The sequence below is a fragment of the Tripterygium wilfordii genome, chromosome 13 (assembly GCF_013401445.1).
Source record: "Tripterygium wilfordii isolate XIE 37 chromosome 13, ASM1340144v1, whole genome shotgun sequence".
Taxonomy (NCBI): Eukaryota; Viridiplantae; Streptophyta; class Magnoliopsida; order Celastrales; family Celastraceae; genus Tripterygium; species Tripterygium wilfordii.
In genome coordinates this window covers 13504696-13611122 of record NC_052244.1, presented here as the reverse complement: position 1 = coordinate 13611122, position 106427 = coordinate 13504696, and the positions used below count along the sequence as shown (strand labels likewise).

The following is a 106427-nucleotide window of genomic DNA, read 5'->3' as shown; positions in this document are numbered from 1 at the left end:
AGGAATGCTCAGTTCTATGCATTCACAAGTTTTTCTCGTTTCGTGCAATTTTGAACTTAACTTGGTCTATTGGCTTCTTTACCTAACGAAACGTTGTCCAAAAGCTAAACTAGCAAGTTAAGACTTTGAAGAACACTAAATAGAGTATAACGGTCCAATTTGATGCCTTAGGAATGCTCAGTTCTATGCGTTGACAAGTTTTTCTCGTTTCGTACAATTTTGAACTTAACTTGGTCTATTGGCTTCTTTACCTAACGAAACGTTGTCCAAAAGCTAAACTAGCAAGTTAAGACTTTGAAGAACACTAAATAGAGTATAACGGTCCAATTTGATGCCTTAGGAATGCTCAGTTCTATGCGTTGACAAGTTTTTCTCGTTTCGTGCAATTTTGAACTTAACTTGGTCTATTAGCTTCTTTACCTAACGAAACGTTGTCCAAAAGCTAAACTAGCAAGTTAAGACTTTGAAGAACACTAAATAAAGTATAACGGTCCAATTTGATGCCTTAGGAATGCTCAGTTCTATGCGTTGACAAGTTTTTCTCGTTTCGTGCAATTTTGAACTTAACTTGGTCTATTGGCTTCTTTACCTAACGAAACGTTGTGCAAAAGCTAAACTAGCAAGTTAAGACTTCTAAGAACACTAAATAGAGTATAACGGTCCAATTTGATGCCTTAGTAATGCTCAATTCTATGCATAGACAAGTTTTTCACGTTTCGTACAATTTTGAACTTAACTTGGTCTATTGGCTTCTTTACCTAACGAATGATGTAATTATGAAAGTATAACAATCTCTATATTTCAATATTGAAAAGTATAATAATTAACTCTTTTACCCGAAAAATGATAATTCTTTTCCTTTTATTGCACTTATTTTTCACGTGGTTATGATATACATACATAAAATTGGTATACATGAGTATACATGATGACATGGCATGCCATGTAAGCAAGTGACTAGGCAATTTCAAATTTCAAAAATCAAAAATTAAACCCTACAAATCATTTTTATCTCTCCTCAGTTTAACATTTCTCTCCCCTCTATCTCTCCCTCTTCCTCTCCTCTCTCTCATGCGATTCTCTCTTCTTCTCTCACGGCCAAAACCGGACCTCCGTCGTCCGGCCACCGATATGACCACCACTGCCACCAAAAAGAAGCGTCCGGCCCCCAGGAGCAACACCCAACCACCACTTGCCTTCAACGGTTGTTGATTTTGTCGAAAATCCACCATGAAGCCATGGGTATCCACCAGACAAAAATCACAGATCAAGCTGATTCCGATGTCGATTTGGCAACCCAACACCACCAATGAACTCCCCTACGTGAGGAGCACCTAGCCCAGCCCTTCGTCGACCGAAACGACCACCGGAATCGGAGACCCACGTCGAAGGTACGCTCCAGTGCGTTATTACATTATACATTTGGCAGTATATTTAGCTTTTTCTGTTGATTGAACATCTTATGAATTACTTGTGAAGCTTGATAGTGGGTTATTACACTGTCATAATGAAAAGTGTAATTATTTTGTTTCATGGTTTGTTTCTTGCTTAGCTTACCAGATACTGTATTTTGCAAATAGTGTATTTAACATTTAGTGTATTTAGAACATAGTGTATTTAGCATATAGTGTATTTTGCTGGGTTGCTCCTCGTCATGGTGTCCTGGATTGGTGATTTCTTGGTTCCATAAAATATTTGATTGCACTTCCATTTTAGTAATGCATTTGTTTTATACAAAACCAAAATATTACATACACTGTAAGTTCCCATAATGTAGTTGCATTGAATATGTTAGTTTCCTTGCTTGATGGGTTCGATTGGTTCACTGTCAGTGTGCATAATGTTTTTAACATATGTTTAATGTTGTCTTGTTTAGGTATACTCTGTTCATAAAATTTTTGCATGTATGAACAATGCTAGAACTACACTTCCATATTGCCTAATGTATTTGTTGTGAGTAATTTTAGGTATGGACAAAACTAGTAAAATTTTTAGGTCTGAACATTGATAGAACTATACACTACCAATTAAATAATGTATTTGGCTTGAATGGTTCTGTTTACATACTTGATGGCTTTCAGCTGTTATAATACATTGGCTTGTGTTTTGTGATATTTTATTCACGCTTAATGGAAGTGTATTTAGGTATATAGTGTGGTTCGATAGTGTGTGTTCTTCATATTGGTCAAATATTTGATTACACTACTACGCTGTGTAACGCATTTGATTTAATTATATCCGAGTTATTTTACCTTTCATTTGTTGTTTATAAAATATATATAAATACACTGACACGTTCTTTTGTAATAAAAAAACAGGATCGATTGCGGCTTAATATGCATGTACGTAATTGATTGCATATTCAACAACGTGAGCAAAAAGAAGAAGCTGACCAAAACAGACATCTATCAACTGAGGGCAAAATACATCCATAACTTTTTTAATGATGATGGATATTCATGGGATGTGCACCACTACAAAAAAGTGAAAATGAAGAGCAAAACATTTATCTAGTTATGTCAATTGAATCATGTTAATTTTATCGATGTTCGGATGCTTGAAAGGCAAGTGGGCCTTATAACTTTGATGAACACCTCACATGAATGTACATAACAATTAGTAAGTAAATATATTGTTACTACATAATGCATTAACAATTGTGAAAGGAATACATTTTTAAAAAATAATGTAATAAGCTACTGCCATGAAGAAAAACATACTGGAGTGTCATAAATCATTGACATAACAAGAAAACCCCATTTATTTAACAAGAAAAATGACTATGCTATCACTACCGTGCACTAAATACACTGGCAATTCATTAACAAATGGTTAATAACTACTCTACCGAAAGACAATGTAATAAAGCACTGGCATGGACAACTATGTTAAATACCCTGTTAATTAGTAATGCGTTAACGTATGAGATACAAATACACTATAAAAACATAATGTAATAAGATTGACAGCCATAAAAATTTTACAGTAATAAATATTTAAAACACAATAAACCACATCTTGAATACTCAACACCCTAGATGATTGATCACGATGATTGACATAATTCTTCAAACGTGATACAAATTTATCTAACCTCCCGCATGTAAATATTAGATATCTGTAATCACCATTCGCATCCTTCGTTAATGATCTCCTCTTGATTGAAAACTCATTTACTTGACCATAGTCCTTGTAAAATTTAAACATCTCATCAACTGATTCAAACAACATTCCTATTACTGGCACATTCGATCCAATAGTCTCGGCACCATTCTTAACACAATCATTAATACTATCAACTTGATTGATATTGATTTTACTATCAATATCATCAAGTGAAACCATATCTTCACTACAAAAAGAATATTTAAACATATATTTGTTAGATAAAACCATAAATTTAGTAATTTATAATGTAATAAGGCATATAAAATGAACACCAAAAATTAATTGACACTGACATTATTACACTATCATAGTAGAGTGTCATAAATCATTGGACTCAAAATTAAGACCAATGTATTTAATAAGGAAAATGTCTATGTAATGAACAATTGGGATAAATACACTTGATATTCGTAATGCATTAATAACTGGTTAACAAATACACTTATAAAAACCTAATGTAATAAGCAACATGCATGACAATAATGAGAATCCCCAATGATAAAGTCTCACCATCAAAGTAATACCAATCTATTTAACAAGAAAAATTTGTATATAATGAACTTCTGTAAATACACTGGTTATTCGTAATGTATTAAAACCAAGCTTCACAAGTAATACATAAGATGTTCAATCAACAGAAAAAGCTAAATACATTGTCAAATGTATAGTGTAATAACGCACTGTAGCATACCTTCGACGTGGGTCTCCGTTTTTCGGAGGCCATTTCGATCGACGAAGGGCTGAGCTAGGTGCTCCTCACGTAGGGGAGTCCATTGGTGATGTCAGGTTACCAAATCGACATTGGAATCAGTTGGATCTGTGATTTTTGTCCGATGGATACCCATGGCTTCAAGGTGGATTTTCGACAAAATTAACAATCGTTGATGGCAAGTGGTGGTTGGGTGTTGCTCCTGGGGGTTAGCCGTTTCTTTTGGTGGCACTGACGGTCATATCGATGGTCGGACGATGGAGGTCCAGTTTTGGCCGTGAGAGAAAAAGAGATAATCGCGTGAGAGAGAGGAGAGGGAGAGGGAGAGGGAGAGATAGAGGAGAGAGAAATGTAAGCGGGAAAACAATGACTGAGTCTTTAAGGTTTTGTGTAAAATATCAATGTGGCATGCCTAGTTGACATGCCACATAGATTATGTATGTATACCAAATATTATGTATACATGTCATTGTCCTTTTTCACGTGTTATCCGAGTTCAGCTTTCGATAATACACCACGTGTAACCAGGAATCGCTGAATTGGGATTGATCGCGGAACCCTATTCCGAATCGCAGCCGATCAAGCTCTCAATGGTTATGGAAGAACTATTTGACTATGAATTCGTTGATGCGGTCGACGACTTCCCCTCCCCCGATTGCGTTGGCGCCGATCAATTAGAGGAATCAACCTCGGACTCTTCTCTCTCCCTGCCTGAACCTGAGAAGGATGTGTCCTCGCTGGAGATTCCGTCTTCCACTCCATCCCTCCGCCGCCGATCAATTTCTCGCCGAATCTCCGGAGAAGAATTTGGGGATTCGAATTTCCCAGATTCCTCCTCCGTCTACTCTAGTGTTACTCAAGTCCTTGACTCGAAAGCGAGAAGGTATAAGTCGCATCGTCAACTGAAGGAAAATGAGAAGAATTTGGAGAAATCTAAACCGACGCATACTCCTCCCGAGCTGGAGGAGTCCGTGGACATACTCGGAGATTGGTATGATGTGAAGGAAGAGAAGGAGGTATCAACGGTGACGACGAAGTCTGATGACCGATTTGGTGACTCTGTAGATTCGGTGGAGCAACCCCGTGAGTCGTCCTCGTCAAGCTTTCTTGTTATTGTTGCTGGCTTGGTAATAAAGGCAATAGCTTTCCAAATTAATTTATTGATCAACTTCTTTACATTCCCTTTTTGGGCATTATATTGCCTCTTCATGTTTATGCTTGATCCTTTTGGAGCTTTGAGGCGGGGGAGAGATTATGTGACGGGAAAATTGAAGAATTTGTTGACCCACATTTGGGGGATTGTGACTAGAGTGACGAGTGAGTGGTTAATGGAGCACAAATCAATGTGGACGCTTTTTTTGAGATTCTTGTGGGGATTGTTATGGTCTATATATGTTGGTCTTGCCTTGTTCAGTTTATTGATGTTTTCAGTGGCAATTAGTGGGTTTCTGGTGAGAAATTTAGTGGAGGAGCCAGTAGAGATTAAGGAGAATTTGAATTTTGATTACACTAAGAATAGTCCAGTGGCTTTGGTACCAATATGGTCTTGCAATGCTGTTGGTTGTGGTGTGAATTGTAAAGAGAATGTTAATGTTGGGCAGAGCAAGGGTACGCGGCTTATCCCAGTCAATCATAAGTTGCAGGTTATTATTTCCTTAACTATGCCAGAGTCAGACTACAACAGAAATCTTGGAGTTTTCCAGGTAGATTCTCTGAATGAGATTTAACTATTTCTATTTGCTACATTTCATTCATATACTGTGTCTCTGTTTGTATCTCTGAAAGTATTATTAATTCATTATAGATCCCGTTCTTCGGTTTCCTGATGTTCTACGTATGTATTTGTTCTAATATGCATGATTTGCCATAGGAAAATTGTTATTTATGTGAGATTTTGTATTGCCTTCTGTTATAAATTTTTTTATTGTATTTATATCCTGAAAGGTTGCAATGTCTTGCTTTCTAAACTTTTCTTTGAAAAAAATGAAGCGGCCTAAAGAACTTGTTAATATCTAAATTCTAATATCCATGCACAAAGAATGCCTTTTCTGATCTGGTTCATTTTTCTTCTGAAGGTTAGAGTGGACTTCCTTTCTGCTAATGGTGAAACCTTTGCTAGTTCAAGCCATCCTTGCATGTTAAAGTTCAAAAGTGAGCCCATACGCCTTTTGTTGACATTTTTTAACATTGTTCCACTAGTTGCTGGCCGCATATCAGAATCCCAAACTATGAATTTAAAGATAAGAGGTTATACCGAAGGAGATGTACCCACTGCCTGCTTAAAAGTGATACTTGAACAGCGAGCTGAGTTCAAGCCTGGGGCTGGTATTCCTGAAATTTATGATGCATCCTTGGTGCTAGAGTCTGAACTCCCTCTATTGAAAAGGATTGTATGGATGTGGAGGAAGACTATATTTATATGGAGTTGCATAATGTTGTTTATGATGGAGTTGCTCTTTACACTAGTTTGTTGTAGACCTCTAATTGTCCCGAGACCAAGGCGAACGGGTGGGTCTCCTGGCAATGGTAATGTTAGACAAAGTAGTCTTCAACAGCAAGGTAGTTGAAGCTATCTTCTGCATTTTTGAAGATTGCTTCAGAAATGAAGATTCAACCCCCATCACCTGTAGTCCATGCTGTCCTATGTGTTCAATATTCGGTATTCCTCAACTTCTCACCATTCTTTTTTCAAAAAAGTTGTTTTGGTCACCACGTACATGTAAACTACACTGGCCAGACAAACTATCTGTTGAAAAGAGTGTGTATTCAAATGTTCATTATATAATTTATATTTCAGTTCCCGTGTTCTTCATCTGGCATGCCTATAAGATTGACCCATGGTTTGGGCAAAATCCAGGTGGAAGAGTTAAAGCAGCAATGGCTTCGTTTTCAGTTTTGCGAGGATTTCTTTTCAATCTAGCTTAAAACAAGGATTTTGGTTATGCATCTCCAACCTCCGCCAAATAGACTATGATTTCTTTAGTTTCAAAGATTTTGTGAGCTCTCTGTGTAAACAAGGGAGGTAGCTTTCTACGGCTTCATCAACTCTGTTAGTATGCGGTTTGGTAAGTGCTGTTTTTATTACATGAATGAATCTGCCCTAATAGAAGTCTCATTTTGGAGCAGCTAGATGTCTGTTAGAATTTCAGGCAACATATATGTTACCATTTTTTTTATGAGCATATATGCTGCTGGCGAAGAAATTGTCTGTCAAAACGGAGCCTTTGTTAGAGTAAGCAGTCATTTTGGTCAATTGTTAACTTTTCAAAGTCTACTCGTTGAACTTTGAAGATCACATGGTTTCATTATCCCAGCACACATTTGGCAATGCTGGCTTCATAACCAGTCACCTGGGCAATGGCCATTGCCTTGACCTCATTCCCTTCAACCATTACGCTTATCAGCTTATGGGCCACCGAACATCAAGCCATGGGCCCAACGAATATGGGCTGTCTTCGCATTTTGTGTTATGGGCTTTAGATAACGGAACTTGAGTAAAAGCCATATGTTCAAAGCTATCAACAACTCGCGCTGTACACGCCCGACCAACGGTCGCCTGCCTTTGACAATCTTACCGTTAGATCGAAGCAAAGTTTAAAAATACTCATAGCCGTTGAGCGCTCTTCACACCAAACCACTCTCAATTTTCTTTTCATTCAATAACCCTCGAAAATGGTATCCAAGCTTATCAGAAAAAGCCTCAAAAAGGCCGGCAGAGATCGGCGGATCCCTCACCGCCACCGCCGGAGGTCTCCTGCCAAGACCGCTTCCCCCCGCACCCTCATCTTCGCCATCAACAAATCAATCCATTCAGGTGAGCGCCGCCTCGCCAAGTTCTTCTGCAAATTGGCCCGCATCGCCACCCCAATCTGCCGCAAAGGCTACAAAATCTTGCCCAGACAAGAATCTGAACCCGAAGACAGCATCTGTAAAGTTCTGTTCTGTAACGACTATGTCCTTCCACCGTCGATTTCGCCCAACAAGAGGACGGTGTTTCTTGATCTTGATGAGACGTTAGTCCATTCGAACCGGGACCCACCACCGAATCAATTCGATTTCGTGGTTAGGCCCAAGATTGATGGGAATTTGATGAATTTCTATGTGTTGAAGCGTCCAGGGCTCGACGAATTTCTGGAATTCTTGAATGGGAAATTTGAAGTTGTGGTGTTCACGGCCGGACTGAAGGAGTATGCGTCGCTGGTGCTTGACCGGATCGACAAGAAGGGAGTGATATCGCATCGGCTTTACCGGGATTCGTGCAAAGAAGTTGATGGTAGGTTTGTGAAAGATTTATCGGCGACGGGTAGGGAGTTAAACAGGGTTGTAATTGTTGATGATAATCCGAATGCTTGTGCTTTTCAGCCAGAGAATGCAATCCAGATTCGACCTTTTATCGATGATCAAAGGGACGAGGAGTTGATGAGGTTGGTTAAGTTCTTTGAAGGATGTGATTGCTTTGATGATATGAGACATGCCGTCAAGGCTTTTGGTGGTGAACATGAATCACATGATCTTAAATTACTTTATTGACAGTTTTTCTGTGGGTTTTTTTCCTTTGAATGACATTGTATTGAACAATTCTTTCTTCAATTTTAAAGAATCCGGGACTCCACAATTCTCGGAGTCTACAATTCTCATATAACTCTCTAATGGTGTGGAAGGTGTGCCACACCACACCACACCACATTTTTCTATTTTTTTCACCGGCTTATTCTTCACCATTTGACGAGAATTGTAGACGTTGAAGAATTCCAGCGTTCCCTCATCCAATTTTAAATCAGAAGGAAATAAAGTATGCAGTGTATAATACAATTATGCCATGATATTTTCTTTTGACGTCTTATGGAAACAGGGGCTTTGGTCCCTAACAAATCTTCACCCTGGTTTGATGTAGAGCTATGCATGCACTTATGGAGTATCTAGTTGATGTAGGACTAGTGACAAGTTAATTACAAGCAAACCGATTAGGAGGATCGAAAAATCATATTGTCAGAATTATGCAAAACGAGAGATTCATTTCGATGTAGTTGTTGATAGTATTGGAGGGTTTTTTGGTGTCTACATCAAAAACTCGACAGATGATCGACTGTGCAAAACATATACCGAGAGGAAAGTAAGTATTGCTCCACAAATTATTTGATTACATTACAGCCCTCCCTATTTAATTGTTATGTAATATGAAGTTAAAAATGTTTCTAAAATCATTTTACTAAATCTTCAACAAATTTTCTCCGAGATCAGCAATCGCAGACTCTCCCTTCCTGATGAGTACTTTTCGAACTGCCGGTCTGTTAATGGCGCTATTGATTGAAATGATGATAGGGGGAAGTAGCTTGGATCCGGCACTTTCGCTTCTGGAGAAATCGTTGCAGCGACATCTTCGTTGAAAGATTACTAATCTCATTGCATCTACTGCTAATTAGGTCAGTTTTCACTCTTTCCCCAATTTCTCTTGTTACCACCGATATTATTGCTCTGCCCTGAAATTCAATCAACAAAGAATTTTAAAACACTAATTATTTATACATATGGAAATATGAAATGCCCTAATTCAAGATTTTTCTCGAAAAAAGAAAGGAAAAGATTAAAATTACCTGAAGCTCTGAAACATCAGAAACGCGAATTTTTCCATTGATAGACGAAATTGTGAGCTGTTGTTGTTCGTGTCCAGTGCTTTTACTGGGCTCTTCCAATGATTGGTACTCGTTTGTTTGATCGGGATCGGGATTGGGATCGACCGTAACAGGGAAGAGGCGGAGTTCAAGATTGCAATTCCTTTTCATGTTCTTGTTGTTGTTGGTGGTGAAGCCTTGAAGGGCTTATTTGAACTATTGTTCTTGCGATTGGGGACGAATTATAAAAACGTTGAAGTTTTGGGGTTCATATAAATAGTTTTCGCGTAAGAAATTGTGGGCGGTGGTTGGCCACAGCAAAACAATTATTGATAAAATATGGATTTAAACACGCAAACCACACAAAACCTACATTTTATTGAATTTATTTTTGCACATTGAGCATGTTTTTTTATCCTATATCCACACGTGTTTTTGTGGGATTTGGCATTTTACTCTTTCTTTTCTCATTTTTTTTCTTCATACTGTGAGAAAGAGGTATGGAATTTCTGGGGATTTGTCGGAATATTCATTGATTGTATTTGGCACACTATCATTGTTGCCTTTAATCGACTAAAACCCTTAATTTTTTATACAAAAAACACGAGGACTAATAATTTTTTAATTTGATTAGTACTTATACTTACACATATTAAACTTGTGTGTATATGCATGTAATACTATGTATTGTATTTTATATAAAATACATGTTATTATATAAGCAACTGTGAAACTATCTTATGTGGGATTGACAATAACCCAACCGAGTAGTATGTGTAACAATAATGACATTTGTCGATATGCCACTGCCTGTTTACTAAGATCATCATAGATTATTAATGCGTGCATTCCATTATCGCGGAAATATTCCCCCATGGCACACCCAGAATATGGGGCCAGAAATTGCAGAGGAGCAGGATCCGAAGCGGTGGCTGCTACAAGAATGGAATATTCCAAAGCATTCGCTTCTGAAAGAATTTGAACTAATTGTGCCACAGTTGAGCGTTTCTGTCCAATCGCTACATAGACACAATACAATGTCTCACTCTCAGAGGTGGCCCTTGAGTTCATTTGCTTTTGGTTTAATATAGTATCGATAGCAATAGCTGTTAAGGCTTCTGTTTCGGTCGACTCTATGGTTGAAAGAGTAGGTGGTGCTGCGTCTTTATGGTTCGGCTTTTGATGCCTCCATTCAAGATTCACACTCCTTGGCGGACTGAAACTTAGTTGGAAAACTAAAAATTCTAGCACCTCTCATACATAAGTGCTACGCGTTTTCTGGACCTAAGAATCAATGATGATGGCATGAAGAACAAATTTGTGTGGGCCTGTAGCCCAGAGCGGACAATATTCTTGATGTGTTTGGGCTTGGATTTCCAACATTAACTATCGAGTTTGGTTAGAGCTCTTTCGTGTAACTGAAATCTTCAGAATTAGTTTCATTTAGTTCAACCAAAAATATGAATACAGTGAAAACCTCCAGAACAGACTTTTCAGAACTGAAGTTTGAGCAAATTTTCACTAACCAAACTTCCATTGCTACCTACTTTTGACTGTCCCTGTTTCCTTTTGGTTCATGATTTTTTTACAACTCATAAAGATTGCATTTGCTTCTTGATTGTTTGACGCTAGTTGATTAATCGTTTTGTCCTATTATTTGTATCAATAATGGCTAAGGTATGAAGAAAACATTTTCATTTTGTTGAATTGCTTCTTGACGGGATCCCCATGCCTCATCACCAGCTTAACAAGCTGTTGATCATTATTTCGAATGTATTTCCCTGCCTGATGACTAAATGTTTGTCAAAGGCTGGAGGAGAATTGACCGACTTCACAATTTTTCTGAGAACAAATGATGCTGTCATGGCGTTTGGTGTCATCAGTTCATTAACGTTCCAAAAGGCTAACCAATAGAAAAGTAAGAAGTAAGAGAACCCAGAACTATCAGTACTGACTGGAAATAATCTATTCTCAGTTCAGGAGGTCATCTGCGTTGTGACTGAAGTTGAAGCCTGAAAGTAAGGTTCTTGCTGCATGGAAATTGGGATTTTCAATTTGGTCTAAGCCCTTGGAGACTGGAGAAAATGATAGAGGGAATGCAGCGAATGCGCCAATTTCAAGGAGGAAGCTTGACGGTGGTAATGTCATGTGGTGCTTGACGGGTATGTTTTAATTCATATCAATATGCATGATCAATTGTTTGTCTTGGATTTTTAGAGTGCTCTAAGGCCTAAGGGCAGCTTCTTTGGGAGGGCAGTGCTTGATTGGGTAGAGAAAAGGGTCTATGTATCTTTTGTTTGTGCTGGAGATTGTGATTGGGGGCGGCTAGGAAACTTCGAGCTTTTTTTTAGCTATTGTTCATTTAGCTGTGTTTAGGGATTGTTTTGAAAATTGGGAAATGCACCATAGGTTGAGACCAGCTCAAGGATAGTAGAGGCTTGTTTATTGCTTGGTGATTATCTGTGAGCTAATAGGATTTCTTTTGTCGGGTAGGAGGTTCTCCCAGTACAATCCTAAATCCTTGAGCAGATTGTTTGAGTCGAATGGCTGCTCTTGTTTCCCAATGGTGATTCTTCCGCCAGTTGTTTTTATGCTGGTTGAGTTTTCTGAGAGTGCTTAGGTATGGAGTTATGGCTCATTTTACATTCGTAGCTCTGGTACTCGGTAAATTTTGATACACTTTCTTTATCTGGTCTTTCTGCAATCACATTGTCATTAGCCGCCAGTTGTTTTTGTGCTGGTTTGGTTTTCTGAGAGCGATTAGGTAAGGAATTATGGCTCCTTTTACATTAGTAGATCTGGGACTTGGTAAATTTAGATACAGTTTGTTTATCTGGTTTTTCTGCAATCACATTGTCATTAGCCTTGTTGTTTTTCTTGAGTAATCAGATATTTCCTACCAAGTCATCCCTGGTTACTAAGGTTTTTCTTTTTCCTTGTATAAATATGCCAGATCATAGAGAGAGAAATACAAAATACTATGAGAGAAATGATAGTTGTTGCATCTAAAGCAACTTTGTTTATTAATGAGTAATCAAAAACAATGTTAATAAGGGGATGTACAATCCCCATACCCAAAAATAACCTGTTGTAGAAGATCGAGCTAAACTCTTCTAGGACAATTTCTCTTTAATCCCATCCCACATTGCAAATTTTACTGGAAAATCCAGCCTCATACATTTCTAGTGATTAAAGGTATATGGAAATGTAGCTTGCATCCGGGACTTTCGCTTCTGAAGAAAGCGTTGCAGGGACATCTTGGTTGAGGAATTACCTCTTAGACTGGTTAGTTGAGATGGAACAGTTGATGAAACAGTCTCCCATCTACTTGGGAATTTCATTCCTTCAACAGTTGATGAAGCAGTCTCCCATCTATTTGGGAATTTCATTCCTTCATCTATTTCTCTTGACGGCGTTGTCGCCAGAGAAAGTATGGCTCTACCCTGGAGTTAATTAAATCCACAAATTAGTTAGTCAAAGAACTTTTTGTGCAAAAGATATCTTGTTATGCTAAATGTCTTAACTGAAGAGTTTTTGTAAATACAGAAATACCTGAAGCTCTGAATCATCAGAAACCGTAAGCTGTGGTTGTTGTTCATGTCCAGAGCCTCTGCTAGAGTCTTCCGAGGATTGCTGGTGCAGTTGACCAGAAACGAAATTGGAATCTGTTAAAGGGAAAAGCTGGAGTTCAAGATTGCAGTTTGGACTCATCTTGATAGGCTTAACTGTCTCTTTTCTTGCTTTGCAATGAGAGAACAGGTGTTCATATGCAAATCAAATACGGTATTTGTATATGAGATAATAATAAAAACGTTTCAAGCTTTTCATATAAATAGCTTGGCATTTGCATGGGTTGGTGGCAGCCACAACAATGCAACTTGAGACAAAACTCCCAGAAAACTGTAGATTTAAACATGTAAAACACCGAACAAGAAAACAAATGGCAGGCCATGTTGTTGCCATTGGATTATTTTTTTCTGTATGGATTTATATTGGATCTTGCACATTTGAGCATGTTTTTTTTTTGCCTAGCCGAAAATCCGGCAAGCTTACCATGTTGTCTACCATTTTTTTCTGTCATATTGGATCTTCCATGTTTTAATAGTTGCGGCATGACTCGACAGCTACTTGACTTGTTTTTTTAATTCTTATTCTCATATGTTGTTCATGCCATAAGTAAGAGGAAGGGGAATTCTAGGGAGAAAACGTTGGCCTAATCGAGTTTTTTGGAAGATAATAGAGCTGGAGATGGCTGTAATCTGCACTTCTGTTATTACTTGCAGTTACAGCTGGTGGTGCTGCTGTTAACTAGTTAAAAATTGCAAGAGAGGTCTATATTCTGATTTACAAAGTTCCTTACTATGGCCTGCCTAATTTAAATAAATCCAACTCATGGCAGCTCTCTTGGTTTTGGACACAGCTATTATTCAATAGAACAACTCAGGAAGAGGAGACAGATAAAATTGAAATATCAAAACGAGCTTAAACAACTTCTTTTTTTGTAAGTGAGCATTGTATTGAAAGGAAGAAATTCTGTACAAAACTACAAGGGCGTACCCTAAGATCAAAGCCCAAAAGGCCCAAACAAACAAGAACCATATTAGTATATTGCATGCCAAAAAGAAACAGCAAACCCCATGAGAAATTTACCAATCCATGGTCCCTAAGGATTGGAGAACCAAAAACCAATCCATAAACTGGACACAGAAAGTGCAAATGTATAAAAGTTCAAAGCACGTTAGAATATGGTTTGTCATGACATATTGCCCTTCACCAGGGGCATTGGTTCACAACATTATAGTCGCATAACACAGGCAAAACACAGCAGCAGCTGCCCAGAGACTCAAAAATCACACTTTGGCCTCCAAAGGGACCGCATTCAACAGATATCAGTGCTTCAACAAGCCAAAAAACCGAAGGGGGAGGGGGAGTCATTACAGCCTTATGGACAAAAAACGTCCAGAAAAATGGTTCAACACCAAGCCATAGTACTTCTGAATCCTGATGAAAGAAAACAAATCCGACATCCAAGGTAAATAAAACATTCAGAAACTTGCTGGATGTAATTTCACATCCTGCCGGAATCACCAATTTACAACTTCGAGAGTAGCACACCGCATACATTATCAGTCATTCAGCCATGTCTTTTATTTTTCCTAAACAGTAAAGAAATTGCTTGGCGATGTCTTCGTCAAAATGATGTAAGAATCAGCCGAAGAAGAAAAAGTTCAAACCATAAAAGAGTTCAAAAGTGCCACCAATCCACTCTGTTAAAAGGTATTACTGTATAAAACAACGAAACCATCGATTAGTACTCAAAGAAGTATATGTAAATTGGCACAGATGAATGGTATTGTAAAATTCAATATAAAATGATTCTTCAACCAGGAGATATGAGAAAATGAGGGCATAAAAATTACGGCCGTCAGGCCTCCAGATTGCATATAATATTATAAGAGGCCTCTAATGTCTAAAACAATGAAGCATAAAAATTGAAGAAACAGCTGATAATACCTGGACGTCTACACAGTTTCCATCATCAATCCATTACTGTCAGCCAAATAGAAAACTTTGGAGTCATTAACAGCAATGAAACTGCCATCACTATCCAACAAGCAAGTGCCAGTGTTCTGGCAAAATACCTGTGCATATGTTTTTCATGGAAATAAACCACCCTTGCTCATGCCATCTCAAACCGTAAAAAGGTCAATCAATCAATCAATAAAAGAAGAGTCTTCTAAACCTGTTGTGATTCTAAAAATGAACAAATCCAGTCATTTGACAACAATTATTCATAGGTGGTAAAGGCGAAAGATTCGCCTACATTAATCAATGGGAAATTTCAATAACATTCTCTTTACATGAAAAAGTTTGTGCTTTAGCAATTAAGTTCTATCTGGACTAGCACTTACAGGACAAAAATGGAAGAAATTGAAGAGAGAAAATGACACTATGAATAAATTCACCATTACCCATCCGTTGCAGTTGTCGCTCCATGCTATACAATACTACAAAGCAAACATTACCCAAAAATTTCCTAAAGATCTTTCGCAGCCAACTCCAGGGATTGCTCAACAAAAACATTGCAAAATCGTACACTTAGTTATCCCCATCACCACTTTTCCTCTTCTTTATCTTACTCCTCTGCTCCTCAAACCCAATTTCTCCTTCTTCTTCAACCTCCACACTCTTCCTCTTCTTCCTTTCCTTCTCCTCGACCTCATTAGTCTCAAATTTGACTACAGTTTCTACCTTCTCATTCTGAAACCCGTTCTCCTCAGAATTATCAACATCATCACCCCTTTCTTTCCTTCTCTTCTTGTGCTTCTTCTTCCCACCCTCTGCTTCAATGTTTCCATCAACTGCATTACGCACAGAAGAGGGCTCCTCTTCCCTAGCTTCTTCCAGTTTAACGTCTTCATTGAAAGAGTTCACAAATTCACCCTTCTCCTCATTCTTCTTCTTGTGCCCCTTTCTTTCCTCTCCGGTACGACTTGGTTCTTGGCTTTCAGGCTCCGGCTGACTCGGTTCTTGAATTGGTTCCGGTGCCCGGGTAGCATTCTCTTCTCCTCCGACAGTGGCCTCCGTTTCGTAACCGCTGTGATTTTTTCGATGAGATCTCCAAGACGACGATTTCAGCACCTTAGAAAGCTGAGTGAGCTCGTTGAAAGCGTAAGAGGCCCGTCGAAGGTATGCACCGAGAGCCTGCGACGCGCCGGTCTCGGAAGAAGCGAACTTGGAGAGAATGGAGGCCGCCTTGGAGAGCCGTATAGGCGTTGAAGAAATAACTTTGGCTTTCACGATCTTCATTTTAATGGTAGACCATGAGGAGCAGTTTCTACGATAAAGAGAACTGTTAGTGTGATTGCAGAGGAAGAAGAAAGGTGTGGGTTTCTCTAGGGTTTTGAGGCCTCGCCGATTAAGGACGCCGACGTCTTAGGGCCCGTTTGGTTACCTGTATTGTAATGGTAATTATTATATTCACATACCTGTATTGTAATGGTAATTATTATATTCACATTACATTATAATATTTAATACCCATTAATTTAAAAATATAGTGTAATCTAATTGTTTAATAATGAAGTTCTTGCAAAAATAAAAAATCTCAATACCATTTAAAATTTAGTTTTAAGATTACAAAATCAAATATATTCGATATTCCTTAGACAAATATATCCCAAAAATTATAAATTATTTATAATTGTATTCTTATTATAAATTATTTACAATTATGTTCTTACATATTTGTTATATGTCACGTATATATAAATAAATACATATATATTTTATTTTAGATTTATTTTTTTATATATACACATATTCACATTATATATTTTGTTGATTCTCATCATATATGTGTGTAAGTAGAGACATAAAAGCTTTCAAATTTCGGCCCGAGTCGGGGAAGGGAATAGGGTCAGGTCGAGGTTGAGGATCAGACCTAGGTCAGGCTTTGGGCCAGGGCCAAGCATCGAGCCCATGTCAGGCTTTAGGCCTTGGCCGGGCATCGAGCCTGGGATGAGCTTTGGGATCGGGCCAAGCATGGGCAGAGCTTTGGGCCAGGGATCGGGGTTGAGGTCAGGCTTGGGACGGGCTTTAGGCCCGAGTTGGACTTCAAGCTCCAGGTCGAGCTTGGGTAAGGTCGGGGTTAGGGATATGGCCTGGGTCTGGCTTCTGGTACGGGCCAGGCTTCAAGCCCGAGCAGTGCATCCTGCATGGGACTGGCATGGACCGGGGATTGGGCTCTGGGCATTGGGCTTGAGACGGGCTTCGGGAGCAGATTAGGCTTCAGGCTTCCAGCCCAAGTCGAGCTTCTAGCATATGGGCTAGGTAGGGCTTAGACCGGGTTTCGGGCATGGCTCGAGGTAGGGACGGGCTTCAAGCCAGGGTCGGGCTTGGGTAAGTCTTCGAGCCCAAATCTAGTATGGTTTCGGGCCCTGGTCAGGCATGGTTGTGATTACGGCCGAGCTTGGGCAGGGCTTCGGGCCCAGTCCGCACCTTCATTTTCTGTTTCTTTTTTTCTATTTTAATTTTTGTTTTCATAAGGATTACTTTTAAATGGATTACAATTTACGATTACTATCACTATGACAATACATTCAACCAAACGTGGGTTAAGTTATAATAAAACCCTAACAAGATTTGTTTGAAAATTGCAGTGCAGAGTCTTATGGTCAAAGCGTTCTTCAATTCAGGTGACTAAGAGTTTGATTTAGGTAGAAGCTTCTTATGTGTTTCCCTTTTTTGTATTGGAGCTTGAAACCGTTGTCAAATGTTTGATTTGTTTCGCAACTGATAACAGAAACCAACTTTTTGTTTCCACGCTATCGGAATTTGCATATGTTGTATTTGGGACTTCCCGCTTTGTTGGGGTTTTGGAGTTGTTAGGGTTTGTGGGTGCTCATCATCGTGTTGTGCTTTTGATTCTCGAACTTGATTGTATTTGGAGATTGAGGAACTGCGATATCTGTATTTCTGGAGAATAAAGGGTTTGAAAGTTTGAAAATTTGGGTGGAGAATTATTAGGGCTTTTGGGATACATTAGGAATTTTGACCAAAAGATTGAAGGTGATTGACGGATTGCTGCTTGTTTTTTTTTTTTAAATTTATTCTTTGGCATCTGTGATTTGAATTTGGGGTTAGAATGGAAGAGTCTCAGGGCTGTACAAACTCGCTTCCTCCTTTCCTTGCAAAGACGTATGAGATGGTAGATGATCCGGCTACAAATTCAGTTGTCTCATGGAGTCAAAATAATAAAAGCTTTATTGTGTGGAACCCTCCAGAGTTTGGCAGGGATTTACTGCCGAGATACTTCAAGCACAATAACTTCTCCAGCTTCATTAGGCAGCTCAATACTTATGTAAGCCAATTGCTTTATCCGTATCTTTCTCTACTTCGTTTCATTTTGGGTTTCTTGTGTATGTTATAATTCCTTATCTATTGTTTTGTACTTATATTAAACTGATTCCGTGTTTCAATAGGGTTTTAGAAAAATTGATCCAGATCAATGGGAATTTGCAAATGATGATTTCATAAGAGGTCAGCCATATCTCATGATGAACATCCATAGACGAAAACCGGTTCATAGCCATTCCTTGCAGAATATCCATGGTCAAGGATCTTTGTCCTCTCCATTAACTGATTCTGAAAGGAAGGGTTTTAAGGATGACATTGTTAGGCTCAAACAGGACAAAGAAATGCTCATTTCTGAGTTGCAGACAAATGAACAAGGGCAGAAAGAATGTGAGCGGCAAGTTCAGATTTTGACAGAGCGCTTGAGGCAAATGGAGCAACGGCAGAAAATTTTGGTTCCTTTCCTTGCCCAAGCATTGGAGAAACCAGGTCTTTCCTTAGATGTTGTTCCGCAATCCGAAAATCATGACAGAAAGAGAAGATTAACCAGAATTGGTTACTTTTATGATGAAGGCAGCGAGGAGGAGAATCATACGGGGAGTTCCCAGGTAGTACCTAGAGAAAATGCAGATGCTACTACTATTGTGGCATCAAATGTAGAGCGATTAGAGTATATGGAGTCATCCTTGATATTTTGGGAGAATACTGTACTAGATGTATCCCATACCCACATTCACTTGAATCCTGACCACCTTGATTTGGATGAATCTACAAGTTGTGCTGATAGCCCTGCTTCGTCTTGTGTCCCTCTTAATGTTGAATGTCGGACTAAATCACCTGGGATTGACATGAATTCTGAGCCAGTTGTCCCGGCTGGTCCAGAGCCTGTTTCTTTGAAAGAACAAGCTGGTGGGACTTCAGCTCCTGTGACTACAGGGGTGAATGATGTCTTCTGGGAGCAATTTCTGACGGAGAATCCTGGCTCGTCTGATATTCAGGAAGCTCAAGCAAATAAAAAGGATGATGATGGGAGAAAGAACGAAAGCAAGCCTAGTGATCCTGGCAGATTTTGGTGGAATGTAAGGAGTATAAATAATCTTACTGAGCAGATGGGACATCTTGCTGCTGCAGAGAAAACTTGAAATTGGTTTATTGTTGTTCATGGATGTTGATGACTCCGTATATTGGTTATAATACGTCTAGGTATGATTGATTTTATTTTGAAATAATAGATTTTTAACATTTTGGCCATTCATTGTTTGGTTTGCAGGATTAGTTGAAAAGTATTGGTGCTATTATGATATACAGTTTATGAGATGTCCTTTGGTACTAAGTACTAACATTCTACTGTGCACACTAATGTTTTTTTGGCATTCATGTGATTCTCTCACAAGCAGTCAGACTGATTCTTCCCCATTATAGGGATCCTCATGAGAAAGCCCCTGCTTATCTCCTTACCATGGGCCATTTAATGAGTATATCGCTGCACTATCTACCCTCTACCCGTTATCCTTTTAATTGTTTTTACGAAGTTTCTTCTTCATGATGATACATGTGGATGTCTGTTTTTGAATCCTAATTGAAAATCCTTAAATACCACCGTGAATAGTTTGCTACAAATGCCTTTTTATCACTGCTTTTTGCTGAATAAAGTGAATCACTATTACTAACAATGGAAGTTGATGAAAGTTCATTGGCATTGTATGGTAACATGCAGTTAAAAAGTTGTATTTATGAGTTCGTTCCCCACTTCCCTGATATTTGTCTCTGTAACTTAGGAACAGTACTATGTGGGTTAAGTTGCTTAGCCCTGTTAAGTTTTAGTAATTTTTATTTCAAATGGGGATGGCTATGTTAAGTAATTTTCACAAGATAGGGAGAATGGTAATCTAGAATATTTCTTGAGCAAATAATATGCATTGCTATTATTTGGTCGATGATGATTAGTTGATGATGATTTATTGTGGTTTCTGGTGATCTAGCACAGCTTCTGTCCAAAGTTCAACTTACCTCAGATATGGAATGTTGATGTAGAATTTCCATGGCAGATGGTGAAAAGTGATCTTTTATTTGGTGAATATAGGCAATGGTAGGTGTTTTATCTTCCAGGAGGCTGCGGCATTAAGCATATCTAGGTTTCATGAAATGTAGATGCTGTTACAAAAAATGAATTGGAAGCTGGGTGCACAATCTAATAGAAATACGATAAGAATCAACATTTTCATCCTATCATGTTGATGAGTACAAGGTTTTCCTGTCACAATTGTTTCTGCAATTCACTATTGAATCAACAGATATAGGCAACTTGACAGCCAGACAAGGTGACTGAAAATTGGAGGAGAAGGTTGTTTGGTCATGTTTAGTTTTGGCGCCATTAAATTGACAGATTTTGATTTATATCATGTTGAATGTGGTTGAGACTTGAAAGATACTTCGAAGAGTGAGTCCAGTCCTTTGCTAATAAACGTTATTGTGAATACGCTCTGGTGAGATTTCCTAGTTCAAAACAACTCTAGGTCAATGAAGTTTAGTTATGGGGTTTTCGGAATTGAGACTTGCAGTGATAGTGAGGTTGCAAAGGACATGATGTACACAGTCTTACTTCCACCAAGCGTAGAGACTGTTTTTGGGAATTGAATCCTTGATGTGCGCTTGCACTAGTGACTAGGTCGTGAAGGGCATGATGTAATCACTCTTTACTAGCTCATGTAGTAAAGCTTGTTTACAAGAATTGAATCCATGGCCTCTAAGTTGCTGTAAAGCAACTTTACCATGAGGCCCGCCAAGGATTCGCCCTTTGTTGTTGTCATTTTAAGAATTGTTCTAGCACCTACCCTACAAAATCATGTGATACAAAGGGAATAAGGGTATTGAGAGTACCTGAATCAGCTGTAATATGCGCCAATGCACTTGTAACTAGTCATATATTGGTTTGAGTACATTCCATGTACTGTTGTCTCCAATCTGATGATGAGCCTGAGGCCATCTTTTCATCCATCACTAGAAGCTTATAGACATGCGGTATATCGCCCCTGGTCTTTTATTTTAACATTCATTTAGAAGCTTATAAGCAAGGTCTTGGTCTTCTGCCATGCTAAGAACTTGGCTGTCTCCTTATCTTGCTTTAGCCTGAAAGTGGCAAATTATCTATGCTGATTGATATGTAAACAGTACAGGAGGCTTTAGCCTGGCAGTTAACAAATTATTTATGCTGGTTGATGTGGAAACATAGAAGCATACTGTTAAAGTGAAAGCGTAATTATTTACAAGGTGATTAGAAGCAGTGACTAATCATAGTTACACATGTTCACTGAGTAATTCATGGTCAGAAAAAGCCTGCTTCAGGTCGAACTACACCTGCCGGAATACCTTGATTACGAGGTCATGGTATTCTTCGGAATATTCGATTCTCTATGATCATCTCCATCATAGATTCTCTGAAATCTTTCTGGACATTTCACCACAGCAAAGCTCTCTAAGCTTGTGCATCCCTCTGCATCTCTTCCTTCCATTTTTTTCCATCTTTACTTTGGCTTTCTTCCACAAAGTATTTAGAATGGGTGAAAAAGGAATTTCCGGCTGAAATATTGCAGGCGTACATTCTGCCTATTTTCGACCCCACCCACTGTGGAAAGCTTGTGCATGAGAATTGTTTATCTACGTATTGGGCAAATATCAATCGGGTACATAGATGGAAAATGACATCATAGCTGTCTAGAATGTTTTGAGACGATCATTGATGATTTTTTTTTCTTAGCATAGAATGCCCTAAATCTATCAGAACCTGATCCTTTTCTTCTTGGCCTCTATTGTGGAAGTTCATATTTGTCCCTCTGAAGGGTGCAGGACCTCCTAAGCACTCGATGTGTACTGTCTTGACTCTTGAGCCATGGTTGATAATATCAAAATACCCTCCACTAGGATGATGACATGTGGCACAAGATGTTGATGACAATATCAAACCAAGAGTCACCGACCAAGGTAGAACCAAGGTGCCCATTCGAGCATAAATCAGGTCAAGGATCCCACGTGAGTGGTAATCGAGAAGAGAGCATCTCAACAAGACTGAGATGCTCTTCTAGTGTAAGACCGAGCACACCACCTCAGTGGCCCTAGATGACCAAACACCAAAGGGAATCCAAAGTCCCGAAGTACGTAGATCAACTTCAATTAGGAAAGAAATCGAGATGAGATTCACTCCATTGTAAATCCACATAAGAATCAGGGAGGAAGAGATCTACTCCTCCTAAGTTAGATTTCTCTAGATTCATATAAAAAGGGACCTTCAATGTCAGATAAAGTACTTGAAACTTTGCACTTTTACTTGCTACTTGAGCTCTGAGCAAGCCCCATTGATAACCCTCTAACTTGAGCGTCAGAGAGGTCCCCATGCCCCTCACAAAGTAATGGAGAGGTCCTCGAGAACACCCTCGGCCCCTCATAGCTTACAATTTCTACTGTGCAGATCACTCGAACAAACATGGGTGACTTGGGTCCTACCACCCGATATATCACCATGACGACGACGACCAAGCTAGTATCAGTGGCTAAACCAGAGGGTCCACCATCGAACCGATGCCACAAATCTCTAATAATTTTCCCCTTGTAAATGGCCTTACTTGTGAATCCACTTTGGTAGAAGGCGTGCCCCCACACCACACATGGACCGTCCATTATCAAAGCTCTCAATTACAAGAAGATTTTATAACAATCCATAGATTAGTTTTCTCTACGCTTTTTGAGTCCCTGAAGAAACAACATCAGCCACTCTGACGTGCTTAGCTAGTGGGAATCTAAAAAGTATGGCAAACCAACCTGACGAAGATGTCATCAAACCTAAAATTCTTAGTGCTGTACCTGTACACCATCATTTGGATGAAGAAAAGTTGTGAATCTCTCGTCACACCACAGCAGCCACAAGAATGTTTTTGTCATTTCTTGGAACCAATCCATGTTTTAACTTACCAGATGCCTTATTCTATGTTGATCACATATACTTTTTTGACCATCTGCAGATTTCACCTTCTTCAAATGTGTGAGAAAAATATATGGAATCTGCCTGCTGACCTCCATGTGGATCATTCTTTATTGATGTCACATGCACATAAAGGTATTACAGAGCCTCAACTCACTCAATTTTAGCCACTCCTGTATGTTCTAAAAAAGCCTCTTTTTTCTTTTTTTTTTGAACTCCTGAAGAAGAGAGAGTGAAAGCCACAAACAAGCTTAAAACTCACGATTCCAAGTTTCCAATCAAATGCCATGATTGCTAGAAAAAATCACCAAATGTGATTCGCCACCAAAGAAGTGGGGTAAAAACCTAAGACTAAGACTAAAGCTACGTTTTTAAAGCTAGAACACAGAAACTAGAGTCCACCAAAAAGACAAACAATCTAAAACAACAAACATGTGCATCAGTAACTGTCTGTATCTCTTAGTATTGTTAAGCAACTAAATTATTGGCTATTACAAAATATAAAAGTAAAACAAAAACCATAAATATTTCTTTCCAAGACGATATCTCTATAATTTCCTTCTTTATCACCTGAGATTCTTCACAAAAGAATGTATGAAATATCACCAACAAAAATGAATGGGGATGCACGTAAATGGAGAAGACAACCAAAACCAAGACACCGGATGTCATAATCATCATCATCATCCCTACAAAACAGGCACTGAAATGGACATATGTACCGAAACATCACCGACGAAACTTGGCTCCCTGTTTGCAGCTGAATTTCCAGCAAATGAATATCCGACGCCAAGTCCACCAAAATGCAAGGTTGCATTCTCAAACCTTTGAAACAATCTAGCAAGTGACGCTGCTTTCCTTCTTGCTCTCTTTGTACCAGTAAACAGAAGCATTTGGAGCACACCAGCTAATGGTGGTGCCTTGAGAACTTTTTCATTAGCAGCAGCCCCACCACTCCGGCACAACTCAAGCAGAGCTGAAACAGCATTCTCTTTGCCCCTTGGTGTCCCACACCGCATCATTCCTAATAACCCTGCCACAGCCATTTCCTCCCTCCCAACTGCTTCGGCCCCAATTGGTTGCCTGACAATCAAGGCCAATGCACCTGCAGCCTCCTCGGCCACCCCTTCATGCGACAATGCCCCAACAAGTGCTGTTACAGCCCCAGCTTCAATCATTCGCGTGCAATTCTCCGTGTGAGTGGACAAATTAAATAAAGCTGTGACCGCATCCTTCTTCCCTCTTGGGGTCCCCATTCTCAAAAGCCCTGCCAAGGCTTCAACTGCCCCGTCCTCATGAGCTATTCGCTTCTTATAGTCATGAACAGCAGAGAGACTGAATAATGTTGCTGCGGCATTCTCTCTGGCCTCCGTTGTGTGCCCAAACCACAGAACTTTCACAATCGACGCTAGACACCCCTCCTCATCAATGATTCGACTCTTGTTCTTCTCATAAATGGATAGATTGAGCATAGCGGTTACGGAATTCTCTTGTGCAACAGGGTTTTGACACGACAGCAACTTAAGAAGATGAGGGATTGCCCCAGCTTCAGCAATGAAGGCGCGGTTATCTTTTCCTGTTTTGGCTAACAAACGTATCTCCTGAGCAGCAACTGTCTTCGCACCAAGAGACCCATCTGCGAGCTGTTGGATGAGAAGCTTTGCTGTGGCTCTGTTAGCCTCTAGCGCAGCTCTGGTTGGCAACGCTGCAGGAAAAGATTCTGCAGAAGATTCCGCACAATCTGGCGGGTCATAGGGGATTCCATGAGCAGTGCACCACTGCAAAATCAAATTCCTTAATGCCCTATTAGGGATGAGGCGGGTGTGGACAATCAATTGTCCTGTCTTAGGACAAGTACAATGCCCTTCTTCCATCCACCTAGATATGGAACTTCGATCATAAGTCTGCCCGGTAGAAATGATAACTGGGTCTCGCATTAAATCCAATGATATGGGGCAACAAAAGTCCTTCGGAATCGTGACAAATGTCTCCGCAATTTCTTGACTAATTAGTCCTTTTCTTGGTTTCTTCCGATTAACAAATTGTAATTGCACTTCATCTTCCTCAAAACCATATACCAAAAACCTGCAATACCGGGTGATCGCAACAAACCCATGAAGCACAGCGGCTGTTGGTTCAACATCTCCCTCATTAGTCACAATCTGTTGCTCCAAAAAGTCAATTTCAGCTCTACAACTATGGACATCTTTAATCCCCAAGCTCTCAACAAAGAACAATTGCAACTCCACTGGATTGGGTATCTTTCCCTTCTCAAACTCGTCAAGAAACGAAAAGAATAGAACCCGCAAGGCCTCATCATCCTTATCAATATATAAATTCAATTTGCTGGCTTGTTTTCGCAACAATTCAATCTGTTCCCCCACATCCTCACTCAATTCAACATCTTTGGTTGGAAATACATTTAAAAGGGTCGAAATCTCTTGATTCAAATCATGAAAATGGCCTGAAATTGAATGGTTTTGAAGCAAAAGCCATAACTTACTCGATTGCGCGCAATAATCAAGGAGTATCTTGGACCGATAGAGAAGCAAATACATCTCCTTAAAACACAACAGCGCGGTCGAAGGAAGACTGGACCCAGAAACAGAGTCCCTCAAGTACTCCAACAAGACCAGAAAGACCTCAATTTTGCGAATCAGAGAGCGACAATTCTTGCGCTAAAAGAAGAACGACTTGGCGGAGAAGCGGGAGACGAGCTCGGTGGATATGGATGCGAGGGTCTGTACAAGTGCCACATCGGCAAGGTCTACCGGAGCCAAGAACGCTTGTAGGTAAGGAGATTTCCGCCGCCGTAGAGAGGAAACTATAGTCGCTGCCGCCATTGAAATTGCCGCAAAACTCAAGTCAATCCCTAACACAGGCTTCGACAGTCCCAAGACTTCTGAATTATGTATCTGGGTATCTAGAATCAGATCTAAATTACCTCTTGAAGAAGCCACACAAATCTTGCAAAAAAAATAGGATCTCTGAAGCCTCAAAATCTAACAAAGACAAAAACAGAGAAATTCCGAGACGAAGAGAACAATAACTACTTTCTTGTTGTTGGGTTCTTTGGAAATGGTGTTTGAATCCTCCAAGGTATAAAGAGAAGATTTGGTATTTTTTAAAGAGAAACCAGGATCGGCGAACCGCGTTTAGGAAGGAAAATGAGACTGAATTTCCAAGACTTTTTTTTCTTTTTTCCTTTTGTTTTGGTGAGTTGTTTCTACTCTCTCTGTCTCTCTCTCTCTCTAGGAAATTAAATTCAATTCAATTCAATGACCGTTCTGGTGAAAAAGACTCGCAAGAGTTCTGACGGGTAACGAATTAACGATACAGATTCTGTCCATTCGTTTCCTCTGCTCCCCTACAATCTCTATAATGACCTAAATTGGAACCCTGAAGTCACATAAATTTTTTATAAATTCAATAAAGTTCAACGAGTGACCATAAAAATTATTCATTGTATAAATGAACCCAGACCCTTTCAAGCTTTTATAATTTGATTTTACAGAGATTTATTTACCACTAGATTATTATCTAAGTGATTCTCTATCATCTATATAATAAATATTGTATTTACTAGATTTTGAACTTTTTTATATGATGAATAAGCTTTACCTTCATGGCTAATATGTAAATGGGCCATAGAAGACTAGTCTCACCTCCATTCATACTTCATAGACATTTGAAACAATAATTGGTCAATAGGTTCGACAATCACAGTAAATAACCAATGACACTCCAATCCTCAAGTCAAATTCTTATTTCAAATTGTATATTTTAAGTAATCAAAGATTCATCCCCTACTCTCTTTTATTTTTCTTTCTGGTTTATATAGTTTGCTTTTGAAAATCCATGAGGTCTTCCTTATTTTAGGAATTGATTGACCCTTTATCGTTAATAACTAATTTCGTGCCACAAAATCAGGAGGATCGGCCTGGTTAACGGATCTCACGTGATAATCACAGAATCCTCATAACTGTCACATCTCTTGATCCACAACTCACATAACATTTGTGTGACTATTACAGGTTCTCTGGTTAACTTCTAGCGAAAAGATTTGATTCCTCTACATTTTATGATTAATAAACATGTGATTTTCACCCATGTAAACCCCGAATAGTTTGATTTTCCTGATCTTTCCTAATACCTAATAACTCACATGTAGTAGAATTATTGATTACCTCATATAAGCTCACTCATTATTCCGATGACAAAATGTAATCTGGGACCTAATTTTTTACATATAATTGGAATGTTTTTTGACATATTGTAGTATATGCTTGCTTTAAGGGCATATATGTATGATTACTTTTACTACTACTTTTTACCATGAAAAGATGAAATTAAGAGGGGGAAGGAATGGGAAGCATGAAGTGGGCCCACGCGACTTTTTGATACAAATGGAGTTATTTAATTGTAGAGCCTTCTGTTCAAAAATTTCCACTTTTGACTAAAATCTCCAAAACTCAAGTTGACCAGCACATGGATTATTGAAAAAATGGCTTTCCGGCTTTGCCCTAGAAAGTCTATTCACTTGCCTAATCCATCCATCAATATATATATAGTATATTTAAAACACTTTTGACTCAAGCCACGTCATCCAATTAAAAAGTCAACACGTTGCAGGCACAGTCGGTCCCTCCGGCTCATTAAGATAACGCCACGCAGACGCAGACGCAGACGCAGACAAAATGCCAAATCCAGAACAAGAATGTCGTGTCGTACGTACACAAAATACATACATTTGACAACTCATCTAGGTCATTGGTTTCTTCGCTGACCTGGCAAACGTGTATGCAACCCAACTGTATTGGCACGTAATGTTACGTATACAAATAACATGATAGTGTGTGTCATTGCTGATTGTCCCCAACAACTGGAGTGCATAAGATAAAAGTATACAGTTTCTACTTTAATATTCTGACAGAGGGAGTTTTGTTTCAAAATTAGTAAATTATTATAAGAATTCCTTCAATATTTTCACCTCATCTGCAGGCTAAAAATGGCGACAAAATCAAACCATCTGCATTATTGCGACCGTTGTCTGGACCATTTGTCACATTTCGAGGTATAAACATTTGGAAAAATTCATTTGCCGTTGATTAGATGGCAATCATAAAAAAATTTCAAGGTAAATAATTGATTGATTAATTAATTATCTGCAAAGACTATGAGAGATGTCATTCTCTGTGCATTACAATCTACGCTTTCACATTTTCGTTTAATACACGGGAACAATTAATCAATTATGTTGACAAGGCTCCACAGTGAATGGAATCGGAGACAAACGAGATGTATGAAAACTTTATCTCCACATAACATGTGAAGAATCTGTTTTCAGCCTTTCAAGAATTGAATTTCTAAGTTGCACCCCTACTACTCTACCATTGGCCCGCTACACGTTTGCCACTTGTTCGCCACATGTTCGCCGGTAGCAATTTATTAATCATATAGAATAAGAAAAAAAGAAGCATTGTGTACTTAACAAGAAGCCGCAGTGGGAATGCTTGATATCACTATAGTCCACCATTTTCTGCATTCAAGCAGACCCTAAACTTCTTTCCTACGTTTCTCACTGCAGCTAAAATGAATATCAAGGACTACAACCCTAAACTTCTTTCCTACGTTTCTCATCAGAAATACATTTATTCAGGATGAAAGAAATTTGACAGATAGAACAGACCCTCTAAACGGCAAGAAAAATTGTTAATTACACAAGTATTATGGTAAACGAAGTCATACCGAGGAACCACCCAGGGCTTGTTTACCGTGGAGACCGGGACGAGAGACATTTTCCACAGGAGACAAGCTTCAGCAATGAATGTGGCTTTCTTGTCCTAGTTTTCAAACGAGAACGCTGCGAATACCAATATATACAAGCAATAATGTCTTCAGACTGGATCCATGAAGCAGAAAGGAATGTTTACTAATAATCAAAACATAATATATACTACTACAGTAGTACCAGTTTAGCAGTTAAGGTATAGGGTTGTCCAGGGATGGAGGAGGGGGTGTGGAAGCATACATGCGGTCTATATTGAAGTGTCTGGATTAGACATGGTGCAGCAAACAAGTTCGGGGTTTATTTGGGCAACAACCATTGTTTGTAATCTACTTAGTCTTTCTAGTTGAGTAACATAGAAGCAGGATGCAAACTAGTTTACCTATCATCATTATTACGGCAATGACTCGTACCTTAAATACACAAAACGGTTATCTTCACATTCAAGTGTATGTATACGTCATAGGAGATGCCTAACCAGACAACTTCGACACACAGAGCAAACAATGTAAATAAAGTTACCACCGAGTCTTGCATAATTCCACAGCACGAAAAGTGGACCAGAGAAAGGCTATCAAATGATAGTCTGAATTAGCAATTACCTTCCTACGAGTAACTCTCGACGCCTTCCAGCACAACAAGCTTTTAGATCTTGGTTCCAGCCTCCTACAAATTCACAGCATGTGAGAGAAAGATCGAGTGTACCAACAGACTAAAGAGTTGCAACGAGTGGTCCTTTGAATTGAATTTTCCAATCTCAGTCAGTTTTAAGTCCAATTTAGATAAGCATTTTTTTTTCTTTAAAAATTCAGCCTATTCAACTCCAACCAAAGTTGCAATGAAAAAGCATATCAAGTCAGACACATACAGATTCTCTTGTTCAAGCTTTTCTGCAATGGAAAATGGCTTGCGTGTTGACCAACTACTTCTCTGTGATCCTTCGGACTGCTGAATCATGTGAGCGAGAGAGACCTTGCTTCTCACAATGCTCTGGCTCTGACTCCGTTCCCCAAGTTTCCTTCTACCTGAGGTAATCGATAATGATACCTTGTTTGAAGGCCCTGCCTCTCCCATCTGTGTACCATTACCATCAGCAACTTTAAACTCCCTAGGAGAAGTGGGAACTTCGACTATTTCATGAGATTCCGAATGCACTAGTTGAGATTGGTTGCCAACTCCATCAACTTCCCCATTCCTAGGGATCCTTTTGGTAATATCATAATGTCTTGCTGTAGGAATCTGAGTTGTGCCATTCTTAGAGGATGATAATGTCGGCAGCAGATAAGCTGCACTTGTGTCTTTCCTTGAATCATACCGGATTTCAATTGTCACTGGACCTCCAAGAACAGACTCAAATGCATGTAAAATGTGATCTCGAAAGTCCTCTGCTTTTGACTTTGTCAAATACGAGCTGAACATCAACTGCACAGTTGGAGCTACAACAACAAACATAAATCTGATAAGAAAATTAAGCTGTACAAGCATTGAATATATGGAGACAATATATAAAAATGAAATCCATCTGACACGGCCTCATAATGAAAGCTAGAAGTAATGCAAATATAAAAGAAGCTAATGGTCTAGTAGACAGCTAACTTGTACAAGGTGCAAGGTTCGATTCCCCCTCCCTAAAAAATTTGGGACATAACCTTGTAATTTATAAAAAGAAAAAAAAAATATCATAAAATAAGATGGATGAAGTTTGAGGAGACTCAACCCATAAGCAGAAACTAGGGCCTGATACTAAGAAAAATCTTTCAAAAGTCATGTTCTTGTCAATTAGCCGTAGAGAATCTAAATGAAAATAATGTACCTGCACCAAAACTGACAGAAAGCAGCTTTCCATGTTGGTTCAGGAACTGTCTTTCGCTACTAATTTGGATCATCCCAAGCACCTCCAACCAAATTTCTTCAATTGTCTTGAAATTTTTACTTGGAATATGTCCATCACTCACTTTAAACATATCAGAAGTGAGTGCAGATGTCCGCCGAGGAACTATTTCTGCCCCAGCATGTTGTTTCCGATCTATGGTAAAACCTTTCATCATGTCATTATCAACATAATCACCAGAACCTCCAGCTTTATAATTTTCCAATCTAACATTTGCTGACAAGCCACGTTCATTGTTGGGCATCTCAGAATGCTCGCCACGTCTTCTGGACATACCTCTTCCACCAGCATTATTCAGAGCCAAGGGACTCTGATTAAGACTAGCATCCGCACAAGAACTAGGAAACATATACTGCTGATCAGGAGCAAGTTGAAGCAATGCAGCTGTTAGCCATGTTAGTTTGTCATTTGATATCCTCAGCTGCTTCTCAGCCTCGGATAAAGTTTTTAAAGCTTGGCGCAGTTTTTCCATGTCTTCTTTGGACACTGGAACCAATGAAGTTGTATTGTCAGCAACTGAAAATTTAAACATATACATCCAGACATGAAGATGCATATGCATGCATATGTACAATTTGCATATAATAAAATATAGGAATGCATAGATGTTTGCGTTATATGCACACGCGTGCGAACTTGAACTAAAAGGCACAGAATCTCACAGCAGCTAAAAAATTGCATTTATATAATAATAACGGCAGATAGATGATAACAATAACACTGCAACAGTTCAGAGATGATAGGACAATGGGATTACAGCAATTATGCATATTCTTTTGGAAGGGATCCTACCATCATGTCAAAACCCTGAGTTTAATGGACAAAATATTAGTTACTAATAGAAAATATAACAGAAGAACAAATCATTGGACTCACAAGGTTGCCTCCGGAAAAACTTCCTCTTGTGCCTTTCTTTTGTGAAATCATAGCTACCAGCAAGTATATCAGTTATAACTGTAGCAAGCTGTGACATCAAAGCTACAGGCTCCACTCCAGTTTCCATTACCACTCTCAAATTCTTCACAGTATGTACTGTGTCCGCAGAAAATGCTAAATCAAGAAGATCTACCAATTTTTCATCAGAAATAAGTCCAACCTGTGAAAAATGATTCATTTATATTAGAGCGAGTCATGCACAGCCGCAGATAGGCCTAACTGAACCTAAAAGAGGAAAGTCCGATCGGGCAATTCTGAAGCTATGATACTAGCAAAAGAAAATGTTCTAAACTACATAAAAGAAAAAATTGCTTTCACAATTACGCTGACAGTAATTACAAGTGATAACTAACAAGGCACATGGTAGAACTTTTTAACAGCATCTTTTGGGAGCCGTAGGTCTCACAATTTAACATTGAAACAAGTTATAATAACTAACAAGGCATAGTGAATAATAAAAAACTCACCATTTCCTGAATCAGAGGAACAGATATTGCCTGCCCAAGCAAGCTCAGTTGCTCAAGAGTCATCTCAGCATCCCTTAGCGATCCATCTGATCGTGATGCAATGAGTTTAAGTGCTTCTTTATCAGTTTTTATATCTTCTTTTGATGCGATCCACTGCAGACTATCGATAATATCTGCATCCTTCAGCTTTGGAAAAAGGAATTTCTGGCACCTGGATATGATTGTATGAGGCAAAACATCAAGGCTAGAGCAGACAAGCACAAAAACTAGGCTTCTCGGAAATCGATCAATGACCTTCGTTATGGCACTCCAGCATTCAGGGGACAGACTATCACAGTCATCAAAAATGAAAACTCTGTACTTTGATGGCAGATGGGATCTGCTCACATTGTCGAGTAGACGCATAATGCTCTCAAAATCAAAATTGCCGACCGGCCCAACTTCCCTTATATTTCGGCTCTTGCCCATGTCATGAGCAATGCAAGAATTGCAAAAGCCACACGGTTTTGAATGCTCCAGAGAGTGACAATTCAAGGCTCTGGCAAATATACGAGCACAAGAGGTTTTCCCGGTGCCATGTGGTCCATAAAAAACATACAGCAACCCTACCTTCCGTTTAATTACAGCATTAGACAGAGCTTGTGACACCAAATTCTGCCCAACCAGATCTCTGAATGTTCTTGGCATGTATTTTTGTGTCAGATTTTGGTGCCTGCCATGGTGACTTCCCCGAAGTTTTTGTTGGTCACCAGATCTAGCCTCGGAAGCAAGGTCTGAATCAACATCATGCTTTAAAAAATGATCAGAAAAAATTCCCAACTCTCCAGAGTAATCATGTGCCCAACAAACATTGGAAGTACTTCCCTGAGATGCAGATGCCTCAACGAGTAAAGGCAATGCCTCCGCATCTGACTTAGTAGATGAACTTGAATGATCTGATGCCACAGGCATCCCATTAATATCTCTCCCACAAGGAGCCATGCCACCTTTCCTTAATCTGGAATCTGACAGACCGCAAGGCAAACTCCTTCCTGCAATGTCAAGGATTGTTTTACCCTTATGATGAATTCTAGACCAATTCCATGGTATTCCACAGCCATTCCTAGGAGCCCTCGTGACACTTTGGTCACCAAATTCCTCTGCAACCTCCATGTGATGTTTTGGGTGCACCGAACCTTGCGCAAATGAATTAGAAGCAACAGACATTTCGCTCTGTGCACCAACATCTCTCGACGTGGGAGCAGCATGAGCTCTTCTGCCACCTCGAAACTTCCGTCTTTTCCCCCTATTTAATCCAGCTGATTGACCACAGATGCTGGCTTCAGGTTCATCACCAGCTTTCTCTTGTCTAGAATATCTTCCATAATGATGTACATTAGAAGATCCTAAATCATCACTATCAACTGGAATATCATTCAATTGATCTGAAAGGGACTTTAAAGGAACTTCTTGACTATGCTTCCCCTTTTGTCTACTCATTCCACCTTTAGAATGAGAACCCTGAGAAACAACATCATGAACTAAATCATTACCCCCTTGGTCTCTTATAGCATCCTCACCGCCACCCAAGAGATCAGTCCGACTACTCTTTCTACCAGATTCTTCCCTCCTAACTTTTCTTCGATCCCGAATTGCACTCTTGCCACTCTCACTGAAGGCCGCTACCCCATCATTGCCGTCACTGTCCTCATCCGGAGCTACTTTTGATGGTGCAACACTTGCTAAGGGTGGTGAGCTTCGAGACAATCGCCTACCTTCCCTCCGCAGCCCATTCGCATTTGACCTTCTCTTCTCTCGAATTATGGAATCTTTCTCACTTATCTTGGGGAGCAAATCCAAAACAGAAGGTGAATGCCACGAGGGAGGACTAGCAGAAGGATCCCTGAGCAATCGAGACCTCTGAAGGACAATAAGGTCCCTCACGAGGGCCCTATCAACTAATATTGGATTTTGTTTGTGCATATGGTTCTTCAAGTGAATACAGTTAGACAAGTGAATATGGTTGCGCAGATGATCACTGATATCACCATTGGCATCCTTGAGTATCCTATCTCTCACAGCCTTGGTCATTATCAGAATATTAATGCAGAATCTCTTCTTGCTTGTTGCTGGAATGAATGAAATTGTATCGCATTTTCTTCGAGCAGTAACCGCCCCCAGATCTTTCACAATTATGGCTTTTAAAGAGCAGTCAAAATTTCCTCACAACCCCGGTTATTAAGATTTCCAACGTCAAGCAATCAAAAATCCTCCATCAAAAACAGCATAATCAATTTTAAAGGCAAGAACCACAAACTTGCCAAATTTCCCCAAAGTTCTACACTTTATCACTCAAGCAAAGGTGCAAGAAAGACATACTCAACTTAACAAGAAAACATCAATGGCAGAAACCCAAATAAGCAATACTTAAGAGGAATGGGAAAAATCGAATTCAGAGCAAATGCTACTCTCCAATGGTACCCCTTCAGTGCATGAACTAACAAGAACAAATCCATTCAGCTTGAAAGTGCAAATCACATAAAAGAAGCAGGTAAGCAGCCTAAGAAGGATCCATCAAGTTAAGTCCTGAAAGATGATAGTCAGGAGAAACAGTAAAGAAGCTCTGAAAGTGAAAGAACATGGAAGTCACATCAACAAATTAAACGGAGACTAAAAAAGCGAAGTAACAGAACCGTCCATTCACCTGAAAGATCCCCAAAAACCAGCCGTTTCGATTATGAAGGCTTTATCAGATCTCTCAGAGCCCAAACTTTCACTTGCACTTGGCGAAGATTTATGGGTTTCTTTCATAGAATACACAGGGAGAGTAACTCAGCCAGTTATGGCGAGAGAGAAAGCCAAAGAGAAAAGTTTTTAGAAAGTGAAAGAGAGAGGCTGGCTGCGAGTAGTGAGTGAGAGAGTGAGATCTGTTACAGAGTACTCCGGGAACAGAACACATCTGCACTAAAACGGTGTGTCCGTTTGTTTGTTTGTTTGAGCATGCACTGCAGAACTGGCTCAAAATTTTCAAAAAATATTTGTAGTAAATTCTGTTACACCCTGGTATTGTTCGCTTCGGACTCAAAAACTCATACGATTTTATTTTTAAAAGGGTCCTTTTAATTGAGAAAGATTATATATTTTACTTACAAGCTAACTTACACCTAACCCATATGACATATAAATCTTTAACATTAAATACCCGTTTTATAGTTTTACTTTATCCACACCAGTCTCAACATTTTGGGCAATCTTATATTGTTAGATTAACTACAGGTTGTGGGGATCTAAACTACTTTAAATCTTCAAGAAAGTTCACATCTTTAAGTTAAAAAAGAAAAAAGAAGAGACATTAAACCTCCTAATATGGATCCAACAAAATGACAGGGTTTCTTAAAAATAAGGTAACCCATCTTAAGTCTCTCTAATGGTGATGATAACTTCATTAGCTGGTGTTAAAAAGGATAGAAGATGATGGCATCTGTAACAGTGTAAAGAGTTGGCTTGTAATATCAATACAGTCACGGTCACGTGTGCCGGTTTCAGCGGACGAATCATGACTTGCCTCTGTTTCTGATGATGCTTTTTACTATGTTTGCCGAAATTGAGCAATAATCCTCCGCTTTGAGATGCTCTTACCAAACAAAACTGAAGAAATTTCTCATGTGACGACGAGATTAGTTGAACCAAAGTCCAATGTATGACCACAAAAATATTAGAATCGGTGAAAATCACACATAAGACTTTCCGAATACATACGATTTAGCTTCATAGAAATCCATCATTACGCTATCACCCAAATGGTTGGCGTAACCTAATACGCAAATATCATGGACTAATATAAAAGAATATCATCCCAATAATCAAATATCCAGGCTTGTGTGTTTGGGATATAGATTGTAGATAGGAGACAAAATGTAGACAAATATACCTTTGCGACCAATCAAGGCGACACCCACCGGCCTATACATATATCTTGGATGTGGTGGTAGTAGCTTGAATTTTACGACTATTAATCCAACTTTCAATTATTTATATGATGATAACGACATCAAATCTAAAGTACTAAGATCTTCTCATATATGATCACAACATATATAAACGCCCTCTCTAACAAACTCATCAATTTGCCTGGAAAAAGGAGAACGATACATATAGGTTGTCAAAAATTCATGCAAAGTAGTCTAATTCTTGATTATTGACATTTTGCACGGTTATCTCTTGAAGCACAGATTTGTTATCCTTACCCCTCTCCGAAGTACTTAAGCTCAGCAAACGCATAACTTATGTTAGAAGAGCTGGACATTTGCTCATATACCATACTCAATTGGGTTATGTCAATCCAATGTAAAACTACAAATCTAGTCAATTACTCACAAAAAAATTTCAAATAATAATAATAATGTGGGATGGGAGACTCGTGTATCAGAAGTTTACAATCTAGGATAGAGTTCAATGTGACCGTGCTTTGAATGAGTTAACCATTACAAGAAAACAAGGGGGACTTTGACAAGAATGCAGATTTGATAAGATTCACATGGTGGGCGGGGGATTAGATTTGAAAGGGAAAACCACAAGTACAAGAGATAATAAGTTAGGTGGGAAGGGGGTGGGATTGTTGAAGGAGGACTAGAGATGAAGAAAGAAGTAGATGGTACAAGACAAATGACAAAAAGTTCAAAAAAGAAGAAAACAATAATTTCTGATTCTACTTGGGAATTAGCTTAAGATTTTCCTACATAAGCTTCTAATTGAAAGAGTTATAATCACACATCTTTCTTTTCATGCCCATATAATCAATATGTAGGAGAAATTAGACATTCAATAATAACACACAAATACCCAAAGACATTATATAATTAAGATCTCAAAATTGAAAGAATAAGTTGCAATAACAAAAAAGTGTCTACATGCGGGATCCAATGGCTCAGATGAGACCAACTTTAAAATTTACGAGTTTCTATATGGGAGAGTTCTTTTATATATATATATATATATATATAACTGAAGAGTGAAGAGTGTGGTTTCTCTCCTCGTCAAAACAAATATTTTCTTAACCTTGTGCAATTGTAGTTAAAATATTAACAGATATCACATGCAAAATTAGAAAAAATTGGATGAGGACCATGAGGTAGTTAAATGTGCGGCAAAAGAAGCAACTTGAATTGTGAACTAATCAACTAAAAACAGTTGGAAAACATTTATTCAACAAGATAAAGCATGAAGTCTATATGCACTTGCTCTTGCAAATTCAATCCAACTGGCTGTCACTTTTGTTGTTCAATAATTGATCAACTGCCTCGCCTGTGAAGCCCCAAAAAAACAGATATATATAATTCAAAACTATAACCAAAAGATGACGTGTTAGGCTTTGACCAAACTTACCCTATCATCAAGTGGAAAACTTATGCACGAGCGGGCTTGATGACTCGAGTTTATGCTTGTATCAAATTTTTAAAGGACAAGCTCATATGATATCGTTCTCGGTTAAAAAAGACGAAGATTGAAGCTCATAAAAGGAGATGAACCACCAAACAAAGAAATTGCACCATATTCTTTACACTAGATATGGACAAGATCGAGTCAAAAAGTTATCTTTGGTTGGCATGGCCCTAATTACTTTTAAGTAAATCAATTCTGCTGAACACAGATTGCTGTGGCTGACCTTGTTGAGGATTTCTGGCTTGATTATGTAGTTAAAAGAAGGTGGTGGGCATCATTTCTTGCATAGAAAAAAAGCTATTGCTGTGTCTAGTTCCGGAGAGACAGCATTTTGAGTTTATGTTCCAGATTGTGGGACTCTCTTTACTTTCCTAATGGAATCTCTAATCTTGAGAAAAAGCAGTAAAAGTTTATGGTGATTAGTCCCTCACCAGCCCAACCGAACCTTCACGGCAATCTGCACTCCTACATATGCCGCATGGGCTGTAAGTCTCTGTTTAAAGGCTGATGATGGGTTACAACTTACAATGAGAAGGCAAAAGTAAAAAAGTTCCTTTTCCAACCTAACGTGACAGCCAAAAATAGCACAAGCCCGTCACATTTGCCCAGCAGAGGTGTGGATATTAGTCCTCAATAGTATGTGCATCGTGCAACTTAACATAAATTTTAAAACAACAGACTTTTGGCAGCAAGAATTCTCATACCAAGATGAATTTTAACAGGATGCATTAGAGTTTGGAAACAAAAGGAAATGAAGTTGTATTTCTTACTTTAATCCCTATCTCCATCATCGCAAATCAAATTGGTTGGCTCACTTAAGACGTATCTTGGTAGTTCATACTTCGCACCTGCAATAGTAATTTAATAAGCATAACAGGCTGAAAATTGTCTAGGCAGAATTCAATTCATTGCAAAAAGATGCAAACGTAGATAAAGCAGAGAAGGAAGAGGTGAAGAATACGAGCTATTGATTTGCCACCTCTCTCATCATAGCAGAGTGTCAAGTCATCACTCTGAATAATGATACCAGCGCTGTCCACTATTGTGTGTGCAAGATCTAAATCAGCTTCTGCAGCAGCTCGAATTGCATCTCATATCTCTGATAAGGGCAAACATATTCTCAGAATTCTTTATATATCCTTGATATTGTTAACTTCTCAAAATATACATAAGAGAACATATAGTTACAATTTACAACATATCACTAGTATCAGTTTTCTCCATGAACTAAAAAGTAGGATAACATTTGGCAAGATTTCACAATCTAGTGATCAACAAATAAAAAATAAAAGGGAGTAAGCAACTTCAAGCCAATATTAAACTAACAAGTCCTAGTTTCTAACTTGAATATTTTAAAACAAAATGATATGAACACAGGTGCAATTAAGTTTACTCCATACCTTTTTCATCTTCTCCTTTTTTTTGGGAGCTACCAAGTTCATTTAACGACCAGAAAAGAAAATATATGAGAGCAAACCCTCAACAAAAAGTAGTTTGCACTGGTAACCGTGTGCTTAATTTGTGCTTTCATTCTCGTATTCTTACTCATGGGAAATGTGCAACCATTGATGAGTAGACAAGGCAGGAATTCAGTTCAATATGTAAACACTTTTCTTAGTCTCAATCAAGTCCATAAAACAACATATGAAGGGAAAACTTACTCAAAAATACTATTTATAGTGGAGAAGATGTCAGAAAAAAACATACCTGTCCGCCCACCATAGTAAGGAGCAGTATCCCAAAACTCATTACGCATCTTCATGAGTTGTGTCCTTGTAATTGGCTGAGGATGCTTCCAGGATTTTGGCTTCTGGATTTTCTTAGGACTCCCCTGCAAGCATATAACCAAGCAAAGTGAATGCACCAAGAGTCAGCCCATAAAGCATTTGCCATTATAAGCTAGAAGTTATGAGTTTTAGCCCACGTGAAAATCATATAGCTATATAATGAATATAGAGGAGAAAAAAGGTACATTAACATGGCAGATATTGAGGAATCAACTTGAATAGAAAGATATTAAAAGCCCATAGAAACTAAAGGAGAGATGAAAAAGCAAACCCTTCAGGCAATATGTACTGAACCTCAATCATTTTTGGATATGTTTTACACATGTTTTTCAATTCTGTGTGAATTGCTGAATTGTCAATGTTAGATACCTTTTAGCCTTAAGCCAGCAACGTTCGAAGAAGGAAAAAAAAAAAAGAATTTCTTGAAATTTCTCAGTCCCTAAACCACTATCAAATCTTTTCCCGAATTCCCATCTGATTACATGAAAATATCTCTAACCAGCCCCCTTTTAACCATCCAGAAAATCAATCAGCGACACGAATTAGGATATCAACCCTCAAAATTTCAATCTCTTTTACAAATAAAGCAGCAAACTAAAAGAACCCATTTAACTGATCAACCTAAAACCAAACAGAATTATCAGAATGAACTAAAATCTGCAACAATATCATTGACAATCAATGTAGCCGTTGCTGATTCTAACAAGCAATTAAGAGCAAGAGAGCTCTTTAGAAACAGTTTAACTGACTACGAACAGAATGACACAATTTCAAAAGATAAAAGGGGAGTAGTAGTACCATCTCCGTCGGCGAGGGAGGATCCTCCACAACCCATCTCAGCGAATGGTGACAGAGAGATGGATTCAGCTTGATATTAGTCGTATTTATCCAGACCGAACAACAGGGCCTCTTGCAGTTGCAGCTCTTATCAACAGCCATGAGAGTAGCTTGTATCTAATGGTCTCCTGCTCCGGCTAGGATTCTTGGTGAATAGGCAACTTCGAAACCATCTGTCATTTCCACCCTCTGCTCTCCATCAGCTCTAAGGAAAAATTTTTGATAGAGAATAAAATTTAAAAAAATAAATTCAAACGACACCGTTTTAAGTTTGTCGAAACGAACGAAAAACGGAGCGGCACCGAGCCGTTTCGTTGTGCCACGTCATCTTCTTCTCCCTTCCTCCACACTGCTCGGTTAGCAAAAATACGACCAGTACCAAACTCTTTTCTCCATTCAATTCCAATTTTCTCTCTGAAATCTAGGGCGCAAAATTTACGCCAGAAATCTATCTACCATTATCGAATCACTACAACAATGAATATCTTCAGATTCGCCGGCGATATGACTCACTTGATTAGTATATTGGTTCTCCTCCTCAAAATCTACGCCACCAAGTCGTGCTCAGGTAACTCGTCTGCGCATTTTCATCATCGGAAGTTCGGTTTATTGAATAAGCAAAGCATAATCGGAACGTCATTCTCATTTTAACTGTTTATGGAGTTTTGTGGATCATTATAAGTAGCAGTACAAAAATAAGTTAAAACAGCGAAAGGAAACTGTGTAGAGGTTTTAGGGTTTACAGGTCCAAAATTATGCATTATTTTTTTTAATCTTGTTCTTGTGATTCCTTTGGTTTGTTGTCTCGACAACCAATCGGAGATTAGGGTTTTGATTTCTTGTATTTATTTTACTTTATTTCTTTTGCAATTTTTTGTTTAGGCACAAGGGATGGTGTTCTGGTTGGAGAAAATGAAGGGCTAGAAGGGTAAACGAATGTCCTAGGAAGTTATTCTATTCAATGTCTAACATTATGGTTCTCTTGAGACCAAATTATACTGGAATTCAATTTATTCTGTGATGGGACTTGAAGGATACTTAATTTCTAAGATGCATCCCACATATTTCCCTTTAAATTGTTACGCTACACCGTGACAATTGCTCATATTTATCGCACGTTCAAAACTAATTGAATTTCATTTCAAAGCTCCCTCTCACATTTACTTTATGGAATAACTTTGGATGTTGCAAAGCAGAAATTATAAATTTCACTTATTTTGAAGATGAAAATGGATTGTCGTTTGGATTTCTTTTCCTTTACCTTATTTGTGTCTTCCTTTATTTCTCTTTTACAATTTTATTAGTTTGCAGAATCATTCTGTTCCGAAATTCTTGGGTCCCTTGTGTCCAAAACGAAATTTTCTTAAATGTTGTTTTCCGATTGTTAGGGATCTCACTTAAAACTCAGGAGCTGTATGCACTGGTGTTTTTGACTCGGTACCTGGATCTATTCACGAGCTATATCTCCCTATACAACACTTTGATGAAGTTGGTCTTCATTGGCAGCTCTCTGGCCATTGTATGGTGCATGCGGATGCATCCTGCTGTTAAGCGCTCTTATGCTAAAGAGGTTGACACTTTCCGCCATTACTATCTTGTCTTGGCATGCTATGTGTTGGCACTTCTTGTGAATGAGCAGTTCACATTTCGAGAGGTAAGACATTGTTCATCTTTCCATATGATGTTTACTATATTTCATAGTTTGTGATTATGGTAATTTGCAATCACATCTTACAGTAATTGTAGGATTTTTGAGAGAAGGTTGTGCCTGATAAATATTTTTCTGCTTGTTATTTTTAAAGCTTTGGCAGCATCAATATGTGTATGTCTAACTTTTAGAACACTTACAAGAAAAAGTACAACATTTTATGATCTCGTAAGTTGGTAATCTACAAGTTCTCTCTCTCCCTCTGTTTCTCTGTCTCTCTGTGTTTCTCTCTCTATATATGTTTGTGTGTTATGCAATCTTATTCCTCCACTGTCTCCACTCTTGGTATATTATTTTGTGTTCTGTACTTCTGTAGCAATCTATGTTCTTGTGATACATGCCTTCATTTGCTACGTTATTGAATTGGGAAATGTGGTTCCTTCTATCCAACCTTCTTTGATTCTAAATAGAAACTTCAAATATTTTGAAGTTGAAACGTGAAGTACACAAGTTGAGGTGGTAGATCATTGAGTGGTAGCATAAAGGCTCTCACTCTTCCTCTTGGACAACGAACGTAATCCTTGTTGACTCATAAAGACGTATGAGCCCACTAAGTGGGTGAGTCTTTGTGCAATGCTAGAGTTGTTTTAAGCAATTTAGTTATCGCAGGTTCTAATTACATGCCTTTTTGATGTGGAGGTAAGCCTGTACAAATCTGCGCTCTCTAGTCAAAAAAAATGTATGCACTAGATATGACTTTGAAATATGTTGTTGATTACAGCTTAATTGATTATGCGATACCTGTCTTCATCATTTTCTGGGAGGCTGGGAGCCAATTGTGTTTGTCAAACGTCAATATAGGGAGATGTTTAACCTTAAGATTTGTTCGAGATGTATGTCTTGGACTTGTTAATTTAAGAACAAGCTAAGAATGGATGGCGCACTATTGGACTGTATCTGCAAGTCGTTTAGGATGTAACCATCATGACATTTAGTTACAAAGGAAGGTAGAGAGATGAATTTAAGTGCTTTTTTTGTCTTGGTTGGGGCAGGAGTCAATACTGTTATTGCCTTCGCCCACCCAGAATTTGTCTTACGTTAAATTTGTAGCCTGTATGCTAGGCATGGGATGGGATGGCAGGCTTCTGCCGTTCTCTAATGTTTGAAATTATTTATCTACTTCATGTTCACCAATGAGGCCATGAATGTGAATACAATATGATTATCATTAGGAGTATTTTCTTTTGCTGGGATGATTATGAGGGACAGTTGTCCATTTGATATTATTCTCATTCATCTGTGCTAGTCGCCGAAGGACCAAAGAGTTTCTTTATGTCCAACAACACTCTGGTTTTGGGCATTCAAAATAATTTGATTCTTTGGTTTTGAGATTCATACGATATACATTCAATTAACTGCCACTCATCAATGCATTATTTCTGAGTTGCATTAAAAGTGGCTGCTAACTTTGGTAAACATTTATTTCAGGTATGCTGGGCATTTTCAATATACTTGGAGGCAGTGGCGATTCTTCCGCAATTAGTTTTGCTTCAAAGAAGTGGAAATGTGGACAATTTGACAGGGCAATATGTTTTATTTCTTGGGTAAGTTTCCGTCTTTGTATGTTAGTGTTGGATGGTGACTCCTACAAAGTGCTTTTCACTACTTAATATGTTTTTGTGCCTATGTGTTTTTTGGCTTTTTGGGGCGCTTTTGGTTCAGTTTTCACTTGAGATTTCTATCTTGCTCGCATGGAATGTGAAATCTACGCCTTTCAGTGTTAGAGTTGAGAATAATAATCTTGTTGCTTATTATTAACAACAGTAGACACAGACAAAATATTGTCCATTAATTTTTTAAGATCCCTGATAACGAAGAAAGTGTTAGTTACATGTGGAAAACTATGGCAGATTTTCCTTCCGAGGAAGATTTTTCTGACTTTATGTTATTTTGGTAGTATTGACAATGATTTACATGCATATGCACAAATATTGGTCACGTTTTTGTCCAGATTTCCTTTTTTTCTTGTATGATTTTATGGATGCATGTTCCGTGCTCCCCTTTCCTTTTGCCCCCCAAAACAGAGACACCTTTCCTTTTGTTGAGAAATTTGGCATATATGAAGGGAAGATTCACCATCTGATTTTGACCAGATATTCTGAAATGCTTAACTTCATCCAAAGGAGCAAATGGACAAATGAGCTCTTAATTTTCATCTGATGTGAATTGTATTTCTAGTCTAGTAGACATTTGTTTTATTCTTAAACAAGTCATCATCTAAACTACAGCCATTATGATGGTAGAAATCCTCCCTTAATTGTTCTTGTACTAGCATTAACATGGATCTTGAACCGCTTGAGATTGTTTGGACATTTGCTCCTTTCCCTTTTTAATCAGGCACACTAGACAATAACTTCAGGATCTACTTTTTTTAGGTTGAAAGCCTGCCTGCCTGTTACAAGTTCATTCAGGAGTCCATATAGATATATATGTATTGGAAAGTTCATTCATTTACATATAGAACAATTTTGCCAGTTGCATAGTTATGTTCCTCTTTACTGAATTCTTTCTCTGCTGAGATGTCCATGTTCCTATGTTTCTCATTTTGATTTGGTTTCTTTTGAATGTAAACTGGATCGTTATCTGTACTGCATGTTCGATTATTTGGATGTGGAATTGGAATGTGTTATACTCATGTTACTTATGCAAGTCGACTTTGCTGTTTATTCATGCAACTTGCAGGGCCTATCGTGCTTTCTACATCCTTAATTGGATCTATCGCTACTTCATGGAACCGTATTTTACCCGATGGATAGGTGAGTTTTATCATGAAGAAATATGAGAAAACTTTTCTGGTCTTGCTATGAAATATTTTCTGATTTCTCCACGTGATTATCACTCAGGTTGCGTCGCTGGCGTTGTCCAGACAGCGCTATATGCAGATTTTTTCTATTACTACTTTATCAGGTAAACATTGTTAGGCTCATATTATTGAGTTTCCGCTCCATTATATTTCATCATGTAAATGAAAAGAAAATTTGCTGTATTTTTTTCAGCTGGAAAAACAATGCCAAGCTCCAGTTGCCAGCTTGAGCCATGCAGCAACATCTTGAAAATCCTCACGATTATTGAGCTGAGTCCGTTCAAGTGTATACACATCTTTTTTGTAGACTTGTGGCCAGTTGATTTGTTTGTGGTATGTATGTGTTAGGATTGGGATGACATGAAAGTCTCATTTACATCCCTGATATGGGCAAATTAAGCAGCCATGTTCAGGACCCCTGGTGCGGTTATACTTTCGAACTTCTGTCCAACCCTTCCTTGACTCTGGCAGTCTGGCTTGTAAAGATGATATTGGTTGAACAGAAATGCTGATTTGACTGACGTAGGTTGGATATATAGACAGTTAACCAAGCTCTTTATGGCAGCAGTCATTTGTTATTAACTTGCATGGGTGACTACAAGTTGGAAATTTGATTTATTTTTTAACATATTAACATGGCTTTGCAGAACATGCATGGGCCAATTATCAATATGCGCCATTTTAGTTGCTTGACTAATACTTTGAATACAGGGAAACTAGTTCCATCTCTTTGAAGACACCAAGAAGTTGACAGTTTTTACTTTTAAAAAAATTATATATATATATATTTATGTATGTATGTGTGTGTGTGTGTGTGTGTGAAGCAAGTTACAACAAAAATGGCTTTGTAAATGAGTAAAAAAAAATATTAAATTATATGGAATAATGCATATGCTTACCAATCCTACTAGCTGCTTTGGTTCTTTAAAGATGAGATTTGATTTCTTTATACACTTGATTAGGAAATGAGGAGCATACCATATCTAGGAGAAGATGCCATGTCCTCAAATCTTGATCACATTCCATTACAGTCCAACTTTACTTTTTCTTTTTCTTTTTTTCCCATGAAATTAAGCTATTACAGAAATATTATAGCGTGTACATCTCTCCCTCTCTCTGTCTCTCTATGAATATTTTACACATTTTCTTTGTTTCTTTCGGATGATATTTTGTGAAGCTCTCCTGGTCAGAACCTTTTCAGAGTGTAGCTATTTGCATTTTGAATGGTAGTTCATTGTTTTCTTATTGGTAGAAACTGATGCCTGCAGGCTGCAGTGATGGGAATTATTATTATTATTATTTGATTTATTGTCAATGTACTCGATGAATAGAAATAGGGAAGTGATTGTTCGCCAATACTTTACACTGCCAAATACTCCAAACAATTTTAGTGATTTTTTTGGCCCACCTCTAATATACGCTGTCCAATAGACCCTACATCCAATATGCGGTAGCTCATGATAGCCGTTGGATTCCATTCCATGTCTATTATTAAGACATTTGTGCCTGCCAAGGCTGTAGAAGCTAGATATATTATATATAACATTAGTACGCGTTAATAATAAAGAAATCGAATCGAAGAGACTTTAACTCACAACCTTCCGTTTGAGTTAAGAATTACGGCATTTAAATTAACCATTTCATTGTTAATTTCTTTCTGCCTCGCCTTCACTAAACTTGCAGCCTCTCTCAAAATTTGTCACTAAATAATAAAATTAGATTTATGAGATACAAGTCGTGAATTATACTTAGTGTTGTAAGAGGAGAACATAATAATAGGAGGAGTAATGATTTATTATTATTATTTGTTTCCTGTGTATTATATAATTAAAACCATCCTAATAATTTCTATACCTAGCTAATGATCATAATCAAATACTCCTGGTGTAACTAATTAAAATTGACTTTTGTGTTTTCCTAGTTCACGCTTAGTTTGTCGTAAATCATACCACCATGCTTGACTTGTCTTCAATCTTGTTTCTTACAAGAAAGCATAATGCTTGTATGTTATCATTACTTTATTTTTTATTAGATTAATAAACTTTCTCAATGAAAAGTCAATAAGAGATAGAAAAAAGTCACGGATTAAGAAAACCCATACATAAGATTGTAACACCCTGTTGGAGTGTGTGAGGTCACAAGTCTTTGCAATGCAAGTTTGGTGGTGTTGGATGAGCTATCAAATTGCGAAATGATTTAGTCTTTTGTCCTACATCGCCAAGGGACAATGAAAAGATATGAAGTGCAATATATAATAGGTCGAATTTCCTAACAAGTAACAAGCATTTTACTGAGAGGACAAAGTCGTGCCGATCAGTATGGACTGACCTAAAGCGAACAAAGTGTTACATATGGTATTGAAGATGAGGATCCATGACTTAAGGTGTGAGCACCCACGGACATCTGTGGGGGTGTGGGCCGCATGGGGATGCGGGCCTTTAAGGGAGGAGACTTTAACACCCAACTCGAGTGGTCGGGGTCACAATTCTCTACAGTGTAAGTTTGGTGGTATTGGGCGAACTACCGAGTAGCGAAAGTGTTAAGTCTATTGTCCCACATCATCTGGAGGAAAATGTAAAGTAGATTATATAATAGGTCAAACTTTATAACTCATAACAAGCGATTTTAATTTCCTAGGCTCAAACTAGTATGGGCTATTACTGGGCCTAGGAAGACAAAGTCGTGCAGATCAATATGGATTGACCCAAAGCAAACAAAGTGTTACTAGTGTGGAGGGACGAGCTCTTACATAAATATATAGTTATATACACACAAAAATATATAAATATTAATATACCCATGCGCTTGTGCATGGTCCCAAACATCAATTGATCTTATGAGAGTTTTAAACAAGTTCCTGATAAACCATATATTTTACATATTTGTGCTTTTATTATATGGATATGAAGCATGTCCACTTATTTTCACTCATTAAATCACTTTTGAGGCTTGGGGCTCCTAATTAGTGTAATGTAACCTAACTTTTCTGTTGTCTAAGTAGTTAGAGATTGGCAGTGGCAGACCATGAAAGGCAGCTATTATAATAATTATATATATATATATATATATATAGGATAAGATGCCCTTCAATTCATTATCTTAGATTTGTTCATTAACTTGCCCAATTCGTAGGGCATGCATGCTCAAGCCCATCAACCGAAAAGTTAGGTCCCAACACTCAATGGTGGTCGATCATATTAACTATCGACAAAAACATAATCAAATTTCGGATTTGCTTTTAATAAATACAAGAAGATAATAAAATGTTTGTTATATATTATAGATGCAGAAACCGAGCTTTCTTGGTGTTTCAGTCCAGTTGAGTTATTGTACTCTTTGGACCCTTCAGACTTTTACGTTTTTTTTTTTGATAAGCCACGACAAATTCAACAGAAACAAAAAAAGAAACAAGAGGGCGTCTTAGGAGATGGTCAAAAGCAGTATCAATACAAAGCAATACTGGGACATACTGATGTAGAACATCGAATGTGAATACCACATCGGTGGTCTGTGGTTCCAAGTTACAGTATATAAGTTGGGTAAACTTAACATTAGTTAACCGGTTTTCTAGTAGTTAGTTAGGTCCGCTTGTTGTTAGGCTTGGGCCCGGATTTACATCAGAGCAGGTTTTGAAAACACGTGTCAGCCGGGGCCTGTTGGATTTTCGTGCCACGTGCCGGGCCCAAGGGGCTTAGTACTGGGCGTGGCGGCGGCCTGGGAGTAGCAGCGGCGTGTCGTAGAGGGTGAGAATGATGTAGAACATCGAATGTGAATACCACATCGGTGGTCTGTGGTTCCAAGTTACAGTATATAAGTTGGGTAAACCTAACATTAGTTAACCGGTTTTCTAGTGGTTAGTTCGGTCCGTTTGTTGCTGGACTTGGGCCCGGATTTACATCACATACCCAAGGAAAAAAAGAAAAAACAAATAAACCATGTATGAAAGCTGTCCCATAAAATACCTAGAGATAACATAAATTTAACTAGAAATGTGAGTGAAAGATAATAAGCATAAACCATCCACTTATAATATGACTGTCTTACGTATTTATTTCAAAAAATTATCCCAACTCCTCCATTCGAACCCATAACCTCCTTAGTTTTGGAGGGCAAGTACCTATTTTCTTTTAAGAATCTCTAGTCCTCATCTCTAGTATGGTGGGATAGAGAATTTATGGCGCGAAGGAATATCAACCGAATATGTAAATAATAAGTTATGCGTCACAGCTAATCCGCTCTGGGCCAGGCTCAGGCCCACCCGGTTACATCGCTCGACAATACTTTTTATTTCTTCTTGTGTGATATTCTTCATAATCTTCTGGTATTCTGTTTCTGTGTTATCTAACGATCAATATTTTTCACTAATTGCACAATTTCCCCAATATTTAACGATTAAAAACAAAAAGACAAATTATTCGGTCGTTAAATCATGTAGTCAAACCAACTTATTTGGGGGTGGGACCCTTTGTTTAAATGACGCAAATCAATCCCCCAAATTGAGTAGGGTCCCACTATACATTTCAAAAATGATAAAAAGACACTCCAACTGTTGTATACTTGTATTTCAATTATTTCAGTGGCTGAGTCGGACGCACATAATTGAAATGAATTTGTAGGCTTCACATGTCTCACATGAAATCATGTGCGTATAATTCAACAGGTAGGATATTGAAATACCAAATGTTATTATGTTAAAAATAACTAAGATATCAATAGTTGGGATCCATGTCATTACTGTATAAATTTTGATTTTCAACATTTTGGGTTGAGAGTACTACAACTCTTTTAGTTAAAATTGGTTACAATTCATTCCCAAAACCATGTTAAATCATCAGATTTTTTTTTTCTTCACAAATCCTATATTATATATTAATGTTTAAGAGTTACGATTTAATGGTTGGTGTGTGTAAATTTTTTGTTCAAAATTTATTATATTTTAACGTACCAAAATATTTAAAAACACATCTTAAAAACACAATTTTAGTGGGAAATTAATCAATTACAACTAAAAATAATTGTAGTATTATTTCTTTACCATAAACACCCAATCTTTTCCTTTTTTATTCCCGCGCTTTAAATGCCACTTTTTTAATTATTTTATTTTCCGCTTCTATTCTGTCTTCAGCCTCTCTCTTTTGTCTTGTTCGTCAAAGTTGTTTCCTCTGCTTTTTTTCTTTTCTTTTCCATAGCAGAACAGACGCTCACACTCTCCCTCGATAATCTTCCTCGTATTTCCTTTACCCATAAAAGCAAAAAAAAAGAACCCACAAATTTTCATCTCCACAAACCACTTTTTCTCTCTTCAATTCCTTCTACAAATCCCTCTAATGGAGACATTCAAATGCAGATCAGTCCCTAATGGCAAGAGCAAGCTAGCTCGAACGTTCCAAAAAGTAATCAAAATCAGAACTGCAACCAAGGTAGCCTCTAATAACAATGGCGTTGGTCATGGCATTGGGATTTGTATGCTTACATCGCAACATAGATTCGAAGGAGGAGATTCCCCCACATTTTGCAGGTCCAACAGCAGTAGTACGGAAAAACAGGGAGAAGTGAAGGCGAGGCAGAGAGCGGTGATGGAGGCTTTGGTGGCCAAGCTCTTCGCCAGTGTCACTTCCATCAAGGCTGCATATGCAGAGCTTCAAATGGCGCAGAGTCCCTACAACAGCGAAGCGATTCAGGCGGCGGACCAGGCGGTTGTTGATGAATTGAAGGCCATTTCTGAGCTGAAGAGAAGTTTCTTAAAGAAAATACTCGACTTTTCTCCTCAGGTTACTATGATGCTCGCAGAGATTCAAGAACAGCAGAGCTTGATGAAGACTTACGAGATCACGATCAAGAAACTGGAATCCCAAGTTGAGATTAAAGAGTATGACATTTCTTCGCTCAAGAAAAAACTTGATGATTCAATTGGGTATAACAAATCACTGGAGAACAAACTGAATGCTAGTGGGTCTTTGTCAATGATCGATTATATCCAGGTTTCAAGGTTGAATATAACCAATTTTGTACAGGTTTTGCAATACACATTGAGATCTATGAGGAGTTTCGTTAAACTGATGATCCGAGAAATGGAGTTGGCACATTGGGATTTGGATTCAGCAGCCAGAGGAATAGAACCAGACGCAGTGTTTACAAACCCAAGCCATCGTTGTTTTGTGTTCGAATCGTTTGTTTGCAGAACAATGTTCGAAGGTTTCAATCAACCCCATTTCATGCTCACAAGCGAAACCCAGAAACAAGATAAGCCTCCGACTGATTACTACATCAACAGATTCAAAAATCTCAAATCTTTGACACCCAAACAGTTTCTAACCCAAAATCCCAACTCCTCGTTTGCAAAATTTACAAGAATCAAGTACCTCTCAGTAGTACATGCCAAGATGGAGTGCTCTCTGTTCGGGAATCTCAATCAGCGGAAGCTATTGAACTCTGGGAGCGTACCGGATTCTGGTTTCTTCACGGGTTTTGCAGAGATGGCGAAGCGGGTTTGGGTTTTGCACAGTTTGGCGTTCTCATTCGGTGAAGATGTTAATGTTTATCAGGTGAAGAAGAATTGCAGATTCTCAGAGGTGTACATGGATGCTGTTAGTGATGAATCGGTAATGGTATCCCCAAGTCAGAGTTCCATACTGGGCAAGGAGAATCTCAGAGTGGGTTTTACGGTGGTGCCAGGGCTCAAGATCGGGAAAAATGTTATACAGAGTCAAGTCTACTTGCCAACGGCTACTTCTCCTTCTCCGGCGCGTCTTTGATTCCGGTTTGTGATTTTGTACCACACTAGGAATCAAAATTATGACATTATAGATTCAACGTGCCGGAGAAGTCTGTTTAGGCGAGCATACTCTCCTTAAGCTAATAGTCTTACGGATCCTCCTGTGGTTTTTGTTTCAAATATCTCAATTATCAAGATGAACGCATACGATTTCATATGTACAATGTGAATTTACAAGTTCACATGAATTATGTACGTTTATCTCAACATTTAGAAAAACTGCAAGAAAAAACATTGAGATACTTAGCATTTTCGTATCTAATCTCGTTTTACTACTTGCGAGTCCATAAAAGAGAGGAGCTATCATAATGTTGTGGAGTGCTGTGGACTAGTCGATGGGGGTGACTTTTTACTGTGTAAATCTTTGTATTGAAACCTGAGAGGGAAAGGCAGGCATCAATCACGGGCTCTGCTTCTGCGTAATGAAGACAACTTGGCTGTATCATCTATTGACCCCTTCTAACTTTAAGCTTGGCTGTTGGCTCCGCCTAAAATAAAATGTTGGATAGTACATGTTCTGTATGAATGTTTCTAAACCATGTTTCTAAACTATGAAAGATTATAAGCAAATCAGCATCGATTTAACGGAAGTGTGAGTTAAGAATTTAAACAAACTGAAACGCAAAGTAGAGAAGCTTGTTTAGCCTTAAATATAGTAGAGGAACTTGTTTGACACTTTCGAGGAAGATGCAACCGAGCTTCAAAACTTGGTAAGTTCATAAAGCATTGCATAGTCAAGATTAAATGCAAATGGTTCAGAATAACATTAGTACATAGATAGGGGCAGGTTGTTCAAGCTAAACCTTTTCTACGATGCACAAATTTTATTAGGCATTGCATTATAGGGACAGATGAATGCACTCATTTGAAGTAGCATAACATATGAACTCAAACAAGCATCACTACTAACAATGGAAATACTCCAGATGAATAATGCCAAGTAAAAAAAAAAAATTGAGACTGCTCTCACCCCAGATGAGGAAGAAAATTTTAAAATAAAGGCAGGCACTAGTATACTGTTAATTCAACTAGGGATATGTAGATCAACCGATTACCATAAAATCAATTTCCACCTTATCACAGTAGCCTCCCAGCGAGGAAAGCAACTGAAAATGCATGCCACATACGTTATTGTGACACTAATGTTAGCCTTTACACTGATGTGGATGGAGCATTTATTTCAACCTTTCGTCCTGTTCCAAGAAGTTCCTCGAGTGTAAATCCAAAAGGGTCTAACCAACCATCAAATTTTTACTCCATTTTGCCCACCTGAAATTCTGTTCCACTTAGTGAGTAATTCAATGTTTGTCTCAAAAGCAGCGGGACCAAGCCATTGTCATTTTCTCATTCTCAGCCATCAAAATAACCAAACAATAATGGCATCCCCCCTCAGAGCAAATACCAAATAGAGCATAAACAATTGCTACTTGCCAACACCGGCCAGCATGGGATCTTCTTGCCTGGCTTGGAGGAGAGCGCCAAATTCTGATGAGGTGTTTAAGGAGAAGGTTCTTCTGGAGTGGAAGGTGGAGAGTCGGAAGCTTCTGCTAGAGCATCAAGCATGAATACAACTTCACTGGTGTCATCCAAGTAATACCTGGCTTTACTTGGTTTCTGTCCAACAGTGCAGGCAAAAACAGATGTATTTGAAGAAAGGACACCACTAGTCATAGCATTGCCGATGATCTCAAACATGTCTTCATCTGATCTATCATCACCAATGCACAGAACAAAATCAGCCTGCCTTCCACTATCTGCCATTGATCTGAAGATCTTTTCAGCAACCAGACCTTTACTGACACCCTGAAGTGCACAACCAGAATTTGTCAAACATGTGACGACTCAACCATAAGACAAAATCCATCACACAGTAGAAATCAAGAGAAAAGTATAAGAATATTGCACGATATCAGAACAAGTTATTTTCCCCAAAAATCACCTTTTCTTTGTTCTGATATTACGATAATGAGCACAAGAAAACGGAAGTCCCAAAGAAAAACAAAGGACTTAAACTGCTTTAGTCGTATGAATGTGGCACAATATTTTCTTGGATCTCATAGGAAACTAAGCATATGAGACAAAACAGCAATTATTACGTAGCCTAGTGGGAAGCCCCCTGCTACCCATAACCACAAGAGGTCATGGGTTCAAGGCATGCTCATTATAAGTCACAATATATGCTTAGAATTCTACAAACTTATAATAGGCAGGGTCCGCAGGACGGACAAATAATCATGCCAGGCGGCAATCCTTCAATGAGCAAAACCACTCAGAATAAGACATATTTGCAAAGTGATGGGTCCAGAAAAAGTAGCAAGATAGCAACAACAACTAAACCCTTCCCCCACAATATCCATAATAGTAAAAAATCCGCCGAAGCATACATTCCTAATAGGGAGTCAGAATCCTAATAAATATTTCTTCCACTAAAATAAGATTATGCTCTACAAAACAAGTGTGGAAACTCAAAGTGGAGTCAAGTACCTGTGGCTTCACTTCCACAATAAATTGGCCTCTTTTGACTGCCACCGGCTCATTTGCCAGAACACTTTCAAGATGGTCCAGCATCTCCTTGGCCTGGCTCGTTCCGAACCCAGCGTCAGCATCTTGATGGTGCCACACCAAGGCACTCTCCTTGGTCTCAACGTAAGAACCATCTGTAGCTTCTGTATACAATTTCATCACAGGCTCAGCTATTTGCATCCACCCAAAGTCATTACTTTGGTCACAAATCTCCCAGTTCTCATCCGTAGGCCACCTGAGACATCATTCAACCTAAACATAAACACAACCACAATGGTAAACAAGCATCAAAGCTAAATAAGTACAAAACATCATACCTCAGGAGGTAACCATGCTCAGCTGCAATTCCAAGCTTCTTGCATGGAGAAAACCACTTGCCTAAACTATCTTTCCCCCTGCCACTAACAATGAAAACCTTGTTTTTCACATCCCCACAAAGTGTATTTATGATTGATATGACCTCTCGACTAGGAGTTTTGTTGATGGATGTTTGTGGCATTACAGTTCCATCATAGTCCAACAGTATAGCCCGATTTTTGGACCGTAAATATGCAGAGACAATGTGATCAATAGACAATTTTCTGAAATTAGGATCTAGTGCTACAACTCTGAATCCAAAGCTCAAGCCAATTCCCCAACAACGCCTTCGGAAATGGTCTTTGCAAGTCCTCTCCAAATCTTGGAAGAAGCTCCGTGACCAATATGCCACATCATGTGTGCTGACATACCTGTAATGTTTCTCATGGCGCAACTGCTTTTCAGCATCAGCCATTGAAATTGCCTCATTCATTGCCTCAGCAGTTGCTTCAATGTTCCAAGGGTTAACCCTAATAGCACCGCTGAGGGAAGGGGAGCATCCAATGAACTCTGATACGACCAGCATGCTCTTCCTGGGCCCAGTTGATTCCGAACTAGTCTCTGATTCAGATACTCCCTGCCTGCACACAATATACTCATAAGGAGTGAGATTCATCCCATCCCTTACAGCTGCCACTACGACACACTCGGCGATGGCGTAATATGCAGCTCTTTCACTAAGAGATACTGGTCTATCAATGAACACAATCGGTTCATACCCAGGCCGCCCAAAGCTTTCATTGATTCTCTTGCAACTTGCTTGTATTTCGTCCTGTATTTCCTCAAGATCCTTTCCTCTTCCCCTAGCAGGATTTGCAATCTGTACCAAAACGGCCCTTCCCTGCCACTTTGGATGCTGCTTCAACATTTGTTCCATTGCCAACAGCTTCAAATTGACACCTTTAAAGATGTCCATGTCATCAACTCCAAGCAACACAGTCTTTCCTTCAAATTGCCGTTTAATGTCTCCAACCCTCCACTCTGAATCTGCAAGTCTCAAAACAGACTCAATCTGCCCCATGTGAATACCAACTGGCATGATCTTTATCCCAACCGTCCTACCATAATACTCCAACCCAATATAGCCCCTCTTTGACTGATAATCCAAACCCAACATCCTGCTACAGCAAGAGAGAAAATGCCGAGCATAATCGAAAGTGTGAAAGCCAATGAGGTCCGAATTCAGAAGCGCCTTAAGTATCTCTTCCCTCACAGGCAAAGTTCTATATATTTCCGAAGAAGGAAATGGACTGTGAAGAAAAAACCCCATCCTCAACCGAGTAAACCTCCTCCTTAAGAATGTAGGCAGAACCATCAGATGATAATCATGAATCCATACGTAGTCATCCTCAGGATTGATAATCTCAATCACTCTTTGCGAGAAAATCTTATTTGCTGCCACATATGCTTCCCACAATGAGCGGTCAAACCTCCCACCATGAGCTGCAGAGAAAGGAAGCATATAATGGAACAACGGCCATAAATGCTGTTTACAGAATCCATGATAAAACTTGGACAAAATGTCATGTGGCAAGAAAGCTGGAACACACTTGAATCTATCCAACAAAAGTTGCGACACATCATCTTGTTCATTTGCGTCAACATCAACCCTCAAAGAACCCACATACAAAACCTCCATATCTTCGGGCAAGCCATCTTTCAATTGCAACAACAATGAATCCTCATCCCAGCTAAAACTCCATCCTTTATTATCAGGTCTTCGTTTAGCTTTCACAGGCAGTTGATTAGCTACAATGATGATCCGATCCTGAACAACAGAAGAAGGTACGTCCGATGTGACACTATTAGCCTGATCATCATCAAGCTCAGAAATCACCCCTGGTACAGTCATGACACGTGGCAATCGCTTCTTCTCACGGGTTTGGCCCATTACCGGAAAATTACCGGACGCTAGATCTAAAAGATTGGTATACGATTTGGACATCATCTTGACGATCCTCTTTTCCTACAAGAAGATAAATATCTCACAAGATCTCACAAATACAAACCGAACCCAAGGTTTCTTTCTACTTTAAATCACTGTAACTGAGCAGTATCTGCAATCGGTATCAAGTACAAACATCAACAGGAATACAAGTAATCATACACACTAAAAAAATCCAAGCCCGCACACGCTAATACGCATCAAAACTAAGATCCAAAATAAGAAAATAAAACCAGACGCCTAAATCAATGCAGTTTATATCAATCGATGCAGCGGATGGAATGAAACGAAATGAACACTGACCTTGGCTTATAAAGATCAAAATTAAACGCTTCGCAGGTAATATTTGGATCTGAAAACTACTTTCCAAAGACGAATTGTTCCCTTTCAGCGGCAAAGAAATCTAGGGTTTGGTTTTTTGGTATTCCGTTTCGGTCCAGAGGTTCCCAGATTTTGCTTTTATTTTGTTCAAAATCTGGATAAACAAAAAAAGGAATAATAAATAAATAAATAAGAAGAGGATAAGGTCGGCTTATCAGAATTACCAGCTGGCATCAATAGTTATTCTACGCCACGCGCTCCTACTCCCCCTCTGCCGAGGACGACGCTTACGTGTCAGTCTCAGAAGAGCCGCACGTTTTGAACTGCAAATGTCGTTCTCGGCCCCACACGTCATTTCATATCCATTTTAGCAGGAGACCGTCACATGTTTTATCCATACAACGTTTGAACCTTCATATAGTCTACCAAACAATAATTCAACTATTCGTCAAAATTCTATTTCTTTCATTACTTTTGATGTAGATAGGCACCCAAAATGATAAAAGATTCCAACAGTTAGGATCTCATTTATTCAGTTGTTATGGTGAACGCATATGATTCAAGTGAATTTGAGAGTTTCACATGTTAATACAACTCAACGATTGAAATAATTGAGATTCTAACGATTGTCGACACCCTCTATTTTTTAAAAAGGTTTGAGGAATTTTTTTTCAAGTATTTTTCTCGTATATCCTAAAACTTCAATGCTATAACCTTTTACATTTTAAAAAAGCAAATGTAATGAAGAAAAAACCTCAAAAAAACATTTTTGTCCACTCCAACATTATTTATTTATGAGTAAGCGGGTGCGGTCCATTAAGACATTGAATGAGGACCCTTATAGTAGAAATCATTACAGTAGTCATCATGGATGTTAAAGTTTGTCTATCAATTTCAAAATTTATGTGGATTCCGTGCTGATAAACAGACTCAACTTTTACGGCAAAAGCCCTAAACTCCGAGTACATGGAGTAGGTGAAGGCCTGGTTGCAGATTAAGGCTTCACAGGGCGATGACATGGGCGTCATCTGGTGCGTCACAAAGCATAAAGTGACAAAACCTGGTTGGTCCATATTAAGCACATTTTGGGGTGTAGCGATATGCGCATTAATAATATAAAATAGTGGTCTGGGTTTGGTGGGGAAGTAGCTGGCCGGGTAGAGTCAGTTATGTTTTTTCCTTCCAAGTATTACTCCGTAATAGAACGTGACATTGGTGGGGAGGATATAATAATAAAAGCGCAACCAGATTGGTTGGAACTTGGAAGAGGATGGTGGGCGTTGTTTGACTCATATATGTTGGTGGTGTCTTTTTTACCTAATCTCCTCATGTAATGGAAGGTGGTGTACACTGTAGATGTGCGTAGGTATGGAGTTGTCTATCTGGGGACAGATTTTTTGGTCAAATTTGTACCCACCATTATCTATCAACAATAATCTTTGAAAAATGGCATTTTTTAAATCCATAATGGTATCATACAAATCTGTCTCTTGAACATTCAATACGTGTCTAAACTTGCATTGTCAACCCCGCATGTATAGAAATTTTTCACATGATGACGTGATAAATTGGATCAAAACCTAACACGTAGGCACAATGATATTGTTCGAAAAATGGCATTCTCTATTTTATATATATATATATAGATATAGATATAGATATAGATATAGATATTTGGATTATTAATTGGTTCGGCAATTAGAATGAGTGTAGTTGACGTTTTTATTTTTTTTTATGGATCGAGTTATACTTTATCACCACTTGAAAGCATATTCGTCAAGCCTATTCCCTATTCGGCAGCCTTCAACCACCCTTCTCAATAACTTAGACCATTCCTCTCTCTCGATGTCATTTTGGCTTAATTAAATGGTTTTGGTAGTGGAAATTATTTTCTTCTTTTATGCACACACACACAATATATATATATATATATATATATATATATATATATATATATATATAACACTTTAATTAAGCAGGGAAAGTAGGCAACTATATAATAAGACAACTTGGGTGGAGTTCATTTTTATGGGGGAAGGTATGGAACTAATTAAGCCTTTTGTACCATTTGATACAAGTACGGGCCCCAATTTAATTAGCACGTACGTTACAGGAAGGCTTTAACAGAAGCCCAATACCAAGACAGTACAAACTAGTACTACAAACTGTACTGGGCCTCCACTATCAATTCTGATTAGGCCTTTTATGAATTATGATCATCGCACTTGATTGAAAAGTCAGTAGCACGAAGGTACTATGCATTGGATTATGATGCACGCTTCTAAATCATAATCCGGACGAGAGTAGACGCTCGTGCCTGTCGTTCGATTGTCGACCAACAATGGGGCCTACTAGCCCAGAAGCATGTGGCGGGTGAACGCCGTAGGTTGTCTTGAAATATAATTTTCATCAAGTTGTGGGTAGAATCTTTTGTAGAAGATTTAAGTGACGAAGTATATAGGTGGCCTAGCTGTCACGATCCATTGAGATTCAACCCTATATCGTTGTGATACCATGTTAACTTGTTAAATTGGAGCATTTCACATCATTTATACCATATACTAACATATGATTCACATAAGAGTATAACGAAATAATCATGCACTTCTTCCTTTAAATGAAGGTAACTAAGCCAAATATTCCTACTTGTGCTAATATTCGCAAAACACAATGACATGTCCCATTGTCCCAAGCTGGCAAGTTGATCAATAGGGACAATAAACATTTTTCTGGTTGAGTGGTAAAGAAAGTTTTGAACACAAAGTCTAGCTTGTGGGGTTATATTCAATGTTAAGGGCACATCTGGATCTACTCATGTCCACACAACCATGCATGCACGTCGCCGACATGCTTGCGCTTTCTACCTACTGGCCTGCTTCTTTTTTCCCTGAAAGTATCGTCAAAATCCATTCATTAGTCTTGAAACTCTCTCTGTGCCCAAAAAGTCTTACATGACATGGCTTTGAATTGATGGCTTCTTGATTCTTTCATTTTATTGGCGTTTTCTATATTTGGTCATAAATCGTATCAGATTATGGGTTATTTTTTCCCCGTAGTTGAATATCTCCACGTGCATGATCGGCTATAGAATATTTTGCTTAAGCCAACTCTAAAAAACTAAAACGCAAACAATTTGTAAAAATATTATTCGTTTTGGATCTGAAAGCCCGTAGTAACTCAAACGGGAATCAATGGAAGTAAGTGAACCGGACATCGTAATTGAATTGTATTCTCATCCGATCTTGTTCTTAAAAAGACTCTTTACAGGTGAAAAATATGAATCTTAACTTATAAAACGCTATTTTTTCTTGAACTTTTTAATGTCGGAACTTTTATCTTAACATGAACAACTATTGCTTCAATATATGTGAATGCATTTAGTATTTTATGCATCTTGTCAAACCAAAATCGGTTGATTTTACATTGCATGGATCATAGAGTCTCATGGTCCTACTCTGTTCTCTATCCTCAAGTCGGAACTATGAGACATTAATTATGATTGATCATGAAACATCTGTGAAGCTACACACACACACATACTCGTGCGAGTTTTTGGTAATAAAAAGGAGACGTGTGGTCTGGAAGTCAAAACTGTCAGAGATGGTCGAGGAGGCTGCGCATGTGATGGCTTTGACCAAATCGAATTCGTTGGTTTAGGGTGATGCAATATATATGTCTCATTGTCTTGTTTGATCACTGTTTTCTTTTCAAATATTCGTCATGAAAAGCTGCAAAAAAATAAAAAAATAAAAATGAAGGTTCGTTCGGAAGACATGGGGTTTACCTAAGCTTTAATTAGCTTATCATGGATTCTCTCTCTTGATAGAGTGAGTGTAGATCTGGGGGGTCAAAAATCGACAATTGGGTGTGTAAATTTGTCATGGGTGTGCTGGAGAGTGTAAATATTAAAAATGTCACATTAATATGTCATCACTCAGTTGAGATTCTTCTCACATTGTAGACGCATTTTCTGGACATTGAAATCATTGGCGACGCCCATGAAAAACAAATATGTATGGGCCGTGATGCAGAACGGACAATATATTCAATGCGTTTGAGGCCTTTGGGCTAGGAATTTCAACATTGTGAATGTAGATATGGGGTCAAAAATCGACAATTGGTGTGTTTTTGTCATGGATGTTTGCATATATATACATATAGAAATTCTCTTATGAGAACTTAAAATGAGGATCTATCTTTTTATCATTGATTTGGAACATGTCGATTTTTACAATTGGGTGTTTGTATTTTAAGTGAGAATTTATTTGTGTATATAGTTATTAGGAGAAAGTAGAGTCATGAATGTCAAGCGAATGATGAACATATGCAAATTATGTGGTTGTTTGTGTTCAAATATTTCCCCGAGACGGGCGGTTTATGGAGCCCTTATGTTGGCCTAGTGAGGGCAAAGATATGTTTACCTATTTTGGTCTTTAATTTGTTTCTTAAATGTTTTATTCACTTGTCTCTACCTCTCCTAATATCAAGTTTTAACATGTCACTTACTATTGTAATTGCAGACGAAGGTGGCGTCCGACCTTAAAGCAGGGGCGGAACTACTATTGGCTAGCGTGGATTCAGGTCCACCCTCAAATTTTAAAAAAATCATCAAGTATACTATTAAATATCCAAACTTCAAATTAGACCCACTTATTTTTAATAAAAATATATAAGCCATAAAAATCTTAGAACACTAAAACGAGGCAGATGAGCATCTCGCTCTTCTCCCCCCGTCTTTGGCAAGTCCATTGCGATTCTATTTCACTCGTCATCGGCATTGCAATTTCACAAAGCGGCAAGCAAGAGGTGGCGAGCGATGGTGAGTCAAACTGCCAATTGTGAAAAAAAACCCAAATCAACTTTAAGTTATTAATTATCGTTATTCTATATACCTTTTTTATTTTTAATGTTATTTTTCATCCTTGAGAAGTCATAATTAATAAATAATCCAAATCTTTTTTTTCAAAAATACTACCCTCAAACCCCCCCATGAGTTTGCCCCTAAGATAAAATACTTGATCCCCTGCCTTAAAGATCATACAACTTGAATTGTCATTTTTACTTAATCTATTAGTCGTATAGTTGGCTTGTGATAAATGAGTTTCTCTACGCGTTTTTCCCTTTTCTTTGTGGGCGGCAGACCATTAGTATTAGTAGCTTTCTTCCCCATGATAAATACACTTTCTAGTTAAAAATGGTATATGTCTATGCAAACACTCCTTGACTATCGTTAAGTGTTAATTTGAACTCTAGCGTCAATCGAGCTTGAGAAATCTTGTTCGAACTCGGCTTGTTAAAAGAATTAAAGGTTCGATCGAGATGGTTCTTGATCACAATCTTGTTTGTCAAGTCTCTATCGAGCAAGTAAACAAGATCACGTTTGTGAAGCTTGTTTGAGAAGCACACGTTCGTGAACGTTAAACAAGCATGTTGGAGAACTTCAAAAGGTCCTGACTTACAAACATATAAACTAGTTAGTCAACTCAGTTATGCGAGACCCAACAAATGGACATGAGTAGAGCTCTTACTCGACGCCTAACAAGTGGACATGGGTAGCGGTCATGTCCAAATGGACCGAGTTTTTTCCCGATACTATGTTAGAAAATTCAACCCAAGCACATCAAAGTGATAATATTAATACGGATTTGTTCTCCCGGCCCGTCTCCAATGTACTTAAGCCAAAAAACATGTCACTTGTGTGAGAAGAGCTGAACCTTTGCATTTTATACCATTCAATTGGGTTATGTCAATCCGATGTAGAATTATAAGTGACAAAATTAGGAATCCATTACACCCCATTTGTTGTTGTTGACAAGTTGATGGTGTGTTTTCAACGCCTACTCTAAAACAGATCCAATAACACATACAAAGCACATTAACTTATGCTTAGATACATGAAAATAAAAATTTTTTTCCATAAGAATAATCTTAAACATGTATAATTATTTTTTCATACTTGAAGGGATGGATACAATAAAACCAATCCCCAATCCCAAGTAATTTTCCATAGTATCTATACATTGTTTTAGTACAAATATCAATCCAATACCCACCACGAAGAATTATTAAAAAAAAGAATCCCCACAATCAAAATTGTAGATCACAGCATTAGAGCTAATAAAATTGTATGTTAATCAATGGCCGGCACCGGGGCTTGGAACGGATTCGTCAGTGGGATGAATGTCGGCGAGGTGACGCACAAAGAGTTTTTCACTAACGAAGGTGGCGTGACCCTTCTTACTTGGAGAAGAGTTTGGCACTGTTCCCTTAGGCAGGGAAGCAAGAACCAAACTTGTAAACGCAGAAGATACTCTGTTCTTGTTGTTGTTGTTCCCTTTAGTACCCAAAAGCTTCCGGCCTTCAATTGATGAACAGCAGAATGAAGCCAAAACAAGGATGAAGATGATGGCAAATGCGCTTACTCGAGCCATATAGTGTAGATAACAGTGTATGGAAAAACAGAGGACAAAACTGAGGATATGGAGTTTGGGTTTTGCTGTTGGAGGGAGAGATAGAAAACAGAGTTGTACAATGTGGGTGTATGTTTGGTTGTGAGAATTGGGGTGTGTGTGTATATATATATATATACACAAAGGTCGTGGTCTCGTGGGGCCAAACTTGGGGATTAATTGGCCGAGTCAAAGTGAGAGGTTTGAAACTGAAGAGAGAGATTTTGGAGTGATATTAGTTTGTGAAGTTACTTTGAAATTTGATAGTAAAAGGAATGTAGAAAGGCCGCGTGGAAGCTAAGGTAGGTGAGACTCCAATAAGCCGCCGGCCACTCATTCTTGGCAGTTTCATGCACCGTCAATGGTCCACTTCCTCTCCCTAATTAATGCTTCCTCACCTCCATCGGCTTAGCTTCAATTACTGGCTCCTTTTTCCTGTTTTAGAAGACACAAAAGTAATTTTCACTCACCCCATGCATTCCGTTTGTAAGTAATAAAGTTAGGATCTAGTTGTTGGAAATCCAACTCCAAACGTATTAAGAATAGTGTCAGTTTTGAATTACAGGCTCACACGGACTTATTCTTCATGACCGTCGTCGTCATTGATACTTAAACTCAAAAAATGCGTAACTTATATGAGAGGTTATAGAACTTTACTTATATATTAATACTCGGTTGCGTTATGTCAATTCGATATAAGATATAGTCTTGACAAACACATCAAAGATATTATCTGCTCTGGGCAGCAAATCCTCACAAATTTATTCTTATGGGCCGTTGCTATTTGTTCTTATACCCAAAAAATACGTCAAATGTGCAAGAGGTGTTAGGATTTTAGTTATATACTAGTCGATTGAGTTATACCATTCGGGTTTAGGATATAGTATTGACGCTAGTCATAGTGTCAAGATATAAGTAATTTATCTCACTAACATAACTAATTTGTGGCAGTAGTAAAACACATGCAATGGCGGCAGTACGTAATTAACCCAGCTGAGCTTAATCACATTTCAAGCCGGCCTGCACGTGTTAGGCAAAACATCTATAAAGTCAAAACCGTGAGGGAGAAGAATAAGATCTAGTGGGTCCAAAAAACCAAGTTAAAATGGGTAGTTGATACAACGTTTTCCACATAAGAAGGAGTCCATTGAATACAGTGCAACTGGGACCAAAATTGGGGAACCATCTTTCAATTACTACCACTCACCCCTTGACCATGCCCCCAATTTGTAATACTCTCTCCCTTCATTCGTGTCCGGCCGATTTTGACAACACTGTAAAAAAAAAAATTACATCCGTGTTAGATCAGTTATGATAACACGGATCAATTCTGATAACACTGTAAAAAAAAAAAAATTACCACCGAGTTTTGGCAGGTGAGAGTGTGACTTACAGACTTTGCCACTAATTAATTGTATCTAATGTCTTTAAAATATGTAATCAATACACATATATTCCAAAAGTAATAGAGCCAGCCTAGATAAGGAAAGCCAATTTGCTTGTTTTATGTGCTGAACAATAGATATAAATGGGAAAGTCCAAGTCTTGTGGGCATATACATACATACATACAATACAAAGCGCGTAATCTTATTCAGTACTCCTTCTCCTAATGTTGGTTGTTGGCAATGTTGGTTGTTGGCTTGTGAAGTGTCCATAATATGCCTGCCGTCACCGGCCTGTGCGTTCACCACGTATTATTAGTAAATTTAAATCAATATAATATTCAAATTTCTTGTGTTTGTGGGACATAACTACTAAACTTGGTTAGAAACATTCTTCAGAGATGTACTATAATGTTGGTTTATGAATATTTATATAAAGCTCTCATTAATGTCAACGAATAGTTATTATTATTTAGTACTACTATTATTCATGATATTTATTGTCACTGCTGCATTGCTGTTAAGACTTTATTCCACATCGAATTGATATAACTCAATCGAGTGACATATAAGTGAAGTTTCAATCTCTTTCATACAACCAACGTGTTTTCTAAATCTAAGAACCAATGGCGACGATCTAAGAAGAACAAAGTTGTGCGAGGCTTTGGCCCAAAGCGGACAATATTGGTTTGTCGTGTTTGGGCTGAATTTTCTAATATAGTATCGGAGCAAACTCAATTATTTGGACATAACCTCTATCTGTCCATTTGTTGGGTCTAGAATAACTCAACCCACAAGGGCTTAGAAGTGTTAATACTTTATTATCGGATTGACATAACCCAACTGAGTGACATATAGATAAAAGTCCATAATTCCCTCTCACATAACAAATGTATTTTGATATTTTCTGGGTCTAAGAATGACGACGACCCAAGAACAATAAAGTCGTACGGGCTTTTGACCCAAAGCAAACAATATTAATTTGTAGTATTTGGCTGCACATCCTCTTGTTTTGTGGAGACTTATCATGAGAAGCTTTCAATTATTTTGCATAATAAAATACTTAATTAAGTTTGTTAGTACTTCTCGTGTTGACTTATGGTTTTTGGGTGCATGGTTGTGTTATTAATTTGTCAAAACCTCGTAAACACTTCTAACGTCAAAATGCTTTAATAATTAATGTTTAATATTAATAACACTAAGTACGTACCAACTAGCCAAATTATATATGAGCGTGAACTATATCTATATATCTATATGTGTGTGTGTCTTAGTTCTCAGAACCAAAAGTGGTCAACGCCGGATGTTGACTATATCTCTGTTAACTTGTTAACAACCTTAATTAATTAGCAAAGAAAAAGGAATCTTTTATTCTTCTTATAGTTTAATCAGAAAGTCCATTATCATATATTTTTTTTAATCTTTCATGAACCATGATAAACTATTCTATTCATGATTAACCAACGATTGACCTTGGAATTAAAACCATAATATCAAACTATTATTTAATCAATAAGGTGGTTAAGAAGTATAATAATGATGTGTTTCACTAATATTAATTATTATGTTACTTACAAAGTAACATGGTAACTGAGAACTGAGAACGATATCATACCCTCAATGCTCAAATTTTTTTTCTTCTATAATCGAGAACGACAATTTGCCTTTTGGATATTTAATATGAACCTAAATTTATGTCGTTCGGCTTACTTGATGATATAGTAAGTTGGACCAAAACCCAATGAATGACCACAAGAATATTGTTCTCAGAGGGAATTGAACTCAGAACCTTTCGATTTCATACGGTTTAACCCTAGAGATAATCACCACTAGGCTATCACCAAAGTGATTCCGAAAACCCTAAACAAAAAATTATAACTCCTAAATTATAATATGTCGAAAAATAACCATTTTTGGAAAAAAAGGAACCATGATTTAACATGATTTGGGGGTGGGTGGGTGGAATTATAGCAAATTCTAACTAAAAATAATTTAATCTTATTGGTTTGAGTGGCGGCCTAAATGAATAAAGAACATAAAGTTTGAGGGCATAAAGGTGTGCACAAGGCCCTTCAATTATTCCACCGTGTCGAGGCTTTTGGTGTCTGCCTTGAGACAAGACTTGTACACTGCCGTTGCTAAAAGCACTCTCGTTGTCTCTCAATCAAGATGTATAGAGATTTAAGACTATATAGCTATCCTTCTCAAAAAAAAGACTATATAGCTATAGAATATGTAAGCAAACCAATCACATTACTTTTTCTATTCATGCATTTTTGCACACTATTTGAATTAGTTCTGCTTTCAATCTGATTAATGGTGCGATGCTAATTTGTTGGTAATTAGGGATTGAATTCATGAGTAGTTTGCAATTAAAGATACTCCCTTTAGATTTGGAAAGTGGAAACTATTAAAACATGAAATTAATTAATCTGTTACTTAGGTTTTTTTTAACCTTTTTTTATTATATCGTGAGAATCTCTCCAAGACATGATCTTTTGAACCCATTCCGACGGAATAAATTCTCAGACCTGTGCACTTCACCTTCTAAAGTTTCTCTACACGTGATCAAGGTCTCGTTAGCATTTTATGAGGGAGTGTGGTCCCAAAGTGTTGGCGAGAGATTTCGAACTTAGGAGTTAGGATCTGTAGATATCATGGAATGCCAGGAACCAACTCGACCAAATTTTTTAGGTTAAATTATTTTGCCTTTTGTTTTCACATCTCAGCCCACTCTAGAGTCTAAAGTGCCCAAATCAATTCGTATTATTTTCTTGGGCTTTTCTTTTCTTTACAAGCCCACTCTAGAGGAATCCCAGCCCATAACAAGACCCATTATTTTATTGGGCTTGTCTTTTGTTTACCGAAAGACTATTTTGGATCAGTGATGACCAATGAGTGCACGCATGTGTGGTGTATATTTAGTCCTTAATTCAAATATCAACGACGATTCCAGAGACCATTAGTATACTTAAACCTTGCGTCTTCGCATTCGATTCCCGCAACAACAGAACTGAAATCGAAGAAGAGAAAATGGAGACTTGCTGTTGCTCCACCAATCTATCATTGCCTCTCTCTTTCTCCGTCGTCAATCGTCCGGTAAGTGGTCTGAATGTGATACTCTCAATTGTTTTCAGCAAATTTTGTCGATTTTATAAGAAATAATTTTCAATTTAATCGATTTCATGCTAAGGAACCAGAACCAAAGACTATTGATTCAGTTTAGGTTACAAATCTGATTAGTTGCTAACAAATACCCATTTGCAACAATCCCGTACAATTTGATCGAAGATCTTTTCCTTAATTTTGCTATTAACATTGGCTAGAGTACTTGATGTATGGGACATGAAGTTGGTGAAGTTTTATTGTTTTCTTTAGTTGTTGAATTCATGGATACTTTAGTTTGATAGTGGAATCAACTAAATCTGCAGGGGTCATACTCATCCCTTGGTAGAAACTTGTCTAAGAACTCTTTACGTCTTGATGACAGACTTTTGCACCATAAATACCCAGCGTTCCGTTCTTCGACAACTCATAGACGACCTGTCTTGGCAGAAGCTGGAAACCAGGGTTGGGATTTTGGCAGATTTTTGAAAACAATTTACTATTTCAATGGACCTCCATCCCCTGCAAAGGTTGGGTTGGGTTGGGTTTTCTTCTTCTTCTTCTTCAATTTCAATTAAAAAATGGATTTATGCTTAACTAACATCAATTTTTTTCCTGGTGAAGTTTATCGAATTTATAATTGGGAAATTGTCCAACTCGTCACCTAGAGAACCATCAAAATCAATGGAAAATTCTGGCATAGTCCTTGTAGCTGGAGCAACTGGCGGGGTAGGTAGAAGAGTAGTTGACATTTTACGGAAGAGAGGGATTCCGGTCCGGGTATTGGTAATATGCTCTGATCTTTTTTTGTGTCGCATTTATGCAAATTTTGACTCACAAAATGACTAATGTTTTTCTCCTCCATTTAAGATTTTCAATTCACAATCATCCGCTTATTTTCTTGGGATTTGCTTTTTGTTTGGAAATTGAACTCTCATAGGTGAGAAATGAAGAGAAGGCAAGAAAAATGCTGGGCACTGACATCGACTTGGTGAGTGGCTATTGGCAACTAGATGAAATACAAATTTTGAAGGGGGAAACATATGTATTTTTTGTATGCTGGAGTAACTGAAAGCTTTTTTACTATACTGCTTATGAATTATTGAAATGATTTCCTCAGTTACCTTTCCCAAAACTAAATGAAATCCATATGAGATGCTCAAGTTTTGTGCCTGGAATTTCTAGAGTTTTTTTTTTATAGGTGTTGTGTCTATATGAACCAAATATTGAAATGTAATATTTCAGATAGTTGGAGATATTACAAAGGAGAGCACTTTGATCCCCGAGAACTTCAAAGGAGTCAGGAAAGTGATTAATACCGTTTCTGTCATTGTTGGTCCAAAGGAAGGGGACACTCCAGAAAGAGCAAAATACAGCCAAGTATGTTTTTAGTATTTCAAATTGCTTATTTTTTTCTTTTAGTTAGTCACAGATTTAGCAGGATTGGCTTACTATATGAGTTTTGATATTAAAATCTATTATTTGTTATTTCTCTCTGATATCATATTCTTTTATTCTGTGTGTAAAGGAACTAACACGCAAGTATGGTCTTGTACAGGGAATCAAATTCTTTGAACCAGAGGTGAAAAATCAGTTGTCATCCTGTTCTTGGAGTAAATTTTTCTTTCTAGGAAGTTCATTGTGGAACCTTTTGCTTTTAACATACATGATTGATTGCCAACATGTTCTCAACAACTATAAGGCTTTACTCGACTGACGAATGCAGATTAAAGGAGATTCACCTGAGCTGGTCGAGTATGTTGGGATGAAAAATTTGATTAATGCTGTAAAGTCTAGCGTTGGACTTCGAAGTGGGAAACTGCTTTTTGGATCCCAAGGTAGACCAATCTGTCAATTCGATTGCTGATTAATTATTCTCTCCCTTGACTGGAGCCAGCTTTAAATATTGAAATTTATTACAAAATACCAATGTTTTTACCATGAATCTCTTTTTAGTACATCCATTTCATCTGTATTTTTTGTGCATTTTATATCGGCAACCGGCCAGATGTGATTCCAGTGGTTTACATGTGCATGAATGGATGAGTTATAGTTGACTACAAGAATTCTGTCATGATCCTCAAACTAAGATGTATCTTTTGAAATATTTTCAAAAAATTTTTGTGGCTTGGACCAGCTTAAGTGACCAGACTCATGCTGTTGTCCTGAACTTCGATGTTTTCTGAAGCTGTTCAACCTAGTTTATGTCAGCTATGGTGCAAAGCTACTCACCAATAAGCAAAGTCTCATATATTTGATGCACTATCTACTTCAATTTTAGATGTTTTTCTCATGCTGCAACTGTGCAAACACAGGTAATAGTTTTAGAGAACTTCCTTGGGGTGCGTTGGATGATGTTGTAATGGGAGGAGTTAGTGAAAGTACATTTCAAATTGATCCAACTGGAGGTGAAAATGGTGGGCCAACTGGGCTTTTCAAAGGTTATTTTTTCTTGAACCCTTATGGCTATGTATATATCAAAAGTAAACTGGGTATTTCCAGTAAACCATGAAGAGTTAATTTCTGTACTTAAAGATTTTCCCAGTTGTGTCTCTTTCTTTTGTTTCTGATCTTTTTATGGGTCTTTCTTTAGGTGTTGTTTCCACTGCAAATAATGGTGGGTTTACTAGTATCAGAACCAAGGTAAATAAACTCTTCTTGCTTACTCAACTCATCCATCTGGTTACAACTTCTTATTGGAGTGTTGATGAAGATATAGAAAACAAACTTCTGTGGTTATGATATAGCATGAGATGTTTCACATTGACTTTCTCCACTTCATCAAAGAAGATTCACTTAACTTTGCTATCAGAATTTTCCAGTTCCCGAGGATCTTTCTGCATATGATGGTTTGGAATTGCACGTCAAAGGCGATGGCCGTCGTTATAAACTTATTGTTCGCACTAGTAGTAATTGGGATACTGTCGGTTACACAATAAGCTTTGACACTGTTGGAGATCAATGGCAATCAGTATGTAACAAGGCAACCTTGTAATTAATGACCTGCATTAAGAAATTTCCATCTCATTCCTCCATTTCTTTTTCCAGGTACGCTTGCCATTTTCTTCTTTGAGGCCAGTATTTCGAGCTCGAACAGTATCAGATGCTCCGCCCTTTGACCCAAGTAAAATTATGTCATTACAGGCACGTTTCTTCATTTACAGTATTTTCTATTCTTTGGTTTTATGAGTTTTTACTGTTCTGATCCTGAAAGAATGCAATATCCTTCCAGCTAATGTTCAGCAAGTTTGAGTACGATGGAAAACTGAATCCCTCTTTTGCGGAAGGTGCATTTCGACTTCCTGTGTCAAGCATTCAGGCTTATATAAAGGATCCAGTCACTCCCAGGTATAAGACCTAACTTCACTTAAGGGCGCAAGCCAACCAAGCTAAACCAGCCAAAACTTTTAGAACAAACTTGGGCTGTGCATGCAATGGTTCTATCAAATTGACTCTTGGAGTCTCTTGTAGGTTCGTACATGTGAGTTCTGCAGGAGTAACTCGACCTGATAGGCCTGGACTAGATCTCAGTAAACAACCTCCTGCTGTGCGCTTGAACAAGGAATTGGGTTTTATTCTTACATTTAAATTAAAGGTTCATTTCCATCCCATGAATGTCATTTGAAGGACTATTTTGCTATGAAAAAGCCTGCTAGAAAATAGTTATTTTATATGTCAGCTGTCTTTTGTTCTTATGCTGTAAACCTTCCATTCAGGGGGAAGATTTAATTCGAGAAAGTGGAATGCCATATACAATTGTGAGGCCCTGTGCATTAACTGAGGAGCCTGCAGGAGCAGATCTCATTTTTGATCAAGGAGACAACATAACTGTACCAGGATGAGTTGGCATTTTTTTGTTATTTGTCTACCTAGACGTCTTTCAAAGACATATTAACATATCCAACTATGATCTTCTCTTATGTTTAAATCTAACATGGTCCTTAATGTAGTTGCTTTGTGGCAAATTATGCAGGGGAAGATATCTAGGGAAGAGATTGCCCGTATATGTGTTGCTGCATTGGAGATCCCATATGCATGTGACAAGACATTTGAGGTGAGTCACTAAAACTGTAATATTTACAAATTATTGCGATCAACGTTTACGTCTTATGCATAAACTCTCATTGAGTGCTTACTGCTACGGTAGTCAGTAATTAGTCTATACATGTCTTGTGTGGATAGGTTAATAAATAAAGATGTTATTAAGTCCATATGGATTCTTTCGAATCAGTTGCGCTGCTTTGTGTATTTTTTTTATCTTTAGCTTTGTAGGTGCTAGAAGTTTGGATTTACTTTTTTTTTAACTCTCATTCTCATATATGTTTCTTCTGCAGGTTAAAAGTGTCGTTCCATTTAGTGAGCCATATACAGTTGACCCCCAAAACCCACCACCAGAGAAGGATTACAATGTATATTTCAAAACTTTGAAGGATGGTGTGACTGGAAAAGAAATTTTAGAACAAAGCCCTGTTCCAGTATGATGCATGCAATTGCATTTTGGCAGGTACGATTTAAACTATACCTTCATGAAATGGCTACATTCATACTTTTTAATCTTTCTAATGCAGACTGAAAATGATATTATAATGATTATTCTGAAAATTTGATATCATCATCTTCTGCTGATATTGAAAGCCTAAATTTGTATCTGAGCCTTTTTTGCCCCTACTTTTTTCTTTCTAGGTTCCATAACCACTGCTGTCATTTTCTGAATCTTCTTCATTAGCTATATTTTACTCTAATGAATCCAAACGATGATGAGTGGCAGGTCGGCCGAGGATTAACCATCACACTACTAGTCCTCCCTTGCAAGTCATTTTGGCTTCCGATTCCAGATTTTCTAACAAGGATGCGTGACAGGACTGGAACCTCTAGCCATCAGCTAGTTACACACTGCTTATGAAGAGAGGCACAGTTTTTTTGATATATGTTGGCACAGAATAGAAGCATAGAAAGGAATGTATGAAGTGACTAATATAGAACTAGTGTGTTGGAAGACTGAAGACTAGTTTTCAACTAGTCGATCTGGTATTGTACTTGTGAAAATGCCCTTGAATATATATGAATTAATATGTCAATGATTACATTTCTCATTTACTTTGTACATGAGTTCACTAATATTGAAGAACATTACATGAAAAAAATTAGAGGATATGAGACAGCGGCAGACTACAGTGGCTTATTCTTTGGGTATGTTGTGGTTCAGTTATTGATTATGGCAACAGGCTTGGTCGATAGTTTTTATGAAAACTGTGGATTATCATTAGCAATGCATCTTTCTTTCTTCTGTTCTATGGTAGTGAATGAAAGCAGTGTATTACCGAACGCGTAATCGCCTAATGCTCTTCAGTCTTGTGTAGCTAACTAGTTCTATTTATAACAGAATTCTTGGTCTGAGAGAAGATTTGCTTCATAAGAGAGAGAAACAATACATGTTACAAAAGACAAGAAAAAATACAGGGAGAAGGATGGAGAATCTTTGTTTAGACACAGCCTGTCATGGTGCCAGGGCATATCTGCAAAACTCCTATGCTTACTTGTGTCTGTCCATCTCTGATACTTGACTGTCCGTCTGGCCTTTCACTGCTATTAGAAAATGACTGCCATTTCCCACACAGAAGGTGTCTCATAAGGTACATGGTTCTTTTTCTTTGTTCTTTTCCGGTCAAGCTTTCTTTTACAGTTACTTTCCATTAACTTTCAATGATTTTTTGCTGTAGTTGATTTCTTTTGGTAAATTTATTCCATTTAACTCAGCAACTTCGGAAAAACGTGAAGAATAAAATTAAAGAAAATTGAAGAAAAATATTACATGGGTTGAATCTGTAGGACAGTGAAACTGAAAGGTGGGGCTTCATGGCAGTATAGTAACTCCCTGGCATCTCTTATTTAGTCAGAGATAGGGCCCAATTTCTCTGTCAGCTTCTCTCACGTTCTTGTTCTGGTTTGTATATGATATATATGTATAAAGAATGGTTAATCCCTAGTTTCAAGATGAAGATACACTTGGATTTTAAAAAGGCCGTAAGATGCAGAGATGCAACAGCATGGCTTATGGATCTGTGATGCTCTCGTTTGATAGATTTTGAAACCTATTTTTTGGGCCACTATAGGCTGCCTGTTACCCCTTCCTGGTTCTTTGCTTTGTGCATGTAGACTTTATGATTACTGGAAACAAAGGTTTGGTTGAGATGGTAAAGTTGACTGTGATAAACGCTTTGTAAATGCGGAAGGTTGAGGGGTCTTCCATTTGGCCCAGGATTTACCAGCTAGTTGTCTGGTGGGCAGCTAAGTGGGTTCTACATTACCAAAAAAAAAATGATAGGAATATTTACTACTACTATAATTTTCCCTCAACTGTTTTCAGACTTCATAATTGGTCTTAATTGATAACCATATCATGGATTTAATTCCAACAAGACTTAATCATGGCAATTTGGTGCAAACATGGTGGGTGTGAATATCTCATCATGCTGTATTGCTGTTTGATATTCTTATATCATATTGACATTGCTAGCATACAAAAATTTTGTGGTAGCTTTGGATTCCCCAACATATTATCTATATGCATACAGAACAATAAGTTCCAATATTGTTGGAACAGTTCAATGCTGGAGAAAACTCATATTTTGAAAAGTTAGAATCTTTATTTTCATATATAAAATGAGGTATAATTTCTTGGAATTACTAAGTAGTAAGAAGTAAGAACAGTTTTGCAGAGAACAATAGTTCTTCAAGACTTTCAACATATGCCTTTTATAGATCACCAACATGCCTGAAAATATAGAAGTTCGTGTATATGTAGAAAAAGAAAACCCTGAAAATAATATTGATTTAATTCATGATTGCAGAGGAGGCAATGGTGGCTCATACATTGAAGCAAACTCTGTATCTTCTGGCGCGGCGGCGGCGAGCTTCCATTACATCTCTGAGTCTTCCAAGCATGTCTTCTTGGGTTAAAATTATACCAGGTGAGCTCATGAATGCACTCCTTTTGACTGGTGGAGACCACAATCCACTCTGCTCATAATCAAAGTCATACTCAGATGCATCAAAGAATTTCTCAAGTAGTCGTTGCGACACAGACTTGGACACCATCTGTACTCTCCGTGGCGAATTTGACTCAATTTGCTGTGAAGGTGATGATGATGATGAAACTTCAGTGGACATTGTAGAATCAAAATTTTAGGACCAGCACAAAGGGTATATGAGAGATAATGAAGGAAAAGAGTTGGGTGTGTTGTGTTGAGGTTTGAGGAACTAAAATATCTTGTTTTCAGATTTTTTTTTGGTAATTGAGTAACCATCCAGTCTAACATGTCATTCGGACAACTACGTGAGCGTAAATCTGGAGCCATCATAACAGCTTGCACCACATTATTGACAACGTAAAACTAGGGTGAAACCCATGCGGGTAGAGGCTCGGAAGTGGGAAAAGCTCACAAAACATGTTTTTCGAACAACTGAGCAAGGGTAAACCTTGGGCTATTAGAACAATTTGTATCACATTGGCGATACGTAAGACTAGGGTGAAACCCAAGGGAAAAACCCATAAATGCATGATTTCACAAGAAAATATCCCAATTGATTGTTTCGAACTCCCGACCTCGAGCTCCATAGGCTCTAAGTTTAAAAAGATAATCAATTAAATTATTGTTAAGTGGTTTTTTAAATGTATCAATGTATGGTTAATTTGATAAAGACGTGTATGGCTGTATACAATCATAGAGAGAGGGGCCATGGGTGGCATAAACTAAAGGTTGTTTTATCAGTTGCCAAGTTAAGGGGCCTATTCACCACATTTGGAGAGTACCCAATTGGAGTTTGTGAAAAGTTTATTTTATCCAAACGGAGTCTGTGTTTCGTGGACATCGAATCACACATTCTTTTTGTGGACCCTAAGCAATGTACAAGGTTTTGGAGTTTAGTATGGTGGGTGCACTTTGGAACATTGAAGATACAAATTGAGATTAGACAAAGCCTTCTTTTTCATGTGTCTAGGTGATTAGTGACTTCCTAGTAAGTCACTCTGGTTTATTCACTCCGACAGTCTACCACCCTACCATGATTTGGTCAAGGCCTTTTGCAATAGAAGTTATCGCAGTTTTAATTATAGGCGTTTAAATATGTTTATTAAGATGGGATCATGCATTTTTTTTATTAAAATTGTAGTAATTTACTAATTTCTATTGCATGGCCTCGCTTTGCTAACAAGAAACAAGGACATCTGGGCTCACTTTTGGAAGTAGACTACACCTACAGGGATTCTTGAGAGCCCAGCCCGAATTTAGCCTGATTTTCTTGGATCTAAGGCCTCCTAACAGACATAAATGGGCCTGGGTTGCAAGTACGGTAATTACGATCCAACTTGGCCCATCCTGCTTAATTAGCTCCGATAACTAATGATTTTGACTCACTAAACCATCATTTTAGTGCACTTTTTCTTAGCAAGCTAAGCCTAAGCACAGCTAAACCAAATGACAAATATACCCCCAACGTTACTCATTTGGAGACTCTCTTTAAAGGTCATTATGGTCATCGAAAATGCCAACTTTTGTAAAGCGAAGCCGACAGGAGTCTCTTCTTCCATTTTCAAATCGCTCCGAAACGAATCGAATTCAAAATATTTCCTAGAATTAAACGAAGAAATAAAAGGAAAGTGAGATCTTCCCATAAACCTTGAAAGCTCCATTTATCTCCAGCGCTCTCTCTTTCTGTTGTTGTTGTTGGTTGTACGGAAGGAGGAGGTGACAATGGCGGGGTATAGAGCGGAGGATGACTACGATTACCTCTTCAAGGTGGTCCTAATCGGTGATTCCGGTGTTGGCAAGTCCAACCTGCTTTCCAGGTTCACTCGCAACGAGTTCAGCCTCGAGTCCAAGTCCACAATCGGTGTGGAGTTCGCTACTCGCAGTTTGAACGTTGATGGCAAGGTTATCAAGGCTCAGATTTGGGACACTGCTGGTCAAGAAAGGTTAGACCCATTTTTCTATTTAAATAAGTTACTTTCCGTCTTTCTGATCTGGATTGTTCTTTGCCCTTTGAATACTGTTGCTGCTTCCTGAACTTCTCTTAACTATAATGTGATTTTGGTGACTCTTTATGATCTGGGTAACGCTTGCTTGTACATGCGTAGTTTTAAGGCCTTTTTTGAGATCTAGGGGGTTGCTTGGCTTTTTCGTTAGTTTCAGTGCTTTTGAACTTTTAGTAGTTGTTTGTTTGCTAATAGGTAGATGAAATGATATTTTAAGTTTTTTGGGGTCTGTTGGTGTTTGATTCCCCATCAAATTTGCCTTAGGTATTGTACTTTCACCCTATGCGGTTCAGTTGATAAAATTAATTTGGAGAGTTACAAGATTTTCAGAAGATTTGCTTTTCCCTTTTTAGCAAATTGTTTTACCCGAGTGAACTTGTAGATCTTGAAAGTTTGCAGCTTTTCCCCACTTTGTATGATTTCCTTGACAATGGGTTTGAACTGATATTTCAAAGCTTTGCATTTTGGATGGATTGCTGTGTTTTGCTTCCTACTATTGTGGTTGCGTTTGTGTGCAGCTTGCTGTTGGTATAGTTGCCATATTTTTCTTTGCGTAGACTGAATTCTGTTTCAGAGAGTGACATGTCGAGTTGCATATTTCCCTTGAAGCAGCATTAGTAGATATTTCGAAAGTCTAATTCTTTATATAAAAATAGTTGTAGCAATTATATTAAGAACTTTGTGAGATTGGCTTCAACTTTGATGCTCTGTCTTGAGCTTACATGTTCACTGATGTTAAAGGCTGTAACTTGAAATTCTGACTGGAATAAAGGGAATTTAGTCCCATGATCAATAGTCCAATAGACTCATCTGTTGAGTTTGAGGCAATAGAAGGTGCGATTTTTTAGTCTAATTGTTTGTTTCATTTTATTAATTTCAATTATTGTGTATCATGGATTTTTCTGGACAGGAAAAAAGTACTTATAGATTATCCAAGAACCCTAGGATAGAAATTCTTAATTCCTAGATTTCTTAAAACTGAAACAGAACATTCAGCAAGCAAGAACAAAAACTTAAACTGCTAAGTCGAATAAAATTTCCCCTTCATTTCTTAGGTAGGATTGGATAAACTTATCTTCCCCTCTTAGTCTCTCACCGAGCATGTGTAAGGAATATTCCTATAGCAATTTTGCATAAAACTCTCCTTTTATTTCTGAGGCAAACAAGCATTTAAATAGAGGTTTACAGCTAGGATTCGTAACTGACACAGACATACATAATGACTTAAAAAAAGACCTAACTAAAAGGAAAAGCTTCTCTACAAAGGATTCCTTGACTATTTAAAATTACGTAATTTAAAGGAAATACTTTTCTAAGAGGGATTCCTACAAAACTTAATTTAAAGGAAATTCTCTTCTAATAAGGATTCCTGCATCATTTCTCCTCAAAATGACAAATTCCTTGGCATGCAGGCCTTGAAGTTGAAAACAATCAAATATCAATTTTCGTTCTCAAAATAATTTTATTATGTTTTATTATGGGTTGATTGTTAAATAATGGACCTTTTGGCATCAATGGCATGTGGGATTAGGATTATATCTAAGCATGCTTTTGGACGTAAATGTGTAATATATTCGGACGATTGTGTTTGGGTGGCACCTCTTGGTGGTCTTCTAAACATAAATTTTGGCAAACTTAATCATGTTTTTTGTTTCTTTTCCCAAATTCTGATCTGGACTCCTATTCGTAGTTTCCTGATTCTGGCAAGACTGAGCCACTTATTACACAATGACACCCTCTAGCCCTTGAGTTATTGCATTTACACGACCACAATCACCAGCAATCAGCACCATTACTGCCTTTGTATACTCAAACCACTAAATTGTCTTTGTTGGACTGCTTTAAAAAAATTGTCTTTGTTGGATTATTTGGAGGGAATGAGAAGGCTTGTGATGGCAAGGTAATCTTTGATTTGGATGATTTGAGATGGATGGTGACAACCCTTTGTCATTAGGGAGAGGGAGAGGTGTGTAAAGTTAACAATTCTGCACCCATATGTTGAAGGACAGTAGGACACCAAATAGGATTTTTTTGATGAATTTAATCTGGTCATTTGACTCTTGGTTCCATCGATACATGGTTCTTGTGATGATTTCTTTGATGTTTGGACTTTGGAGCTTGGGCAGTTCATAGCAGTTCTGATTTATGTTTACGTGGCATTTAGCAAACCTGATGGCTTCGTAGGGGCTTCCTCATGTCAGATATCTTGTGCTGTTGTGAGTATGTTTGGATATTGTGGTCCTGAGGAAGATCTTCTTGAATGTTATGGTGATGTTTCCCCATTAGGCTTAAATATTGGCCTTTGTATGATAAAGTCCTGTTTTTGTATGTCTCATTTACATCAATCACCTGTTTTCACTTTTTTCCCGCTTCCTTTTCATTTAAATATATCTTTTGAGGTCATAGATACCGTGCCATAACTAGTGCTTATTATCGAGGAGCTGTTGGTGCACTGCTCGTCTATGATGTCACTCGGCACTCCACATTTGAGAATGTTGAGAGATGGTTAAGGGAGCTGAGGGATCACACAGATCCCAACATTGTGGTAATGCTCATTGGTAATAAATCAGATCTTCGTCACCTACTTGCCGTCTCAACTGATGATGGAAAATCTTTTGCTGAGAGAGAGTCTCTCTACTTCATGGAAACTTCTGCTCTGGAAGCAACCAATGTGGACAATGCATTTGCTGAAGTGCTTACTCAGATATACCATATTGTAATCAAGAAGACGATGGAGAGTGGTGAAGATGGAGCTGCTGCAGCTGTTCCATCAAGAGGAGAGAAAATTGACGTCAGTAAAGATGTTTCTGCTATGAAGAAAGGAGGGTGCTGCTCAAGCTAGAATTGTAGTCTAAATTTGATTCTTCATGAGATGTGGCTGGTCTGAATTGCTGCATCCCTTCCTATGTACCCCATTGTTGTGTAAAATCTTCTCATATATGCCTACAGTAGGAGATAGGCCATGATAGATCACTATTTTGCTTTCAGAAATTTTCTGCTAAACTGTTGACTTAGACAGAGCTTGATCAGGAATGCAATGTTACACTATTGCCTTCAATTATGATGTCTGTCTATTAGGTTTTTCTTCCTACTACCTGCTTATATATACATACACGTATGTTTACAGACACCGACATGTATGGTGTGATCGTAAGGTACAGCTGCTGAGTCTGTTCCGATTTTTACTTGATCTAAGCTTGTGTAGCAACTAGCTAGCAACCTGTATTAAAATCTATTTGATGCTTTAAGCTATGATTTTGCGACATGTGAGACTAATTTCTAACTCCAGTGAAGAAGAATGAATTGTTGTTGTGATTGTCTTTTTCATCTGTGTGCGCATGAGCAACCAATATAGCAACTATTAATCGGTGTGACCATAAGAATACTCATCCGCTACAAAATGTTTGGCTTGAGTCATAGCTATTGCCCTTAGGATGAGTTTGTTACCGCGACCCCAACAAAGTGCACAGTTAGAGAAGACGCTTGTCAAACCGACATCGGTTTACAAAGTTCAATATGACCGACGACTTATTAGAAATTATGCAGACCTCACAGCACGCAGAACTTGAAACTGTGACCACTTTTGAGAAGGGTCTAAAGCTTAACGTTGATAGCACAACCTTCAAAGAAGACAGGGCAAACGGTGTGGGAGCTATCCTAAGAGATGATTATGGGGCTGTTTTCTTAGTATTTTCTGTTGCTATTCAGGTGGCTTTGATCCAAGTTTTGCAGAGGCTTATGCAGTGCTTTATGGTTTACAAGTGGCAATGGAGGCGGGATTTGGTGAATTCGTAATGGGGTCAGACTCAAGTATCCAGGTCGAGGCTCTGAATACTAACAAGAACTAAATGGCTCCCTTTGGCTATTTAGTAGATTCTACCAAAGCTTTGTTCTACTCTTCAATGGATAATGTTTGCTTTCAACAAGCACCTAGAGGCTGCAATAAGATATTGCCCATGCATTAATGTTTTATCAATGGGCCTCTCTGTCAAAATTTCATGGGCCGGGAGATCTTCTCTTTTCCAGTCCAATAGTGTACAGCCCGCGTGAGAAAAATATGGAAGGCCTCCACCGAAAATGATAAAGATCCCAGAAGTTGCGATTCCATTTATCCAAGTTGATGAGTTATACGCACATGATCTAAGTAAATTTATGAGCTCCATATGTCCCACAAGATGCACATAAAATCATGTGCGTACAACATAGCAATTGGGATAATTGAGATACCGACTGCTGAACTTGGACGTTGTACATATTTGCATGAGAACATTCTCCCACATCTTCCATGTCCAAAGCAGATGTAAGGTTTGATTCTATATATTGTACAATTTTGAGTATGGTATATAGATGGAATAAACTCATATGAAAAACCATGAATAACACAACAAAAATTAATAAGCATCGTTCCATTGGATATGCCCTCTCTTGTTTCCCATAAATATGAAGCCTCATGAGCATCATCTCTACAAGCGCAACACTTTCATGGGTGCAGCTGCATATTACAGGGCAATTTCTCCTTTGGCAGGCAGCCATTAATTAACACAATTTATGCATTCTTGTATATAGAATAGAATTGTGCCTTCTGCCAAAGGGGATTTGCCCAGTAATTCTTCTGCATGACTGCATTAACACGTAGTTACTACAGTTAAATTCTCCTTATTAATTAACTATAATTTCTACGCATTACCAGTGTAGCACCCGGTTTAAAGGGGCGGGCCACAAGTCTCTACAATGTCAAGTTTGATGGGTGTTGTTCGAGCTACCGAGTGATGAAGGGGCGTTGTGCTCTAAATTCCACGTCGGATAAGAGAAAAGGTGAAGTGTAGAATATAATAGTTCAAATCTCTTAACCGAGTATATGCATTGTCTGGGCATAAGGGTTTAGGAGAACAAAACCTTGTGGACTAGTATGGACTGATGCAAAAATGATAATATTCACTGGATCGGAGAGGGGTGGGCTGTTACAACAACGACTCACCGAGGTATTTAAGTGCACCTTTACTTTGTCAGTTGTCATTTGATTAACTTGGATTAAATTTTTTGCTGAACCTTTTTTTGCCTTTCTTTTTACCAGATAAAATGGGTATACCTAACAAGTATCATGCTATATATACACATTTGTATATCCATGCAGGAAGGTCATGATTCGTTGACCATCTTAATTTCTTGGCACGCCATTATTGCTTCATATATAATTCAAGCGCAGATAGATAAAATTTCAAATCAAAACATGGAGAGTACTCAAGTTCCAATCATTATCGCGGATTGCGGGGTAGCCAGGTGGTTAGACAAACCTCTCAAAGCACTCAAACCATTTGATTCAAATTGTAGACTCTATAGTTTTAAATGAATTGCAGAGTCCCGGATCCTTCATTTTCTATTTTTGTTAGTTTTAGTACTTATTATTGTACATGCATGGATGGTTAGCCAATATAAATTAAAGCTCTCTTGAGTTTCTACTTCCTAATAACTAAATAACACTGATTTGCACTTTTGACATGGACATGGTTATATATGGAGGTGAAAGGAGTTGAGTCGTGCAATGCAAACCTCGAGTCTTCACATATACACGTACACAAATTAAGGTACCTCTTCATAGCGTGATAAACGAATACATTTAACTCGCGAACAACCCCTTAACCGAGGTGGTTAAGACATATACTCAACTTGATGATGGTACCCAAGTTCGAATCCCTCACCCCGCTCACTTACCAAAAAAACAAGAATACATTTAACACAGAAAGACGAACATGCAGCGGAATCGAACATGCTGAAGCATCCACAGCTAATTGATGCGCTGCATGTATTCTCTATCAACTTTTCGAATTGCCTTCAGTCATTTTGACACTATATGTGTGTGTGTGCGCGTGTGTGTATACATATATATATATATATACATGTGGATGTTAAACTTCTTTCTGGGTGTCACCTTCCCTGTAAGAACCTGAAAATAGAAAGACAAAAAGGTGAGGCAAAAAAAGTACATAAATACAAACATATTATAAGTACATCTCTTGATAACCAAAACCTTAGGTTCATGATGTGTTCACCCAATACATGCCCGAAATATAGTATATGTGATTTCTCGCGTAAAGAAAAATATATATTTAAATGAACGGCACTATGATACACCATTATTGCATTTAAATATATATGTCATTCATATGACATGCACCTAGCAAGTATATTGATGATATTCGTATAAAAAATACGGTTAGGGAAGTGGTAAATCAGCAAAGCATCTCTATCGAAGCGAGGCGAGGTGAACATCTCAGCGGGTGGAGCTGAGATCGAGCATCTGAACTCTGAAGAGCGTTCTAGTAAAAGGAATAACTACTTTTATTAATTGATTGTATTAGATTCAATTCTGTGATTAATTGATTAATCATATCTACTTTTGTTCGGTTTGTTGTTACTTCTGTTTTGATTGGATTTGATTTGTTGTTGGATTAATCCCATGAAATATGATGACAGAATTTCATGTACATATCAAGTATCTATCTATATATGATGACATTTCACGTATATATCATTCCATCAAAAAAAAATTGCTTCTTCTAGCTACCTCTCTCAGCTTATTATAAAATGTTTTATTTCCTATATATGCATATATAATTATATAGTATCCATGGATATGGCCCATAAAAATTACAGAATCTACCTGTAAACGCAGCTCCGAGTTTGCGCATAAAGAAAGCAACCACCCTTTCTTTTTTCTTCTTTTTTTTTGAAGAGCATTTAAAATGGTGGCTCTTCGTTGCATGAAAGGCAGGTTACTAACAACAGGGATGAAGAACATGCTTGGGGATCTTCTATTGCATAAGAATCTGCAGTTTCATCTTTTTCAAAAAAAATTTCGTCTTGTAATTCTCAATTACCTTATCATGAATTGTATGACACTATAATGACCTGCGTACACTTGTAAAGTAATAGCCTTAACTTTTTCAGAAGTTTTACGAATCTCAATGTTTTTTGTCCTAGTTATCTCAAATGTTGAGGTGTATGTACACACATGATTTCATATGGATTATTATGTAGGGTGTGTGAGGACCATGATTTCACATGAATAATTTGCGTCATTTTAAATATTTGAGATAGTTGAGACAAAAATACTAAAATCTTTGGCATTTTCGCAACTTTTTTACTTGATTCGTGGAGGTAAGATTATGAGAACCAACAAAAGGAAATCTGAAGGGAGTTTTGATTGTAATACAGCAAATTATAATCTGCCGAGAGATTTTGTTCCAAAGCATATCCTGGATTTGTTTGTTGTTATATATTTCTATGTATAAAATCATGATAATTTGATATATATATATATATAGTTTGTTGAGTAGTCTCTGAACATTTTGTGGTATTAGGAATAAAGTGATAAAGGGGTTGAACTACACAAGGAAGGGATCGTTCCACAGGATATGCTACTTGTAGTTTCTTATAAATATATGCAGAAGACATCAACTAATATATGCAGGGTTACACAGTACTGTCTTGAGTCTTCTTGAGTTGCAATTGCATTACTGGGCAACTACTCCATTGGCAGGCAGCCACTTCAAGTTCAGGTGCTTCCAAGCCCTAAATTTGTATACCCACTGCCAAAGGAGATTTGCCCCGCAATGTTTCTGCACTATTATTTTTCAATTTCTCATGTATACATACATACATACACGCATATATTTCTGAGAGAAGGAGAGTGTTTCATTACTTTTCCTGGTTCGTTGTTCATATTCGTATGCGCTACCAGAGGTGATCGAAATCGAGTAGATCTGGGAGACAATATTTGCACCAATTGTAAGTGAACTTTGATGACATTTTTATTGTACACAGAAACGAGACTCCCAACACATTTTGCACAACTTAGGAACAGCAAATAAATAACAGCATGACGGTTTGAATCCTCTCATACACTAAGTTAACGAAATTAAAATCAATATACGTTCATAAAAAAAAGAAACTTTTTTTTCTTTCAAACACCACAAACCAACCAATATAGAGATGCAAATGGAATTGCTTAATGTAGCACCCGGCTGGTTTATCACAATAACCACTACAGAATCAACAAAATAGTAATTTAGATTCTACCAATTCATAAACATCAAGTCAAATTGTAACTCAAGTTACAGTTTTGCACAAAATTCAGCCAACAACAATTTCCAAAAACTAACATAGATAGTAAAGGCATCTTCCTAAGCTCCAATATTCTGAGACTTGTTCAGGATAACTCCTTCATATTTGACTTGGAACCACTTCATTGCATCCTCTTTAGTCACTCTGTGCTGAATTCCGACACGTGACTTGCATCTGCGGCGACGACCCACTCTGTACCCTGGACGCTCCAGAACAACATAAAAGTCCATACCATAAATACCAGTTGAAGGATCATACCTGAAGAAGGAAAAAACAAATAAATTTGTCAGTTGCTGGGCAACTCCAATTTCGCAACAAGAACAAATCAAATGGACAACATATATCCAGCTCCACTAGCCAATACAATAATAAACTTATATTAAATTACAATTATCCAATTTCACCAGCCTCCACAGAATAAGTGCCTAGGAATTTCAGCAACTATAATTCAACGAGGTTCCAGTTAAAAGAAAGGTGATTGAATGGACACAGCCTTGTCACAAGAAAAACAGATCAACAATGTTAAATATTTATTCATGCTTCATACAATATTAAAATGGCTCGAGTTGTCCTAGCACAGAGAAAGTAAAGCAAGTCCGTCCTTCAATTTACTATAGACGAATCTAAGCATATTTCTTAACTTAGCAAAAGACGCTCATTGTAAAATTGGCGCAAATAAATATTACATCTATTACAAAGGAAGGAGTTAAAATAGTCACTCAACATTCGATGGTTATGGTGTAGCTTAATATCAATCTTATTATAGGTGCACTAAGAATTTGGACTGTGGAAATGCTAGTTATGTTCGAAGTGGATAGTAAAACCAAAAGAGATAGCCTTCATTCACCGAACGAAGATCAGCTAATGAGTAATGTCTCCTTCAGAAGATGCATTGATCCACAGAAACGACAATCATGCTTATTATATAAAAGACCACAATAACCGGCAAAAATGCAACCGGAGCTAATGATAATTCGCAAAAAGATACAGAATCTCAAAATGCTATTAGAGCTGCTGATAGTTAGTAAAAGATTCACAATTGAAAACTCACTTGATACCCAGATCAATGTGCTCTTGGATGCCAAACCCGAAGCAACCAGTGTCACTGAAGTTCCTCCTCAAAAGCTCATACTCCTTCACCTTCAAGCCACTCTCCAATAGCTGCATTGCCTTTTCGCCTCTCACAGTCACGTAGCAAGCGATCTTCTCATTACGCCTGATTCCAAACGACCTAACCGTATACCTCGCTGCACAACACATGAACATAAAACCCATATCCCAAAATCAAATATCCCCCCCCCCCCAAAAAAGGGAAATGAAACAAAATTTGTTTTAAAAAATAACGAATTGAAGTTGAGTACCCTTGGAGTAGACGGGGGTTTGGCCGCTGAGTTGTTCCAGGACCTATTTGAAGAAATCGAAATAAAAGAGAGAAAAAAATATGAGGAAAAGACTTTCATACTGTATTCTAATGCTAAGTTTTGAGGGATGAGCTGTTTAATTACAAAACCGACCTTAGCAGCACGGGTGAGACGATCACCACTCTCACCAACGGAGATGTTGAGAACCAGCTTCTGCACTTTGATTTCTCTCATTGGATTCGACAGCTTCTTCTCGGAAGCCTACATAATTACACACAACCAAAACAATCAAAAAAAAAACATGGAATACTTCATCGAAATCGTAGATGCAATTAAGGATTGAAATCTGAAAGGGAACAAAAAGTGGAAGAGAGACCATTGTGATGCGGAGGCGCTGAAGGGAAGGGGGTAGGGTGAGTGCGGTGCAGGGGATAACGAGGAGCGAAGACGAGTCCTAGGGTTTTGTAATGGCCAAATGGGATGCTTGATGATCTGAAATTGGCGATAATACCCTTAGAAACGGGTTAAATGGGCCGAATATAAAATGAAGCTTATAAAAGGCAAACTTGGGCTTAAATATGGAAGAAGCATTGGGCCAAGATTTAAAGGTCCAATAGAGAAAAAGCAAAGAAAAAAAATTTCGATTCCGTTGCCGGGACTTGAACCCGGGTCTTTCGGGTGAGAGCCGAATATCCTGACCAACTAGACTACAACGGATTGATGTTAGGCAGCGAACAAACCGTATCCTATTCTTATTGTTTAGGAAGGCCTGTTGTTACTTGGTAGCCCTTCTGCACCCAGAAACTGAGACACACCATCTATTGTAGACTGCACGGAAATTGCTCCTCTTTGAGGCCTTTTTGTTTCTTTTTAACTCTGTATTGATTGAACCAGCTCATTAAAAGTTTAAACAATTTCCGTGCCCAAGATTCTACTATTGGGCAAGGTCCATGCAAGATATACGTAGTCATCTACCACATAATACACGAAAATATTGTTTACGAGGTTTAAACCTGTGATCTCTAAGTTATACCACTAGAGTTGCAACTAGTTTGAATTAGCTTATTATCCAAGGAACCATATGAACCAAAGCGGACAATATGACTCAAAGCGAACAATATTGTTGATGTGAGTAAACTGAGATTTCTAACATGATAGACCACACAAACAGAAGAAAGCACGCTTCGACTGCTTGAATTCTATCTTCAACCCTCCCATTGTTTATGCAAGAAATCAAGAACTTGCAATTGGGGTCTTGTGATGGGGGGATTATGTGAATGACGATGGAGTCCCACACTTCCCACTCCCCCTCACATTGCAGCTTCCTTCTGGGCTCTTATGTTCTGATCACCAAAGACATTCATATTAACTACATGAATACAACACACCACATAAGTGAACTTCTCTCTCGGACACATGCAATGTGTATATGTTTCAATAACCAGCAGATTGTGCATCAACTATGGTCCTACTACTACCAACTCCATCCTCCAACTGGGAAAGAAATAGACAAAAGTTATGACACATTCGACCACCGATTTTGCGGGAGAACACATGAATCTCAGCCAATGCAATCAAAAATTTATGGAGTTTGGCTCTCGCGTATCAGATGCTAACTAATGGATGGATCTGAATAGCAAATTTTGAATGCTATTGCTTTGTAGATTTGAGTAAATCCAAAACTAATTTACAGGTAAATGCTAAATAACAAAACCATACTCTGTTACCGAGGTCCAGAGAGCTCCATTGCTTCAATTATAAAGGAGGATTCTTCACAAGGGTCACTGTAATGTCTTGAAAAACTATAAGCCCTTTCCTCAGATCCGGTTTGGCCTTGTGATTCTTCCATTCCTGAATGGCCGACAAGACCTTCCAGGATTTTCAAAACTTCTGACATCTTTGGCCGCAGGCTAGGATTTGAACATGTACACTTCAGAGCCAATTCCACCGCTTTTTCCAGCTCCACTGCGTCGAAGCATCCCTTCAAATCTTGGTCAACTAGCACTTCTAGCCTCTTATCCTCGTGCATAGTTCTGACCTGCACAATTTTTACCAATGTCACAAAATGGTATTATCTTCAGGAATATGGCCTAACCAATGATTAAACGGGTTATAAATAGTATGAACCATTTGATAGCACAGGCACAGCAGGAATCTCTAAATATTTTAACTCAAGTAACACGAATACTGTTATTATTCAAGATAACAGGACAATGATTCGAGTTCAGATAGTGGTCTTTCTGCTATGCTCAAATTAAGGTATGTAGTCAAGCTTATAAGGTTCATAAAGAGTTGCTACTTATTGGACTTAGAATAATTCTATGCAGCGGAAAGCGCTTAGTTGGCTAGAAAAGTCATCAATTGTCTGAAAATCGAAAATAACTATGGCACATTGGCACGTCTCATACGGTCATACCCCATCAAAAGGTAAGAATACCAGGTTCAAACTAAATAATAAAAAAAGTAGGGCAGATAAAGTATGTTCATAGAAACTCACCCAGTCAAGAATCATTCCTTTCTGTACCTGAGCATTTCCAGCATCCAATGCCTTTGGCCCTGTTATGAGTTCCAAAAGAAGTATGCCGAATCCAAAGACATCAGTTTTATCAGAGGACTGTCCAGTTGAAAGATACTCAGGTGCAATATGTCCTATAGTGCCTCGAACTGCGGTAGTGACATGTGATTCCCTTCTCTCTAGCAACTTAGCAAGACCAAAATCACCAACTACTGCTTCAAAACTTGCATCAAGTAAAATATTTGCAGCTTTGACATCCCTGTGAATTATTTTTGGATTGCACTGTTCATGCAGGTATAGAAGTCCACGGGCAGTCCCATGGGCGATACACATTCTTCTGTTCCAATCCAGAGTAGGCTTTTCCCGACCAGTCTCTGTTAAAGAAAATCAGGACATTAAAGATAAAGCATAGAAGAGAAACACTGTACTTTAATCCAATTTTAATTGACATAAAATTCAAGTTCCAGCAGAATGGAAAGATCCAATACCAAGGGTCTAATAGATGACGTTCAACTGCTTGATTTCTAAACATAACAGTTTGCAAATGTAATTTTATCCAATGGAAGACAACACATTTCTGGACTAACATAAAATAAGAAAGAGAAAAAGATTCTCACTTCCTTAACTTATCATCATCATCAACAACCGAGTCTTTATCCTAAAAGTTTGGGGTCAACTACATGAGTCTATGAGAATATCACCGAGAATCCATCACATGTATTTGTTTTCTCCTTTCATTTTTATCATGGATCATACATTCATTCATATTTTAAAAAAATGAAAGTAAGCTAAAGTCCCACTTCCTTAAATTAGCGTGTGTCCGTGACTCCGTGTGTGTATAAGAAAGAGAGAGAGCACTCTTTAATGTTTAAAATGAAACAAAAACCTCTCAAGCGGTCAGCAACGCTTCCGTTCGGCATGTAAGGGTACACAAGCATCCTCTCATCGGGTGTCATACAGAATCCATACAGACACAAGAGATTTCGGTGCAAAGCCAGTCCAATCATTTCAACTTCAGTTTGGAACTGCACTTCTCCAGTGTAATTTGGATCTTTCAGCCTCTTAACTGCCACAACTGTCTTGTTGGTAAGACATCCCTTGTAAACCACACCGTATCCACCTTGCCCTAGGATATTTCTAGGACTAAAATTATTGGTTGCAACTTGCAATTCACGAAATGCAAACCTCTTCAGATGGCCAATTTCAAATTCAAAATCTTGCTGTACTGCACATCAAATCATCAAAGTCATTCATATAATTCATCATCATGTACATGCTTAAGATAAATGTTTTTGTTTAGGTACCTACCATATGATATAAAGGGCAGACTAGATTTGTGCCAATGCACCCAAAAGACTAGTAGCATCACAGAAACAACAAATATGCAACTGATGGCTATGATAAGAGAAATCACCCATCGATGCTGACTACCACCTTTTGGAGACGAACCTGTGTCTGCAATTGAATTGTCATGCAAGTGTAGAAAGTATAAATCATATCGACTTTCAAATTAGGGAACTTGTTTGTAATTTTCCAAGCATTGTACCATTCCATGGCTTCGAGACATCAGTGCAGATTTGAACAGATGTGGAGGTGCAAAGAAAGCTGTTCCCTGTAATGCTACAATGAAATTCAAATACCTCAATTAGGATAAAACAAAAAGGATAAGTAAATTTCTCACAATGCAAATTTTAGGAAACTCTGAAATGAGAAAATAATGAATAACAAATCCAACCATTGAAATAACAGAACCTTCGAGAATTCATGAGTCAAGATGCATAAAGTTGAATCAACAGCTAATAAAACATTGAAAAAGAAATACAAAAAAGTGTGGAAAGTGGAAACAAATGGAGGAATGTGCATATGAAAATGCTTATATGAAGCTGAGATTGATGAGCATTCATGCCACAGAACTAGAAAAGTCTTACTAAGAAATAAGTAAATCAGGATTTATGGATGAAAAAAAATAAAGTCTCTTTCCACTAGAGATCAAACCTGTAGTCTTTGGCTAGTATTTTTGGCGTGGGGCCACTGAGATTGTTGAAAGATAAATCCCTGAAAATTAGAAGTATGATTATGATCATGGTACACAATCCATAAGGGAAAAAAACAGCAATGGCATGAGATGAAACACATACAAAAATGAAAGACCGCTAAGATTTGCAACATGTCCAGGAATCTGGCCAGATAACTTGTTTCTACTGAGCCGCCTGAAAAACTTGGCATGCAACGATTTAGAACTAAAAGTGTTAGCTAAAATTTCATTATTACGATTAGTTGGAAAATAGATGGCAAAGTAAGGCCGTGCATACTCACAAGTAGCCTAGATGACTCAAAAATCCCAAGGAACTTGGAATATTTCCTGTAAACTGGTTACCCGAAAGGTCAAGAGTCTGAAGCTCTGGAAGCTTTCCAATCTCAACCGGGATGGTGCCAAATAACTGATTGTTTTGCAATAACCTAGGTATAATGGGATGAAAAAATATCAATTCAATAATGTCAAAAATGAATCCAGTAATTACAATAGAAGAGAATCAAGATATTTCCTCACTCTTATCACAATTTTCTCAAGCAACAAATTAGGGAACAATAACTTGCAAAGCCAGCAATAATTATAAGAGAGTAGTTTGAATCTATAAATGCAAAGATTTCAAGAATCAGAAAAGTATTACTGCATGCCACCTGTAAATTCAATATGGCAGAGAAGGCTATCATTGGTCAGCACTTGTAACCACTAATCATTTCATTACATCCTTGCTCACGATTGCACAGATAACTTAAATAAGTGCAGGAAAAAGAAATTGAATATACATTCTCTCAACTGATATGTCTTTCAAAGCCAACTGAAAAGGGCAAGTTATTTCTTTAGTTCCCATTAATAAAACAATCAAATTACTCCTACAAAAATGTTCAGAACGTCAATGCAAATAAACTGGTATGTAACGAAGGAAAAACAAATGAATTCAAATGTAGACGGCATATAAGTTGCAACCAAGAAAAACAGAAAAATGTAAATATAAGAAGGTATCTTACATTGTTCTAAGGTGAGTCAAGCTTCCAATACTGGGCGAAAGCATCCCAGATAATCCCATACTCCCCATTTCACTGCCATCAATAACAACAAACATCCAAAAATGAAAGAATCCATAGCCCACAGGCATAGGTAATGAAACCAAAATTAACAAGAAATGAAAACCAAAATTTGCAAACTAATCAATGTCCTGAATTATTAGAAAAATCAAAGTGCATTTTCATTTCTGTTTGTGGAACCAATACTTACAGTGAAACGACGAAACCTTCAGCAGAGCAAGCAACCATGTTCCAAGTACAAGGGTCAACTGAGTTGATATCCCACCCATCCATTACACGCCTCTCATCTCTCATCTCCTTCTTCACCGCCATCAACGCAGCCACTGATTAAATACAGAAATCAAGAATAATCATTTGACAAAGATTGACAAAACCCACCTCCTCAAAACTACTTTGGGGAAAGATTTACCTTCAAAGTTAACACCTTTAGGAGAGAGAAGACTGATAGAGGCTTCTATGTTAGTGATATGCAACCAAAAGAAGACGAATAAAAGCAACAAAACTAACTTTACATTCTCCATTGAGCAACCATTAACGAAACAATAGACCAGTTCTGGAAACCCTTTTGCAGAGTTTGAATCTGCTGAACAGTATTCGTGAAATCCCTTTCTCCCTGTTTGTCATTTTGCATATCGGGCAGCTAATTGTATTGAATAGTAATTAACAAATAGGATTCTTATCGGAGATGATGAATTGGGTTTATTTTATTTTTATATTTTTTGTGAGGGTAAGAATATTGGACAAAGAGTCTCTGTGATCCTAAGATCAGTAGAGTAGCTCTGAAAGCGGGAAGAAAAGTATCGAGATTTGGAAATGACAGAGGCTGTCCCCTTGTCTTCTTCACACTAATTTTATATTACAAAAACGACAACTTGCTTGCTTTGTCAAACGTTAAATAATTATTGCTCATCATTATTCCTTGACCGCTAAAAGTCATTACTTTGAATTCGAAGTCTAAAATGGACGGTCCAAAAGTGGTAATAATTAATCATAATTCTTCCATCGCAAGAACGACGTCGTTGTGTCTCCTAAAAATGCATACAAAACAGTGCAACAAGCCACAAGGAAACAAAGCAAAACTCTGCAACACTTGGATTAGAAGGGGAATGATAAAATTTACTCTTCACAAACTGCAAGAAACAACGATTTTACGTTTTCAAGCCATCCAGATATCCACGAACCACCGACTTAGTACAAACAACTGGAAAAGGTACAAAATCCGATGACCACCGATACCACCACATTATGCTCAGGCCATTCTATTAGGGGCCTTTACTCCTATAGCTACCAATAGTCTTCAGCACTTATCCCTCTACTAGCACCTTACTGGTCAGCCCATTTCAATCTATTTTCACTATCGAACATTTACATAAATAGAACAAAGAAAAATATGAAAATAGAGAAAGAAGAAAAAAACGTAGTAAAGAGAGGAGAGGAAACATAGTGATGAAGCATCAAGGAAGACCAGTAATCAAGGCGCAGCCACCCAGTTGTCTTTGAGTCTTGGCACATCCCGAAAGTGAAAACCGAAGCGTAATTCAATGCATACTGATTACAAGTAGAGATTATACTCCCTTCCATCACATGTTAACAGGCAGATATCAATTTGCGCATTGCTCTTGTCTAGTTTTATGTTCCAGCTTGGTGGAAGAAACTCAGACCTACTTGCCGTTTCACATGATCTGGTATCAATTTGTTGATCACCTCAGGAGATGACCCAGATAACTGCACCCAAAATAATGCAATTAGCTAAACCATGGTTTCAATGGATGATTTGTTGAAGAGATGAGAACACTCTGATTGCAGAAAAATACTGCATTCGTAACAATTGCCATTATCATGAACAATTTCACAATCTTTATTGTTTAACTAAAAACCTAAGGAAGATCATTCACGGGAGAAATAAATCTGTATCGTGTCACAAAAAATTTAAGGACCAGAAAAGGATGAGGACATACTTCCTGTTTAAAGTTAAAAAGAGGCGGAAAAGGGCGGCAATTTGGTAGGCGAGCGTTGGGTTCGCGGAGTTCATCGAAGAAAGGATGTGCACATGCTTCTAGCTATGATAACATAAAGAAATACAAGTTAGGAAAAGTTGACCAAAAAAAAACAACTAATTCCTCCTTCGAGTTTAATTACAAGTTAAGATGTGCACATGCATCTACTACCCTTTGCCAAAGGAAATAGAATAGTGGACATGCTTCCAGTACCCTTCATCGAAGGAAAGGGAATAGTGGACTGAACTCCCAAATGACCCATGGAATAAAATCCACAGAAGTGGCATATCCGTAGAACTAGAACAGAAATCAATGAATGATTAAACTCACCGCAGTGCAGCGAAGACTTGGTGAGTATTGCAGTAGTCTCGATGCAAGATCAATTGCCTCTGGAGGCATTCGCTTGTGGAAAACCTAAATGCAAATATAATATTGTTATTGCAACCATCTTTCTTGGGTTCACAAATTATCAACTGAAAAGCTTTCGGCAAGGAGCAATGCCATATGCTCTAAAAAATGAGCACACACCAAAAATCAAAAGCAGAGGGGAAAAAAGCATACAATGAAAATTGGCACGATGGAAATTTAGGGAAGGACAAGAAAAGGTTAACAAGGTGGCAATTCTGCCTCTGCGAGAAATGTGAAATGGAAAATCACAAACCTTATGCCAAGGGTGTGCTTTTATCTGTGGAAATCTGAAATCAGTATAATTGGGATTCATACAACGGATTTCTTCCCTAGTTGGAGTACCAAGAACCTAGAGGGAAACATAAAAAGAGTTAACATGGTGATACTCCAGATACTCCCTCATCTTCAAGCAGTATCATGCAAACTGTACCTTGATAATTTCCACAAGCTGGTCGACCGCATTTTCTCCAGGAAACAATGGCTGCCAAATTATTCTGTCTTTAGATAGTCTTTCACAGATATTGTAGGGACATTTAGAATCTTTAGTGCATGTAAAGAATTCTGACCTGGCCCAGAAGAAGCTCAGCTAGGACACAACCGGCAGACCAGATATCAATTGAAGTGGTATACTCAGTGGCACCAAATATAAGTTCCGGTGCACGGTAGAAACGTGAACATATGTATGATATGTTAGCTTCACCTTTAACCTAAAAACAAGGAGATATATAGTAATTACATGAAGCTTTCTACAGGGAAAAAACAGAAACGATCACATTAACGGTATTCACAACTGCCAATGATAAGACGAACAATCACCATCAAAAACGACATATCACGCAAAATAGTGCATCATCCAACAATGACACGAATCAAACACCCAATGACTGTTAAGATGTCACAAGATCAAGACTCAAGAGACCTGGGGGATGCTTAATGTACTCTTCTATTCGTAAATTCCCGGAGAAAAAAGAATTCAATGATTGCTGGTTAGCTAGACAAACCATATGAAAACTGATGAGGGTACTGACTTACCAGTACTTTGGCACTTCCAAAGTCACAGAGCTTAACCTGATGAGTAAAAGGATCAACCTGCAGATCGACAATTAAGTGATTAACTTCAGCTAAAGAGAAAGAAAAAAGGTCTCCTGATTTCTTCAAAGCAAGCGATAACAAGTTAGGAATACCAGGATATTTTGAGGCTTCAAATCCCTGTGGCAAACTCCAGGAACAGTGTGGATGTATGCCAATCCTCTGAAAATCTGAAAAATATTCCTGAATTAATATATCGAGAAACTGAATAAGTAACAAATAAACCTAAAAGTGAATACTGCCAATACCTGATACATGTAAAGTTTGACAAATATGAGTGGCATTGTCTGTTTTGCACTGCTGTAATGCTGTAAGACCTTATACATGCTCTCCGGGACAAACTCCATGACCAAATTGAGAAACAATTCATTTTTACTAGTCGTGGAAAAGAAACAATGCTTCAAAGACACCACATTAGGATGATCTATCACACGCATCAACTGCAGTTCACGATTCTTATATCTCCTGTCCTGCAAAACCTTTTTTATTGCCACGGTCTCTCCAGTTTCCAAGCATTTTGCCTACAAGAATAGCAACAATAGCATGTTAAAGTGAACCAAGACATAAACTAGAATCAATAAAGACAATCTATGTGTACCTGGAAAACAATACCAAATGACCCAGTCCCCACAACACGCTCTGCCATGTAACTAATGGTCTGTAAATTGCAAAAATAACGTCAACACTCATCAGCTATGCAATAATCTAAATTTCCAAGCTACAATATAACTCATGCTTTGACATCTAAGTATCTAACACAATTAATTTTGCTTGTAAAAAAGCAATAATAAAAAGAATAGCTACCTGTTTAGGTTCTCCATTTTTGCCCCCAATTGTTGTGGAAATGATATGACCAGTAACTGGATCGGTTCCATCCATAACAGGGGCAGCTGCAATCTCCTATAAATCACAACACAAGAAAATCTCAATCAAGGATATTTCCCTATTCACTGACTGAGAAGGAGACGAAACTTGAAGGAGTATAATTGCAGGATTCATAATACCATTAACTACACGAACTAAAGACTACAAAATGCCGTGGTGGGAGAATCTCTTAGAAATAATACAAAAGCCTACACCATCTACAGCAGAATTAACGCAAGAAAAATTACCATGCAGACAGAAAAATTTAGCTCAACATAATCTGAACAAACCACAATAAAAGTAAGATATAAGATCTAAATACCACTCGACCCACAGGCTCAAAGCATAGATTTGAAAACCTTGTGGCAGTATAATTAAATCCTCTTAATTACAGAGAGAAAATATGAATGAGAGAAACAAATCAAAAGATCTTATAGATCGAGACAACCCACAAAGAGAAATAAACAATAAATATGCACGTAGAATTTTGCCCCACAAGCTCACAGCACCAGATCCAGAAATAGGAACAATCTATCCCGATTCTCTGTTTGGTAAACGAGAAAACGAAGTAAAACTAATATTCTGTCACGCTACCGAAATTAAATACGCAAAAAGAAAAAGAAAAAAAAAAACGGACGACGGGAAAAATTCTCACTCCATGACTTTCCTTCTCTCATGAAAAATAACGCTAACAATCAAAATTAACCTTCCTTCTCTGTTTCTCTACGTAATCATTCTCTCCAGAAAATCGAAAAGGAAAAAATTGGGAAAAAAATTTCAAAATCTGCACATTCCGGGAGAATAAAAGGAATCAGAAGAAGCAAAACAAAGAAGAAGGGAGTGATACCTTGTCCTCAGCCATGCATAGAGAGAGAAAGCAAGACAAGTTGTTCAGATTATCAGTCAGTTTGGGAGATCATGGTGAAGCCAAGGGGCAGAAGAAGGAAGGGAAGCCCTGGCCACTTGTAGCTAAGAGAGACAACAAACAAGCCCATGTGATTCCAGCTCCTTTCTTTTTTAGTCTTCTTGGTTTCTTCTCCTACTTTCCGTCTCTCAATTACCACCCTCCGCTTCTCCCTTTAATTACGAAAATGCCATTCTTTGAAAACTCGCCGACGCTCGTCCTGTCCTGCCTTGTCCTGTCCTGTCCTCTCCTGCTTTAGTAATAACCTTCTCCTGATAACCAAACCAGATAAACAAAACCTAACTACACTCTCTTACTACCTACCAAAATACCATTGACAAGGCAATTTTCTTGGGCTCAAGTATCAAAGGGTAATGACTTAGAAGAATAAAATCGTGTAACATCCGCATGAACCAATAAAGCCAAAGCAGATACATGTACCGACATTTCCAACAGGCAGCCCTCAACAAGTCTTTTGAGTTTTAACCTTTCGGTTACTTTATCTAACTGTGGCCAGTAACTTTTGATGATAAATGGAGGACCAAACTCCAAAGGTGGGAACGCTGTTTTGTATCACTGTGACTGCTTTGACCACTTCTTCTGTGGGAGTGGGAGGGGGGTATTTGGTCAAAGTCAAAACTGGCTAGTTTTCGTAACAACTCTGACTGCAAACTCTGATATACAGTCAGGTCACTCGTACTGTAAGCTTCACATCACCATTAAGAAAGACTGACATGTGTCATTAGCCCACTAGACAGCTCAGAGCCCAAAACAGCGCAGGCGGGTTAATGATTAAAGGCTCAAGAGGCCCAAGTGATGCAATCCGGCCCATTTACTGATAGGGAGTTTCTTGTCCGTTCATTAATGGCATGGCAGTATTTGTTTTGCTGAATATTTAAGTGGTTGTATTTTGGTATTGTAGCTTGGTGGATAAAATATGTAGACGTGAGTTGTGTATATTGTATCCAGCTGTAATTAGTCAAGTGTTACGGCACAAATTAGTCAAGTGTTACGGTTGTAATTAGTCTGTAATTAGTCAAGTGTTACGGCACAAATTAGTCAAGTATTACGGCTGTAATTAGTCAAGTGTTACGGCACAATTTAAGGAGTAAATTTAGTCTATGTCCAGCTGGTAAGTGGTTGATTAGGTCTGTGTAACATTATATATACGTGAGTCAATGAATGAAAAAATACTTTTGTCCACTATCTGACACTATCTGACATGGTATCGGAGCAAGTACGATAAAAAACCATAAAATTTCCTACTGTCTCTTGAAACTTCTTCTCTACAACTTTGGTTGTCTACTACTTCACGTAAAACTGCTTCTTAACTAATTCTTTTCCTTCACATAAACTTGCACTGTCTTGTATTCCACTGCTTATTGTTCTCAACTTCCGCTGCTACCCTCTAGATACTTCATCATGTCTGGTAATACAACTGACAACTTCAAGATCTCTCATGAGAAATTAACTGGGAGATCCAATTATGATTCTTGGTCCCGTGCTGCTCGTATGTCCATTGCTAGCAAGAAAAAACTTGGCTATATAACTGGAACAAAGAAGGCTCCTGCTACAACTGATGCTATAGCTTTTGAAACTTGGGCAGATGACTTGATTGGTAAGAAACAAGGGAGTCGAGCTTCTCTTGTGACCACCATAACAACTGATGATGACACTGAACTTGAGAAAGAGGACATGTCAGGTAACTTTAGTTTTGCTCTATGTACTTTTGTGTCTGCTTGTAATAATGCATGGATAGTTGATACTGGAGCGACTGATCATATGACTAATGACTCTAGAAAATTTACTACCTTCACTAAAAATCACTCCAAGTTTTTTGTCACCACAGCCAATGGCCAAACTGCTCCTGTCACTGGTACAGGAACCATCCAACTTACCCCTACCATTGTCTTATCTAATGTGCTTCTTGTTCCATCTTTAGACCGTGATTTGTTATCTGTGTCTAAACTTATGACTGCCTATTCTTGTCATTTTTTTCCAAAACATTGTATTTTTCAGGATCTTTACACTCAGGAGGAGATTGGGCGTGGTTCTAAGAGAGGGGACTTATGGTACTTCAGTGGCATTGGTTCTGATGTTGTGGCAAATCACACTAGTACCCACCTGTTGAGGAATGAAAAGTTGATTCGTTTATGACATCAACGTTTAGGACATCCATCTTTAGGCTATCTAAAACATTTGTTTCCTTCATTATTTAAATCTGACGTGTTTCGTAATTTCAATTGTTGTGAGACCTGCGTTTTTGCTAAAAGTCACCGCAATATTTTTCCCTTAAGTGATTTTGCATCAATAAAACCTTTTGCTTTGATTCATTCTGATGTCTGGGGTCCATCCCAAAATCCTACCTCTGGTGGTATGCGATGGTTCATTTCATTTATTGATGATTGCTCTCGTACTACATGGATTTATTTGTTTAAAAACAAGAGTGACGTCCCTCGTATTGTTAAACAATTTTGTACTATGGTTCAAACTCAGTTTGATACACCTGTTAGGGTTCTTCGCTCAGACAATGGAAGGGAATATGTCAATGAAACTCTTACCACCTTTTTTCAGTCACGTGGAATACTTCACCAGACTTCTTGTCCCTATACTCCACAACAAAACGGTGTGGCTGAGAGACGCAATCGTCAACTTTTGGAGGTTACCTGAGCTCTACTAATAGATAAACATGTTCCAAAATACCTATGGGGGGATGCCTTATTATCTGCCATGTATGTCATCAACAGGGTATCTTCTTGCATCCTTCAATATAAAACTCCACTACAAGTCCTTACTACTCATATGACAATTGCTCCTCCCATTCCTAATCTTCCTCCCAAAGTTTTTGGTTGTGTGGCTTATGTTCATGTTCACCCTCATCAAAGGAGTAAACTTGATCCCTGTGCCATTAAGTGTGTCTTTGTGGGGTACGCTCCTTACAAAAAGGGCTATCGGTGTTATCATCCTCCCACTCAAAAGTTCTATGTAACTATGGACGTTACCTTTAATGAAGATTTGTCCTATTTTTTCCCAAATGCCTCTTCTCCTCAGGGGGAGAGTATGAATATGGATATGGATGATAATAGTCATTGGGATCCACTTACAGTCACTCCACCAGAAACTTCCACTCCTCCACCAGATATTCCATCTCCACCATCGACTACTCTTGATGCTGTACCTGAACCGACTACCCATACTTTACCCAGAAATACCACTTCAGCTACTGTGCCCGACTGTCAAGGAACTAGTGATTGGATGCCAACATCTGAAATCAGTCCTGAAACTACCGAGAAACCACAAGAAGACCACGTCCAGAGTCCAAATGAGGTAATTTCTGAAATAAATGATGTTTTATCTAATTCTTCCAATATGCCTGAATTTGAGTCTACTATCCCAGCATATCAGTTACCTGCTCGGACAAACCGAGGCAAATCAAAACTTCAATATTCTGCCGACTTGAATGCTAAAGCCAAATATCCTATAGGCAATCATGTGTCAACCCATAGAGTACCCAAGTCATATGAGTCGTTTTTATATCAAATATCTACTGTATCTATTCCAAGACAGGTAAAAGAAGCATTAGCAGACACTAAGTGGACTGAAGCTATGGCTGAAGAAATGAGAGCATTACAAAAGAATGATACTTGGGACATAGTTCAGTTACCTCCGGGGAAGAAAACTATTGGGTGTAGATGGATTTTTACTATCAAATATAATGCTGATGGATCGATAGAAAGATACAAAGCAAGACTGGTGGCCAAAGGTTACAATCAGAGATTTGGGGTGGATTATAATGAGACTTTTGCACCGGTAGCAAAGATCAACACTGTAAGAGTATTGTTATCTGTAGCCGCAAATAATGATTGGCCTTTGTTACAATATGACGTAAAGAATGCCTTTTTACATGGTCAGTTAAAGGAAGATGTATACATGGATCTACCACCTGGAGTTTCAGAACAACCTAAAATGGTGTGCAAGTTAAAGAGAGCGTTATATGGCTTAAAACAGTCTCCCCGAGCTTGGTTTGGTAAATTTGCTTTGTCAATGAAAAAGTTTGGATACAGACAAAGTAACTCAGACCATACTTTATTTCTGAAGCACAAGAAAGACAAGGTAACTGCTTTAATTATTTATGTGGATGATATGATATTGACAGGGAATGATAGTGTTGAGATAGAAAATTTAAAAAAACTTCTGTCAAATGAATTTGAGATGAAAGAACTTGGAGAATTGAAGTACTTTCTTGGCATAGAGGTGATACGGTCAAATCAAGGAATATTTCTTTCCCAGAGAAAATATATCCTAGACTTATTGACTGATACAGGGATGCTTGCTTGCAAACCAGTTGACACACCAATTGAACAAAATCATAAGCTACATGAAGACCCGGGAGAGGTTCCTACCAACAAGGAGAGGTATCAACGTCTAGTAGGCAGATTAATTTATCTATCTCATACTAGACCTGATATTGCTTATGCTGTTAGTGTGGTAAGTCAATTCATGCATGCACCTAGTGAGAGACATATGGATGCAGTCATTCGAATTCTTCGATACTTGAAGAGTGCACCTGGAAAAGGTGTCATGTTCACGAAGAATGGTCACTTAGATGTTGAGGGTTATACTGATGCTGATTGGGCAGGTGATAATACAAATAGACGTTCTACTTCAGGTTACTTCACTTTTGTTGGAGGTAACCTTGTTACGTGGAGAAGTAAGAAACAAAAGGTTGTCTCTCGATCAAGTGCAGAGGCTGAGTATAGAGCAATGTCCTATGGAATATGTGAATTATTGTGGATTAAATATTTGTTGAGAGATCTCGGGTATAAGCCGAGTTCTGCTATGTCCTTGTACTGTGACAATAAGGCTGCGATTGCTATTGCACATAACCCGGTACAACATGACCGCACCAAACATGTGGAGGTAGATAGGAACTTTATCAAAGAAAAACTAGAAGCACAGATTATTGATGTACCATTTGTGAAGTCTGAAGATCAGTTAGCTGATGTCTTGACAAAGGCGGTTTCTAGTGTTGTGTTTTCTAACTCACTTGACAAGTTGGGCATGGTAGATCTTTACGCACCAACTTGAGGGGGAGTGTAGACGTGAGTTGTGTATATTGTATCCAGCTGTAATTAGTCAAGTGTTACGGCACAAATTAGTCAAGTGTTACGGCTGTAATTAGTCTGTAATTAGTCAAGTGTTACGGCACAAATTAGTCAAGTATTACGGCTGTAATTAGTCTGTAATTAGTCAAGTGTTACAGCACAAATTAGTCAAGTATTACGGCTGTAATTAGTCAAGTGTTACGGCACAATTTAAGGAGTAAATTTAGTCTATGTCCAGCTGATAAGTGGTTGATTAGGTCTGTGTAACACTATATATACGTGAGTCAATGAATGAAAAAAATACTTTTGTCCACTATCTGACACTATCTGACAAAATATATGGCCGTGGGGTTGGCTGTGCCTGTGATAAGATAACCAGAGAGTTTGTGTTAATATTGGGCTGTCAGCTGTGGCAATAGGGCACACGCCAAGTGTTCGATAAAAAGCCTCCGCGGTATTTGTTTCAATAGATAAGGCTCTATAAATTCGTGTGGGTTTAAGCTCAAAAATAAATAATACCTCATCACAAAGTGGTGTTGATTTGGACTATTCATGGTTCGATATTCGCACAACTTTTCAAACTTATTTCGTAGTATCGGAGATTCAGAGTCTTTCAATCCTCGGACCTTCCCAATCTCATTGAAGTTCTTGATGAGCCTTGTCAACCGACAAATGAGGGGAAACTCGATCTATTTGAGTTACCTGTTGTGTTTCGCATTAGTGCATCTCACACACTTCATTCTTTTGTGAACCAAATGCGCCCGTAGCGTGGCTATGCTACAAACCATGGAATCTCTCCAAGCTTTACAAAACACATCTTATAAAATATAACCCTACAATCCCAAAACACACACAAAGGAACAGAGACTTGGGCTCGCACACAGTTCGCTTTAAGTGCCTTCCTTGAGGTCCACCCCCATCAGATAGACTTGGTTCTTCATTTGCACCATGTCAAGTACTGATTCCCTCATTAAATTACTTACAAATTAAATACATTTATTGTTGTACTATTAATCCAACATCAATCATACATCATATCATATACGATTCCTTTTATCGTCTAGAAAATGTAAAGCCCATGTGAGATTTGACCAGTTGATGCCGATTGGCCTACCGGTTTTGCGGTGGAATCCACCACCTAAGCATTTGTTTAGGCAATGTGGCTTGGTTTAGTACAAAACTAATTTATCAATGTTGCGGCTTAATTATCAGCACTAATGATTCATCATCTACAATAGTTAATCAAAATTGGCCGGTTTTATGTATTACAAGTATCCTAATAAGCACTTTATAGGTATCATGTACACCACGTCTATCTTAATCACTGCATTTCTATGGGGCCGGACCATAAAGACTCAAGAGATCCTCGCAATACCATTGAACTCATGCGCTGGACCATGGTCCAAATACTTATTATGTCGTTATGTGAGAAACTTTTATGCATGCGGATCTGATGGTTCGAGTTTATGCTCATTTCGGATGTCCAATGTCAAACTCTTATATGATATCATTCTCGATTTTTTAAAAAAAAATTTTATGAGAATCACAAAGCTTGCCATCCACGTGCTCCCCACAAATAACGACCAAACTGTTTTTGTGTGTTTGAGTCAGCATATTCCAATAGGTGGCTCTTTACATGCATGAAAACATGGGGTCCTCAAAGCCTACTTCACCAATATTATTAATTCTCTCAACTGAATTTTTTTAATTTCATGAAGTAAATATTATATAAAGCATGCGCGCACTCACTTAGTTTTTATATATATTAATGAAATAGTTTATGTCTACAAAGTAGTATCCATGCAAATCCTAGCAAAGTCGCCAAAACCCTAGCAAGTTTTCCTCTATATATACATACCACTATTAACCATTAAGCCATCAGAATTCACACAAGACACAAAGAATTAGAGAATTAAGTGAGTTTACAATGTCAACAATACTAGCTTACTCCATTTCCACTTTTTTCTTCCTCCTCTCAATGATCACTTCAAAATCCCTAGCAAGACAGGGAAACCCTAATTCACTAGTTCTTGGTCTGAGCCGGTCTACGGCTTCCCTTCCCACTCCAAAATCCTCCATGAGAAGACGGCCATCAGAGGATTCAGACATAATGGAGCCATTGAGGGAAGTTAGAGATGGGTATTTGATATCCTTAACTCTAGGTACACCCCCACAAGTTATCCAAGTTTATATGGATACTGGGAGTGACCTTACTTGGGTCCCTTATGGGAATTTATCTTTTGATTGCATGGATTGTGATGACTATAGGAACAACAAATTAGTGGCTACATATTCTCCTTCTCACTCAACTTCATCATTTAGAGATGTGTGTTCAAGCTCATTTTGCATTGACATCCATAGCTCTGATAATTCTCTTGATCCATGCACTGTGTCTGGATGTTCACTGAGTATGCTACTCAAAGGCACTTGCACTAGACCCTGTCCTTCTTTTGCTTACACTTATGGTGCTGGAGGGGTTGTAATTGGGACACTAACTAGGGACACACTTAGGGTTCATGGAAGTAACCCTAGTGTGATCACTAGAGATATCCCAAAATTCACTTTTGGGTGTGTTGGGTCTGCCTATAGAGAACCTATTGGGATTGCTGGGTTTGGGAAGGGTCCACTTTCTTTGCCTTCTCAATTAGGGTTCCTTCACAAGGGCTTTTCACACTGTTTCTTGCCCTTCAAGTTTGCTAATAACCCTAATATTTCAAGCCCATTAGTGATTGGTGATGTTGCTATATCTTCTAGAAACAATATGCAATTCACTCCAATGTTGAAGAGTCCTATGTACCCAAACTACTATTACATGGGTCTAGAGGCTATAACTGTAGGTACCAATATTAGTCCAACCCAAGTGCCCTTAACACTAAGAGAGTTTGATTCACAAGGCAATGGAGGTATGTTGATTGATTCAGGCACAACTTATACTCACCTTCCTGAGCCATTCTACTCACAACTCCTCTCAAAACTTGATTCAATGATAACTTATCCAAGAGCCAGCGAAGTAGAAGCAAGAACTGGGTTTGATTTGTGCTACAAAGTCCCATGTCCAAACAATACTTTCATGGATGATCAGTTTCCTTCAGTCACCTTCCATTTCTTGAATAATGTGAGTGTTGTTTTGCCACAAGGGAATCACTTTTATGCCATGAGTGCACCAGTTAACTCAATTGCTGTGAAGTGTCTGTTGTTCCAAAGTATGGATGATGGTGATTATGGACCAGCTGGTGTGTTTGGGAGCTTCCAACAACAAAATATGGAGGTTGTGTATGATTTGGATGATGAGAGGATTGGGTTTCAGACCAAAGATTGTGCTTCCGCTGCAGCTTCTCAAGCAATACACAACAATTAAAATAACAATTATGATAAGGATCCCAGCAACTTGTATATCAGTTATCCCAGCTACTGAATTGTACGCGTATTATTTCATGTGTATCATGTGGAATATGTAAAGCGCACGAATTCACTTAGATCATGTGCATTCATCTTAGCAGTTGGGATAACTGGAATACCAACAACTACTGTGATCTTTATCATTTTCGTTAAAATAATTCATCAAGTGCTAGCAGGTAGTTAATGGCAGTTCTTGTTGCTAGCCAATGGAATAATGGTGCACTAGTTCTGGCCCAGAAAATAAGGAAGCTTTTCAGTTTGTAGATTTGGAAAATGTCCTTTCTTCTGTTTTCATTAGTTTGCTTTTATGAAGTTAGTTTGTAATTGGTCAAGTCTTGGCTTTAAGTCCTTATACAGATAAGGACAATGAGCTGGATATATTCTCCTTGTTTGGGAACTGATCATGAGGAATAATCTATGATTTATGTAAATTAGTTGAGCTGGGAGCAACTTTGTAAAGCTACATTTTCAATGATTAATGGGGGTGATCATTTCATGTATTAGTATATGGCATTGCAAATTGGGAGGTCTCGAGTTCGCTTCTACCCTTGCGGCCACGCATCAAGTGATAAATTTCTATGTGCGCAAGACTCGTTTATATGGTGTCGTACTTGGTTACCAAAAAAGAGTACTGCAAATGCAAATATATACAGATTACAATAGGGACATGAGGATCCTTTTGACTAACAGAAAATTTAGTGAATCCTCCTTCAATGTTGA

At 38.1% G+C, this 106427-nt stretch overlaps 18 protein-coding genes, 1 non-coding gene and 1 pseudogene across 23 annotated transcripts; 8 read left to right on the top strand and 12 right to left on the bottom strand.

Moving 5' to 3' along the window:
* The first annotated feature begins 4355 nt into the window (after positions 1-4355).
* On the top strand, positions 4356-6689 carry LOC120012964 (seipin-2-like). Of its 2 annotated transcripts, none has more exons than XM_038864543.1 (2): positions 4356-5580; positions 6077-6374. In XM_038864543.1, exons 1-2 carry the CDS (start codon positions 4468-4470, stop codon positions 6107-6109), a joined length of 1146 nt encoding a protein of 381 aa, XP_038720471.1. In that variant the 5' UTR covers positions 4356-4467; the 3' UTR covers positions 6110-6374. The 2 variants fall into 2 exon arrangements, with proteins under 2 accessions (XP_038720471.1, XP_038720470.1); XM_038864542.1 differs by having other exon boundaries at positions 4359-5580; positions 5953-6689.
* Positions 6690-7463: 774 nt separating this feature from the next.
* LOC120012965 (CTD small phosphatase-like protein) lies at positions 7464-8474 on the top strand. Its single transcript, XM_038864544.1, has one exon. It carries the CDS (start codon positions 7550-7552, stop codon positions 8405-8407), a length of 858 nt encoding a protein of 285 aa, XP_038720472.1. The 5' UTR covers positions 7464-7549; the 3' UTR covers positions 8408-8474.
* Positions 8475-8936: 462 nt separating this feature from the next.
* On the bottom strand, positions 8937-9675 carry LOC120012967 (protein TIFY 5A-like). Its single transcript, XM_038864546.1, has 2 exons — positions 9472-9675; positions 8937-9357 (listed from the first exon to the last, which is right to left on the bottom strand). The coding sequence occupies exons 1-2, from the start codon at positions 9658-9660 to the stop codon at positions 9178-9180; spliced, it is 369 nt and encodes a 122-aa protein (XP_038720474.1). The 5' UTR covers positions 9661-9675; the 3' UTR covers positions 8937-9177.
* Positions 9676-12116: 2441 nt separating this feature from the next.
* Positions 12117-13554, bottom strand: LOC120012966 (protein TIFY 5A-like). The gene is made up of 2 exons (XM_038864545.1): positions 13042-13554; positions 12117-12932 (listed from the first exon to the last, which is right to left on the bottom strand). The coding sequence occupies exons 1-2, from the start codon at positions 13198-13200 to the stop codon at positions 12672-12674; spliced, it is 420 nt and encodes a 139-aa protein (XP_038720473.1). The 5' UTR covers positions 13201-13554; the 3' UTR covers positions 12117-12671.
* Positions 13555-15221: 1667 nt separating this feature from the next.
* Positions 15222-16436, bottom strand: LOC120012147 (protein PXR1-like). Its single transcript, XM_038863439.1, has one exon. The coding sequence runs from the start codon at positions 16297-16299 to the stop codon at positions 15589-15591; it is 711 nt and encodes a 236-aa protein (XP_038719367.1). The 5' UTR covers positions 16300-16436; the 3' UTR covers positions 15222-15588.
* A 1175-nt stretch (positions 16437-17611) lies between these two features.
* LOC120013949 (heat stress transcription factor A-4c-like) lies at positions 17612-19718 on the top strand. Its single transcript, XM_038865937.1, has 2 exons — positions 17612-18352; positions 18474-19718. The coding sequence occupies exons 1-2, from the start codon at positions 18137-18139 to the stop codon at positions 19485-19487; spliced, it is 1230 nt and encodes a 409-aa protein (XP_038721865.1). The 5' UTR covers positions 17612-18136; the 3' UTR covers positions 19488-19718.
* Positions 19719-23614: 3896 nt separating this feature from the next.
* LOC120012876 (U-box domain-containing protein 17-like) lies at positions 23615-26509 on the bottom strand. Its single transcript, XM_038864416.1, is given in 1 exon segment — positions 23615-26509. A coding segment is annotated over 1 exon segment (2154 nt). The 5' UTR covers positions 26164-26509; the 3' UTR covers positions 23615-24009.
* Positions 26510-28557: 2048 nt separating this feature from the next.
* Positions 28558-36105, bottom strand: LOC120012888 (protein STICHEL-like 3). The gene is made up of 7 exons (XM_038864438.1): positions 35086-36105; positions 32403-34967; positions 31876-32095; positions 30922-31485; positions 29977-30544; positions 29711-29774; positions 28558-29183 (listed from the first exon to the last, which is right to left on the bottom strand). Exons 2-7 carry the CDS (start codon positions 34470-34472, stop codon positions 29091-29093), a joined length of 3579 nt encoding a protein of 1192 aa, XP_038720366.1. The 5' UTR covers positions 34473-34967; positions 35086-36105; the 3' UTR covers positions 28558-29090.
* A 2246-nt stretch (positions 36106-38351) lies between these two features.
* LOC120012890 lies at positions 38352-40669 on the bottom strand (annotated as a pseudogene).
* A 104-nt stretch (positions 40670-40773) lies between these two features.
* LOC120012889 (ER lumen protein-retaining receptor A-like) lies at positions 40774-45540 on the top strand. The gene is made up of 6 exons (XM_038864439.1): positions 40774-41015; positions 41836-42101; positions 43584-43699; positions 44838-44911; positions 44999-45062; positions 45152-45540. Exons 1-6 carry the CDS (start codon positions 40925-40927, stop codon positions 45186-45188), a joined length of 648 nt encoding a protein of 215 aa, XP_038720367.1. The 5' UTR covers positions 40774-40924; the 3' UTR covers positions 45189-45540.
* A 4466-nt stretch (positions 45541-50006) lies between these two features.
* On the top strand, positions 50007-51868 carry LOC120013919 (protein GRAVITROPIC IN THE LIGHT 1-like). Its single transcript, XM_038865903.1, has one exon. The coding sequence runs from the start codon at positions 50286-50288 to the stop codon at positions 51711-51713; it is 1428 nt and encodes a 475-aa protein (XP_038721831.1). The 5' UTR covers positions 50007-50285; the 3' UTR covers positions 51714-51868.
* A 656-nt stretch (positions 51869-52524) lies between these two features.
* LOC120013918 (probable alpha,alpha-trehalose-phosphate synthase [UDP-forming] 7) lies at positions 52525-57037 on the bottom strand. 2 transcript variants are annotated; one of them, XM_038865901.1, is made up of 4 exons: positions 56862-57037; positions 54574-56670; positions 54218-54491; positions 52525-53536 (listed from the first exon to the last, which is right to left on the bottom strand). In XM_038865901.1, the coding sequence occupies exons 2-4, from the start codon at positions 56559-56561 to the stop codon at positions 53231-53233; spliced, it is 2568 nt and encodes an 855-aa protein (XP_038721829.1). In that variant the 5' UTR covers positions 56562-56670; positions 56862-57037; the 3' UTR covers positions 52525-53230. The 2 variants fall into 2 exon arrangements, with proteins under 2 accessions (XP_038721829.1, XP_038721830.1); XM_038865902.1 differs by having other exon boundaries at positions 54574-56579.
* A 5722-nt stretch (positions 57038-62759) lies between these two features.
* Positions 62760-63425, bottom strand: LOC120013517 (precursor of CEP14-like). The gene has a single exon (XM_038865351.1). The coding sequence runs from the start codon at positions 63308-63310 to the stop codon at positions 63014-63016; it is 297 nt and encodes a 98-aa protein (XP_038721279.1). The 5' UTR covers positions 63311-63425; the 3' UTR covers positions 62760-63013.
* Positions 63426-64290: 865 nt separating this feature from the next.
* Positions 64291-72910, top strand: LOC120012618 (protein HIGH CHLOROPHYLL FLUORESCENCE PHENOTYPE 173, chloroplastic). The gene is made up of 20 exons (XM_038864054.1): positions 64291-64409; positions 64926-65008; positions 67242-67324; positions 67638-67811; positions 68144-68347; positions 68442-68603; positions 68758-68808; positions 69063-69197; positions 69376-69399; positions 69544-69655; positions 70133-70258; positions 70411-70460; positions 70630-70788; positions 70866-70961; positions 71050-71165; positions 71289-71412; positions 71534-71647; positions 71791-71871; positions 72152-72321; positions 72586-72910. Exons 1-19 carry the CDS (start codon positions 64291-64293, stop codon positions 72296-72298), a joined length of 2160 nt encoding a protein of 719 aa, XP_038719982.1. The 3' UTR covers positions 72299-72321; positions 72586-72910.
* A 3477-nt stretch (positions 72911-76387) lies between these two features.
* LOC120012947 (ras-related protein RABA1d-like) lies at positions 76388-79909 on the top strand. The gene is made up of 2 exons (XM_038864518.1): positions 76388-76791; positions 79258-79909. Exons 1-2 carry the CDS (start codon positions 76571-76573, stop codon positions 79691-79693), a joined length of 657 nt encoding a protein of 218 aa, XP_038720446.1. The 5' UTR covers positions 76388-76570; the 3' UTR covers positions 79694-79909.
* A 4917-nt stretch (positions 79910-84826) lies between these two features.
* On the bottom strand, positions 84827-86840 carry LOC120012184 (60S ribosomal protein L11-like). The gene is made up of 5 exons (XM_038863491.1): positions 86713-86840; positions 86490-86597; positions 86337-86379; positions 86027-86222; positions 84827-85233 (listed from the first exon to the last, which is right to left on the bottom strand). The coding sequence occupies exons 1-5, from the start codon at positions 86713-86715 to the stop codon at positions 85035-85037; spliced, it is 549 nt and encodes a 182-aa protein (XP_038719419.1). The 5' UTR covers positions 86716-86840; the 3' UTR covers positions 84827-85034.
* A 140-nt stretch (positions 86841-86980) lies between these two features.
* TRNAE-CUC lies at positions 86981-87053 on the bottom strand. Its single transcript has one exon. It is a non-coding gene; the product is annotated as a tRNA-Glu (tRNA).
* Positions 87054-87766: 713 nt separating this feature from the next.
* Positions 87767-92887, bottom strand: LOC120012182 (probable LRR receptor-like serine/threonine-protein kinase At5g45780). The gene is made up of 11 exons (XM_038863487.1): positions 92351-92887; positions 92132-92264; positions 91885-91956; positions 91168-91311; positions 90990-91061; positions 90847-90906; positions 90398-90471; positions 90160-90306; positions 89738-90076; positions 88834-89225; positions 87767-88374 (listed from the first exon to the last, which is right to left on the bottom strand). The coding sequence occupies exons 1-11, from the start codon at positions 92460-92462 to the stop codon at positions 88060-88062; spliced, it is 1860 nt and encodes a 619-aa protein (XP_038719415.1). The 5' UTR covers positions 92463-92887; the 3' UTR covers positions 87767-88059.
* Positions 92888-93036: 149 nt separating this feature from the next.
* LOC120012183 (shaggy-related protein kinase eta) lies at positions 93037-97305 on the bottom strand. Of its 3 annotated transcripts, none has more exons than XM_038863488.1 (12): positions 97147-97305; positions 96240-96335; positions 96034-96093; positions 95684-95956; positions 95531-95605; positions 95379-95435; positions 94913-95053; positions 94777-94827; positions 94600-94695; positions 94269-94352; positions 93900-94001; positions 93037-93666 (listed from the first exon to the last, which is right to left on the bottom strand). In XM_038863488.1, the coding sequence occupies exons 1-12, from the start codon at positions 97159-97161 to the stop codon at positions 93571-93573; spliced, it is 1146 nt and encodes a 381-aa protein (XP_038719416.1). In that variant the 5' UTR covers positions 97162-97305; the 3' UTR covers positions 93037-93570. The 3 variants fall into 3 exon arrangements, with proteins under 3 accessions (XP_038719416.1, XP_038719418.1, XP_038719417.1); XM_038863490.1 differs by lacking the exon at positions 97147-97305 and adding an exon at positions 96752-96774; XM_038863489.1 differs by lacking the exon at positions 97147-97305 and adding an exon at positions 96440-96694.
* Positions 97306-104235: 6930 nt separating this feature from the next.
* LOC120012617 (probable aspartyl protease At4g16563) lies at positions 104236-105666 on the top strand. Its single transcript, XM_038864053.1, has one exon. The coding sequence runs from the start codon at positions 104236-104238 to the stop codon at positions 105664-105666; it is 1431 nt and encodes a 476-aa protein (XP_038719981.1).
* The last annotated feature ends 761 nt before the right edge of the window (positions 105667-106427 follow it).

Excerpts from the sequence above, each read along its gene's own strand:
- LOC120012967 (XM_038864546.1), bottom strand. The coding sequence starts at position 9,660 with ATGAAAAGGAATTGCAATCTTGAACTCCGCCTCTTCCCTGTTACGGTC. Across the intron at positions 9,358-9,471 it reads CTGATGTTTCAGAGCTTCAG|GGCAGAGCAATAATATCGGT; the intron begins GTAATTTTAATC and ends ATTGAATTTCAG.
- LOC120012965 (XM_038864544.1), top strand. The coding sequence starts at position 7,550 with ATGGTATCCAAGCTTATCAGAAAAAGCCTCAAAAAGGCCGGCAGAGAT.
- LOC120012964 (XM_038864542.1), top strand. The coding sequence starts at position 4,468 with ATGGTTATGGAAGAACTATTTGACTATGAATTCGTTGATGCGGTCGAC. Across the intron at positions 5,581-5,952 it reads GAAATCTTGGAGTTTTCCAG|GTTAGAGTGGACTTCCTTTC; the intron begins GTAGATTCTCTG and ends TTTCTTCTGAAG.
- LOC120012183 (XM_038863488.1), bottom strand. Across the intron at positions 94,828-94,912 it reads CTGAGCTTCTTCTGGGCCAG|CCATTGTTTCCTGGAGAAAA; the intron begins GTCAGAATTCTT and ends ATAATTTGGCAG. Across the intron at positions 94,353-94,599 it reads AAGCACACCCTTGGCATAAG|GTTTTCCACAAGCGAATGCC; the intron begins GTTTGTGATTTT and ends ATTTGCATTTAG.
- LOC120012147 (XM_038863439.1), bottom strand. The coding sequence starts at position 16,299 with ATGAAGATCGTGAAAGCCAAAGTTATTTCTTCAACGCCTATACGGCTC.
- LOC120012618 (XM_038864054.1), top strand. The coding sequence starts at position 64,291 with ATGCAATGGCGGCAGTACGTAATTAACCCAGCTGAGCTTAATCACATT. Across the intron at positions 68,604-68,757 it reads GGATTCCGGTCCGGGTATTG|GTGAGAAATGAAGAGAAGGC; the intron begins GTAATATGCTCT and ends GAACTCTCATAG. Across the intron at positions 70,789-70,865 it reads TTGGAGATCAATGGCAATCA|GTACGCTTGCCATTTTCTTC; the intron begins GTATGTAACAAG and ends TTCTTTTTCCAG.
- LOC120012617 (XM_038864053.1), top strand. The coding sequence starts at position 104,236 with ATGTCAACAATACTAGCTTACTCCATTTCCACTTTTTTCTTCCTCCTC.
- LOC120012889 (XM_038864439.1), top strand. The coding sequence starts at position 40,925 with ATGAATATCTTCAGATTCGCCGGCGATATGACTCACTTGATTAGTATA. Across the intron at positions 41,016-41,835 it reads CGCCACCAAGTCGTGCTCAG|GGATCTCACTTAAAACTCAG; the intron begins GTAACTCGTCTG and ends TCCGATTGTTAG. Across the intron at positions 45,063-45,151 it reads TTCTATTACTACTTTATCAG|CTGGAAAAACAATGCCAAGC; the intron begins GTAAACATTGTT and ends TATTTTTTTCAG.
- LOC120012888 (XM_038864438.1), bottom strand. The coding sequence starts at position 34,472 with ATGACCAAGGCTGTGAGAGATAGGATACTCAAGGATGCCAATGGTGAT. Across the intron at positions 30,545-30,921 it reads TTCTGTCAGTTTTGGTGCAG|CTCCAACTGTGCAGTTGATG; the intron begins GTACATTATTTT and ends TTGTTGTTGTAG. Across the intron at positions 29,184-29,710 it reads CGAGAGTTACTCGTAGGAAG|CGTTCTCGTTTGAAAACTAG; the intron begins GTAATTGCTAAT and ends TGGTATTCGCAG.
- LOC120013918 (XM_038865901.1), bottom strand. The coding sequence starts at position 56,561 with ATGATGTCCAAATCGTATACCAATCTTTTAGATCTAGCGTCCGGTAAT. Across the intron at positions 54,492-54,573 it reads GAGCATGGTTACCTCCTGAG|GTGGCCTACGGATGAGAACT; the intron begins GTATGATGTTTT and ends ATGATGTCTCAG. Across the intron at positions 53,537-54,217 it reads TTGTGGAAGTGAAGCCACAG|GGTGTCAGTAAAGGTCTGGT; the intron begins GTACTTGACTCC and ends TGTGCACTTCAG.
- LOC120013919 (XM_038865903.1), top strand. The coding sequence starts at position 50,286 with ATGGAGACATTCAAATGCAGATCAGTCCCTAATGGCAAGAGCAAGCTA.
- LOC120013517 (XM_038865351.1), bottom strand. The coding sequence starts at position 63,310 with ATGGCTCGAGTAAGCGCATTTGCCATCATCTTCATCCTTGTTTTGGCT.
- LOC120012184 (XM_038863491.1), bottom strand. Across the intron at positions 86,380-86,489 it reads GTCTCACCCGTGCTGCTAAG|GTCCTGGAACAACTCAGCGG; the intron begins GTCGGTTTTGTA and ends TTCTTCAAATAG. Across the intron at positions 85,234-86,026 it reads CACATTGATCTGGGTATCAA|GTATGATCCTTCAACTGGTA; the intron begins GTGAGTTTTCAA and ends TTCCTTCTTCAG.
- LOC120012966 (XM_038864545.1), bottom strand. The coding sequence starts at position 13,200 with ATGAGTCCAAACTGCAATCTTGAACTCCAGCTTTTCCCTTTAACAGAT. Across the intron at positions 12,933-13,041 it reads CTGATGATTCAGAGCTTCAG|GGTAGAGCCATACTTTCTCT; the intron begins GTATTTCTGTAT and ends AATTAACTCCAG.
- LOC120013949 (XM_038865937.1), top strand. The coding sequence starts at position 18,137 with ATGGAAGAGTCTCAGGGCTGTACAAACTCGCTTCCTCCTTTCCTTGCA. Across the intron at positions 18,353-18,473 it reads TTAGGCAGCTCAATACTTAT|GGTTTTAGAAAAATTGATCC; the intron begins GTAAGCCAATTG and ends GTGTTTCAATAG.
- LOC120012947 (XM_038864518.1), top strand. The coding sequence starts at position 76,571 with ATGGCGGGGTATAGAGCGGAGGATGACTACGATTACCTCTTCAAGGTG. Across the intron at positions 76,792-79,257 it reads GACACTGCTGGTCAAGAAAG|ATACCGTGCCATAACTAGTG; the intron begins GTTAGACCCATT and ends TTGAGGTCATAG.
- LOC120012182 (XM_038863487.1), bottom strand. The coding sequence starts at position 92,462 with ATGGAGAATGTAAAGTTAGTTTTGTTGCTTTTATTCGTCTTCTTTTGG. Across the intron at positions 91,312-91,884 it reads TTGACTCACCTTAGAACAAT|GTTATTGCAAAACAATCAGT; the intron begins GTAAGATACCTT and ends CATTATACCTAG. Across the intron at positions 91,062-91,167 it reads TTGAGTCATCTAGGCTACTT|GCGGCTCAGTAGAAACAAGT; the intron begins GTGAGTATGCAC and ends CAAGTTTTTCAG.